The sequence below is a fragment of the Saimiri boliviensis genome, chromosome 18 (assembly GCF_048565385.1).
Source record: "Saimiri boliviensis isolate mSaiBol1 chromosome 18, mSaiBol1.pri, whole genome shotgun sequence".
Lineage (NCBI taxonomy): Eukaryota > Metazoa > Chordata > Mammalia > Primates > Cebidae > Saimiri > Saimiri boliviensis.
Genome location: NC_133466.1, coordinates 37,287,721 through 37,409,616, shown reverse-complemented (window position 1 = coordinate 37,409,616; position 121,896 = coordinate 37,287,721). Strand labels below are relative to the sequence as shown.

General features: G+C 37.2%; 2 protein-coding genes across 7 annotated transcripts; one reads left to right on the top strand and one right to left on the bottom strand.

Moving 5' to 3' along the window:
* Positions 1 to 1,686: 1,686 nt before the first annotated feature.
* HTR1F (5-hydroxytryptamine receptor 1F) lies at positions 1,687 to 107,085 on the bottom strand. 6 transcript variants are annotated; one of them, XM_074389155.1, is made up of 4 exons: positions 106,825 to 107,085; positions 85,915 to 86,025; positions 12,365 to 12,473; positions 1,687 to 4,358 (listed from the first exon to the last, which is right to left on the bottom strand). In XM_074389155.1, the coding sequence occupies exon 4, from the start codon at positions 4,314 to 4,316 to the stop codon at positions 3,216 to 3,218; it is 1,101 nt and encodes a 366-aa protein (XP_074245256.1). In that variant the 5' UTR covers positions 4,317 to 4,358; positions 12,365 to 12,473; positions 85,915 to 86,025; positions 106,825 to 107,085; the 3' UTR covers positions 1,687 to 3,215. The 6 variants fall into 6 exon arrangements, with proteins under 6 accessions (XP_074245256.1, XP_074245255.1, XP_074245258.1 ...); XM_074389154.1 differs by lacking the exon at positions 12,365 to 12,473 and adding an exon at positions 6,270 to 6,359; XM_074389157.1 differs by lacking the exon at positions 12,365 to 12,473 and adding an exon at positions 6,270 to 6,356.
* On the top strand, positions 28,225 to 29,190 carry LOC141581964 (ferritin heavy chain). Its single transcript, XM_074389153.1, has one exon. It carries the CDS (start codon positions 28,428 to 28,430, stop codon positions 28,977 to 28,979), a length of 552 nt encoding a protein of 183 aa, XP_074245254.1. The 5' UTR covers positions 28,225 to 28,427; the 3' UTR covers positions 28,980 to 29,190.
* Positions 107,086 to 121,896: the final 14,811 nt, after the last annotated feature.

The window sequence follows — 121,896 nt, the reverse complement described above, 5'->3', positions numbered from 1 at the left end:
ATCCCACCAACTTTGGAGGCTGAGGGAGGCTCACTTGAACTCAGGAGTTCAAGACCAGCCTAGACAACATGGTAAAACCCTGTCTCTTCAAAAGATAGATAGCTTAGCAGGGTACTGTGAGGCATGCCTGTAGTCTCAGTTACTCAGGAGGCTGAGGTGGGAGAATGGCTTGAGCCCAGGAGGCAGAAGTTGCAGTGAGCCAAGATCACACCACTACACTCCAGCCTGGGCAGCAGAGAGAGATCTCGATTCAATAAAATAAAATAAAGAAATACTAATATTTATATTTTTTGTGATAATTTTTGGTGATTTTTCTGTGATAACAATTGCAATTTGTTGTGGCTGTTTGGATTAAAAATGCCTTCATATGCACAGAAATGATAAACTTGATTCTCCTCTGAGCTCTGAAGGAATCTATGACTTCTCTGTCACTTACAGTGTTATTTTCCTAGCTTTGGGTCTCAGTCCGACTCAGATCAGAGGGCAGTATCTATATTTGGGTACGCCTCACTCTCCTCGGGTTGTTCTTGTGTTGTGTCTTTTAGTTTCCTGATACAAATAAATACATTTCTGAGATGGGTATAAATAAACTATTGTAACAGATAATTATAACTTCAGCAAAGTCATTGGATGAAGAAATCACACAATTAAATTTTGGTAAGTGAGAAGGGAAAGAGAAGTAAGCAGAGAAGGACAGGGACTATGGCAGGCTGTGGTCTGGGAACATGGCATTAGGGCCCTTGGCTGGTAAAGTGAAGTGAGGGCAAAAGCGATGGCTGAGATGCTGGTGGACCTGTCCGTTTTGAGGTCAGAGAGAAACCTCATCTGTCAGTGTTGCTTGAGCCAGACGTGGTCATTAGCATCTATGAGCTCTGACATGTCTTTATGTGTTTAACATACCCAAAAAAGCAGTAACCATTTCACCAATAGGCCCTTTCTGTTGGTTTCCTTGTTTTGGTTAAGGACATTATCTCGGTGACTCATGTCTCTCTCCCTCTGCTTGCTTATTAAAGAATTTGTTATAACCTGAGGATTGTACTTCTTCCTACCATCGTTGATCTGTTTCTTTCTTTTTATTCCCGCTGCTAGAATCAAGTTCAGGACTTCATCACCTCTTGCCTAGATTATTGATTTGCTTTCTAACAGGAAGTCATTATCTCAATAATAACTGATGGAATTAAGAAAGATACATTTTTCTTTCTTTTTTGTTTAGATTTGCTCTAAACTTGTAATATTTTTGTTAAAAAGTATCAGTGATTACCTATCATTAGCAATAAAATTGACTGTAGACTTCTTTTTCTGACGTTTGTCAGCCACAAAATTGTCCATTTTTTCTTTTAATCTCCCTTTCCTCTATTGCTCTAAATAGTTGCCAGACTCGTTCTATTTCATGAACGTGGCTTACCAGATACTTGCACGGTGCAGTTTGTACTCCGTTGCTGCCACCACCTGGAGTGTGCTCTTCCATTTCTCTTGCCCGAGTGCTGTTTACTTGACATGTGTTCTAGATACATTCTTTATGAAATATTTCTGATTTTTCTAAACAATATGTGATCAGTTTTTCCTCTACACCATCATAACTGTGTAAACAACTTCCACGCCAGATTTTTATTTGCTCTTTTCTATTATAGTTTCATTTTTTTCTTATTTCTCCTTTTAGACTGTAAAAAATTAAGAAAAAAACTATTTTATTATTTCCTGTATCTTCTATCTACTATATGTCTCCATGCTTTGTATAAAATGGGAACTCTGTAAATGTTTGTTAGATTGAGATAATTTGTCACAGATATATATATATATACATAAATTTGATGTAATGTACTCTTAAGTACACCACCAGGAAGGAATATTTACAATACACATAAAGGTACAACTTAAAAAAAAAAGGGTATATTTTGTTTTTCAAATGATCTTTGTTGACAATAGGTCTTCTGAAAGGTAGTCTATAATGTTGCTGGTTCAAACAAAATAAAATCCTCTCAAACTCCTGGTTCTATTGTTTCCAAATTCTTATATAAATATGGAAGAAAAACTTATCGAATTGCTTTGGCTCACTGAACTAGTAGAATGCCTTATTACAAACACATATATATATATATATATATATTTGTACATTTATTAATAAGTGCAATATGAGTCTTTTTGCCTGTTCATTCCTACCAATTGGAAAAGTGGAAATATTTTAAAGTCAAGGGAAAGTTCTAAAAATTCCCATTGTATTCTGTCTAATAAAGGGGAAATAATATTCAAACCAAAGGTATGGAAATACCGAAGTGCAAAGTACCACAGACAATTTAGTTAGTAACTGAGCTTATTAACATTCACAGAAACGAAATACAGTTTATATTTTTAAAAAGATGTTAGGAGTATAAAAACTGTGGTCAGTGACCTATGATATTTAGTACCTTCAATTTGATTCCTAAGTAAGCAAGGAGCAATTATAACAACGTCACTCATGCTCCTATGTTGAGTTATTGACACTAAGGTAAGGCTTTGATTTTAAATACTGATAATATATGGATAAGATGATATTATTCTAGAAGTTTATACTAAACAAACATATTAAATATGCACAAATTCAGTATCAAATTATTTTGCTGTACCTAACTCACGTTATGATTACTCTTTACTACCTAACACAAGGACAATTTCAGTCTCTGACTTTTTACATTTTCTCCGTCATACTAAGTAAGTGTGGGCTCCTCCCCGCTCCCTTTTGCTCAGGGTAAGATGGAGAGGGGACAAGAATGGAGTAGGAGAAATGTGTGCTCTGTGGTGAATTATATTTTCTTCTACAAATTAGTAGGATTATATTATAAAACAATAGGACTAGATAGAAATTAGGAAGGGAGGTGTGTTGTTCATTGAAAACTCCTCTATAATTATTGTAAGACATAAACATGGAAAATCGCTGTCATTCATACTGTGTGTATGTATGCATATTACTTTTTTCCAGTTAGCTTTTTAGGAAGATTGCATAGGCAAAATACTGTCTATAGCCTACATAAATTATTTTCTAATTTTGAGTACCCTAGAATAATGGTGATAAATAAGTTTTATATTCACATTGATAATAAAGTATAAATTATAGCCTTATCATTTTAGCAGTTTTTATATGTTTCTCTCTTCAAGCTTAAATGTTTTATTATTTAGCATTCATTTAGTTACTGCTTCCCTCAAAAATCCCCACCCTTCAATAATAAACATTTTTAAAGCTAACATCGACATCGCACAAGTTTTTGGAATGCTTTCTTGAAGTCTTCATTAAAGATAGTGTAAATCAGTGGATTTATAAGGGAATTGAGATACCCAAGCCATGTCAAAAAATTGGACATTGCTTCAGAAATTTTACATTTTTCGCAGATATTAACAACTAATTCTTTTACAAAGAAAGGAAGCCAACATATCACAAATGCACCCAAGATTAATCCCAGGGTAGTGGCTGCTTTCCGTTCCCTTGTTCCTGAGATCTTTTGCCTTCTCCAAGATTTCTCGTGCTTGAATTCCGACCTGAGACTTCTCATTGTGCTATGAATTTTATCAAAGTCTGTTGGTGGGTCAGATAAAGACTTCTCCAGTACATAGGGTGTGGAAACTGATTTAGTGCTTTTCTGGCCACTCTCCAGAAGGACTTGGCCATTCACCTCCTCCTTTGCAATCCTACTTGCTTGTCTCTTGTGGTATAAAGTCTTTGCTGCTCTATATATTTTGTAGTAAAGGATCAAAATCAGTGCCAGTGGGATGTAGAAAGCTCCAAATGTTGAGTAAATGGTGGAAACAATGTGATCGTGCTTGATGACGCATTCATCATCTCTGCTAGTTCCTTGGTGCCTCCAGAATAGAGGAGGCATAGAGATAAAAACAGATATAATCCAAACGACTGTAATCGTAATGCCAGCATGCTTTGGAGTCCTTTTCCTGGCATACTCAACAGCATCTGTGATTGCTCGATAGCGATCCAAAGCTATAGCTGAGAGATGCAAGATGGAGCACGTGCAGCAGGTGATGTCAACACTCAGCCAAATGTCACACACCACTTGCCCCATAATCCAGCTCTCTCTCACAATATACACGATGCTGAAGGGCATCACCAGGACAGCCACGAGAAAATCTGTGACTGCAAGGGAACAAATTAAATAATTGGCTGGATGGTGCAGCTTCCGGGTCACAATAATCGCAGCAATCACAAGGGAGTTGATGGTCGTTGTCATCAGTGCCAGACCAGAGAGGGTGAGGGACACCAGAATTTTGGATGGCATTCGGTTTAACAGTTCCTCTGAGGTCAAGTTTTGATCAGATGAATTTAAGAAATCCATTTTCTTTGTTTTAAAAGATTAATATAGCTGAAAAACAGATACCTGTAACAAAGGAAGAGAAAAAACAGTTCAGAGAAGGCTTCAAGAACTTTTCTCTTCCTTTTAGAATAATTCTTTAAAAGTACATGTTATGTTTTCCCCGAATATTTTATAGATTAAAAAATGAAGTTCAGATGGAAGGTTTTAGTTTTCCTTTTTATTTAAGAAATTCAATGAGAACAGTAAAAACAAAAACAAAAACAAAAAAAACTAACTTCTAAAACATTTCTTAAAATATAACTTAAATACAACAATTTTTAATGAATAAACTAGCTTGTTACTCAGTGAAATGTCTATCGTTACAGACTTGGTGTTTAGAACTGTGTGAACTCTTGCTATGTTTTTCTCTTTGTCCACATCAGAAAAGGTTTAAAAGTGTGGCAGGCCCAGTCTCACTAATGCAGGCCTCCATAACAACTGTTTCAGCACCGACTGAGTAGTTAAGTGAAATATTCAAAGCTGGTAGAGCCAGTGCCCTTGCGTAACAAAGAGCCCACCAAGAGTTTTGCTGAGGCTTTTCCTGGGCTTGAAGCATGACAAAATAACAAAGGAATTCTTAACAAGACCCGTTTAGGATTAACAAGTTTTACTAGGGGTCTGAAAAACTCCACAAACAAGTTTATTGCGGTCTAAAGGAACTCCCCAAACTTTTATGATTTAGTAGGAGACACGATAAGGGTAATCACCCCAGCACCTTGACCCATTTAGGTTATATAAACTTACTGAGGCTCCAGAAGAAGGTCTTCAGGACTCAGACCTCAGTTTTAAATTAAAAGAAGTTAATATTTTGTCTTCAGATGAATGCACACTTACACACATATAGCTTAGAAGGTATAAAAGGTATATAAGCTCTGGAAAACTTCGTAATTTTGAGTTGGTCTGGTGATGATTTCCAGGCCTCCTCCCTGTAACCAGTTGCAGAAATAAAAACTCTCTTCCTCTCCACTTCATCTGCATATTGTTATTGGGCTGTGAAAAATAGCAGCCTAACTCTCAATTGGGTCTGGGAACAAAAGCACATGTCATTTGCTCATTGTATGAAGTAATGTAAGAAAATATTATATTAAAAGCAGTATTCAGAATAAAGAATAAATTTGTACTTAATTGAAAGTTACTTCGAGAACATTATCATTAGGCTTGTGGAGACTAAAGGAACTTTTAATATATTTTTGTCAGGCTACAGAGGCTATATAAAGAGAAATAGCAAAAACGATTAGTGTATCTTTAGCATTCCATGAGTATTGCATGAAATTAGGAAAATGTCAGAGTGCTTACTTGTCTTTGTGGATATAAGTAGTTAATTTGGTTAAACAGATAAAATAAGATTAGTTGGAATCAAATAACCATACAACACTACCCATTATAACAATGACAGCTATGACCAAACAACTCACTTCCCAAGGAACTTGCTAGTAAGGACAGCTCATAATGGCATTCACGCTGAAATGGAAATTATTTTTCTTTATGAGTCACCATTATAATGAACCGGTTACCTTGCTTCTGAAAAAGGATTCTCCATTCATGGCTTTTGAGTTTTGCTTTAGTCCATGATATTAATTACAAGTCAATTAAGAACATTTGGAGTATAATAAAATAGGATTAATATCTCCTATAAATAGCATATTATTTCCATCAGTCCTCTTCTTATTAATAACTTTTTAGCAGTTACCCATATTTTAGGAAAGAACAATATGGAGACCTGATAATTTTGTTCTTAGTTAGGGCTATTACTATAATTTCATGTTCCTTAAATTAACTTTAAAATAGTTCTCTTTTATTTGTTGGAACTGATAAAATAATACTTTCAAATATTTAATATTTTTATATCAAGTACTTCATAGGAATATGCGAAATCATACATATTATGTGGCTAGGTATATTATAAAACACCTTGAGCTTGGTGTGGTAACTCACGCCTGTAATACCAGCACTTGGCAGGCTGCGGAAGGTGCATCATTTGAGGTCAGGAATTCAAGTGGCCAACTTGGTGAAACCCCATCTCTACTAAAAATACAAAAAAAAAAAAAAATTAGCGGGGTATGGTGGCACATGCCTGTAGTCCCAGCTACTTGGGAGGGTGAGGCAGGAAAATCCCTTGAACCCAGGAGGTGGAGGTCGCAGTGAGCCAAGATCTCGTCACTGCACTACTTTCTGGGTGACAGAGAGATACTCCACATCAAAAAAAACAAAAACGAAAAACCTTGACGTGCAGCATATTTTCTATTCTATTTTCTATTCTACTTGTGTTTGGGTTACCAGTACTAAATTTAATTTTTATTTTCAGACATTCACTCAAGGCAAGTGCTGTTAAGCAGATTGAGTGGCAGAAGAACTTTGGATACCTTCCAGTTATTTGAATACCTGGTGATTATCTATTGTGTATTTGAGAAGTGGCTATCTTTCTATTACTTTTTTTTTTTTTTAAGTCAACATTTAGCCATTTGTAAAGGACAACTAAGACAACCCCTAGTAAAGAACGGAGGCTAAAGTCTTAGAAAATCGAAACCAGTGGTTCTTGAATTTGGAGTGCCTCAGAATCACTTGGAGGGCTTGTTAAAGCAGATTGCTGGGTCCCACTCTCTGGAGTTGGTGACTCAGTAAGTCTGGCGAGTCTGGGGCTCTAAAATCTACATTTCTAGCAAGTTCTGGGTGATACTGATGCTGCTGGTCCAGGGAGTTCGGTTTCTGGGCATAATCAACATGGTTGTTTCTCATCTGTTTGTCTAATTTTTTTTTCAATGCTGCCACATCTATGAGTCTCTCTCTATTGATTTTTGTCCTCTGAATTTCGTGCTATACAATTTTTTCATTGTGTCTCATATTTACATTCTTATTTCTTGGAGTTTCTTATGTAAATTATCTTACACTGGGTTATATAAATATATATTTCCCTCACTATTTTTATTGCTATCTTCATGCAGCTCTTGGACTTTGTGTTCTGGGTCTCTTAACTCCCCTTCTTTCACATTGCTTCTGTTCTTTTTAGCTGATATGAAAGTTATGCTATGACCATATTTCCTAAAATCAGTATTGAATCACAGGACCTATAACATAATGGTGTGCTTAGGCACCATCAGGACTGTCATTAAAATTCTCCATATGTGTTTTCGGTATCAGTGAACGTCACAGTCTTTAGCTATTTTCCCTGGAAACATTTATAGAAAGTCAATGATTACATGTAAAATGCTTACTTCAAAGCCAATAAGACATATTAGTAACATGGTAGCATTACATATAGTGAACTCCAAGTTTCTCTTCAAAGAGTCAGTATGTCAGTATGTTCAGTTTTTTGTCCTCCATTTTAAAGTTAAAATTCCTTGGAGTTTCAGTAAACAACCTTTTCCACCAGTTCTTTTTTTTTTTTTTTTTGAGACGGAGTTTCGCTCTTGTTACCCAGGCTGGAGTGCAATGGCGTGATCTCGGCTCACTGCAACCTCCGCCTCCTGGGCTCAGGCAATTCTCCTGCCTCAGCCTCCTAAGTAGCTGGGATTACAGGCACGCACCACCACACCCAGCTAGTTTTTTTTTTTTTGTATTTTTAGTAGAGACGGGGTTTCACCATGTTGACCAGGATGGTCTCGATCTGTTGACCTCGTGATCCACAAGCCTCAGCCTCCCAAAGTGCTGGGATTACAGGCTTGAGCCACCGCGCCTGGCCCCACCAGTTCTAATCAGTAGTTCACATCTGTTTTCCCAGTCACCTGTTGGTCCTGACTCATCCCAGTCACCTGCTTGTCACCTGCTCTGGTCACTTGCTGTGACCTAGGTCACCCCTGGCTACCCGCTGTGACCTATCCCATAACAGTCCTTCCCACCAAACTACCCATCCCACCACTCCAGCTCATACCACTGCTCCCCTTAAAATAGCCAACTGCAATTAGACTAGACTGTGTGATCTAATCCTAGACAATAGGGGAATGACACAGCAGTAGGGGCTACCTCTGTCAGGAATAAGAACTCCTTCCCCTCCCTTGCCCAGGTGTGCCATTGTTCTGTCTGTGAGCCGCACCCTTCTATAGAAGTAAATTGCCTTGCTGAGGAAATTTACTTTCGAGTGCCCCTTCTTTTGTGGCACTGAAAATTTACATGTAACAGTAGATTAATTAATTTCTGCCTTACTTCCAATATTTCCTCTATTCCCTTCTCATAAAATTTATGCTAAATATTAAATTTAAAAAACTGAATATTTTCTTAATCGGTTAATTCCTTTGGAATGGTGTTTATTTATCTATTTTAAAAATATTTTCTTGAGACAACAGTCTCACTCTGTTCCCCAGGCTGGAGTGCAGTGGCATGATCTTGGCTCACTGCAACCTCTGCCTTCCAGGTTCAAGCAATTCTTGTGCCTCAGCTTCCTGAGTAGCTGGAATTACAGACACATGCCACCGTGCCCAGCTAATTTTTGTATTTTTAGTAGAGACAGGGTTTCACCATATCAGGCTGGTGGCAAACTCCTGGTCTCAGGTGATCTGCCCACCATGGCCTCCCAAAGTGCTGGGATTGCAGGTGTGAGCCACCATGTCTGGCCTGCAATGGTGCTTATTTAGTGTTATGGGAATTGATTAAAAATTGCTGACAGTTTTCATAATATATGCAAAAATAACTTTCCATTTTAATTGGCCTAATAAACAATTTTGGCCTAAGAGCTCTTCAAGAGATTATTCTGAAATTACCTTTTGAATACAATTTTACACAAAAGAAAGTGTCAGAAAGAGTTATGTGGGTTTATATGATAAAAATTAATTGTGTAGCAAAATGAATAAGCTTAAAATTAGAAGGACAATTAGTTGATAATTCAACAGATTTCCCTAAGCATCAAATTGTAGCATTTAAATTAAGATCAATAATATGGTACCTAATGCCAAGAAAAAAGTAAAAATTTTGGATCACATTCTAGGATTATATGACAAAATTTATCTGTCACATAAATTATATTGCAGCTTTCTAGAAATTCTTTTAATGTTAAATTTAGAACTATAATTAATCTTCTGATAGGAAAAATAGGAAAACAAATGCAACCAATCACATTGAGTTTTATTTTTATTTTTCTTCCATTTTCCTTGCTATTTATAGTGGGAAATGTAATAAACCACCTACCTTCATTAATTTAGACATGGCCTCTGACCAGATTTTTTTTTTATGTTCCTTTATATCTTAAGTTCCTACTGTACATCCACATGGTGCTAGGAACTGCCTCTGGGCTACTAGACATACAGTATGTTACATATGTCCCTCATACTCTTAGAACATGGACTGCATTCTGTAGTCAAATGTCTTCACTGGGAAAGAATCAAGATTAGTCTGTAAGTAGAATCTACAGTCTCATCTGTTATATACAGCCTTCTTAGTAATAACAGAGAAAGAAAACTTCCTCAGGTTTTATTCAACCCAAATATTTGCCAATTTGTTGATTTGGCTGCATGATGCATTTACTTCTCTGCTTACTCAGTTTTCAAAATGTAATGCTTATTTATATTCAGGTGTTTGATCTTGATATCCAATTATATTGTCCTCAAGATTAAATTAATAGCTCCTAGGCACATAGTTTAATTCATTTTATATTGTAAATAGCCTGGGAGTGTTGTCATACACAAATAGTTTTTATAACAACATTGTGAAGTAAAATTCAATTCTATGGAGACCTCATGAATACCTACAAGTTGATTGTTTTAATTAGAATAACAATAATATTCATCTTTTCTAAGTGTTTACTTCTGCAGGCAATGTACTAAGTGCTTTCCATGCATTAACCTGCCTAATCCTCACAGCTAACCTTTGAGGTAGATACAATTATTGTCTTTCTTTTCATAGATAAGATAACTGAAGCACACGGTTAATAAACTGCAATGACAACATACCAAATAATTGTTAGAACAAATCTATTCTTGTAACCATCATTTTACTCTCTGTAGGAGATTTATTACTGAATAGTTGTATTCCAGTCATGAGGTTTATCAAATAACTACTTTTTATATAAAATAAAGATTATGGCTGGGCGCGGTGGCTCATGCCTGTAATCCCAGCCCTTTGGGAGGCCAAGGCAGGTGGATCACGAGGTCAAGAGATCGAGACCATCCTGGTCAACATGGTGAAACACCCTCTCTGCTAAAAATACAAAAAATTAGCTGGGTATGGTGGTGCGTGCCTGTAATCCCAGCTACTCAGGAGGCTGAGGCAAGAGAATTGCCTGAACCCAGGAGGCGGAGGTTGTGGTGAGCCGAGATCGCGCCATTGCACTCCAGCCTGGGTAACAAGAGCAAAACTCTGTCTAAAAAAATAAAAAAAAAAATAAATAAATAATAAAAATTATGTTATAAAACAAGGAGAGTGTTCAAATGTAAGCAAATATCCAATAAAATTAATGTTTAACATAGCAACCAGGTCTACATATGTCGATTGTAGTAGTAGGAATATATTCATAGCACTTTCCAATTGTTTTACTGTCTTTTCAACTCTGAGACTTCCCTTCTGCCCTTATATTTCTTTGCTTTTATTTATTCCTTTAATAACTTTTTAGTGTTATTTTTATGCTAATTAATCTCATTCCTCCACCACCACCAAGAAAAACCTACCCCTGAACAAAACAAAACACAACAAAATAATACAGTAAAACAACACTTTGTACTTGTCATTAAGAAGCGAGCTTTGGTAGTGAAACCCCTTAACACAGCATTAGAATGCAATTACACAATGCAATAAGGGCATTATGAAGGCATGTATAACATATCCTGGAAATACTGGTGAGGGAGAGTTAATCACACCATGGTTAAACAGGGTAGCCTTTGCAGGTAGAGGAAAAAGTCTGAGCACAAGCAGAGGCATAAAAATGCAGGATGCATCAGACATGTGACGTCAGCAATCTGATGCGCGACGTACTTACTGAAAGGCACTTTAGAGCTAGGGTTGGAAGTAGGAGATGAAAATTAACTGAGGAAGACAAAGAGGAGGACTGCATGCTGTGATAAGGACACTAGGTTTTTATTTTTAAAACCTACAACATTTTATTTTGTAGGCAATCGGAAGTCTTAGAACTGTTGAAGAAGGTAAGTGAACGGATATCTGTGTTTTGGCAGAGTGAGGCGTGCAGGTGGCAAGGTACAGCTTGAAGAGAGTAGCGCTGCTGCTCCAGGGGAAAGGTGTAAGCATAAAGATTACAGAACACTCTTGAAAATGTAGCCGATATTATAACCTTCAAAAGGTAATTGGAATAAAATTGGTCTATGTGTTTGTACTCTTCCATTAGGGTTTATATTGCAAAATAAAACATAATTCAATGTATTCAGGATTGGATCAGGAACTGAGATGCAGACTGGTGTCAAAGACCAAGGGATGCTGGTGGGTGTGCCGGATCGGTACTAGTTTCATAAAAGAGCAGACCAGAGAGAGCAACACGCTTAGGAAATAGATCAGCACTGAGTAATCTGAGGTCCTGAGGAGGTTCGGGAGCAGGTGTCATATGGGCTCAGGTAATGTGCAGGGATGAAAGAAAGATGAGATTGCAGTTAGGTTCGGAGCCTGGGATTGCAGAGTTTTGAATTTAGGAAGTGATTCCAGGAATGGAGAATGAAAACGTATAGGATTGCTCTATAGGTCTTCTATACCAGTGAAGACCCGTTTGCAGAGAGAGGTATGAAACTATACAAGGGTTTTACAGCACTTTGGTCCATGGAATTGACCTGTATCTGTAATGTATGTGTATACATTTTCTTTTTCCTATTTTTTTTTTTTAAATCACTGCCTGGCTGATCTGTCCTCTAGGATCCTGATGTACCTTTCTCAGATTTGTACGCTTAACTTTTTGGCTTGAAAACTCATCCCTCCCCACCACGTCTTGCTTTAACCTTCCATGTCCAACTTAGGGACTGTGCTTGTGCTTCCTAGATGCCTGACCCGTTTTTTTCTTAGTTTATGAATTATTTTCCTTTTAGTTTGTCTGTTGGCTCCATTGACTTCCATCCATTTCATGAGCAAAATATATTCACCTACTCCCCAGGCTCCCCAGATCTCACCTAATCATGGCACCAGTCTTGAAGTCCATGATCTCATGTGTTGTATCAGGTCAAGAAACAGACGAAGCTCCATGAGGCTTCAGTGCCTCTTGACTCAGGGAGCTGTGAACTAAAAAGGTGATTTATCTTTTCTCCAACCCTTTATATGCAATGGTGAGTTGAGGGCAGGATAATTGCATTACACACCCCCATTCAAGAAGATAAGGACATAAGAAACCCATCGTGGCCACTGCCCTGAAATTCACCCAGACAAATATTATCCGAGTGCTCTGGTCTGTGGGTGAGAAGTTCTGCTTCCTGATTTGGTTCTCTAATTCACTGCACTCTACAGCTCTTGAATCCCCCTCCAGGCTCTTCACTCTGCTCTTGAAGACATTCTGTCTGGTCTCCGGAAGTAGTCTGGATTATAGCTAAGGAGCCTTCTTAGCCTGCTTTCTACCTATAGAAAGTCTTTTCACTTTGAACTCTTTTTCTTTTTGTCCAAAGTTAGTATAGTTTTCTTTAAAATTTTGTGTCTCCCTATAAAGCAGATTGACAGTCACTACATGCCCCAAATGTCACATGCATAATTCTTTTCAAGACAGACTTCCTTCTTTTTCAGACTATTTCAGACAGTTCTTAGACTATTAGGATTGTGGGGCAACACCCTTAAGATTCTTAGAAGTCCTTTTCTCTACCTTAAATATTTAGAAAATATCTGAGATATTTAAACATAGTTAGAAAGGGCAGGTGCAGTGGCTCATGCTTGTAATCCCAGCATTTTGAGAGGCCAAGGTGGGTGAATCACTTGAGGTCAGAAATTTGAGGCCAGCCTGGTCAACAAGGTAAAACCCCATTTCTATTAAAAATACAAAAATTAGCTGAGCACAGTGGCTCACACCTATAATCCTAGCACTTTGGGAGGCCGAGGCTAATGGATTGCCTGATCTCAGGAGTTTGAGACTAGTCTGGACAACATGGTGAAACCCCGTCTGTACTAAAATACAAAAAATTAGCTGGGTGTGGTGGCATGTGTCTGTAGTCCCAGCTACTCAGGAAGCTGAGGGAGGAGAATTGCTCAAATGTGGGAGGTGGAGGTTGCAGTGAGCTGAGATCACGCCACTGCACTGCAGTCTAGGTGACGGAGCGAGACTCCAACTGAAAAAAAAGAAAAAAATAAAAAACAACCCACAAGCGCTAGTGACGGCAGTGGTGGCCAGTCTGGAGAGCTGCTGCAAACACACTGGCTGTGGCAGGGGAGGCGCAGGCTGGGCTGTGCACTCTAGAGCACTGGCAGGAGCTGGGAACAAGTGAGAGTCCTGCGCCTTTCCGAGTTGGTGGGGTGGGAGCCCCACCCCTCAAGGTGCAGCAGCAGCCTCCCAGCTCCAGCTGTAGACCTGGGCATCCCTGTGCTCTCAGGGGCATGGAAGTCCTCCCTATCCCTGTAGACTCTGAAGTGCCTACTCTTGCTGCCTGGCCTCTCCCCACTCCCAGTGCCAACTCCCAATTCGGAGCAAAGTTGAAGCCAAACCTGAGTGTTGTGTGTGTGCTTGAGGCAGTGCTGGCATGTCAGCCCCTGCTGCCTTGGCACCCTCTGGACTTTGGGCACTGACAAGCATGGGAGGGAGGCTGATGGGGGACTGAGGGCAGCTAGGTGCAGACCTGCAGACGCCCCTCAACATGAACAACCTTGGCACGATGGACGACATAAATAATGACGGCTGGAGGCAGGCAGGCTACTAGGTGGAAGGGAGCAAGCCCCCAGTGAAACTCCACCTTCAAGCCAGGGATGGCCTGAAGCCTGGGGACTGGGCTGCCTGTTCCACAGCCAGGAGTGAGAACTTACGGAGCTTTTTCCAGGCCTGCCCATGGCTGCCGATGGACCAGTCAGCATGTACTTCCTCCCTTCTGAAGCCCATGACAGCCTTGGACTCAGCCAGACACGGAGAGATGACAGGATGATCTGCCCGTGAATGGGAGCTACCTACTCTGGGTCTCCTCTCTGCTGAGAGCTGCACAGCCTTGGACTCAGCCAGACACGGAGAGATGACAGGATGATCTGCCCGTGAATGGGAGCTACCTACTCTGGGTCTCCTCTCTGCTGAGAGCTGCACAGGTGTTGGGATAGCCTGCCTGCAGGTGGGAGCTACCCACTCCAGGTCTCCTCGACACTGAGGGGTGCAGAGATACTGTTGGGGTGACTGCCTGTGGATAGGAGTGTCCCACTCTGGGTATCCTGAGAGCTGTGACGCTCCTCAATAAAGCACTCCTTTGCCTTGTTCACCATCCAGCTGTCCATTCTTCCTTGAAGCAGGACAAGAATTTGGGATCCACTGAGCAGCTGAACTGAAAGAGCTGTAACACAAACAGGGCTGAAATGCATCCTGCTGCTTGCCATGTTTCAGGCAATGAGAAGGAGAGAAGAGTGTGGCCTTTCCAGGAGGAGTCCCTGACCCAGGGCTGTGACACCCTCTTTGGGGCTCTGCAGTTCCTGGCATCTCCAAGCTTCTGGGTGCTACTGCATTCTCCTCATCTAGATGTGGGTGCCCAGAGCAGAAGCTGCCTGGGGAGCACCTGATTCAGCTGCAGGGTTGCACAGAGCTGGCCCCTGGAGCTGCCTGCCTTCCCTCGGCAGCAGCGTGCCTGGCTATGTGCAGTAGGTGGGTCCCATGCTCACTCACTCCTGCACCCCTTGCTGCTCCACTCCATGCCTGGCTTACCCTTGGCAGGCATGGGGTCTTAGCTGGCAGCATAAGCCAAGTGCAGCCTGCCAGGCTGAGTGGGCAGAACAAGCCCAGTGCGCCAAGTAAAACTCAGGCAAACGGGTCACTGGCCACAGAGGCTTCTGGCTGGAAAAACTATACCCTAAGGATCCTGTGACACTAGATTTCAAGGGAAATTCATTTAAAGTGACTCCCCCACTTAATGGTGTGAGCTCCGAAATGTCATTTCAGATTTACAAGACTCAGCTTTATTATCGGAAGAGGGACAAAAATAAACGTCAAACATTTTGAAAGGTTGTTGAAGATTATATATAAATCTGTTAGGTACCTGGCTCCTAAAAAGCTTTTTTCATTTGTCATCTAAAGTACAGGGCTAGCAACTCTACCTTTAGGATTGCGGTTAATGTTGGTGATAGTTATGAAATAAGTCTAGCTCAGTAAAAAGCATTTTAATTTTTACCCCAGGCTTCTTTGATAGTATCTATAGTACCATCATTGTCTAATACCAAGTTTTCTAATTCTACAACATGTAACGGGATGGTGGGAGGCAATGATGTATAATGATCATGAATGAGGAATGATGTACTCTCTTATTATGTGAATAATATTTCCTATTAAAATGAAAAACAGATAATACGTTAGCAAGCTAGAGATAGAAATTTTGAAAGATTATGGTCATGTTCTTTTCCTCCGCCTAGACTACTATTCACTTTCCTTGAGTAATAAGTGAGGCAAATCATTCACTCCATAGTGACACTGGATATAATAATAGATTAAGTAAGTGGTTACTACCAGGAACTAGAACACAGAGTCTGGATATTCTGTGCCCTTACTGAAAAGTTACTAAAGAGTTGATATTTAACTATGTGCAAGATATGAAAAATATTTTAAAACTTTTTTTTTGGTAAAGTTAACTAATTGTTAACAATCTGATAAATATCCAGAGAAAAATATTGGGTTGGACAAGGTATATCTCAAAATAGGGGGGTGACAATAACTATTTTTCTTCAACATGAATGAAAGAATGACGGTAAATTATTTAGAAAAATATCACATGCTTAAGGTGTGTTAAAACTTAATGAAAGTTGTTGTGATATTTAAAATAAAATTAATTTCAGTGATGACATTTGATTTAACAAATTCAGAGATTTTTAAAGAGATGAGGGTCTTGCTGTGTTGCCCAGGTTTGACTTGAACTCCTCAGCCTCCTGAATAACTGGGATTATAGACATGTGCCATGGTGTCCAGTTAGATTTTTTTTTTTTGATCCATAATAATTAGTTAACCAAGGTAAGCTGGCAAGGTTTAAGCAATTTCAAATACAATATTCATTTTTCTCTCTTTTATTTTTATGTTTTATTAGCACCAGGAATTAGACTGTTACTTATATTTTATACAAATGTGATTAATGGAATAAAAGGTGTTTCACCTGATCATAGTGTATGCTCTTTCATTGTATTCTATTTTTTCTTTTGTAAATACATTAAATGGAAAGTATTCTTTCTCTTTAATCTTTAATCTACTTTTTCTCTTATTATTTTTTTAAGCTTTATACCTAAAGTACATTTTACAACAGGTAGGCTTAAAGAGTACCAGCTGATTAACGGAGTAGCATAAACAAGACACATGATGAATACTGACATTTATTGGGCACCCATGGCGTGGTGGGACTGGTACATAAAGCAGAAGTCTAGTAACATAGTGTGAGTGCTAATTGCTGTCAGTTGAAATTGGGCAGCTGATTTGTCATTTTCAATTAATGGTATTATAGAATGCTCAGCACTCAACACAAGGCAGATGTTATATGGTCACGATTTGGAGCTCTGCTCAAATGCAATCTGGTCTTCCAGTCTGCTCACTAACCAAGGCTATCAACTAAAATATGAGGAAAAACTTAACTTTGAAACTTGGATAAGGCTGGCAGTGATTGACTGAGACTTGTTTAGTATACGTGTACACTGACTTTATCTAAAGTTTAAAAAGGCCATGATTTTAAATAAGAAGGGTAACTTTCTATTTTTATTTTGCTTTGCTGGCTTTACTTAATGCTTTAGAATAAAATATCTTGTTTGTCCCTATTTTATACAGTAAATTATCCTGGAATGCAAAGATACACATTGAAGGATGGGACATAATTAACATACTAACATATTGAGATTCAGCTCCAAGATAATTATGACACATTTGTCTATATTTGAATGACAAGAAAGAACTTTTCTTCAAGTACTTTTTAACATCCTTTCTTTCCATTTGAGAGTATTGAGACTGATACCAAATAGTATCAATTCTCCAAGAATTTTGGAGAAAAATCCAAATATTGGATTCCAAAGTTTGGATTTTTGTTAAGATTTCGAGTTTTTGGAGATTTGGATTTTTTCTCCTTTTTGAAGACTTTTGGAGCTTTCCTTTTCTCCAAGATTTCTGGGCTAGCATTTTAAACTTAAGAAGTTCTTATTCAGTTACTCTGATTACTTCTAGACTTCGTTGACTTTGGTTGCTACTATAAGGGTAGCTAGTAAAATCTCTAGATTAAAAGTATTTTAATAAATATGTACACTTGAGACAGATACTAACAAAATTCATATGTTTTTTTTTTTTTTTTTTTTTTTTTTTTGAGACGGAGTTTCGCTCTTGTTACCCAGGCTGGAGTGCAATGGCGCGATCTCGGCTCACCGCAACCTCCGCCTCCTGGGTTCAGGCAATTCTCCTGCCTCAGCCTCCTGAGTAGCTGGGATTACAGGCATGCGCCACCACGCCCAGCTAGTTTTTTGTATTTTTAGTAGAGACGGGGTTTCACCGTGTTGACCAGGATGGTCTCGATCTCTTGACCTCGTGATCCACCCGCCTCGGCCTCCCAAAGTGCTGGGATTACAGGCTTGAGCCACCGCGCCCGGCCTCATATGTTTTATATATAATTATAAAATACTATAGAGTATGTTGGAAATTTCAGAAATGACATATTTAAAGAATGATGGATTTATACATTCCCTAGTTGTGACATAGCATAGAACAAACCTGAATTGCCGTCTGAATGGAGCTAACAAATACTGCAGAACATAAAGGTTAAACCTTCGCATTTGCTCGCTAAGTTTTGAGCATCAGTCGATGAACGTTTATTAAGCAATACAGTGTGTATTAGTGTCTATATCTAATACACATGCACGACAGATGCAGCTCCTACTATCAAGAAGAATATTGCTTATCTGCAGCTGAGGAAAAGACACCTATTCTGCAGACATTTATTTAGTTCTGGAATTATAGTTGGCACTCTGAATTTAAAAATGAATATGGCATAAAACGTTTTTTCAGGTAAGATCACTATTACATACAGGAATCACTGCAATGTAATGAGATAAATGCACTCTGGTAGTCATTTTTTTTTTTTTTAAAGATTTCCAGGCATCGAAACCTATTTTTTTCTGATACTAGTAGAGATACCAGCAGCCATATTTGTTGTTAAAAATATAGGAATGTTTCTGTATGTTGGTAAACAAAATATTAAGACTATAATAAGCAGTCAATTTAATAACATGCACTCTGAAATGGACTTGTTAGTACAAGCCAGTCAAAACAACTACAAAAAAATCATTTTCTTATTTTAATGTGCATTGATAATAGAAATATTGAATGTGGAAAAGTCTTGGCAGACTTGAAAGGCCAGCGTCTGCTGATACTACAGCAGAAGCTGAGGGAGGATTCATCATGATGAGCAATATATTTGCTGTTAAGACGTTTTCTCTCCTTGAGGCCACAAGTTCTGCAATGATGTGGCCTATTGGCAACAATGAGGTGGGTAATAGGATCTGGGCATGGCTTCTGCATGGAAACGAGTTTGCCTGGTTGCCTGCTGAGCAGATGAGGTTTCAGCAGTGGCGTAAGCAATTATCATCTGCTTCTCGAGAGTTTTCTATCAAACCAAATTGGCACTGGTGATTCACTGGGACTTGTCTCTGGGTCCAGGCCATGTGCGATTCTGACATCTAAGTTCATCCCTGGCCATGGTGAACAGGCAGCCTGTCTAGACTATTGATTAAGGTCCCTTATCCACACCACATCTTTATAAATAGTCCTTATATAAATATGTTCTTTCTTCATTATCCTAATTTGAGCATGCCGTCGATATTTCCCATTATGAACCTGATGGATAATAAAAATCATAGCTCCCTGGCAATGATTGTTTACTAGTAATAATGATTAGTTTAGTAGAGCATGTGTTCAAAGGCAAGTGAATCCTTGTAATTTTATAGGAGTTTCCAGGAAGTAATGCTTATTTTTATTTTCTCACTGGACAGACAGTGGTGAGCATTTAAATCTCAATCTCTTGAAATTCCTTGATCCACATGAGATACAAACCACAATTTATAATCTGAAGTAGCCTATGGATTATATGTATTAGTGAATGTATTTTTTAAAACCCATGATTATGCATGGAAGGTTATAGCAGGTTTTCCTGGGAAAAGCAGAAAAGATGTTACACTGGAGTTTCAAATTTAAGCTATGCTTGAATAATGAGTTTATTGGGTCAATAGATGGTTGGGGAGAGTAGGCTGAAGAGATGGCCTTCTTGGGAGAAGAGAGAGAATTTGCAAAGTTATGTAGTATCAGGAAGAATGTGGTAGGAGAATAATTTGAATAGGTTATGGCAGTTGAGGGCTGAAAAGTTGAATGGAAAGGAAACTTCACATACCACAAACCTGGAGGCAATGGAGAGCAATTGAAGATGAAGCAGAATAGGAAAGATTAGAGACCATGCATTAGAGAAATGCAAATCAAAACCACATTGAGATACCATCTCATGCCAGTTAGAATGGTGATCATTAAAAAGTGAGGCGACGATAGATGCTGGAGAGGATGTGGAGAAGTAGGAACACATTTACACTGTTGGTGGGAGTGTAAATTACTTCAACCATTGTGGAAGACAGGGTGGTGCTTCCTCGAGGATCTAGAACTAGAAATACCATTTGATCCAGCAATCCCATTACTGGGTATATGTCCAAAGGATTATAAAATGTTCTATCATAAAGACACATGCACATGTATGTTTACTGCGGTACTGTTCACAATAGCAAAGACTTGGAAACAACCCAAATGCCCATCAATGGTAGACTAAAGAAAATGTGGCACATATATACCATAGAATACTATGCAGCCATAAAAAAGGATGAGTTCATGTCCTTTGCAGGGACATGGATGAAGCTGGAAACCATCATTCTTAGCAAATTAACACATGAACAGAAAACCAAGCACTGCATATTCTCACTCATAAGTGGGAGTTGAACAATGAGAACATATGGACACAGGGAGGGGAACATCACACACAGGGATAACATTAGGAGAAACACCTAATGTAGATGACAGGGTGATGGATGCAGCAAATCACCATGGCATCTATGTAACTATGTAACAAACCCATATGTTCTGCAGATGTACCCAAGAACTTAAAGAACACACACACACACACACACACACACACACACACACACACATATATATATATATATATATAAAGATTAGAGACCATGGTAGGGATTATTACTATTTATTTATTTTGAGATGGAATTTTGCTCTTGTTGCTCCCAGGCTGGAGTGCAATGGTACAATCTCGGCTCACTGTAACCTCCGCCTCTTGTGTTCAAACGATTCTCCTGCTTCAACCTTCCAAGTAGCTGGGATTACAGGTGCATGCCACCATGCCTGTCTAAATTTTTTTTCTTTTTTATTTTAGTAGAGAAGAGGTTTCATCTTGTTGGCCAGGCTGGTCTTGAACTCCTGACCTCAGGTGATCCGCCCTCCTCGGCCTCCCAAGGTGCTGGGATTACAGGTGTGAACCATTGCTCCAGGCCAGGAATTATTATTAAATAGTTGAGATGAGAGACAATGAGACTCTAGCCAAAAAATGAAACAAGGTGATGGAGAGAAAGAAAAGAGGTTTAAGGTTCTTGAGTGTATGACACAGTTCTATGCGTTATTTTTGGAGGGGAGGCGGTAAAACTTGAGGAAGAAGGAGGTTTGATTCCTATGTTACTCAATGGACAACTAGTGGATGATGTCATTTACATGATTGAGAAGACAAGAAAAGAAGGTTTAGAAGGAATTGAAAACGATATAGGGCTAGGGGAAAGTAATAAATAGTTTCAAACACAGTAAGACTAAGGTATCGGCCGGGCGCGGTGGCTCAAGCCTGTAATCCCGGCACTTTGGGAGGCCAAGGCGGGTGGATCACGAGGTCGAGAGATCGAGACCATCCCGGTCAACATGGTGAAACCCCGTCTCTACTAAAAATACAAAAAACTAGCTGGGCATGGTGGCGCGTGCCTGTAATCCCAGCTACTCAGGAGGCTGAGGCAGGAGAATTGCCTGAACCCAGGAGGCAGAGGTTGCGGTGAGCCGAGATTGCGCCATTGCACTCCAGCCTGGGTAACAAGGGCGAAACTCCGTCTCAAAAAAAAAAAAAAAAAAGACTGAGGTATCATGAGATAGCCCACCACATGGAGTTGTTTACAAGACAGATCTGAATTGAAATGTAATTTAAAATTCATGATGATTAGTCAAAACCCTGTGCATCTATAGTCACCAGAGATTGGTGAAGACAATATATTCAAGGATGAATAAAAAATCAAGAAATTGGAAAAATGTGTGTGAAGTCTTCATTTAAAAGATTTGGTGACGAATTAAAAACTCCAAATTTAGCAATTTTTAAAAAGGCAAGCAATAGATGGAAAATTTAAGTTAAGAAAATTGATTTTTTAAAAACATACAAAGATAATTTGATGTATTTATATGATAAGGGAGCTAAATTTGGCAAAGTAAAAATTTGAATTATAAATTTAACCACAATTTATCATTTATTTATTATATGTCTTCCCCCTTTAGAATATAAGATCTAGAAGGCAGAGACTTTAATCCCTGGGCTTAGAACAAAATTTGGTTCCTGCTAGTCACTCAAAAATTATCTAATAAATGAATAACACTGTGTGTTAATTGAGGGTGAAGAAAAGCATGTAGGTTTACATACTGCTGACATAGATTGGTAACCACGTGGACACAATATGGCAATCATTTTGATCCAGTCATTCTATTTCTAAGACCTTTTCCTATAACTAAATTTGCATGTGGTAGAAATGAATATGTACGTCAGTAGAAGGAGGCAAATAAGTTATTGTATATACATAAAATGAACAAAGCAGCTCTTTATATTTTGATATGAAAGGATTTCCAAAACATATTTTAAAGTGAAAGTGAAAGCTTAAAAGCGTATATGGCCAGGTGCGGTGGCTCAAGCCTGTCATCCCAGCACTTTGGGAAGCCGAGGCAGGTGGATCACGAGGTCAAGAGATCGAGACCATCCTGGTCAACATGGTGAAACCCCGTCTCTACTAAAAATACAAAAAAGTAGCTGGGCATGGTGGCGCGTGCCTGTAAACCCAGCTACTCAGGAGGCTGAGGCGGGAGAATTGCCTGAACCCAGGAGGCGGAGGTTGCGGTGAGCCGAGATCGCACCACTGCACTCCAGCCTGGGAAACAAGAGCGAAACTCCGTCTCAAAAAAAGAAAAAAAAAAGCGTATATGATATGTTACTATTTATGTAAAATAAAAATATTTATAAATGTACTTGCTTATTTGCATATAGAATGTTTCTAAAAAGACACACAAGAAGTGGTTAACTGTGATTGTCTCCAGGGAATGTGTTTCTAAGAAAACAGTTTGGAGAGACTAAAGTTTTGCACCCATTATGCATTTGTTACCTATATTGATTGATTGATTGAGACAGGTTCTCATTCTGTCACACAGGCTGAAGTGCAATGGCATGATCACAGCTCACCTCAGCCTCAACCTCCTGGGCTCAGGTGATCCTCTCACCTCAGCCTCCCCAGTAGCTGAGAGTACAGGCACTCCCCAGCATGCCTGACTAATTTTCACATTTTTTTGTAGAGAGCCATGTTGCCCAGGCTGATTGCAAGCTCCTGGGCTCAAGTGATCATACTGCCTAAGCCTCCCAAAGTTCTAGGATTACAGGTGTGAGCCACTGCGCCTGGCCATTGTTACCTATTTTTTTTTTTTTTTAAATTGAAACCAATCAACCAAATTTTTTGAATGCTTCAGTTGGTGTCAAATACTTTCCCAAGTACCTTGCATTGTCTTCTTTAGGGCCAGAAAGAAGAAGGTAAGTGAAGGAAGTAAACTTACAGCTGGTGAATATGTGAGCATGTATGTGTTAAGGTGGTGGTAGAAAATGGCAGAAACTCCAGGGTTTTCATGTGTCATAATCTTTATTTTCTCTTTGGATAGGAGGCATTGTCATCTGTGGAAGGGGAGGAGGCAGGGATTATGAAGGTGAGCGGAACAGTCAGCACAGTTGCTATAGGAAGGAAGGTGAACAAAGGCAGATAAACAAATTCTGTGTATCATTTAAAGTTGAACAGGCATCAGTCTACACTACTGTGCAATTTTTCTTTGGAAATGCTCAGTAGCCATACAGGAGTGGAAAAGAAAGATTGCTGGATTATATATCTTGCTGTGGGAAAGCACATGGTAAGGGAGCCGATATTAACAGAAGAGTAGCTAAAGTCAAATGTAAATAAAGACACAAATAGGGAAATAAGTTTAGATTATAAGGGAAGGAATTAGTGTTCTGAAAACAAGGGTGAATTTCATTAGTTGAGAGAAAGTGAGAATTTCAAGGCAGAGCTCTTATCTTTTCCAATCGATTGCAAAAATTCTCCCCTTAATCCACAATTTTTTGGCTCTCAGCCCATAGCCTCTGAAGGGATCCCTCTTGAGTAAATTTAGAATAGCTCCAGCTAATCCCTAAGTGGTCCTCCCTCAGGGAAATGTTTGTATTTATCAGGCACATTCCCACTTTGGGCTTTTCCTCTACCTCAGCAATTTTCAAAGTATAGTTTCTGGATCAACAGCATCAGCATCACCTAGGAACTTGAAGAAAATGTCCCCATCCTGACACTGAATCAGAAACTTTGGGAATGAAATCCATCAATGTGTTTTAACCCCTGCCCCCACCAAAGGAATCTGATACATGCTTAATTTAGAACCATTCTTCTAGCTGTTCCCCTGTATCTTCCCTGAGATAACCACTTGGTTAATTAACTCCAACTCTTTCAAATCTTTGCTCAAATTCCCATTACTCTGCTTAATGTTGCAACCTACATTTACCTGTTATCCTCCATGAGTTAGTCTGTTCTCACACTGGTGATAAAGACATTCCCGAGCCTGGGTAATTTATAAAGAAAGAGGGGTTTAAAAGACTCACAGTTCCACGTGGCTGCCTCACAATCAAGGCAGAAGGTGAAAGGCATGTTTTACATGATGGTAGGCAAGACAGAAAGCATGTGCAGGGGAACTCCCCTTTATAAAACCATCAGATCTTGTGACACTATGTCATTATCATGAGAACAGCATGAGAAAGATGTGTCCTCATGATTCATTACCTCCCACTGGGTCCTTCACGCTACACATGGGAAGAATGGAAGCAATAATTTGACATTGGGTGGGGACACAGAGCCAAACTGTATCATTCCACTTCTAGCCCCTCCCAAATCTCATGTCCTCACATTTCAAAATCAATCATGCCTTTCAAACAGTTCCCCCGAATCCTAACTCATTTTAGCATTAACTCGAAAGTCCACAGTCCAAAGTCTCATTTGAGACAAGTCAAGTCCCTTCCTCCTGTGAGCCCATATGATCAAAAGCAAGTTAGTTACATCCTAGATACAGTAGAGGGAAAGGCCCTGGGTAAACACACCCATTCAAAATGGGAGAAATTGGTCAAACCAAAGGGGCTACAGGCCCCAGGCAAGTCCGAAATCCAGCAGGGCAGTCAAATCTTAAAGCTCTGAAATGATCGTCTTTGACTCCATGTCTTACATCCAGGTCATGCTGATGCAAGAAGTGGGTTCTCATGGTCTTGGGCATCTCTGCCCCTGTGGCTTTGAAGGGTAGAGCCTCCCTCCTGGCTGTTTTCAGGGGCTGACATTGAGTGTCTAGTTTTTCTGGGCACACAGATGGAAGCTGTCAGAGGATCTACTGTTCTAGGGTCAGGAGATGGTGGCCCTCTTTTCACAGCTCCGCTAGGCAATGCACCAGCGGGGAATCTGTGTGAGAGGTTTAATCACACATTTCCCTTCCATACTGCCCTAGCAGAGATCTTTGTGAGGACTTTGCTCCTGCTTCTGTGTGGACATCCAGGTGTTTCCATACATCCTCTAAAATCTAGACAGATATTTCCAAACCTCAGTCTTGACTACTGTGTACTTGCAGGCTTAAGACCAAGTGAGAGCTGCCAAGGGTTGGGGCTTGCACCCTCTGATCCGTGGCCCAAGCTGTACCTCGGTCCATTTTAGCCATGCCTAGAGTGGCAGGGATACTGAGCACCAAGTCCCTAGGCTGCACACAACATGGGGGGCCTGAGCCTGGCCCAGGAAACCATTTTTGCCTTCTAGGCCTCTGGGCCTGTAATGGGAGGGGCTGCCACAAAGGTCTCTGACATGCTCTGGAGACGGTTTCCACATTGTCTTGGAGAGTAATATTTGGCTACACATTAGTTACTTTAAATTCCTGTAGCCAGCTTTCATTTCTCCTCAGAAAATGCGTTTTTCTTTTCTACCACTTTGTCAGATTGCAAATTTTCTAAACTTCTATGTTCTGCTTCCCTTTTAAACTTGAGTTCCAATTCCAAACCATATCCTGTGAATACATAAAACTAAATCCTTTAACAGTACCCAGTGCTTTGCTGCTTAGAAATTTCTCCTGACTAGCTGGGTGCGGTGGTTTATGCTTGTAATCCCAGCACTTTGGGAGGCTGAGGTTGGTGGGTCACCTCAGGTCGGGAGTTCAAGACTAGCTTCTGTCAACATGGTAAAACCCTGTTTCTACTAAAAATACAAAAATTAGCTGGGCATGGTGGAAGGCACCTGTAGTCCCAGCTACTTGGGAGACTGAGGCAGGAGAATTGCTTGAGCTTGGAAGGTGGAGGTTGCAGTGAGCCAAGATGCCATCATTGCACTCCAGCCTGGGTGATAAGAGTGAAACTCTGTCTCAAAAAAAAGAAAAAAAAAAAAAAAAAGAAAGAAAGACATTTCTTCTGCCAAATGCCCTAAATCACCTCTCTCAGTTTCAAAGTTCCACAACTCTCTAGGGCAGAAGCAAAATGCCACCAGTCTCTTTGCTAAAACACAGCAAGAGTCAGCTTTTCTTCAGTTTCCAACAAGTTCCTCATCTCCATCTGAGACCAATTCTGCCTGGACTTTTTAGTCCATATCACTATCAGCATTTTGGTCAAAGCCATTCAACAAGTCTTTAGGAAGTTCCAAACCTTCCCACATCTTCCTGTCTTCTGAGCCCTCCAAACTGTTCCAACCTCTGCCTGTTGCCCAGTTCCAAAGTTGCTTTCACAACTTTCAGTTGTGCCCTACTCTCCTGGTACAAATTTACTGTATCAGTCTGTTCTCATGCTGCTGATAGATGTACCTAGATGGGTAATTTATAAAGAAAGAGAGGTTTAACAGACTTAGAGTTCCACATGGCTTCAGAGGCCACTCAATCATGGCAGAAGATAGAAAAAGCTCACAGAAATGGGAAAGACTGATTCAGAAGTTAGAGATGTAACAGTTCTGATATCTTTCTGCTATGGCGTGAATTATTTATGTCTATCCAAATTTATAGATTGAAATCCGTACTCCTGAGGTTACAGTATTAGGTGAGGTCATCGGGAGGTGATTAAGTTATGGTGGCGAAGCCCTCATGAATGAGACTAATGTCCTTATAAAAGAGGCTTGAGAAAGATCCTTGGCTCCTTCCACTACAGGTTAGAGTGAGAAGACGGCTATCTGTGAGGAACACAGGCACCGAATCTGCTGGTGTCTTGCTCTTGGACTTCCCAGCCTCCAAACTGTGAGAAATAGATTTCTGTTGTTTGTGAGCCACTCAGTTTATGGAATTCTGTTATAGTAGCCTGAATAAGAGACTCTTTTAATGTCCTATTATGTCTGGGAGGAGAAAGACATAATATGAAGTACCTAAAGAACATTTTAGTAAAGGATTTAACAGGTCATCTGAGATGCCAGGGAGCTACGGGAAGAGGGTGGAGTGTTAGTTTTGGCTGATGTGTCTAGTCTGGGTACAAACAGCCTTAGTCAGTAAGCTTTTGGCATTGACTTGAAGAACAATTTACAGGCACATGAATATTCCTCACCTCAATACTTCTGGCTAAATTTTGCATTGTATAAGCCATCTAAAATTAGTGCTTTGCATGCACACATATGTTCATTGCAGCACTGTTTACAATAGCAAAGACCTGGAACCAACCCAAATGCCTATCGATGATAGACTGGACAGGGAAAATGTGGCACACATACACCATGGAATACTATGCAGCCATCAAAAATGATGAGTTCGTGTCCTTTGTAGGGACATGGATGAACCTGGAAACCATCATTCTCAGCAAACTGACACAAGAGCAGAAAATCCAACACTGCATGTTCTCACTCATAGGCAGGTGTTGAACAATGAGAACACATGGACACAGGGAGGGGAGCACTACACACTGGGGTCAGTTGGGGGGAAGTAGGGGAGGGACGGCGGGGGGTAAGGAGTTGGGGAGAGATAGCATGGGAAGAAATGCCAGATATAGGTGAAGGGGAGGCAGGCAGCAAATCACACTGCCACGAGTGTATCCATGCAACAATCTTGCATGTTCTTCACATGTACCCCCAAAACCAAATGCAATAAAAAAAATAAAAAATAAAATTAGTGCTTTGTGGATATAATCTCAGGCATTATGTTAATTCTGTGCTCGTTTAGTATCTTCTTGCAAAAATTGTTCCAAATAAGGCGTGTTGCCAGTTATCATCCTAAAAACATTATTATGTAGTATCCCTGGAGCATGTCTGTTGACTTTATTTTTGAGAAGCCAGCATACCATCAAAAGGCTTTTTAACTGTATGGAAGATCCAAAGGGAATGACGTGCCATCCTGCTTTAGTCCAATTCAGTCTCGCAATTTTCATCTTCCTATTACATAATTTGACAACACTTATATCCTTTAGATTGATATTTAGTTTTGTAATATAAAAAGTATGTGAATATATAAAGTATGTGTATATAAAAAGCATGTGAACTGTGCAAAAAAAGATAGAAGATGTGGAGACGTTCTTCGCCGAGAGTCGCCGCGGTCTCCTGCTTCAACAGTGCTTGGACGGAACCCGGCGCTCGTCCCCCACCCCGGCCGGCCGCCCACAGCCAGCCCTCTGTCACCTCCACACCGCGTCCTCGGACCGCCCCAAGGCCCCCGCCGCCTCTCCAGCGCCGCGCAGCCACCGCCGCCGCCGCCTCTCCTTAGCAGCCGCCATGACGACCGCATCACCTTCGCAGGTGCGCCAGAACTACCACCAGGATTCAGAGGCCGCCATCAACCGCCAGATCAACCTGGAGCTCTACGCCTCGTATGTTTACCTGTCCATGTCTTACTACTTTGACCGCGATGATGTGGCTTTGAAGAACTTTGCCAAGTACTTTCTTCACCAATCTCATGAGGAGAGGGAACATGCCGAGAAACTGATGAAGCTGCAGAACCAACGAGGTGGCCGCATCTTCCTTCAGGATATCAAGAAACCAGACCATGATGACTGGGAGAGCGGGCTGAATGCGATGGAGTGTGCATTACATTTGGAAAAAAATGTGAATCAGTCACTACTGGAACTGCACAAACTGGCCACCGACAAAAATGACCCCCATTTGTGTGACTTCATTGAGACACATTACCTGAATGAGCAGGTGAAATCCATCAAAGAATTGGGTGACCACGTGACCAACTTGCGCAAGATGGGAGCACCCCAGTCTGGCTTGGCAGAATATCTCTTTGACAAGCACACTCTGGGAGACAGTGATAATGAAAGCTAAGCCTTAGGCTAATTTCCCCATAGCCACGGGGTGACTTCCCTGGTCACCAAGGCAGTGCATGCATATTGGGGTTTCCTTTACCTTTTCTATAAGTTGTACCAAAACATCCACTTAAGTTCTTTGTACCATTCCTTCAAATAAAGAAATTTGGTACCCAAAAAAAAAAAAAAAAAAAAAAAAAAAAAAAAAAAAAAAAAAAAAAAAGATAGAAGATGTGTATCAGATTTTGAAACATCTTTTTAAAGACTCTATAATGTAGAATATTATTTGCATAGAAATGTATGTCACCAATTCAGACTTTCTGCAAGTTCATGTTATTAACTGAATTAATCTGGGTTTATGAAGGGCATGACTGTTTATAAAAGTGAAATCCAATTAAATCAGCTTAAGAAGAAGAGGTCACCAAGAAGTGACTTTAAATCACACAGGGGCAATGTATTAGTCTGTTCTCGTGTTGCTAATAAAGACATACTGAGACTGGGTAATTTATTTATAAAAAGAGGTTTAATGGACTCACAGTTCCACATGGCTGAGACCTCACAATCATGGTAGGAGGCAAAGGAGAAGCAAAGGCACATCTTACGTGGGAGCAGGCAGGAGAGCTTGTGTAGGAGAACTCCCTTTATAAAACCATCAGATCGCATGAGCCTTATTTGCTATCATGAGAACAGCCTGGGAAAGATCCACAGCCATGATTCAATTGCCTCCTATGGGCCCCTCCCATGACCCATGGGAAATATGGGAGCTACAGTGAAGATGCATTTGGGTGAGGACAGAAACAGCGATACCGTATCAGTCCCACTGCAAGGAAACAAAGTATAGCTGGGCCACTCAGAGGACTGGGAAGGAGACTGAAAAGGAAGATCTCTTACGGTCTTCCTTTTAGTACTGTAGAATTATATTATTGATTACTCCATCCTGCTTTTTTTATTGGTATGCTTATGGGTAAATAAATGACATCAGAGCTGTAGGAGTGTCTTACTTTGGCCTCATGTATATCCAGAAGGAAATAATTCAGATTAAGGGTGAGGAATATATTACATTTATATATTCTAATATTCAAGGATAATTATGTAGCAATTTTATAGTCAATGCAAATCCTTAAGCGGAAGCAGAGAACTGTGATAATTGAGTTAAAACACCAGGCCCCCAATTTTAGGGAAAAAGAGCCTCAAGGGGCTTGTGTGGGTGTTAGAGGAAAAAGACATTAGTTTGGGCTCCTGAGTCCTGCTGCAAAGAAAGCAAGGAAAGCTGGCCTGGACTGGAGAAAGCTCCTAGTGCTAAATGAAAGAAAGATTCATTTGAATCCTTAGTATTAATTTCTGAATTATTAATGAACTCCCACAAAGTATGAATCTGGTGCTCTGGGGCTCTTAAGAGTAAGAACGAAGGATAGACATTGCTTCCAAAGGGTTTACAACTCAGTTGGAAAGACAAAGAGCATACGTTGTCAGATAGGTTGGGATAAACTATGCTATGAATTTCTTTAGAGAAAGTTCCGGTCTGTAAACCTGATGCGCCAGCACAGATGTTTTCTCCCAAATCCTTTCAACTCCATTGAGAAGTCGAGGGATCATAAACTCAGAGCTTCTTGGTTCTGAACCATAAAATCACGGATTTCCTACAAAGGACCTGATATTGGAGAAAAAGTTGGAGGCTCACAGAAATGTCAAAAGGCATAGAATCTGGAGGTTGCCATGCTGGAGGAGAGCGGATAGCTGTTGTTACCTTGGAGGACCATGCACAGCAAACGGTTCGTTGTTTCACTCTTGGTGGGGCCTCACTTTTGTGACAAAGATTTAGTGAAAGTGACTCTGAGTTTAAAAAATTCTTCAGGTTTAGGCAGTTAGGAACATCAGGATAACTCAGTATCTTTTTCTTTACTAATATATTATAAGAAGCTTTCCTAGAGAGAGCTGTGGCAGGAACTGCTCTTTTTAATAGTGCAATACTTTTTCAGAAATAGTATAACTATTATTGTCCAAAAGCACAGAAAATCTTTGTGGGATAGATTTGGCTTGTATATTAAATAATCAACTGTGAAAAAATGAACTATGAAAAAAAGGATGTTTTAATAAAAAGTCCAATAATTGACATTTGGTAGATTTATTTGTCTAGAAAGGTTAAAAATGTCACTAGCCCTTGCCCAAGACTATTACTTTTTCATTTATTAACAAATTTTCTAAAATGTCATTATCAGAGTGTAAAATTGGTATTTTTAATCTTGAGCAAATTACTGAAGAGAATTAAATTATACATGATTATTTGCTCTATTAAAAATTTATAAAGAAAGTAAAAAATGCATAATTTTCAGTGTTGTTAAAATGATACTGATTTTCTATTAGTATCACTAGGTTAAACTACAGCCAAAGAGAAAATATCTGATGAGGGGAAGGTTGAATTTGCTTAAGGGTTATTTGGAATACTTTAATTTTCACTTCACATAACATGTTCTTTCCAAGCAAGTACAAAGTAAATTGTTACTTGTGATCTGTTTCTATTCTTTTCCCATTGGTCAGATACTTCAGAAATTCTGTATATATAAAACTAAAAAGTATAAATATTAAAATAAAATACCAATCAATACCATTGGTATAATTTAGCTTTCAAAGGAATATTTAATTACTTTTTAATTTTTGATTACAAAAGAATTACTTTTTAATTTTTGATTACAAAGGAATTTTTTGATTGCTTCATATCCTGCTAATATATACATAAAAGGAAAACATCTCTTATATTTATAATGAATGAATTCATAACAGAGTCATATGTTTAACTTCCCTTTATTTTTAGAAATAGTTCTCTGACAGCACAATTCTCACATGTTGACTCAAGTATAATGAAGTTCATGTTGTCTTTTTTGTACATAAATTTCTTGCTTGGCTTATTTTTAATTTTATGCTAAAGGAATTTTACATTTATTCAAATAAAAGCTATTTGTGGATTTATAGCAAAAATAAATTGCAGTTTGAAATGGCTTTTGTAGCTATTTTTTATACTTTCAATCTTTATTTCTCTAAGCAGTTCATGTAAAATTTAATTAAAATTTGCTTATTAGTTTTCCATTTTTTCCCTTAAATATTACTGTGCTGAGTAGTAGTCAAATCAGCTATTCTGAAATCTCAGGCTGGTCCTAATTTTTATCATTTTTTGCAGAAATCCAAGTTGTCTCTCTTTTATTTCTTTTGGCATGCCAATGTTTGAAAACTAAAAAGGTATCTGGTTTTTTTGCTCTGTTCAATGTATGTCATTTTTGATGCAATGCAGATAGCACACCGAGGTTGCAAGATTTGGCAAATAAAAAAATAAGAATGCTCAGTTAAACCTGAATTTCAGGTAAACAATGAATAATTTTGTGATATGTCTATGGTATTGCATGGAATATGCTTGTACTGACAAAAATATGTATAGTTTATCTGAAATTCGAATTTATCTTGCTGTCTTGTATTTTAAATGACAACCCTTATACATTTTGTCATATTTGGTAGAATTTGTGTAAACCTTCTATTCTTTTTTAGATCTTATAACCTCTCTTTTATACTATCTCCATTATTTTCCATTTTTCAGGTTACAAAATAAGGAAACAATGGATTTGATTGTATAATTTTTTGTCACACAGTGAAGTTGTCTCGCTGGGTGAGACATTAGATACCATGTTCACCTGTAATACATTAAAGTTAAAAAAAATTAAAGTTATGTCTTATTCATTCATTCATTTATAATAGAGATGGGGGTCTCGCTATGTTGCCCAGGCTGGTCTCAAGCTCCAGGCTTCAAGTGATTCTTGGCCCATCTAGGCCTCCCAAAGTGCTGGAATTATAAATGTGAGACACCAAGCCCAGCTGAAGTTATAAAAAATTTTAACGACACAAGCGGCAAGGTTACTGATGACATTTTCAACTTTAAATCTCCAGTTTAACATTTCATCTCAAAATTCAAAATCTCTCCTACACCTTTTTGGCTTCCTCCTTTGATTAGAGTTGGCTGGGAATGGGGTCTCCTCCAATGACAAGGAGGAGCACAAAGTAGTTTTCTTACATCTGACTGGTCATCGATAATATCATTCATTAGTAGTCTCAATCCATGCACTTTGGACTTGGATCTCTGTAATTGTTGACCGGGGCTTGTAGTGAGGAAAAGTGGTCAAATAAAATTGGGAAATTCTTGGTTAAAGAGGTATCTCAACTGCAGAACTTCTCTGAAGCTTCAATATTTTACTTTTTACTGGACATTTCTAATAGGGGAACCACAGTATACTGCTTTTACCTAATTTATTTGACATCAGAAAGTGTGTGTGTGTGCGTGTGTGTGTGTGCGTGTGTGTGTGTGTGCGCCATAACAAGTACATGTTTTGAGACACTAAGAGTTTTAGGAAGCACAGTTAGGAAATTCTAAAGAGGGCTCCAGCTACTATTTATCTGATTTCCAGGTCAGAGGCGGCTTAAAGAGTAAAGCAGCACTAGAGTCATTAGAAACCAGTCTACCACAGTGTAAGTCAGGCTACGTCAACATGACGGATTTCAAACGGCTCACTCTGATTACAGATGGGTTCATTTAAATTTAATAAACCCAAGTCCAAGTAACAGAAAATAGGAAAAGCATAGAGGTAGGAGAAATTTGGAACTAATATTTGTTTTGCACTTACCATGGTACTTGATCCATGCAAGATGCTTTTATAAAAATTATATAGCCGGGCTTGGTGGCTCAAGCCTGTAATCCCAGCACTTTGGGAGGCCGAGGCGGGTGGATCACGAGGTCAAGAGATCGAGACCATCCTGGTCAACATGGTGAAACCCCGTCTCTACTAAAGGTGCAAAAAATTAGCTGGGCATGGTGGCGCATGCCTGTAATCCCAGCTACTCAGGAGGCTGAGGCAGGAGAATTGCCTGAACCCAGGAGGCGGAGGTTGCGGTGAGCCGAGATCGCGCCATTGCACTCCAGCCTGGGTAACAAGAGCGAAACTCCGTCTCAAAAAAAAAAAAAAAAAAAAATTATATAAATTATGACTTCACAATATCCTCACAACAAAAATACAGCCTTATGTAGATAAGTGAACTCAGAATGGTCTGGTGATTTGTTTATTGTCACGTCATCAGTTAAAATGGCACAACTGAACTTCAACACGGGTTCTGTAGGCTTCCAACCCATATTCTTTCCCTACTCACAAAAATCCACTTAAAGTCAGTTTCCTTTGGCTTCTGCTTCTGCTATTCCTAAAACAATCTAGACTACTCCTTCAGTTTTGAGAATTACTGTCTAAAGAAGCCATGATTCTTCCCTTTATAAACCATCCGGGCAGCTATTATTTTCTGATACTTAACAATGACTGCTTCTTTTTGTGATTTATTTAGGATGTTTTCCAAATTGCGTATTAGTAACCACTCACAGGGGTAAATGAAGGCTCATCAAGCAGTGAAAAGGCAGCTGTTCTCAATTTGCTGGCTGCCACTGGAATCATCTTGTGACCTTTAAAAACGTTGATGCCTGCTTTTCAACCCCGCAAATTCTAATTTAATTGATAGGGGTATGACACAGGTGTAGGGATTTTAAAACCCTACCTAGGTGATTTTAATGTGTAGCCAGGCTGAGAACTACTGTTTTTTAGGGATCAAGTTGAGAATGTGAGTATTTCCATAAAGAAGTAAAAGAAATAATGTTACTATTTATTTAACAAGCCCATTTTTTTTGGATAGTTGCTGAATTTAAGGATTTTTCAGATGGAAAACAAGTTAAAGTTTGATGTCATTTTCTATATAAATGATATTTGTGTTTACTTGGGGAACCTGTGTAAAATATGTACTTATTTCATCAGTTAGGTTACTGAGTCATTCTTAATCTGTAAAATACATAATCCTCAAAAAAAAACTATGGTGGTCTCACGTTGCATGCCAGTGTAGATTTAATTATTACACTAAGAAATCCACATTGTCAAAACAGCATGAGCTATCCGTAAATCAATGTATTAAATCCTATCAACAATGCACTTTTCCATTTCATATTTGTCTCTCTTATGTTGACATTGTTGAAGGTTTAATAAACTGAATTTAAGTAAAGTACCACTTTCTTGATGTAACTGCAATAGTTTTCAAACCGTTCTTTACTTTTGGATGTTAATTTTTTTCTAATTGGCAAAATTGAAGAAAAAGAGGCTCAATTAGATTTGTACTAGAAATAGTGTACTAAAATACTAAGATAACAAAGTGACCATATGACGGGTTGAAAACACAAAGCTCTCCAATTGCCAGGCTTTGGCAATGAATAGATGTAGGCAGCAACTGAGAATTTGGATATTATAAAGACGGCAAAAATTTATGGTGTACTAATTGCCTTATACATTACAGTCTCATTAAACCCCTAATAATAGTAGAATTTAGGCACTATTACTATTCCAACCATACGAATGGGAGAATTAAGTTTCAGAGGGTAGGTTTTAAACTCAGTCTATTTCTAGAGCTTGTGCTACTAACCAATATATGTCATTGCCTTCCTCAAAATGGTAATATTTTCAGCTTGAGTGACTAAGGAGTTGATTACATCAAATAACATAGGTATGTAACTCAAGTCAATTAAAAGTTTCACAGCGGGGTATCCAGATAATGAGTTTATGATTAGACATATTTACTTTGGGTGCAGGGATTTATCAGTCAGTTGACAATATGGGTCTGACAATCACTAGAAAGTTCAGAAATGGAGAAGATGGAGTACCAATGAATGGAAGTGGTGGTTGAGAAAGTGGCAGTGGATGAACTAAGGGAGAAAATATAAAGGAAGAAGAGTTTTAACATAGGATCCTGTGGGAACACCTCTAATTGTGAAGCAGATGAGGTACAACTGGATCCGCAAGACAGATGGCAAAGTAACAAAGAGACTACATCACAGAAAGCAAGGGAAGACACATTTTGAGAAAGGAATGGTGTTAACAGTGTCAAATGCAGAAGAACTGGACTAGGATACAGTGTGGGTAAACAGATACGGGATTTGGCTGTTAGAAAGTCATTAGCAATCTTCTAAAAAATGATTTTAATATCCTTGTAGGGCTAAAATAGAGACTAGGCTAGCTTCCTGAGTAAGTGAAGAGTATTTGTTTAGAACTAGCTAATGTTTGTGGAGTGCTTCCTATAAGCCATGCAGTGTTCAAGGGTTTTACATGTTTTTAATGAGCTAACAACCCTACTTGGGGATTCAGTGTACTCAAGGGCATACAGAACTAAAGAGAGAAAATAGTTGCTCCAACATATTAGAAGTTTAAAAAAGCTCTTCTCTAAGCTAATGATGGAACGATTAAACTGAAACAACAAGAAAACACCCAAAGAGTAAGGATACGAAGGATTTAAACAACACAATTTTCCACCTCCGTCTAAATTATATTTAAAACACTCAGCAACTGCAGAATACACATGAGATATTTAAGAAAATCTTAAATATTTGGAAACTGAACAGCATACATCTAATTAATTCATGACTCAAGAAATTACAAATTTAAAATATTTTTAACTGAATGATAATAAAAATACTATATGTCAAAACTTGGGAGACAACTAAACTACTCTTAAAGAAAATTAGAACTTATTACTTATGTTAGAAATCAATGACCTAACTAAGATTTTATCCTGGTAAACTAGAAAGAGGAGAAAAAAGTAAATCCAAGTGGAAGAAATAAAATAATAAAAGAAGAGCTGACATCAAAGACATAAAAAACAGATAAAAGAAAAAAGGCCAAAGATGTTTCTTTGAAAAGATTGACAAAAGCAATAGAATTCTAACTAGATTGGTTAAAATAAAAGAACCAAATCAGCAATATCAGAAATGAAAAATAGGTTTTCTACACATATCATATGGTTACTAAATGGATGAAAAGAGAGTATTATGAACACTAATGTTAACAAATTAGGCAATTTAGATAAAATGAACAAATTCCTTGAAAGACGCAAAGTACTAAAGTTTACTGAAAAAAAAAGTAGATAAGCTGAGAAACTTTATTTAATTAGTCATTAAATACCTATCCAGCAATAAAACTCTGATTCCATGTGGTTTCATTGGTAAATTCTATCAAATAGTTAAAAAGAAGCAATATAAATTTAATACAAATGCTTTTATTAAATAGAAGATAAGAAATATTTTCAACTAATTTTCTGATTTCATGACTATCCTGAGACCAAAACCAGAGAATGACACACACACACACACACACACAAAAACCAGAAAAAGATCCACTCGCCCCGTGATATTAAATGTTAAAATTCTTACCAAAATGTTAATAGCTGAATTCTGCAATATTTATAAAGGATAACGCATCCTGAACAAGTCAGATTCATCTCAGGAATGCAGTTTCCTAATCAGTATAATTTAACATATTAAGAGAATGAAAGAGAAAAACAATGATATTATTTCACTGAAATCAGAAGAAAAATCCATCGGACCGAATTCGACATCTATTCATGATAAAAACTCTTAGAAAAGTAGGAATAGAAAGAAACTTCCTCCATCTGATAAGAGGCATTTATAAAAAATCTGCACCTAACATAATGTTTTCTTGTGAAAGTCTTAATGGCACTCTTCTAAGATTGGGAACAAAAATGCTTACTTTTATCACTTCTGTTCAGTACGCCATACACGTGGCAAAAAATGCAAGAGAAAATAATTCAAGAGAATCAGAAAAAAAAACAAAAAAACAAAACAAGGTAACACTGACTCTATTTGGAAGGGATGCATCTATCTACCTTGAAAATTTACAGAAATCTAAAAATCAAGTATTAGAGTAAGTGAATTTTACCAAATTGGAGGAACAATGTTAACAAAAATCAATTGTAGTTTTATATAATAGCAGCAAATAACTGGTAAATGGAACTTTTAAAAGTCACATCTAAGAACACTAAAATCATAAAGTACTTGGGAATTAATTTTGCAAAAGATATGCAAGCCATCTGCTCTGAAAATTATAGAACATAGTTGAGAGAAATGTAAAGACCTAAATAAATGGAAGGTATATATTTAAAGACTCAGTATAATTAAACTGTTAATTTTCCCCAAATTTATCCATAGATTCCACATAGTCCCAGTCAAAATTCAGGTGGGGTTGTCTTTAGACATTGTGTTTGATATCTTCGATAGAATGGAAGGCAAAAACTTACAGTCTGAAATCACAGAGATCAGATGTAACCTGAATTCACTTGCAGTTAGCAGTATTGGAGTGGAAGTATAAACAACTGTTAGTGTTTTCCCAGTTTTGAAGGTTGGCTGTTGGATGGAAAAATTTGAGACAGTGGAGGCTTCTGAAAGCAGAGCTAATGTGAAAGTTGCAAATAACAGGATGAAATCACTTTTGTCAGACCTAGGCAAAATAGGGCCAGGAAGGACAGAAGGAGAGCAGATATCTGAGATAGGAACTTGTTTCCGTGGACTGTCTAAATACCTTTGATGTATTTCCTGCTTTGACGAGGCCTATCACTAGACATTACTTAGGACTGTAGTAATTCAGACACAGTGTTCTCAAAGAACACTTGCCCGGTAATGACATCTCCACCAATGAACTGACGACAACTCTGACTTTGAACCTCTGAAACCAATGAAATCTCTTTCTAAGCAGGGCATATAAATCTTTTCTTTTGGTCATAAGAACTCCACTTTCCGCTTCCCAGAACCAAATGCACTGATGGCTTGCCATTTCATGCATTCCAGGTTATAATTATTCTTTCTATTCTTAAGTAAACTCAACATATTTAGAAAGAATATTTTTTAAGCCATCCTTTTTCTTAAAAGTTGACACTAACATTATTAAGGTCTAAGATAAATCTGTAAAAAAATGACATCAGGGCATCCTGATCAACTGAAGGACCAGAAGAAGTCAAGACTTGGTTATGTATAAATAAAGGGTTGAAAGAAGAAAAAGAAAAGATGGTTTTAGAGTACCAGATTTTGATATTAGGTTTTCAATGGATTCGATTGGTGTAATATGGAAGTCCAAGATAGACCCTGTGAGAGGATAAAATAGAATATATACAACAGTTGTTTGCTATGGTTTGCATATAGGTTATTTGTTTACACCAAATTTCATGCTGAAATTTTATTTTTAGTTTGGTAGTGTTGGGAAGTGGGGCCTAGTGGGACTTGTTTGGGTCATGTGGGCAGATCTTTTTTTTTTTTTTTTTTTTTTTGAGATGATGTCTTGCTCTGTCACCAGGCTGGAGTGCAATGGCGCGATCTCGGGTCACTGCAACCTCTGCCTCCTGGGTTCAAGCAATTCCTCTGCCTCAGCCTTCCGAGTAGCTGGGACCACAAGCGCATGCCACTACGCCCAGCTAATTTTTTTTTTGTATTTTTAGAAGAGACGGGGTTTCACCATGTTGGCCAGGATGGTCTTGGTCTCTTGACCTCGTGATCTGCCCACCTCGGCTTCCCACAGTGGCAGACCTTTTACAAATTGCCTGGAGCCATTCTTGAAGCAGCCAGAGTTCTTGCTTTTGCAAGAGTAGATTGGTTCTCAAGGGAATGAATTAGTTCCTGGGAGAGAAGACTGTTTCAAAGCTACGGTGCGTCTTAGGTCCGGTTCCTCCTCATAGATGCCTGCTTCCCCTTCGACTTTCTCTGCTGTGTTTTGAGGTAGCACAAACGCCTTCATCAGAAGCTGAGCAGACACCAGCCCGTACTTCTCGTCCAGCCTGCAGAACCACGAGGTCAAGAAACCTCTTTCCCTTGAGTTGCCAAGGCTCAGATACTTCTTTCTACTAATATAAAATAGAGACATTGTTCGAATTGGCACCTGTGAGGTGACACTGTCTTATGTTTTGAATTCCCAAGGGTTTCATAGAAAATGAAAGAAAATGAAGACTTGAAACCCATGACTTCTGATATTTAGGTCAGTAGATGGCAATCAGAGTGCTTACAGGAAGGGTGATGCAAAAGGAGACGGTGTGGGTTTCAAGAGGGGGGGATTTTGGAGTCATAGTGAGAAGGCAAAGGTCTGGAAGCGGCAATAAGAAAGAAAAAGACTGTCAGCCATCCCTTCTGGATTCCAGAAATTTAAAAAAGGGACTTAATTGTGGTTTTATGTGAACTTTATAACCTGACATTAAACTGTTTGCTTTCTCAATGCTGCTTATTTTCCTGACACCTACATCAGACTTGAAGAAAATTTGTATTCCTTTAAAAAATCCTGTTTGCCTGGCACGGTGGCTCACGCCTGTATTCCCAGCACTTTGGGAGGCCGAGGCGGGTGGATCACGAGGTCAAGAGATCGAGACCATCCTGGTCAACACGGTGAAACCCCGTCTCTACTAAAAATACAAAAATTAGCTGGGCATGGTGGCACGTGCCTGTAATCCCAGCTACTCAGGAGGCTGAGGCAGGAGAATTGCCTGAACCCAGGAGGCGGAGGTTGCGGTGAGCCGAGATCGCGCCATTGCACTCCAGCCTGGGTAACAAGAGCGAAACTCCGTCTCAAAAAAAAAAAAAAAAAAAAAAAAAAGAAAAGAAAAAAAAAGAAAGCCTGTGTTTTTGAAGGAGTCCTCTTCTCCTAAGGACTGGAAAGAAGAGGCTTTGATTTATACCTTACAAACACCTTTTCTTGATATGCAGAGTTAGACTTTTAAGCTGCTGCTATTAGAAACTGACTGAGCTGTCAGAAGTAGAAGTACTTAAGTAATTAATAATTGCCTAAGTAGTTAAAATGAAATTATTTGTAAGACAGTTTTAGAAACTACCCTAAAGGATCTATACTCTACTTGGCAATACAATGAACTTCTATCAGGGTGTGTGTGTGTGTGTGTGTGTGTGTGTGTGTGTGTGTTTGTGTGTACAAACTCCTTTGGCTTTGAAGAACAAATTGACATACACACTTTATCAAATTCAAGTCTAGTTTCAGATTTTTTTAAAAAAAACTGGAGGGTGTAGATTCCAGGCATGTATTCATCTCTTCTAAATTTTCTAGTTTGTGGGCATGGAGGTTTGCATAGGTGAAATGAGTATCTCAGTCAAATGAACGAACTTGTGTGTGTGAATCTCCTAATGGATAGTAAACAGCCTTACTGTTAAGAGCTCTGGCTGTCCTGAATCCTCAAACAAAACATTTAAGTTGTTTATGCTTCATGATTTAATGTATGAAATCAACTAAATTATAGATTGTTGTGCTCCAAAGTTCACTCTAGCTCTGATTTTATATTTTATAATTTACCAGGAGCACGGAGGTTTTGGTGAGCTGAGATCGTGCCATTGCGCTCAGGCCTGGGTAACCAGCGAAACTGTCTCAAAAAAAAAAAAAAAAAAAAAAAAAAAAAAAAAAAAAATCATCTTAGCGATCTTTTGCTGAAATGGTGGTCAGAAACATCACAGATTTTAACTCCAGTCTGTAATAGCTTACTGGAGTGTTATAAAAATTATCTTTTTCTAATTCATTTATTCATTTATTAAAAAATTAAATCTTAATTACATTATGTAATGTGGTCAATAACTAGATAACTTTTTTTTTTTTTTTTTTAGATGGAGTTTTGCTCTTGTTACCCAGGCTGGAGTGCAATGGCACAATCTGGGCTCACTGCAACCTCCGCCTCCTGGGTTCAAGCAATTGTCCTGCCTCAGCCTCCTGAGTAGTTGGGAGTACAGGCACACGCCACCATGCCCAGCTAATTTTTATATTTTTTTTAGTAGAGACAGAGTTTCATCATGTTGACCAGGATGGTCTTTATCTCTTGACCTTGTGATCCACTCGCCTCAGCCTCCCAAAGTGCTGGGATTAGAGGTGTGAGCCACCGTGCCCGGCTGAAGATAACTTTTTAAAAAAGATAAACCCTAAAGCAGTCATGGAGACTCAGGTGGCTCAGAGGAAGAAAGCAAAGTTGTTAATTTTTCAAATGAAAATTGTATTCCATAGTACCATTTACAATTTTTTATCTTTATTTGCTTAATTTCCTATATTAAAAAGTTACAGTAAAAAACCAAAAACTTAATTTTAGCACCCTGAAGCTACAATTATATTCTTTTAGAAAATTATTCTTGTGTAAAACTTATCAAAGTACAAATATATTATTTGGGATATGTGATAGACTGAAGACCTCAGGAAACATTAAAAAATCCTAAAAATAAGCCTGGCATGGTGGCTTACACCTGTAATCCCAGCACTTTGAGAGGCCGAGGCGGGCAGATCACTCGAGGTCAGGAGTTCAGGACCAGCTTGACCAACATGGTGAAAACTCATCTCCACAAACATAGAAAAATTAGTCTGGCATGACAGTGGATGCCTATAATCCCAGCTACTTAGGAGGCTGAGGCAGGAGAGTCTCTGGGACCCAGAACGTGGAGGCTGCAGTGAGCCAAGATTGTGCCACTGCACTTCAACCTGGTTGACAGAGTGAGACTCCATGTAAAAGAAAAAGAAATCCTAAAAATCTGAGGAAATGTTATTAAACCAATTTTTTTCAGAGAAAATAATTTCCTTGTCCAAGGCATTTCACTTGCAGCCCATTAAACAAACTTCTAATACAGAGATGTTGAATAAAATCTCTCATAATTTTATTTCAGAATATTTTTCAACGAAATGGAAAATTAACGAAACACTGACATAGTTTGTTTTTAGATTATTCTCTCACTCTAGATTTTGAGTACATGATAGAAAATTTTAACCCAGTTAGGATTTTCAAGTAGTTGATTTCAAATTTTGGATGTAGGTCTTTTGGCTGAGTGAAGCAGTTTCATGTAGTGGAAGACCTTTGTTTTTTTCTTTGTTTCTTATTTAGTTGAAGATCTTTAATGAGGATAGGATACTTGCAGGGGCCTCAGCCTGGTGGAATTATTTAGGTAAAAACTGGAGGGTGTCAGCATGGTTAATTTCTTCTACAATTGCTGTCCTTGGCTTGCAGATGGCTGTTTTTCTCTCATGTCTTCCTGTGGTCTTTCTTCTGTGTGTTGGTGTCCTGATCACCTCTTCCAATAAGGACACCAGTCGTACTGGCTTGGGGCTTCAGTTTGTCTTAGTTACCTCTTTAAAGCCCCGGTCTCCAAATACATCACTTGCTGAGGCCCTGGTCGTTAGAAAAGGTTTCTTGCCATAATTTCAACAAATGATGGGGTATGTAAACAAACTAAAGCAACAGAATGTTTTTCAGATTTTTAATTGAGCCAGTATAATTGTACTCTCAAAGAACTGTGTTATTGTAAAATAATTGCACTGTTGCAAAGTCACACTTGATACTGTGCCTTTTCTCTTTCCTTCTCTTGGACTGTCTATCCTAGACCCAGTCCTTGGATGTCTTTCTTCTCTATGTGGACTACCATGGCATTTCTTACTATGTATGTAAATGTCCTCATGACTTCCAAGCTTATATATTCTGGGATCCTAGATAAATAAACACAACTAGCTACTTAAAATTTCTGCGTGGATGTCTAATATGCATCTGAATGCATACTGTCCATTTGGGCATACATGTCTAAAAACAAATTTCTGCTCCTTCCTCCAAACCTGCTTCTCTTGCCTTCTTGGTTAGCAGCAACTCTTCCAGATGCTCAGTAGAAAACTCTTGCCTATTCCCTTTAACTCCTCTTCTTCTCTTTTGCCTTATATGGGAGGCTCTGGATTTTCTCCTTTCATTTTTTATTTTCTTGTATTTTTTTTCCTATACTTTAAGTTCTGGGGTGCATGTGCAGAACGTGCAGGATTGTTACACAGCTATACATGTGCCATGTGATACACAAGTATGCCATACATACCTATGGTGGTTTGCTGCATCCATCCCCTCATCATCTACATTAGGTACTTCTCCTAATGCTATCCCTCCCCAATTCCCCCACCCCCTGCTATCCCTCCCCTAAACCCCTCCATCCCCCAACAGGCCCCAGTGTGTGATGTTCCTCTCCCTGTGTCCATGTGTTCTCGTTGTTCAACATTCACTTATGAGTGAGAACATGCGGTGTTTGGTTTTCTGTTCTTGTGTCAGTTTGCTGAGAATGATGGTTTCCAGCTTCATCCATGTCCCTGAAAGGACATGAACTCATCTGTTTTTATGGCTGCATAGTATTCCATGGTGTATATGTGCCACATTTTCTTTATCCAGTCTATCTCTGATGGACATTTGTGTTGGTTCCAAGCCTTTGCTATTGTGAACACTACCACAATAAACATACACGTACATGTGTCTTTATAGTTGAATGTTTTATAATCCTTTGAGTATATACCCAGTAATGGGATTGCTGGGTCAAATAGTATTTGCACTTCCAGATCCTTGAGGAAGCGCCACACTGTCTTCCACAATGGTAGAACAAATTTACACTCCCACCAAAAGTGTAAAAGTGTTCCTATTTCTCCACATCCTATCCAGCATCTGCTGTTTGCTGATTTTTTTAATGGTCACCTTTACAACTGGCATGACATGGTATCTCAATGTGGTTTTGATTTTCATTTCTCTAATGACCAGTAATGATGAGCATTTTTTCATTTGTTTGTTGGCTACATAAAAGTCTTCTTTTTAGAAGTGTCTGTTTATATCTTTCACCCACTTTTTGATGGGGTTGTTTTTTTCTTGTAAATTTGTTTAAGTTCTTTGTAGATTCTGTTTATTATCCCTTTGGCAGATGGGTAGATTGCAAAAATGTTTTTACATTCTTCTGGTTGCCAGTTCACTATAATGATAGTTTCTTTTGCTGTGCAGAAGCTCTTATGCTTAATTAGATCCCATTTGTCTATTTTGGCTTTTGTTGCCATTGCTTTTGGTGTTTTAGTCATGAAGTCTTTGCCTATGCCTATGTCCTGAATGGTATTGCCTAGGTTTTCCTCCAGGTCTTATGTTTAAATCTTTAATCCATCTGGAGTTATTTTTGTATAAGGTGTAAGGAAAGGATCCAGTTTCAGCCTTCTGTGTATGGCTAGCCAGTTTTCCCAACACTGTTTATTAAATGAGGAATCCTTTCCCCATTGCTTGTTTTTGTCAGGTTTGTCAAAGATCAGATGGTTGTAGATGTGTCATGTTACATCTGTTCCATTGTTCTATATCTCTGTTTTGGTACCAGTACCATGCTGTTTTGATTCTTGTAGCTTTGGTATAGTTTAAAGTTAGATTGTGTGATGCCTCTAGCTTTCTACTCCCCACCCCCCCCCCCCCACCACCACCAAGGGATTCTCTTGGCTATGTGGGCTCTCTTGTTTCCATATGAAGTTTAAGTTGTTTTTTTTTCCCCCAATTTTATGAAGAAAATAAATGGCAGCTTGAGGGGAATAGCATTGAATCTATAAACAAATTATTGCTGCCACCTCTAGAATCTCTCAAGTCCACTCTCCGTTGTCTCTTGCACCCAGGCTTATGTTATAATCTGCTCATTTCCCCCCCTGCTTCCGTCATCATTACTCTCAGTGATGGAGCAGTCAGAGTTACCCTACTGAAATATAAGTCAGCTCACGTCCCTTCATTGCTGTAGACTCTCCAATAACTTCCTATCTTATTGAAATTAAAGGTTTCTACAATGCCTGATTCCCCTAAACTTGTCTGAATTAATTTCTAACAACTCTTTCTTCATCTACTCAGCTCCTTGCGATTCTCTGAATGAACAGAGATGGAGTGCACTTTTTGATTCTTCCGCCTTAAAAATTCTTTTCAGTATATCCCAATATATCTTTCTATTGCCTTCTTCAGGTTTTTGTTTAAATGGCATCCCATCCGGGAGACTTTATCTGACTATGTTGCTTACAATCGCAACATTACACTACTCTCTTGCCTCTTTACTTCCTTTTCTTTATATTAATACTACTATCACCATTGAAAATACTATAAAATGATCTTAATTATTTTGATTTATATCTGCCTTTCTGCACACATGTGTAGAGCCTATGTAGACAGTAGTTTTTATTTCTTTGAGTTATTGATGCATTCCACCACATAAAATGATATACTGCAGTTTTTGTTTGTCTGTTTTGAGACAGAATCTCACTCTGTTACCCAGGCTGGAGTGCCGTGGTGCGATCTCAGCTCACTGCAACCTCCATCTCTGGTTCAAATGATTTTTCTGCCTCAGCCTCCCGAGTATCTGGGATTACAGACACAAGCCATCACAGCTGGCTAATTTTTTTTATGTATTTAGTATAGATGAGGTTTCACATTTTGGGCAGGCTGGTCTCGAATTCTTCACCCCAAGTGATCTGCTTGCCTCAGCCTCCCAAAGTGCTGGGATGATAGGTGTAAGTCATTGTGCCCAGCTATTATGTTCTATCTTAATGCAATCATTCTATTAGGTTATTTAAAATTACTATGTAAATTGTAGAAATTATAAAAGGATTTAGCTTTCCTACAGAGCTTCAATGTTTATAAACATGTGAGAGTAAGTCCTACATAAATTAAAAGGATTTAGCAGGAATAGGTAAGTGTGGGAATTTCTATAAAGCTGTTTTAATGAAAGAATTTTGCTAGTATTTATGATGGCTAAAGAAAAGTGAACCTAAAATGTACCACAGTGTATAAACAAGGTTGATGACATAAAAATACTGAGGATTGTCCCCCTTTTGTCTGAGACTGAGAAAACCAGTTGTTTTGGTGTCCTTAATACATTATTTGGCTTGGCTAGAATTGTCAAAGGACAATATTTATTTGAGTTATTTAAGTTAATTTTGAAAATGAAAAATTCATAAGGCTGAAAGAGGGCCATAGAAAATAAAAATTAGTTCAGTCACAGAAAATTTAATGTCAGTGCTTACTTCCTGGAGCATGTTAATATATTCTGTGTTTTGTTCCTTACAGAAGAATCTTGTTAAAATTTCAGAACAAAAAAGGAAATATTTTCCTTGTAAAGAGACTGATTGTATTTTAGGTAGAAAACAGCTATCCTAATGGGTATAAGGTGCTATCTCCTAGTGGCTTTGGCTTTGATTTACATTTTCCTGATGAGTAGTGATGTTGAGCATCTTTTCACATACCTGTTGGCCATTTTCGGATCTTTGGAGAAATGTCTATTCAAATCCTTTGTCCATTTTTAATTGGGTTACATATTTTCTTGCTATTGCGTTGTTATATGCATTATTTATAAATTTTGGGTATTAATCACTTTTGAGATATATAATTTGCATAAACTTTTTCCCAATCTATAGGTTGCCTTCTCACTTTGCTGATTGTTTCCTTTGTTGTGCAGAAGCTTTTTAGTTTGATGTTGTCTCATTGATTTACTTTTGCTCATATAGTCTGAGCTTTTGGTGTGATAGGAAATCACTGCCAAGGTCAGATAGACAGACCTACTTTTAAGTTTCAATCACTTAGTGTTCTTTCAGGTAATTAATTTGAATAAAGATATGCAAAATGTTCTATCTTGGGCAACGTAATATAATGACGTGATTATAATTGTCTAGCACAGTGCCTGGCACACAGTAGACACTCAGACAAAATAGTAGATGGACCGTATGTCCCTTCTCTGAAACCTGGTTAGGTTTTAGGCTCCTTCCCACTCTTAGGAAGGATGCCCAGGCTGCTGCTGTGACTACTGGTGTATGCATTGAGCAGGTAAAGCTCTATTTATTTAACGTCCCTGAGGTGAGATCGATTGACTGGTAAATAGTCAGAGGGGTCCCTGTTGAGCAGCACTGGGAGAGAGCAGCATTCAGAGACAAGAAGGCCATCTGTTGTTCCTGGCAATGTCACTGTCCCAAAGTGGGGGATATCAATGATTCACAACCGTTTCTCTTTCTGATTTTATTTTTAAAAGTATTTCTAATTTAACAATAAAGATGATATTTTAAAGCACTCTTCTTATAAATACGTCTTTTGGAAGGGCTTCAATTCATTACTACTATAAATCACCTACTCATCACACCACCTACCAGTGTTTCTCTCTCTCTGCCTGTCTTTTTTTGGTTCCAGAGCTGTTAACTCTTATCTTACCTGTATCAAATGCTATGAACATTAGAAAGATGTCAAAAATTCACCAAAGTCTTCACTTCAAAGAGTTTCTGGAAATGTCAAATGCTCACCTAAGAAAAAGTTTTAATGAGAAATGTAAAGATGCTGGTTGAAAACTATGAGGTACAGAAATCCCTTAAACTCCATTTCTTTTCTCCTGTAACTTGAATCTGTTATTAATCTGGTAAAATCCAAAGATGTACTTTGTATCATGAAGAAATCGTTCCTAACAGTTAAATTCCTAGAAGAAAAGATAATATAGCATAATATATTAAGATAATATAATATCCAACAGAGAGTAGATATCCCATCAATGCTATTTGTGTGTATATATGTACATATAATACAGTCATGTGAGCATCTTTTACCTGTTGACTATTTTTGTGTCTTTGGAGCAATGTCTATTCGAGTCCTTTGTCCATTTTTAATGTGTATATTTATTGTGTATTGTGTATTTAATGTGTATAAAGTGTATATATATTCACACACATATTATTATATTATTTCATCTAATTTTCTAAAGAATCCATGAGATAGGGGATTCACTTCATATTATGAATATAGAAGTCAAATAGCTTGGTCAATGTTATCCACCTAGTAAAAGGCAAACCTACATCTGTGACTACAAGTTTGTGCCCTTTTCGCTACCACTGTCTCTGAGTAGATAACTCTCAGTTTTTAAATTTTGCGAACTAGTTAACTCCCTTGAATCCTTTAGGACTAATACCTAATTTACTATTTTGCCTTTACTGCAGTGATAGTAGTAATAATACCATTCACTAAGCCTTAATCATGAGCCAGGCATCATGCTAATAGTGCTGTATACACTATGATATCCTCTCATAAACTCTTTTGAGTATTTAAAATGACCAACATTTGTGTAGCCATTCTTATTTGCTCATGGCTTTTTGCAGTGGTTTTCTCAGCATATTAACTCTCTTAATCCTCATGTGATTGGTATCATTTTATCCCCATTTTACAGTGAAGGAAACTGACATATAAGGAGGCTTAAGTTATCTTGGTTAAGACAGCCCAACAGGCAAATGCAGAGATGAGATTCACATCCAGATATTCTGGCTCCAGAGCTCTTGAGTCCTTGCTCTTTACTTTTATTTTGAAAATGAGGCTGGGCACTGTAGCTCACATCTGTAAGTAATTTTTGCTGTTTTGCTGCATACTCCATTTTATAACTTTCAAAATTTTATCTATGCCTTTATTGTATCATAACAATATTTCTCAGATTACAAATCTTGGGCTTATTATCTAAATTAAATAAAAATTATGCCAGTAACACAGCTTATCCCCAATAACAGAAATAGAAGTCACAGAGCTCTTGATAGTTTCTAATAAGGAATAAGGAGGCTGATTCCAAAGATGGGGTTAAAACACTCATGTGAGTTTAATTTGATTTTCCCCTTTAGGTTTCTACAAGATCCAGGGAAGAAGAGAAGATACTACTATGTGGGAGGTGAAAACATGTCTTGAGTTGGCAGCTCAACAGGAACGTGAGCTTGCCTCAAGTTGTCTGTGTTTCTCCTACTCCTGACATTACACAGTAGACGGAGACTAATTACAGTGGTGATTATAAAGTTAATGAAGTTGAAAAATTCCCAGAAATAATCGTCTGAATGAATGGGGTAAAGAATGTGACGTCCAAGGCATAATGGCTAATTGGACACTGAAGGAGCTGATTCTGTGGACATTCCTTCATGAAGAAGAGCTCAGGGACAGAAATATATTGAGAAACAATGAGGCATCAATCACTTGACCTGAAATAACAATGAGTCTGACAAATAAGAAAGTAAAGCATAAAGAGGCTTTAGAAGCCAATTGGATGTTGAGAAGATTCTTTGATGTGAGTTAAGGATGCCGAATCTCAATTCTTTTCAGGCAATGAAAAGCAACCGAAGGCTTTTTCTGGAAAAGGAGAACGTTAGGAAAGTTCCATTATTATAAAAAGGGACTTAGCTTAGCTTTGCAAATCATTCTTGTTAGGTGTTTGAAATGCTTGAGGGATTTAGGTGTTAAAATGTGTAATTGAAATTTAAAATGTCTAAAGAAATTGAATTAATGAGGTTCATAAGTGGTGTTAAATGTTTAGGGAAAATTAATCTGTCAACTTTATGTCAGTTGAGCACTGATCAAAGCAAAAGGGAGAATGGCATTCTTTAAATTTTAACAAAAAACACCCAATTTATATGTACATTTATTGGATATCTCTTTGAATAGTTAAAAAGAATTAATTTAAATTATGATTTTAACAAATTCTAATCAAAATGGTAACTGTAAGTACTATTTTGTATAGAAATAGAAGTCACATATGCATAAAATTTCTTGGACATTAAGAAATAATTGGGCTGAGTGCGGTGGCTCACATCTGAAATCCCAGCACTTTGGGAAGCCAAGGTTGGGAGGATCACCTGAGGTCAGGAGTTCAAGACCAGCGTGGTCAACATGATGAAACCCCCTCTTCTACAAAAATACAAAAAACAGCTGGGCATGATGGCAGGTGCCTGTAATCCCAGCTGCTTGAGGGACTGAGTTGTGAGAATCGCTTGGATCTGGGAGGCACAGGTTGCCGTGAGCCGAAATCGTGCCATTGCACTTCAGCCTGGGTGACACAGTGAGACACTGACTCAAAAAAAAAAAAAAAAAAAAAAAAAAAGAAAGAAAGAAAGAAAGAATTGATTTGCAGTCAAGTTAGGGAATGCTTTCAGCTGGAACTTTAGTCCTAGCATCAATATATGTGTACTTTAAAAAATAATAAAGTCTATTTTGGAATAATTTGAAACAATGAGACTTACCTTTCTCATCCTATCATATCTGTGGGTACATGATATCCACGTGACATTACTGGTGATGTTTATCTTGATTACTAAGTTAAGGTAGTTTTGCAAGTTTCTCCACTGTACAGTTAATATTTTTCCCTTCTAATACTCTCTTCTAAGTCTAGCCTATACTCAAAAAAAAAAGGTATCAGGAGCTAAATTTCTCCTTCTGGTGGGGGTAGTTATTTACATACATTGTTTGGAATTCTTCTGGAATAAAAGATTTGTTTCTTGTTTTGTGATTATTTACTAAACCTCCTAGAACCTTAATCTCTAAAATTACCTGTGCTTCACTCTGCAAAGGATTGCTGTGAGGCTCCATAATAGAGATAAAAATTTTATAAAAGCCATAAAGGTTGCAAGCGATTATATTCACTCAAGTATATTTCTGAGATTAATACAAACATATATATTTAAAAAACAAAAGTAGATTTTTTTTTTTCAGTGAGTTAATGCACTGGACATCATTTTGAATTATGTTTGCTTCCTTCAGATGACACCAAGAGCAAATCCTTCATCAATGAAGTGCAGATTGTGGATTATCAATTAGAATGACACAATTCTTTAAAAGAAGCACACTGCATAGGTATCATCTATGTTTATCTTATATTATCTGGGTATGTTTGAGGTATATTTTTGGGTATACAAGTTCATAACACAGTGTTCTACACTTTCCATTGAAATCATAACATCACTTTTGAGTCTTTTGACAATTTGATACTAGGAAATATTTATAAAGCATTTTTATGACATTTTAGAATGTATCATTACTTTCATGAAATCCAAATTATATTTTCAGTGAAGGTCCCTGGTGTAAGACTTGTGATCTAAACTCCAAGGTTATCATGTCTAAATGACAGTTAAATTATTAATCTCATTTTCATATCAGAATTTCACTTGTCAGACTCAGCAAGTTGGCAATTACTGAGTGCAATAGGTTTCCAGACATTAAATAATCAAATGGTAAATGTCAAATTACCAAACACGGCTCATTTAAAGGAAACAAAAGAAATCATTTTTTTCTATAGTTTGGATTATCAGGCAAACAAACTTATTTTCAAAGGATCTTTTAGCTGCCTAACATTTTCCTTGTAGCATCTCAAACCCAGATATGTGAGTTTTTTTTTTTTTTTTTTTTTTTCCTCCAAATCTTCTTAGTCAGAAAACTTGCCCTAATTTGGAGGGAAAAAAGAGATGTTCTCTACTCTTAAATTGATAAAATTAAATCTTTTGTATTTTAGAAACAGCAAAGAGACTTGTTTGAACATCCTAAAATCTAAAAATAAAATAACCTTCCATTATAATTGGGGAATGGCAGGTGGCAAGACAAAATATACAAATTCTTTTGCATGGTAAATTTAGTCATTCAGAATTTTATGAATATAACTGCTGCCTTAGTTTGTTTAGTGTTGCTATAAAGGAATACACAAGGCTGGGTAATTTATTAAAAAAAGAGATTTATTTAGCTTATGATTCTGCTGGCTGGAAAGTTCAAGACTGAGCATCTGGTGAGCAGGCTACTTCCACTCGTGATGGAAGATGAAGGGCAGCTGGGGTGTGCAGCGATTACATGGCCAGGGAGGAGGCAAGAGAGAGTTGGGGAGGTTCCCTGCTCTGTTTAACAACTAGGTCTCATGAGAATTAAGAGTAAGAATTCACTCTCTTCCCCACCAGGAAGAGCATTAATCTATTCAGGAAGGATAGTCCCCCATGATCCAAACACCTCCCATTAGGTCCCACCTCCGACAATGGAGATCAGATTTCAAGGTAAGAACTGGAAGAGACCAACATCCAAACTACAGTACCTTCTGTTCTTCCTAAAGTAGGAGTAATTGCAGATGCCAATATTTCTTGAATGCTTATTTTGGAGTGAGTACTCTGCTAAACACTTTAAGCATCATCTCACTTAATCCTTACAAAAACTTTGAGGTAAGTATTTTTATGCTCCCATTTTACATTTATAAGGTCAGTCAGTTTAAAGGCAGTTAGCTAGCAAGGAATCAAGAAGAAAGAGACTGCAGAGCTCAGGCTTATAGCCACGAATTATCTAGTGTTTTACTTCTACAACATAATTCAATAACCAGATTTCCCGATATAAGCATTTGTGATGTCAGATGAAATTTTTTTGAAAAATCCATAAAGTCTATATTCTTTGTCTCACAATGTTTTTTCCTCATACTCAATATATTTAGTAATTTCATAATTCCATTTTCATGCCTTATAAAATATGTTCTCATACCGTAGTATTATCTTTTCCTGGGTTATTACAATTTCAGTGGGCAGGCTCATTAAGATGAATTTGATAAGTCTTTGATTAAATTTTACAACTGTTTACGCTGAAAACTAGAGAAAACCTGAGAGCAGTAAAGTGCGAACCCATAGAAATTTACCTAGTTTTGCTACTTTGCTTTCTATTTGTCTTTCTCTGTCAGCCTCTCTTTCTCTCTCTCTCTCCCTCGCCTCATATATGGACATATTTATCCATGCATGTACACACACACATACACATACACACACTTTAAATCATTCAAGAGTTAGTTGCAAATTTTAATTTTAGGTACCAATGAATAAGTTGAGGAAATATTACTTGAAAAGAATTTATTCCTGTAAATAGAGTAATCCAGTTAATTTATTTCTAAAAGCAATTCTTTAATTATACTTGGTTTCTAATATGTACTATTTATCATAAAATACGTTTTCCTTTATTCAACTTACATTTTTCACATTTTCAGTATGTGTTTCTGCTGACAATGACTTTTAAAGGGTGGATTAGTTTTGGTAAAAATTATCTTTAAAAAAATCAATTTTATTGAGATGTAATCTATGTACAATAGACTACATCTATTTAAAGTGTACAATTTGATAAATTGGAAGGACATATACCTCTGAAAACCACACCACAATTAAGATATGAATCTTGATTATTACTTCCCAAAGTTTTCTCATATCTCCTTTCAGTCCATCATTTTCTTTGTCCTGGAACAAGACCATCATTTTATCTGTTTTTATGTCACTATAGATTCATTTGCATTTCTCAAATTTTTGTAAATCATAGTGTATCAAATTTTTTTTGTGCCTGGCTTTTTGCACTCAGTGAGAAAAGTTAGCTTTATTTGGCCTTAACTCTCAGATTTTCATTTTATATGAAAAACACTGTTTAGATGTTAAAGTTTATATCTCTTTTAAACAGGAGGACATATATTAGAGTCACAGGAAAGGAAATTCCTAATATTCTGTGTGTACATTTTAGAGTTATGAATAGATAACAGAAAAATATGCTATCATTACAATTTATATATTATTAATGGTGCGAGAAATAAGGTAAGCTGATGTTGTAAGTACAGAAGTTAAACAAACCTTGTTTAAGTTTGATTTACAAATTAATGTGTCAGTTAAACTCCATAATATGGAAATATTGGTGATACTTTATAAGGTATTAGAATAACATCATGAGAAATTGGCTTCTTCAACTGAAAATTTAAGAATCTTGAGAAACTGGCATCTTTTTCTTTAATGAACAATTCTATATATCCTAGAGTATTGTTATGACACCATTACAGTACAATTTAATTAAAAATATCATTCAAGGGTGTGTGTGGGCAGAGGAGATGGGATTGTGTGGTAGGGAAGATTCTTGACTAATGAAGTACCAGGTTGGCATTGCAATAAAGTGATTTCACACAGAAGGAAACTCTGTAAAGTTATGGAGGGTAAAGGATTAACATTCAGTGAGTAACAAAACATTAGTGACATTTAATATCTTGATATACAACGGTACTAAGAATTATATTGTACAAGCACAAATAGGAAGTTAAAATATGATTAAATGCATTATACTCTCAGGGTGAATGTTTTAATTGAGAGGTTGCAAATTTTTCTTCCAACAAATCAAATTTTAACTCTGCTTAACAATTACTAATGCTATACAACATGATTCCACTTAGATTGTAGATTATGTTACCACTTTTGACTTTTAGCATTCTTTTAAACTAAATAAAAATAAATTACTTAGTTGAAATCTTCAGGTAGCCAAGGAAAGATTCACAGAATATACTATTTCAAAAAGTTCTATGTGATTACCGTGCAAATACTTAAATAGCACAAATCAAAATTCATTTTCTACTTAAAATACTTCTATCTATATATACATAACAGTTATTTTAGGTGTTAATTACGTAATTTCTGCTGAAAGATGAAAAGAATAACAGGCTTCCTACGGTGTTTCAGAACAGTAACAAAGTGAATATTGCTTTCCTCTACCACAACATGACACCTATGAGATGAACTCAAGTTCAAACAAAGATCTAAGGCCACATATAAACCAACCAGCAGCTCATAACCTTTACTTAGTGGAGGGAAATAGCCTACACATATTTTCTTTGATTTTATTTTTCTCTTTACTTTTTTCCATTTCAAAAACAAATCTCTGTGTTTGTGTGTGTGGTGTGTGCATGTGTATACTTACAAAGAGCAATATCAATGCAACAGAGTGGTATTGATCTACTACTCATTTCTACTTAGAGATAAAATGGGCACTTTTGAAAGCTGACTGCCTCTACCTCGTCCTACAGTTTTAGGTGAAACAGAACTATGAGCAAGAGTAAGAGTCTGATTCATTTGAGGAGGGCAGAAATTCTGTTTTATTCTATCTTTGTCCTGCTGGAAACAATTATTATCAATATTTCTGTTTCAATTAGACATCTCACATATACATCAAATGATTTAGCATTTATTTCTTGGGTCTACCAGGCTTATTCTGGGAGCTCTGCTCTGGACAGGGTTGCAATCCATCAGTCTTAAGTAGCATCTACTTTTCTTTCAGATGATTGAATACTCAGAGCTATGGGTCATGAATGGTCTCAGGTTGTATACCGGACCCCTTACATGTTTCAGCTGAACTTTTTCAAAGCAAAACCTCTGCTCTATGATGACTAACTTTGTTACTGGTTACAAAAGTCCTCTTATTTCTACCTCAGAGCCCATTCCTAGATTCTCAATTTATTCAAACTTCACCCATTCTCAAGACCCGTTCCATTCTCCCTTTTTCATTAAAACCACTATCAATCATTCAAGTCTACACTTATTTTCTATTTGTAAAGCATTTTAGAAGACCTTAAATAATAAGAAATTAAAACTGAGAGAGAAATTGGATACACTTTATAAAATTCACTGTTAGAGGTCTGGAAATAGGTGGACATTTAGAAGTGGACAGGAAGAAACGAGCTTTGCTGTGCATTTCCCCTTTCTCTTATCCTTACCAAAGACAGACATTATTCACATTGCTATTGATTTCTTCTTCCGTGCCAGCCTGCTTTACACATTTGAGCTAATCCTCCATGTACAGTATAGTACAGCAGCAGCCGGGAGTTTCAGCTTTAGAGTTAATTTAGAGGCAGTTGAAGCTCTGCTCCTACTCTTAATGGTTGGGGTCTTGGATATCACTTAGATCCTTGAAGCCTCAGATTTCTTATTGATAATGGGAATAATAATGGCCCTTTTCATGTTTGTTGTCAAAATATGATATAAAGCTATAATGCATATAAGTGCTTAGCACATTGTAATAACTTAATCATCATTAATTTTTACATAAAAATTAATTTCTTAATTTCTCATATAACTAGTAAATCCTCCATTTATAGTTTTGGAATGGTTTTTCTTTTAATTCACTAAAAATTGAGTGGGTACCCAATCAATTTTAGTGAACTGAAAAGAAAAGGTTAAGAAGAAATAAAATTCATTGTCTCCTATGATCAGACACAGGGCTAGACCACTCAGCCGCATTACTCCATTTAATCCTTATCACATACTAAGCAGTGGGTAACATTATTCTATTTTCTTTTATTACAAACAAGCAAATAAAAAAACTGCCTTGGAGAGATAACATCATTTGGCTAAGGTCCTAGAACTTGTATGTGGAGCCATTATGGTTTCTTTCCAGAGATTTTTAACTCACTATAAATCTTGTATTCTTCCATATCAGTTTGCTTTCCTATTTTAGCTGAAATAAATGGAATGACCCTATGAAAATAAGATGATGCATTCTAAATAACTTTCTAGACTGTATACTTAATGTCCTAGGCCTAAAATTGCTTTTTGACACCTTTATTTCTTTCTTTTATTTTGGTAAACAGCACATATCATAAAACTTACCATCTTAACCAAAATTTACCACCTAAATGATTTTTAAGTTTACAGTACAATAGTTTTATATGTATGAACTTTATGTGGCTTTAATGAAGAGGAGGGGAATGAACAAGGCCTTAAGAGGGGGTTTCACTATGCTGGCCAGGCTGGTCTAGAACTCCTGACCTCGGGTGATCTGCCCTCCTTGGCGTCCCAGAGTGCTGGGATTATAGGAATGATCCACAATGACCAGCAAATATATTGCTTTTCAACTGATGACAGGCACCAGTCTTCATTTTGAAGGGCAGCCAAAATGTCAGTAGGAAATCTATACTCTTTCTAGCTAGAAGAACCTTAGGGCAGAGTTTGGGTCAACCATAGTCACTGAATGTCAGTTGAGATTGTAGAAATAAAAGAACCTGTAATGGAGGGCCCTGAATTCTATGTCGGAACTCTAACAGTTTTCTGGCTGACCTGAGCAACATATATGTAGTGCAGACTCCTAGAAGCATACCTCATGCTGAAAGGAGTGAACTGAGATTTGGGCTGCCACCATTGCAAGGAAGGTCGTTTGAACTTTAAACTGCCTATTGTAGGCCAAATAATGGCTTCCCGAACTGTCCACACTCCAATGCCTGAAAACTGTGAATATGTTAAATTACATGAAAAAACAGAATTAAGGAAGCAGATGGAGTTCAGGTTACTTATCATTTGACCCAGAAAAAGGGAGATTTTTTCTGGATTGCATGGGTGGGTCCAATGTAATCATAAGTGTCTTAAAATGTGGAAGACGGAGGCAGAAGTATCAGCTGCAGAGTGATACAACATGAGAAGGACTAGACTAGCCATTGTCATCTTTGAGACTGGAAGGTAGAACAACACAAGGAATATGGGCAGCTTCTAGACACTGGAAAAGACAAAAAAAAAAAAGTATTCTGGCTTGGGGGTCTTCAGAAAAGAATGCAGTGATGCCAATACATTGGTTTTAGCCCAGTGGTAACCATTTCAAATTTCGGATGCCCAGAACTGTATGATAAATGTGCATTGTTTTAATCCCTTATTACAAAACCCATAGAAAAGAATACAGATATTTCTACTGGAAGTGGAATGCTACTGTTACAAATACCTAAAAGTGCAGAAGTGGCCTTGGAATTGGGCAATATATGAAACCTGGAAGAATTTCAAGGAGCATTATAGAAAAATTGATTTCCTTGAAAAGGCTGTTAGTAAAAATATGGATGTTAATAACTCTCTTAGGAAAAACTCAGAAGAAAATAAGAAATATGTTATGGAAACTAGAAAAAATAAATCCCTGATATATAGTGGCAGGAAATCTGGCAACACTGTATTCTGCCGGTATATGGAAAGTAGAATTTGTAAGTAATGAATTTGGGTATTTAGCTGAGGCTATCTCATCCAAGCAAATATCAAAGCTGGGCTCTGATTTCTTCTTACAATAAATTGTGTATAGAAAGAAATAAAATGATTTAAAAATCATAAAACAAAAAGGACTAGGATTTGATCACTTTAGAAATTCTCAGTCTATCCACGTTGCAAAAGACACTAAAATTAAAAGATTAACTGTCAGGAAAATGTGCTGTGGAAACAAACTAACAAAAAACCCATATTCAAAGTAAGTGAGAGTATGGTTGGACAACCTTTTGCTAATCCTTCAGAAAGATCATTAGGTCATAAAATTCACTCATATAAAAGGCTCTTTGAAAAAAGCAAGTATGTGGCCAGGCACGGCGGCTCATGTCTATAATCCCAACACTTTGGGAGGCCAAGGCAGATGGATCACTTGAGGTCAAAAGGTTGAGACCAGCCTGGCAAAAATTTTCTGAAACTCCATCTCTACTAAAAGTATAAAAATTAACCAGGGGTGGCGGCACATGTCTGTAATCCTGCTATTCTGGAGACTGAAACAGGAGAATTAGTTGAATCCAGGAGGCAGAGGTTGTAGTGAGCCAAGATCCTACCACTGCACTCTAGCCCAGGTGACAGAGTGAGTAACTATGTCTCAAAAAGAGAAAAAATAAAAAATAAAAAAGAAAGAAAAGAGTAAGCATGTGAATCAGATTAACCATTTCATCAGAAGTCAAAAATACAGAAATTAGAGAAAAAAATGATACATTTTATAGAGAAGAACACACAATTCAAATGATTGCAGAATTCCCATGAGATACAGTGGAAGCCAGGAGAAAGCAGACCATAAAGTGCTGGTTTCTAGAAAAGACCCACAGAAGAGACACTTGTATAATGGAGAAAATTTGTGTGACATACACTGGAAATCCATGTATTGGTTCCAAAAACTTTTTATCAGCAGAAACACTGCCAGTTCGAATTAAAAAGTACAGAAAGAATACAAAATAAAAGAATGCTCTTTGTCTCCCCAAATTCTGTAAGTAAGATACTATTCAGCTTCAACCACATATTATCTTTCACAATAGGGAAGGTTTGTTCATGAGGGATCACTGATCCCAGAGAGTAGATTGTTAAATTATAGAAAACTATTTTCAGGTGTTGAGAACAAATGGAGTTTACTTGATTGGATTTCAAAATTGCTTGAGATTGGTAACTTGTCAACCTAGAATTCTATATCCATTGAAAATGTTCTTTTTTTTTTTTTTGCCCCCCACCCACCCCTGAAAATGTTCTTAAAGAGTGAAGGTAAATTAAAGACATTTTAAGGTAAACAGAAACCAGTAGACTTGCACTATAGAAAAATGCAGAAGAACATTATTCTGGAAGATGGAAAGTGATACCAGATGAAAAACTGATTCTTCAGGAGGGGATAAAGCACACTGGAAATGGTAAATATGTGGTTAAATATAAGAGGTTATTTTTCTGCCTCCTAATTTATCTAAAATACAAATAACTGCTTAGAGAAAAATTATAACATTTGATTGAGATTTATAACATACTTAATTGTGATATACATAAATGGGATAAAGGATAAAGAAATAAATGGATCTACATGACTATATGGTTTTGATATTTTATCTGCAGTGGTATGATATTAATTGTAACTAAAATGTGAAAAGTTAAGAATGTAATCCCTAGAGCACTTGCCTAACACTATTTCAAAGAGCTATACCCAAAAAATAATAAATAAAAATAAATATCAGCAAAAGCTTAGAGAAACACAAATGTATGTAGATAGAAGAGCTATGGAAAGGAATTGGCCATTTAATTTTCACTGTGCAATAGAAAAGAGCTATGTATATGTTTTCTAAAATATTTATGAGCTCCGAGGCCTCAAACTTGCTAAAGTTTGAGAAATTAAAATCTTGTATAATAAAGACTGTAAGGCATGTTGAATATTGCTACTCTGTACAAGCACAGAAAATGGCTTGCGTGTCTATTCTGGTAAAAGTCAACAATAATTGTTAGTATAATATATTTATGGAAATGCAGCCCTGAAAAAGCGTAAAATGAATGTGGCAATAATTTTGATTTTTTTCTTCTAATTGAAGATTAGGGAAAATTGTTATTTTCAGGAGATAAAGCTCTTCATCTTTACTTGTGGGGCCTCATTTTATAATTTAATTATTTAGGCTGTATTCACAATGGTTTTAGTATTCACAGTGATAGGAAATCAGCAAAATGTTCTTAGTGAGTAAATTTAATTCCTAGTAAAACAAGAGGAATCATCATCTCAACCTTTTACCCATAAGCAAAATCCAAAATTTCATACTTTCTTAGGTATAGTTATTTCCGAATTGATAGTAATATTTTATTTATTTTTTTTATTTTTTGAGATGGGGCCTCACTGTGTGGTGCAGGCTAGAGTGCAGTGGTGTGATCGTGGCTCACAGCAAACTCTACCTCCAGGGTTCAAGCAATTCTCCTGCCTCAGCTTCCTGAGTAGCTGGGGCTATAGGTGCCCGCCACCACACCTGGCTAATTTTTGGATTTTTAGTAGAGATGGTGTTCTACCATGTTAGCCAGGCTAGTCTTGGACTCATGGCCTCAAATGACCTGCCCACCTTGGCTTCCCAAAGTGCTGGGATTACAGGCAGGAGCCACCACCCCGGCCTGATAATAATATTCTATATGTAAGTCAAAGTAAGTCACTTTGGCATTCTGTTTTGCAGTTATTTATTTGACTTCTCACTTGCTAACAATGAGTCTAAAGATTTCTGAACACAAAATGTAAATATGCTAGTCATTATGCCATGTCCTTACGCAAGCAAACGAATGCTGAGCTATGATTGAGGTGAATTCAATATACTGTTCGGATTCTAAGCCTCAACCTTAATAAAATAGAAAAAAAATAGAGATCTCATTATGTGTATTACTTCACTGTCAAGAGGGAAAAATTTAATATAAAATTCAATATATATGTTAGTTTTTCAAAGCAACTAAGGATGACTTTATATCTAGAAAATAATAACAATTCATAGGGAAGAAAACGTGAATGCCAAACGAAGCATGTCTGAATAAAGATGTGGTCTGATGTCAGAGTTCTATTGAGAAAGGACGGTGAAATAATTCCCAACCTAACAGAATGTTCTCAGAAAAAATGCAATTCAGTGTATGTTATGCCTCAATTAAAGAGCAACAAAAAGTATAACCCAGTGTTTCATGGCACAGTGTATTTACATATTATGGAAGCACCGTTGTATATCTCAATTGGTATAGTAAGTTTTAAAGTACGGATTATTGCTTTCAATCTAGAAAACAAAGTTGATCTTATAGCAACTTAATTTCATTTAAAACTTTCAACTTTCCACTTTAAAAATGCATATGCTACCTAGAATGTTATTAATGTAAAATAATGTATGCAGATTATTACGATACAGATTTCTCAGCAAAATTCTATATGCAGAGTATTTTGAAATTTTCTAACTTACCTTCAATGCCTAGCTTTCAAACCAATGAGAACTGTTATTCAAGGTAGTATTAAGGTACTATGTACAGCAAGGTGTATACTTTCCACTAAGTGTCCATTTCTGAAAGATTACATCCTTAGGAACCACATTTGTAGTGAAAATTAAATGTTCATATTTCTCCCTGTTTGTTATTATTGTTGTTTTCATTTTTATTTTGGAGTCTATTGCATTTCTAATAAGTTATCAATTTAGGTCAAGGCATAAATATTCATGATTTTGATCTCTGGATGAAACTGCAGTGGAATATCTATTTTTCCCCCAGCTTTATCGAGGACTAGACTTGCAACCTGAAAGGAAATTGAGCTTGCCTCAGTTATGATTCAGAATTTGTTTGCTTTCATCAAGACATGGCCTAGGCTGAATGAATTAATGGTGTATGCCTGTGTGAGCGCAGCAAGAGGGAGGCTGAGCCACTGTGGAGAGCACACATGCTCTGCTGGGGAAACCTCATGCTTCTCGTGCGCTTGCTACACCAGATGTTGCACCTTCAGCAGCGCTTTAAGTTCACCGAACACTGTTGAATCACAAGCAGTAAGCCAGGGTGCTCCAAGGACACATGGGTAATATAAGTTCCTTTCCTGAAATGATTACACTTTTGTTAATATGCTTTCATTGCATGATTGTTTCTACAAAATTTGATTTGGTAAATCTTAAGTGCCTTATTAGGGACAAAGAATGCTGAAGTACTTAGCTTCCAAACCAATGACAATCGTTATTCAAGGTAGTATTACGACACCATCTACAGCAAAATTTTAAAATCAGGATAAATTTACATGCAAGACAAACTCAATCATCTAATCAACTATATGTAAAATATAACTTTTGGTACTACCAAATACAAATTAAATCAGCATTTTACGATTTACTTGCAAAAGTAATTGTGCAGAAAATAATGATTGGAATTTAGAAAAAGAGGATCACCTATTAAGCCGGGCAAGTGTAAAACAAAGGCAAGGAAAGACAGGTCTGGCTTCTCTGACAGAACTACACACGTGGCCGAACAACTCTCTGGACTGGTGCTTGTCAAATGTTAATGTGTTGAATGGATCTTCCGGGGATATTTTAAAATACAGGTATCAGATTCAGATGGGGACAATGTTCTACATGCTTAGTAAGCCGCTAGGTAGTGCCGAATGGTGTCCAGTAAGTTCCTCAGTAATGTCAAGGTGTCAGAGACCACACTTTAGAGCAATTTATATAACAACTTTCCTTGAGCCCATCCCCTTCCTCAGAAATTAGATTTATGTAACTATCTGGCATATTGATAGTTACATTGTTTCAGGCAAGAACTTAATCCTTAGGAGTAAATATCAAAGTAGTAAGTGATACAATCTCTTAGTTGCAGGACATGGGAGAAAGAATGTTTGCTTCCTTTAATTTATGGCTTCAGTGTTTCCTTAGGATTTAGCTAGAAAAATCAATCAATATCATATGGCTCTAAAGATGGCATTGTTTTGTGGTTCTACTGTAGAAGCAGCATTCTATTAGTACCTCATTCCTGGTGTTATCTGGAGAGTGGTACACTACATATTAAGAAATCAGCTGGTCTTGTCCTATCCCCAGAACCCTGAGTCAGGCCAATTTAGTAGTATGAAATACTTTTTTGGACTGAGCGACTACTTCCTTGAGACTAATACACTATAGTGATGAACAGCAACAATAAATTCCTGAGCCAAAACTTCTTTATTTTTTTGAGATAAGTTTTGCTTGTTGCCCAGGCTGGAGTGCAGTGGCGCTATCTCGGCTCACTAAGCCTCTGTCTCCCAGGTTCAAGCAATTCTCCTGCCTCAGCCTCCCAAGTAGCTAGGATTACAGGAGCCTGCCACCACGTCTGGCTATTTTTTTTTGTATTTTTAGTAGAGATGAGTTTTCATCGTGTTGGCCAGGCTGGTCTCAAACTCCTGACCTCAGCTGATCCACCCAAAGTGCTGGGATTACAGGTGTGAGCCACCAAGCCCAGCCTAAAATTTCTTAAACTTAAAGGAAATGCACTGGTGATAAAGAAAACCACTTGTCTCAGATCTGTAATTTTTACAGCTGGTTGGTAAAGGAACTAGCAATAGTTTGACACATTACAGAGGACATGCTAACTTTTATGGTAAAGTATTTATTTATCATTCTTAGTAAAGATGTCACACTTGGTTTTAGGTGAAAAGGAGGCTATGAATGAAGACGGGACAAAAGATGCCATGGTAAAAACCCGGAAGATCCATTTATTTCAAATAAAATTAATTTTACAAGCAACTACTGTCCTTGCAAGAATGGAAGCAACCACATCCATAAATATAGTACTTTAGTGCCCCAAAATATAGGTGCTCAATCTCAAGAAAGAGTTTATGTTGGATATGGGATTAGGATGCATCTATAAAAAGTAAACTATGGATAGGAAAAAGGTGAACTGATGTGAAGAGCATGTCGTGTTGACAGACAAGAGCAGATGTGTCTTCCCAGACAAAACAATGTCACATGATGACTGAGGGTGAAGTTTTTATTGACCTAATCCTAACATAGATAGGCTTCTGCAGGCATTCACAGGAAATCCCAGGCCATGATGAGATAGACCTATTCAGTCTTGGGTGCACTTTGCACCCTTGAGGCACACAAACTTTACAGTGCTCTATACATGCCTTTGCTCAGTAAATTGTAGACTTGTGCTCAATGGATCGGATATATTTATCAAGCCAGAAACTCCTTTGTCTACAACAAATCATTTAAGATTTACTGAAAATAGTTAGAGCAGGGCCTGAGTTTGGGGGACTAGGGTAGAGAATAGATTATAAATTCTCTTACTTCTTTTACTATTGCCATCCCTACCAAAGGACTGAAAGAGTAATAATACACTTTACCATTTTTCTTTATTATTATTATTTTTAAAATTTACAACATAAGAACACTGAAGCAATTTAGTTGAATAATAAAAATAATAGCGATATTATTATCATACCTTGTGGCAGGCAGAATAATAACCTCCCAAAATGTTCCATACCCGAATCCCCAGAGCCTTTGAATATATTACCTTACATGGTGAAAGGGACTTTGCAGATGTGCCTTAATCCATACAATGTACAGCAGCAAGACTGAACCATAATGTAAACTATGGACTCTGGGTAGTGACATGTCGGTGCATGTTCATCAGTTGTAACAAATAGACCACTCTGGTGAGGAATGTTGCTAATGAGGGAGGCTATGCACATGTTGGGATATATGGGAAATCTCTGTACCTTCCTTTTAATTTTTCTGTGAGCTTAAAATTACTTCCTGACCTCTCTTTGGTATATCCTAATTGCCAACATCATTCCTGTTGTGCTTTAGGGCTATTGTAAAGAAAAAAAAAACGTGTTACTTGAACACAAGCACTGTGACACTGTGAGAGTTAATCTAATACGAGGGCCCGTAAGTGACTAATAGGCAGAAAGTGTGGACAGCGTGGATACACTGGACGAACGGATGATTCACGGTCCTGAGAGGCACACAGAAGGATGGAGAGAGATATTATCATGCTACTCAGAATGATGAGCAACTTAAATCTTATGAATTGTTTGTTTCTGGAATTTTCCACTTAATATTTTCAGATCATGGTAGATTATGGGTAATTGACACCAGGCACAATGAAACCATGGATAACATACCACAACTGTATAAGTAATACAATGGACTGAGAGAAAAAAAGGATTCTAAAAATGTGGCCCCTAACACATCCGCTTTTCTCTTATATCAAATTAAATTCATTCTGTTTGCTGAATCTATCATTCAGACTTGCTGGGGGAGTTAGAGAAAAAGCGATTGGAAAGTTTTCACCCTCTGTGTTGGCGAAAGGCCTGGAAAGCAGCCTTGGAGGTCTCTGGGGCAAAGATCTGAACAAAGCTTTTTTTTTTTTTTTTTTTTTTTTTTTTTTCTGAGACAGAGTTTCGCTCTTGTTACCCAGGCTGGAGTGCAATGGCGCGATCTCGGCTCACCGCAACCTCCGCCTCCTGGGTTCAGGCGATTCTCCTGCCTCAGCCTCCTGAGTAGCTGGGATTACAGGCACGTGCCACCATGTCCAGCTGATTTTTTGTATTTTTAGTAGAGACGGGGTTTCACCATGTTGACCAGGATGGTCTCGATCTCTTGACCTCGTGATCCACCCACCTCGGCCTCCCAAAGTGCTGGGATTACAGGCGTGAGCCACCGCGCCCGGCCCCAAGTTTTTTTTTTTTTTAGGAAGAGCTTGATCCACGAAGATCCCTCGATTATCAGAAAAAGGAGAAGATTAATATTATGGTAAAAGTTCCTCAGGTCTCCATGTTCTCTCTTTAGCAGGTCAAAGAGTATTTAAATAGGTGAGAACTAAATTCTCTCCCCACTTACAGCTTCAAGGGCACAAGGGAACAGAGGAGCAGAGAGCTGCCTTCAGATGCTCTGAGATACTAACAAGCTGATGCTAATGCACCACTGCGTACAGGAGAAGATGCCATAGCACCATCCGTCATTGACTGTCTGGGCAAGTGGAGTAGAAGCCCATTGAATAGCTGAAGAAATGTACAACACGTCTAAACGGGGAGAAGATAGCAATGAGAGAGCGAGAAAGAGAACACACATCTAGGAAAGGTGCTCTAAAGGATAAATCTGCTTGAGGAGACATAAGGCAACCTGACCAAAAAACAGTAACGACAACAACAACAAGAACAACGACAAATATTTAACACATTCAGGAATAAAACAACTTATTTCTAGAACTATAAACACGATTTTTTGAACAAAGAAATTAGTAGATTTGAATGTCAAGACAAGTCTTAAATTAGTAGGCTGGAAATTCAAGAGGAAGAATGTCTCAAACCACAGAACTAAAGTGCAAAAAGAGTATACCTGTAGATTCCATTTCATCTATTGCAAATAAATTATTTTTTCTGACTCTAATCAGTGGTAATAAAAATAAATAATAAAACTGTGTTTTTGCCAGTATTTTACTATGTAGAATTTAAGAAATACCATTGACCATAACTCAGACAAAGGAGCATGTCAAAACTGGGATTAAATTTTTAAGATATTAAACATTTAACCTTTAAACATCAGAATGAATGAAAGGCAACAAAAACTGTAATCAAAAGCAAATATATAGCTATGCTTACCCTAAGTATTAAAGAAATAAAACTAAGAGATAGTAAGTATTAGAAGTAAAGTACAAGGTACTTCAAAACAACACATATGATATAAACATCTGACACAATTATAAAGTGCACTCAGGAAGAACACAGCTCACATTGAACATCTTACAATGCAAAATATAAAATATGTAACAACATCATGAACAGACTCTAGCTAAGCATATCAATGTTGTCCTTGTTAAAATACAGTTAAAATAATTTGAGTCTATATTATTAAGATTACTAGGATAAACAAAAAATTTTACAAAGACCTTCATTTTGCTTTTATTAATATTTTTGTTTCTGAGATTAGTTTTTGAGTAGGCTTAAGTTATAACGTCTTATAGGAAATGTGTAGCATCATTCCAGATGTGGAGGTAGAGATAAAACCTCAGCGGCTTCAGTTGTATAGGTCCACTGGAATAATGGACTTTGAATACTTTGAAGACAGTGGTCCTGTAAGCTTGTCCAAACTTGGAAACTTTCAACACAACACTCTCCTTTACCAAGACCCAACTCCAGCACCGAGAAAGTGTATCCTTTCAAATCTGTAGTTGAGTATGTGTCGGTTGTTTTATTGTTCTTAGTGGCATTTTATAGCTTTTTAACAATTACTTGATTCTGATGTCTGATGGAGGAAAATCTATTTTTTTCTTGGGGTAGAGTTTCTCACATACTAGAAATGAAGTGCCAAAAGGTGGTTTTATAGAAAGTTAGTCTTAAACAGTTTTCTGGTTTGTAATCTGTAGAGATTTCTAGTCTTGTTTCTCCTCCAGAAATATGGATACTGTTTTGCTTTAGAAATTTTAAAGCCATCATATATGTTGTAATATTTCATTATAATTTCTATGACCATAATAACTTAGTACTTGTCATTATTTTAGAGATTTTTCCCCACAGGAAATTATTTTATTGAAACTTAATCCTAGATATTTGAAAATCATATAGCTCATGAGATGTTTCATAGCTAATTTCCATGTGTTGAGTCTCTTCATAAAAACTATTGTTCTGAGCTGCTGAAATGCTAATGTTCAAAGATTTTCCATTTTCCAGAAGAGTGAGAATACAATGTAACCTTAATGGGAATGAAGAAATTCTTTTCCAATCTAATCAACTTAATTTCAGGAACAGAGAGAAAAAAAGTAATTAGTAGTAAAGTCTAAGCAGAAGCTCTTGGGAAATATCAAAAGATGAAATTTATTTTAGTTTATTTATTTGTTTATGTATTTAAAGATGGAGTTTCATCCTTGTTGCCCAGGTTGGAGTGCAGTGGCATGATCTTGGCTCACTGCAACCTCTGCCTCCAGAGTTCAAGCAATTTTCCTGCCTCAGCCTCCCAAGTAGCTGGGATTACAGGAGTGTGCCGCCACTCCTGGCTAATTTTTATGTTTTTAGTAGAGATGGGATTTCACCATGTTGGCCAGGATGGTCTCTAACTCCTGACCCCAGGTGATCTGCCTGCCTCGACCTCCCAAAGTGCTGGGATTACAGGCATGAGCCACTGTGCCCAGTCCTATGTTAGTTTAGTTTTGAAGGTAGTTGAGCTTCACAGAAATCTAGAGTTTCAAATAACATACAGAGGATGCACTTTCTTTAAACTAGTGGTTCCACTGACTAGAGTTCCCAACTCCCCTTGCCCTTTCATATATTTGTCAATACAATTAGTGGGAGAATAAATTAATATTTTAGTTTCTTTTGAACATATAATGCAATTGTAAGTAAAAAAGAACTTTGATTAATGATTGATTAATGGGGATTTCAGGGACTAAGAAAATTCTAAAGAAGTTTTTCTTTAATGTTTACAAGAGACCCTATTTTTTGTTTATTAAATTTTTAGAAGTTTTATTTTATTTTTAATTGACAACACTTTTGTTATATAATAATAATTGTATTAATGACTGACTAATGACTGATAAATAATTATATATTTATGGGGTACAATGTAATATTTTGCTTTAAGTATACAATGAAGAATTATTAAATCAGGCTAATAAGTATATGTATGATCTCAAATATTTATCATTTCTCCGGTGTGAAGAAAATATTTAAAATCCTCTCTTTAAAATAAACAATATGTAATTATTAACTGTATTTTCCTGGCTGTGCAAGAAAACACCAGAACTTGTGTCTCTGATCTAACTGCAACTTTGTACCCATTGTCCAACATCTCCCCTTTTCCCATCCATACTCCCTTCGGAGCCACTGATAACTATCTTTCTGTTTTCTACTTCTATGAGTTCAATGTTTTTAGATTCCACATATAAGTGAGATAATATGGTATTTTTCCTTCTGTGCTTCGCTAATTTCACTTAACATAATATTCTCTAGGTTCAGCTTTCTTGCTGCAAATGGCAGAATTTCCTGTGTTTTTAAAGCTGAATAATATTTTATTGCATATACCACATTTTAAAAATATTCATCTAATGATGAACAATATTGAGCTATTGAGAATAGCGCTGCAATAAATGTGGGGGTGTGGATATCTTTTCAGCATATTAATTTCAAGTACTTTGGGTATACTCCAGTAGTGGGATTGCTGGATCATATGTTATTGTTATTATTTTTTGAGGAAGTTTTGTACCATTTTCCAGAATGGCTGTGCTAATTTACAATACCACCAACACTGTATAAGCGTTTCCTTCTCTCTGCAGCATAAAATTTCCTTTTTCTCCACATTCTCACCAACATTTATTTTCATCTTTTTTTATTATAGCCAATCTGACAGTTGTGAGGTGATGTCTCATTGCAGTTTTAATTTGCAGTTCTCTGATAATTACAGTTGAGAATTTTCCCATCTATCTGTTGGCCATTTGTCTGACTTCTTTAAAAAAATATTCACAAACTATGCATCTGACAAAGGCCTAGTATCCAGGTTCTATAAGGAACTTAAACGAGTCAACAAGTAAAAAACAAATAGCCTTATTAAAAAGTGGGCAAAGGACATGAACAAACACTTGGAAAAGACGACTCAGCAATCCTGTTACTGGGTACACACTCAAAGGAAAATATATCATTCTACCAAAAAGACACATGCACTCATATGCTCACCACAGTGCTAATCACAATAGTGAAGACATGGAATCAACCTAGGTATCCATTGGTGGTGGATTGGATAAAGAATATGTGGTAGACATACACTATGGAATACTATGCAGCCACGAAAAAGAATGATGTCATGTCCTTTGCAGCAACATGGTTGAAGCTGGAAACCCTGATTCTAAACAAACTAATGCATAAATACAAAAGCAAATACTGCATGTTTTCACTTATAAGTGGAGGCTAAACACTGGATACACATGTTCATAAAAATAGGAACGATAGACACTGGAGAATACAAGATGAAGGAGAACTGAAAAAAACTACCTATTGGTTAATATGCAAATTACCTGAGTGACAGATTTATTCATACTCCAAACCTCAGCATCACACAATATACTTTTGTAACAATCCTTTACATGTATACCCTGATTCTAAAGTAAAAGCTGAAAATGAAAAAAAAAAAAAAAATTTTAAATGACATTTTTTAAAGAAAAATATCATAAAATTTGCTTATAATCACAAAAGACCACAAATAATCAAAGCAATCCTGAGTGAAAAGAACGAAGCAGGAGGCATCATACTATCCAATATAAAAAATATATTACAAGGCTATAGTAATCAAAACAGCACCGTACTGGCATAAAAACAGACACACAAAGCAGTAGAACAGAATACAGAACTCAGAAGTAAATTCATATACTTGCCAACAATACAAAGTGAGGAAAGGAAATTCTTTTTAGTAGAGGGTGTTGGTAAAACTGGACATCTACATGCAGATGAATGAAATTAGGTCCTTGTCTTACACTATCTGCAATGAGCAACTAAAAACGAATTAGTAACTTAAACACAAGACGTAAATTGTAAAACTATTGGTAAAACTGGACATCTGCATGCAGATGAATGAAATTAGGCCCTTATCTTACTCTATGTACAAGAAGCAACTCAAAATGAATTAGTAACTTAAACAAAAGACCTAAATTGTAAAATCACTGGAAGGGAACATATAAAAAAGCTTCATGACATTGATCTAAGCGATGACTTTTTGAATATGAACCCAAACGCACAGCAACCAAAGCATAAGCAAAAGAAAAAAAAAAGGATTAAATAAAACTAAAACACTTCTACACGATAAAAAACAAAAACCAAAAAATCAAAAAGAACAATTAATAGAATAAACAGACAATTCATGGATTGGGAGAAAATATTTGCAAATTATACATCAGATAAGCAATTAATATCAAAAGTATACAAGAAACTCAAACTACTCAACAACAAGGAAACAACCTTCCTTAAAAATGGGCAAATAATTGGATAATTTTTTTTAGGAAGGAAGTTTTAAGACTCAGATTACAGCATTAAGGAAGCTATTCATTCCTTCTAGATTTTGATTAGATTTGAGGAAAGTGGAGTTATTCTAATTGTTTTTGCTTATCTACTGTTTCCATAATGCATGTGCACAGTTCAATTGGTCTTCATTTCAGTTCACCGTTAAATGGATATTGCAACAAGTTAAATGTAAAGCTCTTCAGCTACAATGCAACAAAAGGTAATCAAAGCCATCAGAGAAAAATTACTGATATATATAATAATTTGGATGGATCTCAAGAGCATTACATTAAGTAAAAAAAAAAGAGCCATTCTCAAAATTTCACATACATTATTGGATTCATATAGCTTCTAAATAATGAGAAAATTGTAGAGATGGAAAACAGGGTAGTGATTAGAGCAGAAAAGAAAGGATTATGGAGAGAGGTTGAAGATAGATGGGGGCAGGGGATACTTGGTAGAGTAGGGTCCCTGAAGTGGCTAGCAGGGATGAAATTTGGAACAAAGAGAAAATGTTTATCCTGACACTGGAAGGGTCCCTATACCATTGACAGGAGGTAAAACATTGTAGGAGTGGAGTTTTGTCTAGTAGCCACTTCTTCCATCGATTACTCCAGATAATGAGCCCTTAACATTTTTCTTCCCTAATGGTCAATTTCTATTAGCAATTATTATATCATTAAGGTTCTTTTACTTTATTATTTAATGAGTATAGCTTTATTGAAGTTTGACTCTGGATTCTCTCCAGAGAACTTAAAGTAAATAAGCATTTTATGTTCTGAAAGAAATTGTTCAATAATCTCAGTTATTATTTCCATATAATATATACACGGATAAAATAAATTCTAAAAACATTTGAATAGAAATACAAAAATCTAAAAATATAAGAAAACAGAAATGAAACACACTGATTATGGATAAAAGATAAAGACATTTTTCAATAATAACTATACCATAACAATAATATGTTATTGCCTAAAGTCAAGGAGGAGCTGTAATACATTCAGTGTAACTTAATGCAGAAAAATGGGTTAAATACCTTTCACTTAAAATATATGTGATATTTCCAAGAGAAAATATGAGACAAACAAGTTAGAAAATTGCCACACATTATATAATATGCCTTTAATAATAATAAATTAATTATCCAAAGTATTTAGAATCTTTCAGATTCACCTCTTTCTACTGTTAAACTGTGGAGGATGTTTTTTGATTTCCTCTGTGGAGAATCCAGTTTCCTCTCTCTGAGTAATGGTGCCCTAATTTTCCTGAGGGAGCTTTTCCTCTCCATTTTTTTCCCCTGTGGTTTGTGTGGGGTTGGACATATATTCAGCTTCCGGATTGTGCACTTGCCTCAGGTTGGCTTATCAAATAATCAACAATGATGCTCCATTTCAGATTTTTGCTGGCACTGTAAGAAAAGAGGATCTCTGTTCTGCTGGCACTGTTAAACTAGGAAGATGTAATCCTAGAGTTGCTGACAACTGCCTTATTTCCATAAAAATAATTGGTAATAAAGTGAACACAGAGGAAAGCAGAACAGAGAATACAGAGAAAGATTTATGACACTGTGAGATTCTGATTCCTTGGCCTGTTCACTTGTGTGAGCTAAATTCCTTTTCTTCTTTATTAAAAGAAGATTGTTTGATTGATTTGTTACTAATTGTAACTAAAAAAAGCCTATTTAATAGTACTGAAAATGAATATCCGTGACATTTCGGGAATTAATATTGACTAGTAAACCATGTTAAGAAAAAAAGTCCTTCTGAATTCTTTGCAAATATAATAAATCTTTGAAAAAATTTGATGTTTCTTATCACAAAAACCCAACAACATATCACTGATGTGAAATGTTTTTCCCATAATCTACAAAGTATTATTTTATTTTAATGATACTATAATAACTTAAAGTTAAAAGTTACCATAATTAATTTATAATTATGGAACTAAGCATAGGAATGAGTAGATACTGAAGAACAAAAGGGAAAAATGGGCTCCAAGATTTTGTCTTGTTTTGTTTTTCTCTAATGTCTCACCCAATCTCTCTGACCCTAGTTTTCGAAGATACAGGAGAGAGTTGATACATATTTTAAAACTTTTTCCTCAGGGACGTCTGGAAGATCGTTGAATTGCTTCTCTTCAGTGCCGTCAGTGTTTCTGAGTTTGGGACATTCTGAATATAACTTGGAGTTATAATTTGATAGTTGTCAACATTCCAGGAAATACCAGTCTTTAATAAATTACAAACTAATGAAATTTAAAACATTAAGATATTCTTAGCTTCACCTTTATTCAATGCTTACTGGATGACTCTATTATTCATAACAAATTGAAAAACCACTTATGGATATTAAAACAAATTATTTTCCAAATAAAAATTGAGTATGACTCAACATGAAACAAAAATAAAATCTTCTAAGAGATTATTGTTTACTAGGACACATTATTATATGACTCTTACAACAAAAAACAAAAGCTAAAAGAAAAAAATATCGTTTCTCACATTAAAAAAAACAACATCTCAGTGAATGAGACTATTCTCTTGCTAATGGTACTTTCATGAGTACATTAAGTTTACTGACAACCTTAGATCTCTAAGGTAACAATATAATTATTGTCTTTCCTAAAACAGTGAGTTGGTTGATTAGAATCACAAAGATTCCCTAAAGGAAGCTGAACACTAGCATGGAATCCATCTGGCCAAGTGGGTACATGTTGACTACTTTGCAAATAAAAAAAAAAAAAAAAAAAAAAAAAGGATGATATCTCCTTTTCCGCTGGGTAGAATCCTGGAGAATACTATCTAGAATGACTATAGATTTAGTGCAATTTTAGTGTCTCTTTGGTGTAGGCTTAGTTCTTGTGACCATAAAATTATCAAGTTAGAATTTTTGCACTGGCACACTACAGCGAAGGCAAGGGTCTGAAAATGCCCAAGGAATGTTCCTCATTTGCTTTACAATGTGCAGACCCAGAGGGTACAGACTAGCTGATAAGTGCCCAGGGAAGCCTTATTACAGGGAGAGAAAATGGCTCTAACTAATGGCTCAATTTATCTGTAATTTGGACATCTCTTTAGGATAATGTGTGATCCAACCATTGACGAAGTTCATGCTAAAAAGGAATTTGGTCTCTAGAACTGGGAAATAGCATTTAGTCTTTTATGATAAGACTACTACTCCTTGATTTAATACTAGAAGGAAGTACAGGAAGTTGCAAAATAACTAGCCAAGAACATTGCTAATTGCTTTATATGCATGGTCTTATTGTGACTTCCAGAGTTTCTGAGACACATATCATCAACTGCATGGCCTCACTGTGTAAATAGGGATTCAGATAGATTCTTTAATTTGTGACGGCATCATACCTCATTATGTTGTAATCTGGCTTCTTGGTAGTATAACCAGTGTGACCAGGCTCAGAAAGGTCCCACAGTTGGGATTTAATGCTGTGTGGTTGCTGTCTTGAAATTCTTAGTCATTTTATTTTTGAATTTATATTTTGTAATGAAGTCCGATGGGGTATTGGAGCAAAAGCCAGGGGCTTGGAGCTTCAACTCTTGTTCAGTTCACCTTTGACCTCTGCCCACTGGTTCTCTGGACCTCAACAGAAAGTTCCACTCTCCTTGGTCACTGCCGGTCTCCGCCAGAGGGAAGGAGGTGGACCTTCTTGTCTGGAATTAGCAGCTCCAGCAAACTTTCAGCTGTTATCTCCGTATTTAGCTCCTGTCTGCCCTGGGTGGTGGAGTTGGGTTTGGGGCCCTCTCAAGGGTAAGGGTCCTTTGCCATTGCCAGGTATTTTCTTTTTACCTTGAGCCCCACAAGTTGTGTAGTCAGCCCTGAGCAGAGTTATGATTCAAATCCAGTTCTGCCTAACACCAAGAACTTCTAGAGCGGGAACCCAGATGTATGGTTCAGAACAAAAATCAATTTTCTAGGCTTAGAAAAGTATGGAGATAAGACATTGAATTCGGAGATCAAACACCTATCTTTGATTCCACATACATAATTTACATTTTTGTAGCCCTCTGGGAAAGACACTAAATCTGTCTAAACTGAGGCATCTGTAGACTTTCTGTAAAGGGCCAAATATTAAATATTTTCAACTTTGCAGACCACGTAGTCTTTGTTGCAACTATCATCGCAGCACAAAAGCAGCCATACAAAACACCTAAACAAATAAACATGGCTGTTTTCTGGTAAAACCTTATTCACAAACACTGAAATTTGAATTTCCTATAATTTTTCTGTGTCATAAAATGTTACCAACTTTTTGAATTTCAAATGCAATGTTGAAATGTAAAAACCCTTCCTAGCACCAGGGATATGGATCTGATACTGCAGGTTACACTTTGCAGACTTCTGGTCTAAGCCATCATTTTTCATTCATTCATCCATCCATTCATCACTGTTCAAAGCGTGTTTATCACTGCAGTAGGCATTAGGGATCAAAAGACATGGATTTGTAAGATCTAGACTTTGAAGTTCTTAAGTGCCACCTCATGTTGACTTTCCCAGGCCTAAACAAACAAATGAATACAGACTAGTGGGAAATAGCTTGAGAAAAAAGGGAAATAAGCCTTTCCTAAAATAACATCCACTTTTTAAGTCTCAAATCGTTTTCATTTTTGATATATGTATATATTCACATTTGTATGAGTATTTGTGTGCATATATATGCATATACACACATGTACATATACATTACACATGCCTTAAGTGTACATGTACCTATATGAATACACACACAGCATCTTACAATTCTGAATTAGAAATCTAATCACACTGCATGTATACTATACTGATTAGAGGAATCCAATTTGGGTTTTATATCCAAATATATCATCCCTGTCCTAGAAATACAACGACTGAAATAAATAATAAACAGTACTACCAGATAGTTTGCAACAATTAGGAATACTCATCCTATTAAGTAGTTTTTTTGCCATGTATAACACAAAACATGCACCTGAGCTGAGCAGTCAAGCTATATATATTTTGAGGATACACAAGATAATTTTTCTTTAAAGAGAATCAGAAGTGAACATGTAAGCTCTGATTACAAAGTTATGGAAAATGGAAGTCGATATATTTTTTTCAGAGTAAAAAGCTCAGAATCTTTGTGCAAGTCTCAATTACAGACAAATATAAAAAGGACTTTAAAAACTGCTTTATAGGTCAGGGATGTGGTGGCACATGCCTGTAATCCCAGCAGTTTGGGAGGCCAAGGCAGGAGGATTGCTTGAGGGTGGGAGGATTGCTTGAGGTCAAGAGTTTGAGATCAGCCTAGGCAATATAGTGAAACCCTAGCTCTACATAAAATTAAAAAAAAAATTAGCCAGATGTAGTAGCTACTTGGGAGGCTGAGGCAGGAGGATCCCTTGAGCCCAGGAATTCGAGGCTGCAGTTAGCTATGATCATGCCACTATATTCCAGCTGGGCAACACAGCAAGACTCTGTCTTTTTTTTTTTTTTTTTTTTTTTTTAAGTGCTTTGTAAATACAGTGTGGGGTCAACTGAGTTTCTTGTTGAAAGACTATTTCCCTGCTTCCAGCTCAGAGGATCTGACCCAAAAGGTCAGGAATGAGGCCAAGAAATCTGCATTTTTATTCACACTGTAGATTAGGTTATTTTGATACTTGCTTGGGAAATGGCTTTAAAAGAAAAATAGTTAAGGTTTTTACTTTTTATATTTCCCTAGTTCCAGCTTGGAGACATTCTGGATACTTAAGGGATGCTCCAGTGCCTTCACCTTACATGCCTTTATCTAGAAACAGCTCCTAAAGGAAACGGAGTCTGCTGGTGGAAACAATGACAATATTGCAAACAGATTTGGGGCCAGAAAAAAACGCTGCAGACAAAAACGAAGTGTTATCCTTTGCAGCTTAAAAATTCTAAACAAGAGGCAAAAATCGCTCATGTGTGGCTTTTCCATGACATCTGGAGAAAGGTGTTGAGACTCTCACACCTTAAAGAAGCTTTGAGTGAGGAAACGGTGATTTCAAGACACTTAAACCTTGTGATACCAGTCTGAAGACAAAAGCAGATAAAGCAACAGGCAGAACAAAACTTGGCAAATATTTTCTCTATCTACCTAGTCAGTATGCAGAGGCTTTCATTCTTGAAACTCTTGATAAAAGTTTCAAATAACTCAAATATAATTTTGAAACATTATTTTGTTACTAATATGGAATCCTGATAATGTCAAAAGTGAAAGAAACTCTGGCTGTCTCACAGTGACGCAGCTTGATTCTACCAAAGAAGCGGAAGTTTTTGTCTCTATTAATGAATTCATCTGAACTATTTACTGTGATGAACATTTCTTACAGGAAGAAGTATTCCTCTTTATGTATTTGTGTGTATAATGCATATTATACATATAAATTATGTATAATTAATTGTTTCTAGTATCACGTTAATTTAGTAGAGGAAGTACTTTTAGAAATTCACGTTACCTTTGACAATGCTTTTAAGACACGTGCAAGGTATGGATTTTAGCGTTAGTTATTCAATACAAATTCTCTTTTAGCTTCTAGGCAGGTGGCACAGTACAGTGTTATGAACACAGGCTCTTGGCATTAGAGAGCTTGAAATTCTTACCACCTGGGTGACAAGTAATTTAATCCCACTAACTGTTTCCTTATGGGGATGAACCTAGTACCTATCATACTGTTAATACTAATAATAGCGCATCGCGATGATTTTAGTACCTACTTCATGCAGTTGTGGAGATTACAAAAATTCATTAAGTTTCAAAAAATTAGCAATGTGGCTCATAAAAATATAAAATAAACATGTGCCAAAGACATTATTCATTTTCTTAATTAATGAATAAGCCAATCAGACGGTGAGGCTGATTCAAAGAGCGTTTCGAAGATCTGAGTATTTATAGGCCTTTGGAGACAATATTAGTATAAGATTTGTGGGTAAGAGTCAAAGCTCGTTAATGACATCTTATGGTATAATAATCTACAGCATTGTGGTTGGATTTTCTTCTGGATAGAAATAATTTATATCTTTGTTGGGGAAAAAAAATCTACAAGTAGACACGGAACTTCACAAAGTCTGAAATTTTCATGAGTAGCAAACAGTGAATTTAACAAATTTTATTTCCCAGAATATTAAATAATTTGGAGTCAGCCTGTTAGATACTGAAGGTGCACCCACTTCACTTGTTTACATGTCTTAAATAAATTTTCCTAATATCTTTTAAAGTCAAAGACCCACTAAAGTTAGTTCCTAATATTTGCATTGTTATTTATTTTGTAGACCAAAATATTTTGTTTACCCTGCTTAGGTTATAACTTCATTGGAGCATGGTGCTTGTCCATCATATTAACAAATTCTTCTCCCACATGTAAGAATACTTAAAGAGTTATTTAGGGAATACTAAGAACACACAGTACTCTTAGTACATTACCAGGAGCCAGAAGAATAGCTGTGGATTTATCACATCCATAGATTGATTCATTGATTATTTTTTCATTTATCAACTATTAATACAGTGTCACACTTGCACTGAATAGGACACAGTCCCTTCTTTCATGGAACTCCATGTAATATTACTTACATGTAGTATTTACTTAAAGTTAATTTCTACTTCAAATATCGATACATGTACCATAAACATTGCTTAGAGAAAGAACTCATTGTAAAATATTTTTTATGTAATGTTAATTTTCACCCAGGAACTTCTTCACTTGACTTAAAATCTCTGTGCAAGTCCATCTGTCTCTTAATGCAAGACACAGTTTGGTGATACAGTGTTGGTGGCCACAGTTAGAGCTCTCTAGTTCTACACATTATTTTTCTTAAATAGCCAAAACATTTTTCTGTGTGTAAAAATATAAAGTAAGCAAGACTCAGTGAGCTGTTACTAAACACACTTTAATGAGATCTTCGCAAATCTATTTTGCTGCCACTAAATTCAAGATACTTATTTTTTCAATAAAGGGTTATTTTCATGGAGTGCACAAGAGAAATCATGAGAGGTTAATAACTTTGTGATGATAAACCAGAGCATAGGAAAATGAAATAGTGAATAATAAAGTTATGTCATTATAATACATAGTTTTATGACATAACCAAGAATATTCCTATTATTCTGAAAACATATTGATGTGCATATGCTGATGGACTTTTCATTACTTCATGTACTTCAGTGAGTTCATGCACATGTGTATTTGCTCAGTATTAAAATATATACTGCCTGGAGAAATTTACACACAATGAATAGATTTCATTTTATGTCATGGTTCTGAGGAAAACTGCTCTACCTTTTACAACACAATGATATAAGAACATATATATATTTTTGCACACAATTTTAAGGGGCTCATACACTCTCTAGAATCATATCCAGGTGAAATAAATAGGTCACAAAAAACTGTGTCAACATTAAATATTTAACTACCCCAAAAGATTTTGGTTTTATGTTCTGTCACATTATTTTCAGAATAAAAGTTCATTCTCAAATCAAATAATAGGACTCAATTATTTTGCGAGTAAGACTTAAAAAATGCTTAAAGTAGGGAAATACTATTGTATATATCAGACTAAAGACTATTTTAGAATAGACAAAACATTTTAAACAAGGAAAACTGATTAGTCAGTGTTTTACTATTATATTTGTACTTGTATTGCAAATACTAATTACTGGCTTTAATTGAGCATATCTATAATCAATTATGTACTTATAAGTTGTATATACCTTTCATTAAATAACAGAGTAAATTACAAGTATAAATGAAGTTATTTATTTGATTAAATAACATCATTATTTTTACAAACAAATATATAGGAAGACCTTTCTTTAGAAAGGGAAGACCTATATATTATCTCCATGAGAATAAAAATGTGTTTTGCATGAGTGGCTGGTTCACTTGAAGCAAAAAAGAGTAGTTAATACCATGTTTGGTGAGAGGACATCTGCACCATATTCAAACCTAGTATAGATCTCTAATAGTGTAGGATTACTTGCTGCATATTTAAATGCTCTGCTCTCTCTGGCCCTTATTGGAGTGATGAAGATCCTGTTCAGGGATCCATAGAAGTTCATTAAGTTACTCCAGGAGAGAAAGGGACAGTTTCTGTGAATGTATGGTGCCTCTTTTCCTGATTGTACTGAAACTAGGGTAGAGCAGCTGAATGCTGGTTATTCCTAGTCTCACCCTTTTCCAAGCAAGGAAGTTTTCTCTCAGGACTGTCATGATAGGGCTATGTTTTTGGCACCAACTTGTAGCATAAAAGAACTTAGTAATAAAATGTGAGTGTGCATTTTGAAGGTTGTTAAATTATGCTTCATTGCTTTCTATTTCATTTATTTAAAAAACTGGAAAATATGATTAATTTTTCTAAGGATTTTTTTAAACAAGGGCTTTAGAATTTCTCAACTTTGAAATCTCAATTACAGAATGCTATTTTCATGCAAATGAGAGAAGCATATCTGCTGCAGTTTTCGTCTAGATTTTAAAGTCTTGGTATTTAGAATTACAGGAAAATTGTGGTTGCATAAAAATCATACTTGTTTATGATACAGGATATACAATGGTAGCAAGGTCTGACAAAGGAAATTCAGATAAGAATGTGACTGCGTGAGAGAGGAAAAAAATTAAGCTGATAACGGCAATGAACATAATGATCGTGAAAATGAGAGTTGAACAGTGAGAACACATGGACACAGCGAGGGAAACAACACACACCAGGGCCTGTTGGAGATTAGGGGGCGAGGGGAGGAAACTTAGAGAATGGGTCAACAGGTGCAGCAAACCACCGTGGGACCCTCGTACCTGTACAATGAACCTGTGTGCTCTGCATATTTTTCCTGGAACTTAAAGTAAAAAAATACATATAATAATAAAGAAAACAATAAATAGAAAGGAACAACCAGTACCAGCCACTCTAAAAACATACCAAAAGGTCTGCTGGGCGCGGTGGCTCAAGCCTGTAATCCCAGCACTTTAGGAGGCCGAGGCGGGTGGATCACGAGGTCAAGAGATCGAGACCATCCTGGTCAACATGGTGAAACACCGTCTCTACTAAAAATACAAAAAAATTAGCTGGGCATGGTGGTGCGTACCTGTAATCCCAGCTACTCAGGAGGCTGAGGCAGGAGAATTGCCTGAACCCAGGAGGCGGAGGTTGCGGTGAGCTGAGATCACGCCATTGCACTCCAGCCTGGGTAACAAGAGCAAAACTCCATCTCAAAAAAAAAAAAAAAAACCCAAAAGGTAAAGAGCATCAACATAATGAAGAATCTGCATCAATAATGGGCAAAACAGCCAGCTAGCTTTAAATGGCAGTATCAAATTCACACACATCAATATTAACCCTAAATGTAAATGGACTAAATGCCCCAATCAAAAGACACAGACTGGCAAATTGGATAAAAAGTGGCCCCATTCTTAAAAGGCTTCCAGCTTAGTTGGGTAGATAGCAGATATGGTCAGGTAATTTTTAAATCAAAACTAGAGAAATTTGTAACTGTAAAATGGAATGAGAAAATTGGACTTTGAATGCTTTAGGACCAAATGTTATAGTCTTATAAAAATGCTCAATTCCTACTGAAGATTGGCCATGAATTCTGATGTGAAAGAACTCATGACTTTAGCTAAGGCATCCTATTGTCTAGCAGAAGTTTCTTCAATAAAGGAAATGTTTGACAATCTGTGCCATCCAATAAGATGGCCACTAATTACATGTAGCCTTTGAGCCTCTGAAACGTGATTAGTGCAGCTGAGAAATTAAATGTTTAATTTAATTTATATTAAATTAAAATAATCACACAAAAAAAGAAAAGATACTCAGCATCGCAGCTCATTAGGGAAGCGCAAAATAAAATCAAATTAAGAAACTATTATACACCTTTTAGAATTGTTAAAATAAAACAACTGATAATACAACATGCTGGTGAATATGTGGGACAGCTGAAGCAAAACATATGTTTCTGGTGGAAATACAAAACAATTGTGATAGTCACTTTAGTGAACAGTTTTCAAAAAGAAAATGAAATTTTTGTTTTAGATTAGCCTGGCACAGAGGTGCATGCCTGTAGTCTCAGATACTTGGTAGGGCAGCCTGAGGTGGAAGGGTGGCTTGTGGTGAGGAGTTTGAGGCATCATTGCATTCCAGCCTGGGCAATAGAGCAAGACTCCCATCCTCTCTCCCTCTTTCTCTCCCTCTTTCTCTCTCTCTCTTTTTTCTTTTCTTTCTTTCTATTCTTTCCTTTTCAAAAAAAAAAAAAGAAAGAAAGAAAGAAAAAATTAATACCTGTGGCTCACACCTGTAATTCCCACACTTTGGGAGGCTGACGCCAGCAGAAGACTTAGCTCAGGAGCTTGACACCAGCTTGGGAAACATGGCAAAAACCAGTCTGCACAAAAATTACAAATAATTAGCTGGGTGTGGTGGCCCATGCCTGTAGTCCCAACTACTTGGGAGGCTGAGGTGGAAGGATCTATTGAGACCAGGAGGCAGAGGTTACAGTGATCTGAGAGCACACCACTGTACTCCAGCCTGGGTGACAGAATGAGAGCCTGTCTCCAAAATAATAATAATAATAATAATAGTAATGATAATTATAATGATAATGATAGCGACACCTTTCATTATCTACTCTTTGTGAACTTTCAAGTACATTCTAGGTGCTGTGGTACAGTTATCCATTCAAGGAATGTATATTGTAGTGGGCAAGACAAATAGTATATAAATAGTACACAAGTAGTACCAATATGGCAAGATAGAAGGTTAGATAGACGTACCAAAGGGCATTGCAGGGACAGGAACACTAAGCTAGAAAACACCTACTTTCTGAGATAAAGAAAAGGTTGGAAATGCTTTTTAGAGGAATTGATCTGAGAATAATGGGCATTTGCAGGAAATACAAGCAGGAGAAAGCATTCTAATTGCAGAGGCTGGCTGTGTAAAGCCCAGAGCAGTGAAAGAATATGGACTTTATAAGAAAGCCAAGCAGGCACAAAGAATAAGCGGCAGAGCTGCTTTCATAAAAATATGCAAGGGTAGAATAGCAAAGGCTATGAAATATTTATTTTTGTTTGTAACCTCGGGGAAATCATTGATGTGTGAGCAAGAAAATAGCATGAAGAAAAACAGTTTCCAGCTATTATAGAAGGAAGATTTGCAGAAGCATTGATCACACAGGTTCCCTGAGACAGAATATGGTCTCATCCAGGTTCGCTAATACTGTTTGAGAAATAAAGATATCCCTGGTCCCCAAATGAAAGCAGGACAGGAGAACTGGGAAAGCATGTGGAGTTTCTGCAGACAGGTTCTGGTACAATCCATGGTGCTTAGATGTGGCAGGAGAATGCAGGAAGGAAAATTATCATCTAGCAAGCATCCAACACATGACGGCAAATATGTTTTAATACACATGATCTTACTTAGTCTTCGCAACAATCCTATGAAGTGTGCATTATTATCTCAAAGTAAAAAGTAGTCGAACTAAGTTCCAGAGAAGTGAACTTATCCAAGATGACAGAACTGATAGAGGCGGTGGTATGCCCCTAAAACGGGATCTAAAACCCTGCCTGTCTGTCTGATATCGCCACGTATACTCTTTGTGTAGACTCTCCTATCTTAAGTGGCACTTCTGTCGTTGGGTACATAGCAGCAAGACAACCATTTTGCTTTCAGGGAGAAGGCTTTGTGACATAATTCTAAGCTAATTCCTCTCTGGTTTTATGGGAAAGGGATGACAGCGTTAGAAGCCAGGCAAGTGCAACTCTGTAGGGCTAAAATGGGTCAATTTTTAAAGTAGGCCATGGTACTAATGAAAAGAGCATAAATCTCAGAAATGTTTTATATGAAGAAGTGAGAAGATACAGTGACCAATTGGATGTATGAAATGAAGAGCCAGCCATTAAGGAATGACTCTACTGGCATGAGAAACCGGAGAAAGATCCATCAAACAACACACAGAATATAGAAGGGAAAACAAGCACCAGGTCAATGCGACATGAAAGCAACAAAACGTATTTTAGTGATTATTAGATTCAGGTGAGAAAAGTCACGGATTTTACAACCGCACATTTCATATATATCTGGTAATTAATATATTTCAGGCCCAGGCAAACTACAATATCAAGGGCTATAAAACTCATTATCAGGGAGGTCAGGACAGCTCTGAGGACAATTACTCAGGATCGTTTAAATAGATCATACACAACTGTAACTTCTGAAATAGATATTACTCTTGCGATGGGAGAGAGGCAGGTCACACTTGAGAGACAATTTATTATAGCTGTTGTCTGAAAAGTTGCTAGGGCAAATAAGGCATTACAAACAGTAGGAAAACAGATTTATTGCCATGACATATGTTTATGGGCATTGGCTGTTGCACAATTTGAAATAATTGGCATAATGATACTTCTTATAATCACTATTATCAAGTTTGAACATAATTTTTAGCTATGGGAAGAGAGACACAAAATCTGTCACTGTAAAAATTCAGAAGCTAGAGAAGGGGTGGCTGGAAAAATGAAAAATTCAAAATAGAAACAAAGAGTTTCTTTTGCCTTGTTTTGGGAGCTTTCATACTTGTAGAATTATTCTGATTTGAAAACAGAATTTTATTATTTAATTTGCATTCATTTGGCACTTTTGACTCTTTGAAGTCAAAAGTAATGCTAAGAATGCATTTTGTAAAGAAATAATGTGCTTATGAAAGTACACCTATCCACATGTCCCAGTCCAGGATGCTGATGATCATGTGCAGCTATCAGTCTAATTCCCAACAATAACATGGCTATGGATTCATTCATTCATTCACAAGGTTTATTGAGTGCTTGCGATAATTGTGCTAGACACTATTCCAGTTCTCCATATGGACTTGAGAAGAAAACTGAAAAAAGTATTTTCCCAATAGAGAGAGAGACATGAATTAACAGAGAAAGATAATTTCTAGGAGGGATAATGTACCATGAAGAGTGACAAGTGAAAAGATCTGTTTTACATAGACAAGCTTGAAATATCAGCCAGGTATACAGTCATGTAGCATTTTAAAGGGCATCATTAGGGATATATGTTGGAGTAGGACACATAGAACCTGCTGATGGTTTGGACCAGGCGTCCCCAAACTACGGCCCACGGGCTGCATGCGGCCCCCTGAGGCCATTTATCCGGCCCCCCGCTGCACTTCAGGAAGGGGCATCTCTTTCATTGGTGGTCAATGAGAGGAGCACAGTATGTGGCGGCCCTCCAATGGTCTGAGGGACAGTGAACTGGCCCCCTGTGTAAAAAGTTTGAGGATGCCTGGTTTGGAGAAAGGTAAAAACCCCAAGTTCTTGGCCTAAGCAACCAAGGGTTTAGTAGGACTATAATAAAAATAGGAAAGATTTGGTGAGGAACAAGTTTAGATGGAACATCAAAAAGTCAATTTAGTACATATCTATTTTAAAGCATTGAGTAGACATAAAAGGGAAGATTTATAGCTCTTTGATATCTAAGCAAGAAATCATAGGGGATTCAGGGCTGGGATAAAGATCTGGCAGACTTCTGCATATGTTAGTTTTTTTATTTTTGTTTGGTTTAAGCCTTTAATCCCAGCACCTTGGGAGGCTGAGGGCCTTTCCTGGAAGCAGAACTCATACAGACTTTCATCCCTCCAGTATCCATTCTGCATTTTGTTCTTTGATTTACCATGGTTTCTTTCTTTCTTTTTTTTTTTTTTTCCACTAATTCTCAATTTATTTTTCTTCATGGTTTAAAGCTGGAAATGCTTACCATGTTGTGGTAGATTGAATTGTTGGTTTTCCTCACCATTTCGCCTCATGTTCATGTTCTTTTGAGAAGTTCATGAAAGGCTCACAGTCCAATTCATTCTCCTCTAAACTCCTTAAAAAAAAAAAAGAATAAAACTAATTATTTCTTTTCTTCTGAAATTTTCCCAGCCATAATATATCCTGGCTGATCTTCTCAAATAATTGTTACCTTTCTTTTCTCCTCCTTGACCACTACCCACTTTTGAAATAAAATATTAGGTTTAGATGTCAAGAAAAGAAAAAAGTCTTTTTTTCAGGGGAAGATGAAGGTCAGCTATAATAGCTGCATGATGAAATGCATACTAAATGAGAATATTTGTCTTTTTCGTTTTGTAAGTAATGTTTATTAATATCTACTAGATATTTGATTAGAGAATCAACTAGAGAATTGGAATTAAACTTAACTACGACACTTGTGACAGCGGTTTCACAGACATGCTCCTTATGACACTATCATCCCTGACACAGGGGAGCAGGGACAGTGTTATCAAATAACTGAAAAGTCAATCGCTAACATTTTGGGACTTGAGGGATGATGGAAATATTTCTAGAAGGTAAGGGATATCAAATCATGAGCATTTGAACATAAAATAAGCTAATGGCATGCTACATTCTATGCTTTGTGGAATTAAAAGGAGCACATCATGATAACTGGATATGTAAGATAGGCTCAATTTCTCATGAAAAGACAAAAGCAAAAACAAACCGATGACATTGGCCTTTTCTATTTCATAGAGCAGATATGAGTATCAGTGCAGATAAGGTATTTGGTAGTACCTTGAAAAATAAAAGATTCATACAAAAATGTAACTTTTGGGTTTCTGGAATTCTTTACAGGGCCTTTCAATTAAAAAACAATGCAGAAAATTTATGGGTCTTAGAATCTAAAGAATGTTTTTCATAATTTAATTTAAATGATCTCTTTGCACCAAAAATATACATCATTCATTATTTAGTATTTTCAGGTAGATGTAAAATATTGAGTAAAGCACAACTGTATGAAATATCAAATATCACCAAAGGGTTGGTTTATTCATTGGCAATTCTATTATTTGCTGTCTAAATCAGTTAGAAAATCAATTAATATTACCATCATTTGAAAGATAGTTGATTTGACATATTCATGAATGCTTACTGACTGAGTTTTGATTTAGTCATATTTAGTATTCCTCAAGATAAATTTGAATTTAATTTATCTGAGTTCATAGTCATACAGAACTGTCTAAAACATTAATAAGTTTATAAATACTATTGTTACGTGAATCTATATGTTCTTTCCTTTCCTATTAAGAAAGAAAACTGGTAATGCTAATTATAACACATTTGTATAATTGATTTTAATCAAGTATACTAATATCGTATGCTCTCAAGTACTTGAGGGCACACCAACTCTCGTTTATTAAAATTTACTTTTCACATTTAAAGAATTCAAAGATATTTTATGAAGCGCTATTGAATAATTGTTCTAAAACTTTTTAGCATATATCCAAATGACTAATTACATCTTTGATGATATGTGACTATCCTGTTTCATAGTTCTTGACATCTTGATGATGACAAACATATTTGGGCATAAATCATGTTAAAATGGGTCATGATTCCTGGAAATCTTTACTCAACTCTGGTCTTTTATCTTTGCTCATCATGTTTTAGGATTTAGGCTTGCTCATTATTACTATCTCTTGAAGTTGGGTTAAAGTGTTTCTATTTTTCCAAAGGAGATTAACATATCTACACAGAAATATAAAATGCAGAATATTATAAATTAAAATTATATATAGCATTGTAATAACCTTGAAAACAGGCCCAATTATTTTAAGAGTTAAATTGTTCACATTTATTATTTAACGTTTTCCTCATTTTACTTAAATCTGTAGTTTGTCAACAGTAATCATAAATATTTGGTTGAAATACTAATTAATATTGAGTCTCATTCTGGAAAATTTATAATATTTAAAAATATTTTTGCTCCTATTAGCTAATATTCTTTTATATGAATTTTAAAACTTTATAACCTTATATATTGGCATGATGGAGTTACTGATCAATTATAAAGTTTGTTCATTAATAAATAATTCACATATCTAATTTTAATTCTTTATACAACTTGCCAAATTTCAGCGTAAGTATGAATGTGGAAAATCAGCAGAAAAGCGATTTTAAAAAAAGAAATAGCATCATAATAATGATACCCAAGGATTTTTTTTTTAAAAAGCAAGAGAGAAAATAAAATTGAGAGTTTAGTTAACATGAGGTAATTTGCTAGTATTCTTCCAGGAACCCAGAAGATTCAAACACACAAATTAGGTGAAAAATAAAACTGCCCTCTAAACATAAGTCAAAAGATAAAACAACCAGCATAAATAAGTAAAATATTCCAAAGTTAAACAAACAAAAAAATCTTATCGTATAACAATGGAATTCACATACCAAAACCATAAATACCTGGATGTGTGTCTGATTACGGGGAAATGAAAACAACTATGCAAATTCATAGCGACAATTGTAAAATTATTTTAAATAGAACCTTGGCAGTATGCAATGCATACTCCAAGTTACTGATAATTTGACCGTAATCTTATTGCTGATACTAAACATGCAGAAATGTTTAAATGAAGTAAAACAGTGTGCACATGAGATAAGTCACTGAACAGTGTTTCGCAGTGAAACACTGGGAGTGAACGCTCTCTGTTGCTTTGTATGTAACAGGATATTGAAGGATATGTTTTTCTGTTTCCCGGAATTTTATGCCAAAGCTGAAGACAGAGGGGAACAAATATGCAATATATTATTAAACTACCAATAAGGTGATAGTTGTTGAGGCTGGTCAAATTCCTGCAGAGCTTAAGGAGTATATTCTAAGTTACCCAGCTATGCTGGTAAGTTACCATGCTCTACCTTCAACACCTGGGACGAGGGTGAGGCAAATGAGGGATATAGGGTGCAAAGTTAAAGAAGCAGTTAAACAACCCTGTGTGAGTGCTCCATAAATTCGTGCTCTAGGCTTCTTTCCCATTGGACAAGGGTTTGGCCTGTAGACTTGATAAGATATGCCTGTGGATGGGTCAACAGGAGAAAGCGTAGCTTGAGAGAAGCAGGGCTAGGGAAATAGAGGATAGGGGTCTGAGGAGAGGGGGGCGGTGGAGGAGCCCACCCACCTACTGTTTGGCATAGCAGGATTGCGGTCTCTTGTGGATCGACTGCACATTTAGGTTTGAGCCATCATCTTCCACCATCCTTACTGCTCTCCAGATTTTTCTGATGCTGGAGACGTCTCGCTTTGCAAGTAGCTTTCCTGGTGCAGTACTTGGCAGGATAGCTTAAATACAGGTATGTTTTAGTTGTTTTCAATTGACATAGGAATGCAACCCTGCTGTGCCAAGTAACGAGCCCAAAGCTGCTCCACCGTCTCCCTTCCTTCAGGCCTATTCCCTTGTGCATGTATTACTTTTATTTTATTATTATTATTTTTTTTGAGACGGAGTTTCGCTCTTGTTACCCAGGCTGGAGTGCAATGGCACGATCTCGGCTCACCGCAACCTCCGCCTCCTGGGTTCAGGCAATTCTCCTGCCTCAGCCTCCTGAGTAGCTGGGATTACAGGCACGTGCCACCATGCCCAGCTAATTTTTCGTATTTTTAGTAGAGACGGGGTTTCACCATGTTGACCAGGATGGTCTCGATCTCTTGACCTCGTGATCCACCCGCCTCGGCCTCCCAAAGTGCTGGGATTACAGGCTTGAGCCACCGCGCCTGGCCTCCCTTCCTTCAGGCCTATTCCCTTGTGCATGTATTACTTTTAAAACTCTCTGATCTCTATGTCGATTTGTATCAATAATATAAATGTTAGGAAAAACGTGAAGCTTTTGTCGTATATATGGATATATTTAGTACAGCTCTTTGCAGGTTGTGTGATTCATTCAGATGGCTGAGCCAAAGTCTCTTTGCTGAGAGCGCCATCAACAAAATGCATATAATATGCACACAATTCTCAGAGTTAAACTGTGTTTGTAGAATTCATTAAAACAACCAAAGATAAATTGCAATAACTCTTGTTTTTCTTCCTGATAATGCTGTCTTTTTGAAATCCTAAAATTGTTAAGTGCCATTTCTGAAGCTTATCAGTTTCCACAGAATTTGTACTTCTCAACTCCATCCTTGATGAAAAATATTTTTCTGCTAACTCTCCCAAATTTGATAGAGCTGTGCTTTATGTAGCACAACTTCATCAGCAACATGAGCAATAGCACTGAGGTGGCATCGGGAAACCAATAAATGACAAAAACTTTGCCATACAGTTACATCACCTCTGTAGTCTTACCATTTGTCAACTTTAACTTTTTAAATTTAAACTTCCATTATGTCACTTGGAGTAAAGGCATCTAAAAGATTGCTCGCAACAGCAATAAAGTCACATTTCTGCTATGCATATCATTTGTAAAATTTAACTTTGCAGTATTGCCAAAAGTGTTGGTTAGTTCATACACAAAACAATGACAAAATGCCAGAGCACCCAAATTATGTAACAAATGTAGTATTCCTGACTGGTCCAATTTCAAGGAGTGGTAAATAATGTTTTACAAGCTAAAATGCATACCGCTCACTCTGTGTAGGAATTTTGCAGTGGGGATGGTAAGGACTGTTGCCTGACTTTTCTAATTAATTATTGACTTTTTATTGCTTCTGACCATACTTATTACCATTCAGAAAGTTATTATCACTATCAAAGATGCTTGGTATTGACTGTTTTTGTATAATAATGTATTGCACACTATATAGAGCTGCACTTATCATCTTTCAAGAATTTAAAATCTAAGAGAACAATTGTGATGATTTAAAATGCATTGCCACGTGGAGTAACTGTCTCTCCATCATAGCATTTAAGTATAGGGCTACCGAATCAGCAGAGTTGATATGTTTTCCACACATTGATAAATATAAGAATCAATAAAGATAGGAAATCCAGCAACATTTCATTTTATTTGTGGGCTATCTTGTGTGTGCACTCACACATGAATGTGTGGCTATCTGAAAATTTATTAAAACTGTAAGCTCGTAACATTCAAAATGATCTATTTTCTATACACAATACCTTACATTTATAAATACCTTTGTAACCATTTTTCTTATTTTGATACCAAAATATTGTGACATTTTAAAGGGGGAAGGCATAATTATTATATACATTTTGCAAGTAAGTAAAGAAAGACCATAAAAGTTTAGAGACTTGACCAAGATGGTACTACTAATAAGAAAATCAGGTAGTAGTAGTTCATTGAACTTTCATTTGCTAGTTAAACATGTATTTGCTGATTCTGTTAACCTCATTTCAGTCACCAGCCACTAGGTACAGAAGGATTAAAGGCATGTTCTTTGCTCATTCAGACTGAGGGTGGGGGAGATAATTTTTAGGCATAAACTATGCAAACATATAGTAAGTTCAATTACAAATTTATACACATAAGAGCTGTAAAATCCCAGTAAATTAAATAGCAACTTCTATAGACACTCTGAGTAGATTTTATTAGAATATGATTATTAAGTACTTCTGAGTTGAGAAGATCACAATGTTAAATTAATCTGGTCCAGAGGTAAAGTTGGAAATGCACATGGGGCCAGATGGTGAAGAAAGTTTACATCAGATTAGGAATACTTTATTTTTTGGCCAGGCGCGGTGGCTCACGCCTGTAATCCCAGCACTTTGGGAGGCCGAGGCGGGTGGATCACAAAGTCAAGAGATCGAGACCATTCTGGTCAACATGGTGAAACTCTGTCTCTACTGAAAATACAAAAAAAAAAAAAAAAAAAAAAAAAAAAATTAGCTGGGCATGGTGGCGCGTGCCTGTAATCCCAGCTACTCAGGAGGCTGAGGCAGGAGAATTGCCTGAACCCAGGAGGCGGAGGTTGCGGTGAGCCGAGATCACGCCATTGCACTCCAGCCTGGGTAACAAGAGCGAAACTCCGTCTCAAAAACAAAACAAAAAAAAGAATACTTTATTTTTCAGTCTTTTACTTTCAAGGCATAATAGGATACAGGCATTGGATAAACACTCCCATTCCAAATGGTAGAAATTGGCCAAAACAAAGGTGCTACAGGCCACGTGCAAGTCTGAAATCCACTGGGGCAGTCATTAACTCTTAAAGCTCCAAAATAGTCTCCTTTGACTCCAAGTGTCCTATCCAGGGCACAGTGATGCAAGGGTTGGGCTTCCACAGCCTTAGGCAGCTCCTTAACAGGTTGACGTTGAGGGCCTGTGGCTTTGCCAGGCACACAGCACCATTTTGGGATCTGGAGGATGGCGGCCCTCTTCTTATAGCTCTACTAGGCAGTGATCAGTGGGGACTCTGTGTTGGGGCTCTGATCCCACGTTTCTCTTCTACATTGCCCTAGCAAAGATTCACCATGAAGGCCCTACCCCCGCCGTAGACTTTAGCGTGGACAATCAAGCGTTGCTATAAATCCTCTGAAATGTAGGTGGAGGTTTCCAAACTACAATTCAGAGATTTCATCACCACCAGGCCTGCTTTACAAGAGCTCCTGAAAGAGGCACTAAACATAGAAAGGAACAACCAGTACCAGCCACTTCAAAAAGGAACCAAATGGTAAAGAGCATCGACACAATGAAGAAACTGCATTGGCTACCGGGTAAAACAACCAGCTAGCATGAACATGGCACGATCAAATTCACACATAACAATATTAACCATAAATGTAAATGCCCTAAATAACTCAATAAAAAGACACAGACTGGCAAGTTGGATAAAAAGTCAAAGCCCATTGGTGTGCTGTATCCAGTTAACCCATTTCACATTAAAGGATACACATAGGCTCAAAATAAAGGGATGGAGGAAGATTTACCAAGCAAATAGAGACAAAAAAAAAAAAAAAAAAAAAAAAAAGCAGAAGTTTTAATCCTCGTCTCTGATAAAATAGACTTTAAACTAACAAAGATCAAAAGAGACAAAGAAGTGCATTACATAAATGGTAAAAGGATCAATGCAACAAGAACAGCTAATGATTCTAAATATATACACACCCAATACAGGAGCACTCAGATACATAAAGCAAGTTCTTAATGACCTACAAAGAGAATTAGACTCCCACACAATAATAGTGGGAGGTTTTAACACTCCACTGCCAATATTAGACAGATCAATGAGACAGAAAATTAACAAGGATATCCAGGACTTGAACTCAGACCTGGAGCAAGCAAACCTAACAGACATTTACAGAACTCTCCACTCCAAATCCACAGAATATACATTCTCAGCACCACATCACACCTACTCTAAAATTGACCACATAATTGGAAGTAAAGAACTCCTCAGCAAATGCAAAAGAATGGAAATCATAACAAACAGTCTCTCAGACCACAGTGCAATCAAATTAAAACTCAGGATTAATAAACTAACTCAGAACCACACTGCATCATGGAACCTGAACAACTGGCTCTTGAATGTTGACTGGATAAACAATGAAATGAAGGCAAAAATAAAGATATTCTTGGAAACCAACGAGAATGAAGACACAATGTACCAGAATCTGTGCGACACATTTAAAGCAGTGTCTAGGGGAAAATTTATAGCAATAAATGCCCACATGAGAAGCAAGGAAAGATGTAAAATTGACATCCTATCACCGACATTGAAAGAGCTAGGGGAGCAAGATAAAAAAACAAACAAATAAAAAAACCAAAAACTCAAAAGCTAGCAGAAGACAAGAAATAGTTAACTAAGATTAGGGAAGAACTGAAGGAGCTAGGGACCAAAAAAGCTCTTCAAAAAATCAATAAATCCAGGAGCTGGTTTTTTGAAAAGATCAACAAAATAGACAGACCACTAACCAGGTTAATAAAAAAGAAAAGAGAGAAGAATCAAATAGATGCAATAAAAAACAATAAAGGAGATATCACCACAGATTCCACAGAAATACAACCTACAATGAGAGATTACTACAAACAACTCTATGCATACAAACCAGTAAACCTGGAAGAAATGAGTAAATTCCTGGACACTTGCACCCTTCCAAGCCTAAACCAGGAAGAAATCGAAACCCTGAATAGACCAATAACAAGGGCTGAAGCAGAGGCAGCAATTAATAAGCCTACCAACCAAAAAAAGTCCAGGTCCAGATGGGTTCACAGCCGAATTCTATGAGACATACAAAAAGGAGTTGATACCACTCCTTCTGAAACTATTATAAACAATGCAAAAAGAGGGAATCCTTCCTAAATCATTTTATGAGACCAACATCATCCTGATACCAAAACCCTGCAGAGACTGAACAAAAAAAGAAAACTTCAGGCCAATATCCATGGTGAACATGGATGCAAAAATCCTCAATAAAATACTGGCAAACTGATTGCAACAGCACACAAAAAAAGCATATCCATCACGATCAAGTAGGCTTCATTCCAGGGATGCAAGGCTGGTTCAACAATTCCAAGTCTATAAATGTTATTCACCACATAAACAGAACTAAAGATGAAAACGACATGATTATCTCAGTAGATGCAGAGAAAGCCTTTGAAAAAATTCAACAGCCATTTATGCTAAAAACTCTCAACAAACTAGGTATTAATGGCATATATCTCAAAATAATAAAAGCTATTTATGACAAACTCACAGCCAATATTACACCAAATAGGCCAAAACTGGAAGTATTCCCTTTGAAATCTGGCACTAGACAAGGATGCCCTCTCTCACCACTCCTATTCCATATAGTATTGGAAGTTCTAGCCAGAGCAATCAGGCAAGAAAACGAAATAAATGGTATTCAAGTAGGAAAGGAGGAAGTCAAATTGTTTCTATTTGCAGATGACATGATTGTATATTTAGAAGACCCCATCGTCTCAGCCCCAAACCTCCTTTAACTGATAAGCAACTTCAGCAAAGTCTTAGGATACAAAATCAATGTGCAGAAATCACAAGCATTCCTATACACCAATAACAGACTTAAAGAGAGCCAAATCAAGAATGAACTCCCATTCACAATTGGTACAAAGAGACAAAATACCTAGATATACAACTAACAAAGGATATAAAGGACCTCTTCAAGGAGAACTACAAACCACCGCTCAAGGAAATAAGAGAGGACAAAACAGATGGAAAAACATTCCATGCTAATGGCTAGAAAGAATCAATATTGTGAAATGGCCATACTGCCCAAAGTAATTTATAGATTCAATGCTATCCCCATCAAGCTGCCTATGACCGCTTCACAGAACTGGAAAAAACCACCTTAAACTTCATATGGAACCAAAAGAGAGCATACATAGCCAAGACAATTCTAAGTAAAAAGAACAAAGATGGAGGCATCATGCAGCCTGACTTCAAACTACACTACAAGGCTACAGCAATCAAAACAGCATGGTACTGGTACCAAAACAGAGACACAGACCAATAGAACTGAACAAAGGCCTCGGAGGCAACGCCACACATCTACAACCATCTGATCTTTGACAAACCTGACAAAAACAAGCATTGGGGAAAGGATTCCCTGTTTGATAAACAGTGTTGGGAAAACTGGCTAGCCATATGCAGAAAGCAGAAACTGGACCCCTTCCTGACACCTTTCACTGAAAATATCTCCAGATGTTTGTATCCTGGACAGAAGCATTCCTTCTATTTCTCAGTTTGTAAGATCTGATCTGACTTTTGTATACTTTAGAATTTATTCAATCAGAAAGCATCTACTTCCTTACTGTAACAGGAATTGTACATATTTTGCATCTTATGTCAAATTAGATGTTTCTCTTGAGTAATATTCCAATATATATCACTAATTTTACTGTAACCTTTCTGAATATCACTGCAGAAGTCGAATTGTCTACTTACAATTCAAAATAGTATGATGTTTTCATATACTTTTTAAAAAGTGCATCAATCTGGACGGATTTTTCCCCCTTAGATCCTGAAGGCAGCAATGTTGTTCAATAAAATGTTGCACCTGCTTTTAGTGAGGGGGTAAATTTGGGAGAATATATGTAGAAAGGAAGTTTGCCTAGAATTGAGCTAAATCTAGGTAAACTTCTTTAAGACAAAAATAAAGTTTGTCCAGATTTTAATTCATACACTTGAAGACCCTTTCCAGGATTATGACAATGATGGAATGAATAATATTTTATCTCTTCTGATATCTTCTAAAATTGATGGCGGTTGAGTGAACTTAATCAAGAGAGGGAGGGGAAAGGAAGAGGCACAGATGAATTTGAGAGAAAATGATTCTTGGAGCATTTGAAATCCAGGTTCCTTGTCTCAAAACAGAAAGGTTCCAAATCATACAATCTAGACTTCATTTGCAAGAGGTAAGAATAGAGAGCTCCATTGTTTTTATTTCAACCAGAATTATCAAGACTGAAGGGTCCTCCTTGGCTTGTCAAGCAGCTGCCAAGATTCCAAAGAACTGCTAAAAAATGCTTTGACTTATTAGTGCTGTGTTGTGGTAGCTGCACTGTATAAGATGTAAACAGAATGTGGCAATGGGCACTTTCCAAATCTGCAACTTATTATTTCAAACATTATTTAATAAAAAATGCATGAAAATATCCAACTAACCTAAGTACTTTAATGTGTACCATAAAACAGAGCTAACCTTCCTTGTAAGCATGTGCCAAATTAGTCTCTTTCTGATGTTATTTAGCAATTAATACAGTGGTCAGGAATTTTGCTTCCTATGATAATTAGAAAACAAGGTAAAACCAGGAGTGGTGGCTCATACCTGTAATCTCTGAAGTTTGGGGGCTGAGGCAGGAGGATTGCTTGAAGCTAGTAATTTAAGAGTAGCCTAGGCAACATAGTGAGACACTATTTCCATAAAAACAAAACAAAACAAAACAGAAAAGTTAGCCTCACATGGTGGTGCGCATCTCTAGTTCTAGCCGCTTGGGAGGCTGAGGTGGTAAGATCACTTGGGACCAAAATTTCAAGGCTGCAGTGAGCTGTGATAAGTCTACTACTGCATATAGCCTGGATTACAAAAGAAAACCCTCCTTAAAAAAAGAAAAAGAGAATCAAAAAAAGAGGGAAAGAAGGAAGGAAGGAAAGAGAGAAACAGAAAGAAAGAAAGAAAGAAAGAAAGAAAGAAAAAAGAAAACAAAGCCATGCTTTATATATTTTTCTAAATATCACAAATGCCTTAAAAGCAATGTATTAAGGAATCAAACTATAATTATAAAGTAAGTGCTTTTCATGCCTAGGTATTTGCACATAACTTTGACTATTTTAATGTATATACAGCTTTTTACTTATATAAAATATCTATCTCTAATGCAAAAGAAAAATGTCTTGAGCCCCCAAAATCACTAAGGAAAACTCAACTTGCAAACTGCTTAAGGCAAACCTGCCTTCCATTCTATTCACAGTTATCCCTCTGCTTCCTGAGATAGACTTTTTTGGAAAGGCCAATCAGAAACTCAAAATAATGCAACTGTTTGTGTCTCACCTATCTGTGATCTGAAAGCTCCCTTCCCAGGAGTCTTCCTGCCCTTACTTCAAGATGTCCTGCCTTTCCAGATGGAACCAATGTACTTCTTACAAACATTGATCGATGTCTCATGTCTCCTTAAAATGTATAAAACCAAGCTGTACCCTGACCAGCTTGGATGTAATCAGGACTTCCAGAGGCTATGGTCACTGGTGCAGCATCAACCTTGGCAAAATCAACTTTTGAAATTAATTGAGACCTGTTTAAGATTTTCTGGGTTCACATAAACAAGGTTTTACTCCACTAATTTTCACTGTAAGTGTGCTAATACACTGATATACTATAAGGTATAAGATGAGGAAATAATCCAAAAAGAAAGATTTAAGCTGAATTAGTGCCAAAAATCTTTGAATTCTATATAAACTAGAAAGTTGAGCATCTGTAAAAGATGAATGCTTATTAATAACTCCAGATTTAATTCAGATAATTTTGCTCAATATTATTTGACATTGTTCTGAAATAGATGAAAGTTTGATATAAGGAAAATGTAACACCATATTGTTCATTTCAAAAACAGAATAGAAACAACTATAGTAATGTCAGTTTATATTGTGTACAAAAAAATAAAGGCAGATCAATACTAAAGTGGGTGATTGAGTGAGGCTATATATTTTTCCTTTCTTGATATTTTGTTATATAAGAGATATAGCCACCTGTCTTAAAGACTGCAGGTACAGAAGATTACATTAGAAAACTTCTCTGGGGTTTTGTTTTGTCTTTTACTTTTACGAAACAGTTTGAAAGGAAGAAATGCCATAGACAGAAGCACCAATGAACAGAGATAGAAAAATTTTTGAGATGATTTCTAGAAAATCCCTCCTATTCAAGGGTAGTTGTAAAGTGTTCCATAACATGGTTGTTTACAGTTGCTCTTAACTTAGGCAACGTGAGAGTCACATAAGTTTCCCTTTGATGCCGTGTGTGCTGAGCGCTACATTCAGTCTGAAGATAGAGAGACGGAAAAGACTATTTTTGCCTCCAGGTACTCTAACTAGCGTAACCGAGAAAAGAGGCATGCAAATAAATAAAACACAAATAGCATGGTGAATGCAGTATGGATGTTTACAAAAGGTTCGCAGCTAGTTTAGAGGAGTGAATTACCTTTTAGCAAAGAAGTCTGGGAAGGAAAACAAATTTATGTAAATTTGGCAAATGACTAAGAATTTGCCAGGTGAAAGGAAGAACACTCAGAGCTGAGAGAAGAAGCAAGGGAAACCTATGACAGAGAAGTGTAAGGAGTTCCCTATGGCTGAGCACAGCTAGTGGGTTGGCAAGGAAGAGTGGCTAGAAGTAAAGCTGGAGCAGAAATTCAGATGAAGAAGGACTTGGAAGGATGGGCTACAGGGCTTGGCTTGTTCCCAGAGTGACATGAGGATCCACTAAAGGACTTTAAGCATGAGACAGAACTAATCCCTAAAATTAATTTGGTGGCAGTATGGGAAAAACGACTAATGAGGGCAAGGGTAGATTCAGGGAGATGAGTTTGGAAGGTATTGAAAAAGTCAAGGCTAAGTACATTGAATAAGTAAGTAATGAATGATCAGGGAAGTATAATGTATTCAAGAGACCTAATCTAATAGTAGACTGACTGCATCTGGCTGAGTCTGGAGGAAAACTTTAAAAAAGAAATTTGGGAGAGTCTCTCTTATAGAATATGGACTACACGAGGCTTAAGCATTCAGGAGAGAAAGATGAGTTTGATTATGAACCTGTCAACCGAGGCTGGAGGTCACTGATGTGTCCATGCTGCCATCTTGAGGGCTTTTACCCTAATAAGGAGGATTGGGCTGGATATGCAGAAGAAAGGGGAATTTACCCAAATGCCAGGATGTATCCTACCGGTGCTACTCAGCAGACCACTTGTAGAAGCTCATGGAATTACATAATGCTGTATTAGATGGTGAGGAATTTCTTCTCCTTTCAATTTCCTTTCCCTTTGGATTAATTACCTGAAAGACTTCTAGCTTGGTGGAAATTTGTTCTTAACTTTTGCTCATCTACCTTTTACTACAAGAGAATGTTCGCCTCAGGCTCAAGTCTTTTAGTGGACAATAAACACCTAATTAAAATTTAATGACATCACTCTGTGGTTTGCTAGATTCTTTTTATCATTTCATCTTATCTGTGGTAGTAGTATCAATTTTCCATTAACAGTATCGATAAAAATTTTATTTTTATTTGTTGATATTTAAAAATATTATTCAATTTAAAGAAATTATATAAAGAATAAATATGGTGTGCAGGTATAAAAAAATCATGAAGGCAATATATATGAGAACTTGGATACACCGAAAAAGGACTATTAGTGAGTAGTGCTAGAACTGAGAGTCACTTTCACATTTGGAGAAACTAGGATTCATCATCTCATTTGGAGTTTCTGAAATTACAGTAACTGATAAAATTATTTTACAAAAAAGTCTAGAAAAGATTCCCAACTCCCACTGATGGGCTTCAGTGAGTCCACTAATTGTCTAAAATCATCAGCAAATATTTGTATCTATGTGCATTTTTCCCTTGGGGAGAAATAACATAGTTTGTTTTCATTTTCATTTTTTCCCATTTTTGTTTTGAGACTATCAAAGGAATCTTTGACCAAAAGATAAAATAGAAGTGAACGAAGAAGAGAGCTAAGGATGGGCAACGGAAGAGGATCAGCAAATGAATGGAGGAGTAAAAATTAAAGATATAATAAGGGGACCAAGAGAGTGCTGTTGAAACTTCACAGGAAAGACAGGTATCTCTGAGCCTCAGGAGAAATAAAGCATAAATGATTAATGGTTAGCTTTATCCAATGTTACCGAGTTGTTCAGCTAGCTGAGGTTTCAGTGATCAGTAGCTTCTGAATTAATAATATAGTGACTGTTGCCAAAGTAGTTTCATGGGATGGTGGGAGTGGAAGCTGGCTTATGATGGGAGAGAAGTTAATGGTAGTGGAGGAGCTGGTGGCAGGAAATACAAATTAGTTTTTTTTTTTTTTTTTTTTTTAAGGGAAGATAGCTGAAAAAAGATCAAATGGGACTCTAGCTACGTGGTGGGGGGGAGGTCAGGATCACAAGAGCATTTCTGTTTTTCTGCTGGTTTTATGGATGGGAGTGATATGATCTTAATACCTTTAAATGATGAAGTCATGAAATGCAGAAGAGGCTCAAGTTGCAGGTAGTTAGAAGAATTTTTATGAATCAAAATTCAGACTGGAGCAGGGGCAGTTTCGGGACCCAGAGCAGAGAGGGTGATCAGCTTGACAACAGGTCTAGAGGGAAGGAGAGGAGCTAAGCAGATAAACATACAGGAGATAGAACTGGTGAGGGCGATTCATTCCTGAGAACCTCTGAAGTCCGAGAACTGTCCGAACACTGAAGCGGGAGGGGGCAGAGACACAGTTAGTTTTGAGAAGGTGGGAACCAGAGGGGTGGCAACCAATGGTAAGAAATACTTGATGAGATGGTGACAATCCAAATGACATTAAGAACTGAGACTTTATGGTGGCGTCAACTGCAATCGTTCATACAACTGTCCCAAGCACATTAGCTTTAGGAATGTAGGACGCTGGCCAAAGGATGGATCCAAATGTGGGCGTTTCTAGGAAACAGCACTGTCCCTGTTCCTTGTCCTGTTATTTCTCTCCCTTACTATCACCAGGCATTCCACCCCCTACCACTTATTAAAGGATTTGCTCCCCCAGTGGTCATTCCCCCCACCATCAACTTTGCCTTCTGTATATTTTATTCTCATTGTTCTACTTCAGCCATAATAACTCCCATTTCAAAATCAAATCTCCATGGCCCACTCCAGCTACTTTTAATCTTCTTTCTGAAACTTTTTCAGAGTTCTGTTATACATAGTATTCATTTCCTCATCACCCATTCTTTGTTTTCTTTTACATTTTAAACTACATTTTTTTTTTTCAGATTCATGTGTGAAGTTTTATTTAGGGTTTTGAATAGCTAATCCATGTGCACATGATTCCAAGGTATTAAAGCATATAAAAATAGAGTTAGTCTTCCTTCTATCACTTTATGCTACCATCCAGTTTCCCTCCTTGCAGGCAATTACTATTGTCTACTGTTTTTTAAAATATATTTTCATATAAACGCTCATTTTTATTTGTTCTATAATAAATAATAGCATTTCAAACATACTGCATTGCAACTTTTTCTGCTAGCTTTAAAGACTGAAGATCTTTTAATTTTAATATAGAGAAAGCTGCTTAATAATTTTAACACCTGGATAGCATTCCACTGAACGTATATACAGTAGTTCTTTTTTTTTTTTTTTTTTTTTTTTTTTTTTTTGAGACGGAGTTTCACTCTTGTTACCCAGGCTGGAGTACAATGGCGCGATCTCGGCTCACTGCAACCTCCGCCTCCTGGGTTCAAGCAATTCTCCTGCCTCAGCCTCCCAAGTAGCTGGGACTACAGGTGTGCACCACCATGCCCAGCTAATTTTTGTATTTTTAGTAGAGACGGGGTTTCACCATGTTGACCAGGATGGTCTCGATCTCTTGACCTCGTGATCCACCTGCCTTGGCCTCCCAAAGTGCTGAGATTACAGGCTTGAGCCACCATGCCCGGCCATATACAGTAGTTCTTACTTATCTATAAGGCATAGGCTGAAGATCCTCCAGTGAATGGCTGAAAACATGAATAACTCCGAACTCTCTCTATATACACTGTGTTTTTCCCTATCTGTACATACCTATGATAAAGTTTAATACATAAATTCGTCATAAGAGGGTATCAACAATAACTAATACCTAAGAACAATTATAACCATACTCAGAATGACATGCAATTTAAAACATGGTTTCTTACATCTCTGGAATTTTCCATTTAATATATTTTTTTTTTTTTTTTTTTTTTTTTTTGAGATGGAGTTTCACTCTTGTTACCCAGGCTGGAGTGCAATGGCGCGATCTCGGCTCACCGCAACCTCCGCCTCCTGGGTTCAGGCAATTCTCCTGCCACAGCCTCCTGAGTAGCTGGGATTATAGGCACGCACCACCATGCCCAGCTAGTTTTTAGTATTTTTAGTAGAGACGGGGTTTCACCATGTTGACCAGGTTGGTCTCGATCTCTCGACCTCGTGATCCACCCGCCTCGGCCTCCCAAAGTGCTGGGATTACAGGCTTGAGCCACCGCGCCCGGCCATTTAATATTTTTAGACTGAGGTTGACTGCCGGTAACTGAAACCAGGGAAAGTGAGACTGAATAAAGAGGGACTACTATATATAGATTATTTGGCTTATTTTCTATGTCTATGTATTTATGTTGTTTTCAATTGTGCGTTTATGTACGAAACTGCAAAGAGTAACTTTGAACATCTATTATTATTTTACTTAAGTATAAGCATATCTGTAAGATAAATTCCTAGAATTGGAATCACTAGATAACCAATCTTTGTTCAATTCTTATAGATCAATCTTGTCACCACCATTTTGACTGAAATTACTTTTATGAAGGTAATGCAAAACTCCAACGGAATTCTTTGCCTTTACATAATTTTGTACTGAGCAGCATTGGACACTCTGATCATCATCACTTCCTTTTTTTTTTTTTTTTTTAATACTTTCTTCTTCTGGCTTCCATGACATCACAGCCTTTTGGATTTTCCCCTATTCCACAAACTGCTCCTTCTCAGTTTCCTTTTATGGCTCCTACTCTCTTCAATATCCATATTTTGGACTGCTCTAGAACTCTTTTCTCAGCTTGATCCTTTAAATACATTCTCCCCTGAAATTATTTCATAAAATCCCATTCTTCTAAATGCCATTTACATAATGATGACTCACACATTCTTATCTCCAACTCTGGCTTTTTCCTTGAGCTTTGTCCCATCTATCCCTGTTCTGCCTGCACCTGGATATCTAGTAAGCTGCTCAAAATGTACCTGTTCCTTTGTCTTCCCATATCAGTTGATGACAACTGCATTTTTTTTTCTGTTGCGCTCATCATAAATCTAGACATGAGCCTCCATTCCTCTCTTTCCAACACTAACCGTATCTAATTCATCATCAAGTCTTGTCACCTTTGCCTCCAAATACATCTGGAATTGAGACACTTCTCACCATCTCTACAATATATCCTGGTTAAAGCCTAGGCTGGCAAAGGCTGGTGACTGCTTGACAGCCTTCTTCCCTCCCCTCTTAGTCTTCCAGCAGAAACGCTCCACAGAATAGCAAGAAGATATTGGTGAAACAGTTTCCTGTTGAAACGCTTTCGTGTCTTCCATTGCACATAGAAGAAAATAGGAGCTCTGTGCCCTCGGTTAAATGGACACATATTACCTCTGAGAGAAGGAAATAACACACAAAAAATAGGAGAGATTATGAAATTTATGGATTCCCTGCTTTTTAATACTCATTGATGTAATTCTTGCATATTTTTGTTCATTTCTAGACTCTAAAATATGTCTCTGTTGTTCCTTTTCAGGTGGAAAGATCATGTGTGTTACTGATGTCAATTTTGAGTTTTCCTACTGTACTTCAAGGGTTCTTCACTTTTAGATCAGAAATTCGTATTAGCCTTAAATTAGCCTGTCTAATTTAAGGCTGAGGGAATGGAAAAGTAAGATTTCCATTTACAGGGCACGGGAACTGTGGTTCTAGGTTGGATCACTACATGGTTCCCTGGGGGTTTCTGGATCTGACAACTGAAGGATTAAAAGTGCTTTCAGTTAATAACAACCAGAAGACAACATGCAGCATCTTGTTTACTCTGCCTCAAACAGCATCCTGTCCACCTTTCATACTGGAAAAAAAGAGAATCCTGCCATGGCTTTGCAAATATCGCTGTGTCCATGCTGTTTTACATTATCCAGTTATTACTAATGTACTAGAAAATGCCCTTGAAACATCCTTAAAATGATTTCAGTAAAACTTAATCAAATTCAAAAAAGACCACATTTGCTAGATAAGAAAATTTAAGCTATCACTCCTTTTATTTCTGATTAAGAAGTAAGCTGGCCGGATGTGGTGGCTCATGCCTGTAATCCCAGCACTTTGAGAGGCTGAGGCAGGCAAATCACGAGGTCTGGAGATTGAGACCATTCTGGCCAATATGGTGAAACCTCGTCTCTACTAAAAATACAAAAATTAGCTGGGTGTGGTGGCACAGGTCTGAAATCCCAGCCACTCGGGAGGCTGAGTCAGGAGAATTGCTTGACAGGGAGTTGGAGGTTGCAGTGAGCCGAGATCGGGCTGCTGCACTCTAGCCTGGTGACAGAGCAAGACTCTATCTAAAAAAAAAAATAAATAAAGTAAGTTATAAATTTCAGTCTTTGGGAAAAATATGCACCCAACTTTAAATAACAACAAAACATTTTCTAAGAAAGGTATGTGTATAGTTTTTATTAGCAACTTCATAGTAGTCTTTATAAGAACAATAAGGACTTACTATAACTAGTTAAGTAAATGCATTCATTTATTTTTAAAAAGTAACAAAATCCCCCCTCCCCACCAAAAAAAAAAGTGAAGAAGTTGTTTTTACAAATGTGCTGTTGCTCAATCCCACCCATTGATATAAAATCTGGCTAGCAAGGCAAGATGGCAAAACGTGCATTATTCTTTAAAGTCCTCATTCCAACAAATAAGTTCTTTGTATGCTGTTGAAAGGGAACAACCCCTTAATAAAACTTAAGCTTATTAGCTCTGTAATAAGCCCACATGGATGAAGAGTGAATAAATGATTCATACTAACTAAAAGATGTGTGGAAAAATATACTGAACTTTCTTGGATTAAAAATTAGTAAAATAAGTTCTTTTCATAGAAACAAGGTAATAACAGGCAAGTGTAAAATTTGTTCTAGAAATATCTGAGTTTGTTCCTCATTGAACCACCTCTCCCAAAGCTTAGAAAACCCCTTTTGATTGAGACGGTGAATACTCTCATTCTCAAGACTGACTTTGAAACAAAGGTTAGAATGGGGCGGGAGGAATCTTTCCTTAAGAGAAGGCATGAAGTGCTAATGTTTGGACTTGTTTATGAGTTTGGGGAGAGAAAATGGAGAGGAAGAAGAGGAAGAGGCTGTAAGCCCAGACGCGATGGTGGAGTCTTCCTCGCGTTTGCGTCTGCTGTGGACGCCCTCACTTTATCAGTGAAAGGTAGCCCAGAGTCCCTTCCACTTCTCACAAGAAACACACAGACAAATGGGGCACACCACACTTAAGCATCATTAGACAGTTGATCATCAAATAAAATTTCAAAGACTTGTATGTAAATGGAACTAGAGCTAAATCTACATTAAAATTTGTACTGTTTTCCTTTTTATTTTGGCATAGAACACTCACTAAAATTTAATCAAATTGCAATAATTACATATCTGTTCTAGAAGATGAGGGAGAGGTTAACGTCACCTGCTTATGTCATATTAAATATTCACCTAATAAATCATCTTAACTATATTACCATCGTCAAGGTGCCTGTGAAGTAATTAACATGCAGGAAAAACAAAATCTGTTCCTTAAGGCTTCTTCCAAAGTGCCTGGCCTTAGGAAGGGCCCTCTCATCCAGAGCCCCGTCAGTGGCCACCTCTTTGATGAAAACTGAAATAACCTCAACATCAAATCCAGCACTGGAACTTCCCCAAATGCCCAACTCCGTTTGCATTTTTTCTCCTCATTCCTGAGCTCTCACAGCCCCTTTAGTGGCAGGACCCCTGAGGATGAACCCTCATTCTGCCGGCCTCTCGGATACCCCTTTCTCTTTTGCTTGATCGCCCCTCCAAAGAGGAAGGAGCAAACGACCCCACCTTCGGTCAGACCCGCAGCAGCCAGGGTTGCTGCGGCCGCGAGGCGGACGCTCTCTTACCCTTGTACCTCAATGGTTCGTACCCGCGGGAAGTCAAGTTGGAAAACTCCAGGCAATTGCCGATCTACGGCTTCTTCCAGCTCCTCACATTAATCTTACCGTCCCCCCGAAATCCTCCCAAGATCCCACCGACGGGTGGATGAGAAGACTCTCCCGTCCTTCCGCGGCTGGATTCTGGCTCGTGCCCCCTGTCTCTCCACCCCAGCGGCTCCGCAGGGTGGGAGCGCCGGGAGCCGGCGCCCTAAGTGGGGTCTCGCCGGCGTGGACCGCCACTCCTCGCCCTCGGGCCCGGGTCGGACACCTCCCTTCCTCCCAGCCCCGGCCCCTGTCTCCGCCTAGCACCACGAAACTTCGCCCCCAGGGAGCAGAGGTTGCGGGCAGAAAGGGAAAGGGCAGTTCTTGAATTCCTGCGCCGTGGGATCAAAGTCGTGTGGGAAAGGACTTGGCGCCGGCTTCTCAGCGTGTCCGCGCGGAGCAGGCGCGGGCCAGCCGCCCACTCCCCTCGTCCCTACGCCCCTTCCCCACCCGCGCGCCGGCTGCGGGCGTGACGCGCCCTCCCGGCTCCGCGCCGAGCCGCACACTCACCCCGGCGCTCCCTGCCGCAGTCGCCCCGGGGCGCGGGAAGGCAGGGGACCCCGCGGGGCGGGGGGACAGCGCTGCGTGCCGCCTGCTCTCGGGCCGCGCCGCCGACTGCGCGCGGGGAAGTCTCGCGCAGCCCTGGCGGGCCCCCGGCGCCTGCGGGCGGGCGGACCTCGGAGGCTCTCCAGCGCGCCTCGCACCCCTGTGTTCTTGCCTTCCTGGCTTCCTTCCTGCGACATCCCTCTCTCCCTTTCTCTCTTGCTTCTGTCACTTTTTCGCCTCCTGCCTCTTCTCTCCTCCGTCTCCTCCCTCCTGTTCCACTGATGCGCGGAGAGGGGCGGGGGAGAAAAAAAGTCCCATCTCTTTAACTTGAGTGATACCTTGGAGATGATCAGTTCATGGAATCTGAAAAGACGCGATTCGCCTTTCCGAAAACATCTAAAATAAAAGGATTTTTGCCTTCTATTTTTTTTTTTTTTTTCATCTTTGCGTCTTCTTCTCAGTGGCTCCTTTTATCCTGCTGGGTGGCTAGCAATGAGAAAGGTCAGCTAAAGAAAGCAAGAATTATAGGCGCCGGACTTCGGAAATCGGATGGTGAACAGCCTTTGGGAGGGCCCAGGGATTAATTTACGCATAATTTCATAAAGAAGGCATTTTCTGATAAAGAAGTAGGGTTGGAGCATGAGGAGAAGGAAGGTAGGCAAGATAATAGGGTCAGGATTTACTCGCAGTTTTATTCTCAGGCATCCCTGGTGGTTTATCCAGGAGACGCCTTACCGTATGTTTCTAGTGCTTTGACCTGGAGAGAATACGTGACTTTGTGTTTCTGGCCTTATATCATGTTCAAGGTAGCCCTGCAGAGTCCACTTGGCTTTCCCGGAAGTTCCCAAACCTGCTTTAAAAGACCTTAGGAACTTGAATGCTTCTTGGAAGGTGGCAATTTTCCACCACTGAAACAGGTCAACAGGTCTCCAATGCTGAGAAACGTGGGACAGATTTTTGTTGTTGTTGTTGGTTTTCGTACAGAGCACCGAACCGCCTTTGTAGTCTACAGATGAACCTACCCAAGAGTGAGTTTTACTCTGAGCCTGACTGTCTTAGATTCATCTACCCAGAAAGGAGCTACTGTTAATCAAGAGATCCTTTCTGTTCTCTTATTTCCCAACATTTCTTGCCATCCAAAGTTGATCTTAGATGAGTCTTTCTTACAGACCAAGCCTATGTTTTCCAGCCCACCTTCCTTCCATTGGTGAAGTCATCCATCATATTCTTCTGGCATCACGTATTTAAATGAGATAGCATTTATAAAACACTAAACATAATGCTTGGCACTTAGTGCTTAGAAATGTTAGCAGAATTATGGGTAATGACGTCAGATTATGATTAGCATTTATTTCATGTTTTAAGTGTCTCACGCAATTCTTAAGCCTCAATTTCCTGTGCCACGATTTGCACAGTTCTTGTCTTTGTCCCTTATAAATATATGACAGTGTGTTTATGGCTACTATTAGCAGAGTACAATGAAAATAATTTCAGAGGAATCAAGATTTATAACTTTCATAATAGGACACAGTAATTTCCCTAGAAGATATGATATTGACCACCTTGATTTTACACTTGGTACCGAAACTAATTTGTAACAAATCTTGCAGATGACAGCCATGGAGAAAGTCCAAAGTTGTATTTCCTCAACAGACAGGTTAAGAATGTCTCCACGTTATACAAAGAGTTTCTGCAACGATAGCGCGAACAGCAAGTTGTCCAATAGGAACCAACGTGCAATCTGGAGAGCTGAAGACTTCAACTTTAAGGTGCTTCTAGATGACATATTTGGACTTACACAATTGGAGTTCATAATTTAGTGATATGTCTCGGGACTAGTTATATTAAGTGCAGGTGTGGAAAATACCCCATCTATGATGCAAAAGGAATGTACGGTTTCAGATGCTTCTGCTATTTCTATTGCAGCAAACAAATTGGTTAGGTATCAGCGATGAAAATGCAGCTTGCATGTTGCAACAGGACATTGTGCCCTAGAGGCATTCCATTTGCTATTCAATGCACGGGTACCTATCGTGGCAGGCAGGACCGTCACAGCACTCAGCAAACGTTTCTCTGAGTAACTAGAGGATGCCATAGAATTAACACTGCAGGCTGCTTCTTTAGAGAGACTACGTTTTAGAAGGCTCACTCTCAGTGAGAAAGAGGCCAGAATCTCAGATTTTAAGTTCGCTGCTTTTAAGTTCTTTAGTGAATTAACTCATCTCAGATAAGTTCTATTTGAATGCTTAGGAGAAAGATCCAGAAAACATTGGTGCTTTTAAGGTCTTGTTTATTTTTAATCTTAGATATGTTGAATGAGGAATATGTCTTCATAGGCAACATAATAATTGTCTGTTCTTTGAGCTTTTGCCAGAAAGGATATTTTATTAAGGACATATTGCACTAATTTGGTGATATTGATCTCAATTTAAGGCTAAGTTGAATCTCTCCTGTTCTTTTCAATTAAGTTGTCAACTGTAATAAATGGCCACAAAGTGCAAAATTAAGGGAAAAAAAATCCTGAGAAGTTGTAAAAGGATGTACATAGTGTAGACCAAACTAGTATAAATAGTGCAGGCCTAAATAACATAACCCTTTTAAAAATAGTTTATGTTTTTCTTGAGTTATTTGGTTAACTGAGGAAGACTAGCCTCACTTTCATATATCTCTTAAGATACACTGACTTATCCCATGGTGTCAAAAGATCAATTTTTAGGTGAAATTATTTTAAGTACTTTTTTACAGTATTTTGGAAAAAAAAATAAAATGAAAATTCCCAATGCCAATAAAAGCAATCAAATGAGCTACTGCTTCCTAGTTCATGGAAAAAATATTTAATATTTTTATAATTAATCAGATGACTTTATGCAATTATTACATTCACCAGGTAGTTGCTTAGTTCTCCTTTTGGAAGGAAATCAAATAGAAAGGTATGAGAATGCTATATAAATATAATTATAAATTTAATAATTCCATAATATGCAGGTGAAGACTGGATTGGAAATAATTCATTATAAAATAATGTTTATTTGCTTGTAATTAGAAAATATCCCTAGGCTATTCTCCAGAAAATATTATCATATCTAAATCACTGACAAAAACTTGGGTTTATTGTTTAAATTCATTCTTTATAGAAATATTTTTTTTAATTTTTAAAACTTTTATTTTATTTTATTTTTTTCTTCAACTGTTATTTTAAGTTCTGAGGTACATGTGCAGGATGTGCAGTTTTGTTACATTGGTAAACGTGTGCCATGGTGGTTTCTTGCACAGATCAACCCATTACCTAGTATTAGCTATTCTTCCTGATGTTCTTCCTCCCGCTGCATGCCTCTCTAATATTGTCAGGCCCCCGTGTGTTGTTCCCCCACATACGTCCATGTGTTCTTGTCATTCAACTTCATGGGAGCATTGAGTTTTTGGTTTTCTGTTTCTACCTTAGTTTGCTGAGGATAACAGCTTCCAACTCTATTCATGTCCCTGCAAAGGACATAATCTTGTTCCTTTCTATGGCTGCACAGTTTCATGATACATATATAAGTATCACGTTTTCTTTATCGAGTCTGTGATTGACAGACATTCGGGTTGATTCCATGTCTTTGCTATTGTGAACAGTAGTAATGGACATATATCTTCATAATGAAGTGATTGCTGGATCAAATGGTATTACTGCTTCTAGGTCTTTGAGGAATCACCACACAGTCTTCCACGATGGTTGAAATAATTTACACTCTTACCAACAATGTAAGCACATTCCTTTTTCTCCAGGACCTCGCCAGCATCTGTTGTTTCTTGACTTTTAAATTGCCATTCTGACTGTGAGATGGTATCTCATTGTGGGTTTATTTGCATTTCTCTGATGATCAGTGATGTTAAAAATCATTGACATTCCCATTCTAGTTAGCTAAATTTATGAGTTATTTTCCATACATATGCAATATGTCTGAAATGTGACAGATAGTGAAGGAGAAGACTGAATGAGAAGGTTCCAGGTCGGTCACTATGTAATAATCTTGCTTTAGGATATAGTTAGCTCATCTCTAATATTGAGTGGGTGAGTAGTGAACAAATGAAGACAAGCATCAAAATAATCTCTTACGTGTTGCCACATTGTTCCTCAGCTTCACAACTGCATGAATTGTAGCACAATGTTTTGCACATGAGAATGAGTGATTATGGCTAGGCACAAATGTTGAAGACTATGTGATTTGCATCTACTATGATAGAAAAATTACGGTTGATCAAATTTACTTTAAATAGATACTGACACTAAACTACTAAATAATCAAGTCCTCCAGTCAAAAATCCGTTATCTCAAGAGATAGTCAATGTCAGTATATCTATGCATTTTGAAAATTTTAATGTTATTCTCAGTTATATTATAGTTGTATTTTGCCTAGAGCCATTGTTTGTATTAGCAGTAAAATCAGAACAAAATCTTCAGGTTTTCGTCGGGGTATCAACAAACACATTATGGAGTCTCTTAGAATCTGCTAATCTTTGGATTAAAATGTTGTCCTGTCAACACAAAGCAGATTTTAAAGGGAAAATATTTCATAGAAATGTAAATTGCAACCATACAACTTCAGAACAACCAGATAGGGTGATTTGCATGCATTTCTACCAGTGACTACTCAGCCAATTGCAGTACCCTGTGATAACATTCAAAAAAGTGGTATATAAATAAGGTAAACAAGTTTTTTCTCTTCTCATCACAATTGCTACCTCACATTTCTACATAGTTATATAGATAACAACAAAACAAAATAAAGATGCTTTTGAAAAATCAAGATAAAACTCATACTGGATAATTGCCAGTTCTTCATAGTATATGTAAAATAGTGTAATTAATGTCTACTTTTGAAGTTTTACTAGAACGAAAGGTAGACCCTGAGTGCTTGACATGGAACCAAATTATCCAAAAACATTAGCATTTAGGAGATTGTTTATTATGTGTCCTTGATGGAGAAAAATTATGATTATTTAAAAGATACTGTTTATTATATGTTTATATGCATTCTTCTGACAAATGTGAAATGAGACAAATTAACATCTTGCCAAAGCTGTCTATGTATTATTATTGCCTAATTAAATGCAATATTTGAAGGCTTTTAATACTATTTGATCAAAGCTGTATGCCAATTCTTTAACCATTTAAAATACCTTTATCATAATAGCACAAAGTTGGAAACAGCCTAGTCCAGTCCAGCTGTAGATTAACATGAATATGCTCCACTGTTAAAACTGCAGTCCTACTAAGAACATCCGAGGAAGTAGACAGTTTCTTTTTTTTTTTTTTTTTTTTTTTTTGAGACAGAGTTTCCCTCTTGTTACCCAGGCTGGAGTGCAATGGCCCGATCTCGGCTCACCGCAACCTCCGCCTCCTGGGTTCAGGCAATTCTCCTGCCTCAGTCTCCTGAGTGAGTGGGATTACAGGCACGCGCCACCATGCCCAGCTAGTTTTTTTTTAGTATTTTTAGTAGAGATGGGGTTTCACTATGTTGACCAGGACGGTCTCGATCTCTCGACCTCGTGATCCACCCGCCTCGGCCTCCCAAAGTGCTGGGATTACAGGCTTGAGCCACCGCGCCCGGCCGACAGTTTCTTTGAAATAGAGTTTACAGTACATAAGTCTTTTAGTTTTCAAAAGCAGAAAAGTTTCTCAATCTTTTTTCAATTATAACATTTTCCTTATATGACCTTGAAAAGCACATTTATATGTGTAATTGAATTAGTGAGTTAGTTTTAAAGTGTGTCTTAATCCTGCTTTGGGAAGCAGACTTTCCCAAGTATTGAATTATTTTTTTCTGTATGACGCCTTGCACTGCGCCTATCTTATTATTGGAATATTTGTCATACTTTATTGTATCTTCTCTCTGTGTGTATGTTTTTGCATGTCTCTTTTCCTCCAGACTTTCAGCTACACCAAGAAGAAACTGTTTTTCATCTTTGTTTACCCTTAGTAATTTGCCTAGTACCTAGAAATGAGAAGACACTCAGTAATATTTGAAATTCATGCGTGCATAAAGGTATCAGGTACATATCTTTAACCTTTATATTAAATGAGACATATCAGCTGCTATTTTCCAAAAAAATGATATTTAATGACTGGAACAAGTTATCAAGTGTCTTTTCCAATTTCACCCAACGATGTTACATAAGATAGCCCTCTTTTCCTACCCAACTATCCACTCACTGCTTTTTATGTTGGAAGTATCTTAAAATGTCTGGTGTTCTTTGGATGTCCATTAACATTCGATAGTAGGACACAGAAGCACTGTGTGCCAAGGTGTATCTTCTTAAGAAAGGGCTTCATTAAATTTAGTTGGTTAGTGAGCTGGTTATTCCATGAAAAAAGGAGAAGCGATTCTCTGCGGCTGTTCAATTAGTATAGTTAAGAATCTTCTGGGTTTTTTTCTTGGAGGTATTCTGGGAATAATAAGGGGTAATGGAATGGGAGATTCCACTCTTTATTTTATGTAGATCTTTACTTAATCCACCATTGCTGTGCCTTGTACCTGGTAAATCTCCAATCTCTCTCCTGGAATGAGAGTAGAGAAAATGTTGCCCCGCTACAGAGCATGGTCTTCGGACCCAGCCATGGTTTTCCATTAGACATAAAAAGCTTATTACCTGCTTTCAGCTCTGTGCCACACCTCAGCTTTTAAGATGCCTTGCGTTTTTTAGTGCCAAGGTTTTCATGAGTACTAAGGGGCGAGCCACCACTCATTTATTTGCTCTTTCATTATCTACCAATTTTTCCGCCTCATAGTAAAATATAGAATGATTTTGTCTGTTTTCATGTTATTTTATTCCTTTTGGCTTAATGTCATTTCATTTCTGTACTGTCATTTTAGCAGGGGAATTATGGATGAATGCATAGAAACATGATGTTTAATTAACCTTTCAAAGTTAAAGTAGAAACTCTCTAAAATAGGCAAATATTGGGTCCTAAGTAGTATGAATTATTGTATACTATGCTGTCACAGAATAATATTACAATGGAAATAGTTTATATGTGTTTTTCCTATCTTATTGTCATAACTATAACTCTCCATTAAAAATTTGACAGAATAATGATTTGCTTTCAGTTGCATATTTTTTCTTGCTCTTCCTCTTTTTTGAAATTTCAATTTCTATTAGCTTCCTATATTCTACACATTGAGCTCTATTTTCTTTTCTAAATGACAACAGATTCATAAGAGACTTACGTTACTTTGTAATGATTGGCTTAAATTCAGTTATTTATGTTTGTTTGCTACCGTATTTTATATAAAATAAAAATATTTGCCATTTCATAACTGTTTGATATGAAATATAAAGGAAAAGCTTTTTTAGCTACATCCAGCTGTAGGAGCTAGAAACCATCCTATTAAGTAACACAGTTTGAGTTATCCTATTGGCAGAACTTCAGTGGAATATGACAAAAAGGTAGTAGTCATCACAGTGAATGATGATTATTACTGCTCCTTCTAGTAACAGCTGCCATTTGAGTCCAACACCATGCCACATACAGAAACCTCATATGTCTTTTGAGAGTAAGAGAGAAGTGTTAGTGTCCCCATTTCACACACTACAAATGGTTTTTCCTAAGGCCAACCAGCTAGCAAGTGGCATTTATTGGATTGAAACCCTCTTATGACTGATTTAAAATATGCTTTTCCCCTAAAATATCATTAATAAAAAACAAGGATGCGTAATTATGTGATTTTAAAGTCAAGGATACTGATAAGAGTAGTTACATGGACAATTAATATTTTAAACTCTGAGTTGTTTTTATAAACCTCTAGGACAATCCTACCAGCTCAAATTCCAGCCACTTACCTTGGTGCTCAGCCTTGTTCCAGATCTGTTCTTTTCCTTCTGCCCATTACATGCTTCTTTGATGTTTCATTAGCAGAAGCTCATACCTCGGGTACAGTCTTTTTGGTTAACAGCTTTACTGAACTGTAATCGATATACCACAAAATTCGCCCACTTAAAGTCTGCAACTCAATGCCTTTTAATAAGTTCAGAATTATACAGCCAACATCACAGTCAATCGTAGGTAGTCTTTGTCATCTGCACAAGAAACCCCACACCCATTAGCAGTCACTCTCCATGTTCTGTCCCCTCCTCCCTTGTCCCAGGCAATTGCTGATCTACCCTCTGTCTCTATAGACTTGCCTATTTTGGACACTTTATTTAGGTGGAACTATGCAATATGTAGTCTTTTGAAACCTTGCTACTTTCACTTCGCATATTTCCAAGGTTTATCTGCATTGTAGTATGTATCAGAACTTTGTTCTGCTTTATGGATATCCCGTATTTTTGTAGAGATAATACATTTTTATTTATCCACTCATTAGGTGGAGGGCATTTGAGATATTTCCAGTTTTTGACTGCTATGAGTAATGATACCATGCACACCTGTGCCCAAGTTTTTACATAGTCACGTATTTTTATTTAATTTATTTCTATCCTTAGGAGTAGAATTGGTGATCATATGGTAACTCTATATTTAACCTGTTCAGGGACTGCCAGATTGTTTTCCAAAGCATCTGTACCGTTTAACATTCAATGTGAGGGTTTCAATTTCTCCATATCCTTGTCAAATGCGTCTTTTTAATTATAGATTTCCTACTGAGCGTACACGTTATCTCACTGGTGTTTTGATTTGTATTTCCCTAATGAGTAATGATGCTGAGCATATTTTCATGTGCTTATTGGCCACTTGTATAGCTTTTGAGAACTATCTATTTAAATACTTTGCCTATTTTTGCTTGTATTATTTGTCCATCATTAAATAGTAAGAGTTTTTAATACATTCCAGATACAAATCCTTTATTTGATATATGATTTGTGGACATTTTCTTCAATTCTGTGGGTTGTCTTTAAAAAATTTTTAAATTATAAATTGACGAATTACAGTAGTATATATTTACAGGTACAAAGTGATATTATGGTTTATGAATACAATGTAGAATAATTAAATTAAATTAACATATCAACACCATAAATACTTATTGCTTTTTGTGGTGAAAACACTTGAAATTTATTCTCTTAGTGATTTTGAAATATACAATACACTACTATTATTATTATTATTATTATTATTTCTGACTAGCTGAGATTTCATTTGGACCAAAAAAAAAAAAAAAAAAGAAGAAGAAGAAAAAGCAATTGAATTGTTTTGCAGTTGGAGGCATGTGCAAGGGGGGTCCCCAGGCAGTAAACTCCCCACGGGTGGGCTGAGGGCTAGGGCTGAGACTCCAGTGGGTCTCCTGTTCCCTGTGCTCCCCTGCACAGCGGCCTTCGTCTCTGGTTCTGGGGCAGCCTCGGGAGAGGCAGGCTGGGAGGGGCTGTTGCAGCTGTTCCCTTGGGCAGGACGTCAGAGGACTCGGATACCAGCCTCCCATCAAGGGTCTCAGTCTTCTTCACAACCACGGCCTTGCTGGAGTCTGCGCCAGAGGCAAGGCTGGAGCCCAGGCCGTAGCTTGCGAGGCCCCCATAGGCAGAGCTCAGACCACCTGCATAGCCGCTGGTGGTCTTCGTGTGGATAAAATGTTTAAAGTCTTCTGATCCCACAGAATTCTGTTAGAAATTCATAATACTTGATTCTTATAATTGATAATTGACAATAAAAACAATTAAACGATAACATCAAAAATTGTGTGGTATACCTAATGATTTTTTTTTTTTTGGAGAAAAAAACCTGTAAGTTTGAATGCTTATATAAAAACAAAAAAGGATCCAAAATCAATAATCTGAGGTTTTATACCAGGCATCTAAATCCAAAGAAAGTAGGAAGGAAATAGGTAAGGTAAGAAGAGAAGAAAGAAAAGTAAGTAGAAAGAAAAATAGGCAAACAATGGAGGAAAGTAAGAATATATTTAAAAATTATAAATACCTAATGTAGGTGACGGGGGATGGACACAGCAAACCACCATGGTGTGTGTGTATACCTGTGTAACAATCCTGCAAGATCTGCACATGTACCCCAGAGCTTAAAGTATAATAATAATAGTAAAAGATTTAAAACCAAGAAAGAAATATTTATGAGAGCATTCTACATACCTTTGTGAGCCCAATGGAAAAAAAATATTAAACCTCTAGCTAAACTGATCAAAGAAATAAAAAGAGAAAACACAAATCACAGAGATCAGGAAAGAAATAGGAGTTATCACCACACATTCTAGAATGTTAAAAGGATACTATGACAATGTATAAAATTCCATTATATACTTAGAGGATAGTGCATCATAAGCAAGTAGTGTTTATTGTGATAATGCAAGGTTGGTTTGACATTCCAATATAAAATAATGTCATCCACCGTATTAACAGGATATAGGAGAAAGTATAGTCCAATGCTTCCTTAAAATGCATAGGATTCATTTGGGAGATTTTAAAAAATGTTGACTCTGATCTGGTCCATTGTGGATGAAGCTTGAGATGGTGAATTTCTAGTAAGCATGAAGGAGATGGTAATGCTGCCGCTGGCTTCAGGACCACACTTTGCATACAAGGTACTAGCCTCCTCCTTCGCGATTAACACACATTTGCTTACTCAGTCATCCACCAAACATTAAGAAGGAGCTCTTTCCCAGTTATCGCACACCTGATTGGGAACACAATGCTGAACAGAGTCTGAGGAAATGAAGAATAGTCAAGTCATCACAAAAATACAAACAAAATTACGTTTTCTCCCTGTCCCTTCTTCTCTGCATAACAAATGCTGAGAGCTGAAATGTATGTGTCCTTGTCACAAAGCTCACCTTCTCTGTGCTAACAAGGTGACTAGGTCTGCCACCTTTGTGCCACTCTCTGCATCGTTTTTCTCCCCCACTCTTATTTTCTTATTTTCCTCTTCTACTATGCACTTTCTTTTCACCCTCCTGATAACAACGCTATAGCTCTGTTCAATGTACCTCTAGGTTGCAGCTTTGCTCTACCAAATGCCCTGACCATCTGTTTTTCTCTTTGTACAACGGAGACTGTTGAATGTAGAGTATAGCTTTCTATCTCTTCATTCAAAATTAATATCTTAACTATGTTTGAAGCATAAATGAGTATAAAAGAAGTACGTTATTACCATTGACTAATAATTTAAGATATTTTAGAATGGCCTAAGTATCTAATGTCACAGTTTTAGAAAACATGGCTATGACTTCACACAGAAAAAACAGCTATGGTTTGGTTAGAGCAAACCATATCAGACCTGCTTTGATATGTTTAGTAAGATAATGTTCATCTAATTCTTTTCACCAGAATAAACTATATGAGACTTGTTTTAACATGCTCAATAAAATATTGCTCAGCTAACTTTTTTGAATAAAACATACAGAGATATCCTTCCAAAGAACAACTATAGAAACTTCACTTGATTTCTCATAAATTGCATATTAATAATTAAACAAAAACATTCCATGATATTTGCTGTGTCATCCTGCATATACAGTACCATATAATTAAGAAAACATTTGATACTCAAATTCAGAAGCTGGCATGGTAGGGCAATGTTTGTGATTAACACATATCATTTTATATGATTAGCCCATAACATTTCAATGGAAATACTGAATATTTTTTCTAGTCTGTGGAAGCCACATGTGCAATTTGGCATAATTTAAAATAACTGTAAAACTGTAGTAATGCTATCCAGTTTCAGAAAAAAAGTGATTTGCAATTAACTTGAAGATAAATAGCCATATCTTTGATACTAACCAGCTGCAGTATAGCCCTGACGGACTCCACCTCAGGTTTAAAATCTACACTATGCATATTGGATTTGAATAGGTAAGTATATACATAAAGTTTCACCACTAATTTTTATGTGAATAATAATTTATGCATAATAAAACCAAAAACATCCATTGAGTATGGGCAGTTTAAATATTTATAACTCTGTTTGCCATTTGGCAAGTCAAAGTAGTCAGTGAAAGTCAGTCAAGCTGGTTTTGGATTAACTTACTTTTTTATGCATAAATTTGCTTATGTATTTGATGGTCATAATGATAAACTCAGTCAAGGAACAGTTGTATACTTTCCAAAAATTTACAGTGTCATGAAATGGATTAAACATATGTCATTGAATTTGTGGGTTGAGTTTGACCACCGTCTGGTTATATAGCTCTAGACAGTTTATTTTTCATTAAAATGAAGAGGTTAGATTAATTGTTCTCTAAGTCCCGATACTGGTTTAAATTTTTATGGTACCATTGAATTTTCCATTACTTTTATGATTTGTACTTGCAAAGAATCATGATATTTATGGTGTTTTGTTTCCTCCTATATATTTGTCTTGCAATTAAAACAAACTCACACCAGGAGGGCATAGTCCTATGAATTTAACAAGTCATTTCATGTGCTGTTAAAAATAATAGCTTATAGGATACTTTTAAACTTTATTTTCTGTAAAAAATTAAACCTCTGAAAAGATAACTACAAATAAAATATAATTCCTCATTTGTATAATCTACAAGGTCACGCAACTATGCAGTTTCCAGAAGTAAAACATTCTTATTATTAGCTTATCCAAGGCCCACATAGGGTTTAGAAAATGGTGTGAAACTTTATTACCTTTCCTGTTGAGACTCTCTTAGCTTTGTGCTGGGCAATGTAGGGGGCTCTTTTTAGTCTAATCAAGAAACTTTCTTTTGTGGAATCTGAAACTGCAGTAGACATATTTTGATCATAATCTGGAATTCATAGGAAAAGATCACATGCTAAAGATGTCAAACAGAAGAGACAGAAAAAGCAATTATTTGATGATGTTATAGAGCAGCTGAGCCAGCTACAGCTTCCTCCTAATTTCGGAATCCTTACTATGTGAGAAAATAAATCCATATTAGTGAAAGTCATTATAAATTTGGTTTTCTGTTACTTATAGTGGAACACATTTCTAATACATATGCATGTACAAAAGGATCAATAGAGGGTATAACGGGTAACAAATTAACGCCAATTCTTGCAGAACACATTTTGTATTTCTAACAAACACATAACTTAAATGGATCATTGGTATGAACTTGGATATAATTATTTATCACGTTAATTTTTGTTTGTAATTGGATTGGAAATGTGGTACAAAATATTAGTAATTGATTCTTAATGGAGGGTGTAATCTCTTCTGTAGGGATCAGTGGTAGTGGCTACATGTTTATATCTTTTTTTCTACTGTCCTTTCCTTCAGAACTAAGAGAAAGTTTATTAACTAAGGATGAGAAAAGTTTAGTAACTTGAACTTCAAAGGTATTCAAGGTCTTTCTGCTGTATCATTTTTTGTTACATAGGCATGTGTATATCTATGCAACAAACCGGCATGTTCTACACATGTATCCCAGAACTTAAAGTATAATAATAAAAACAAACAAACAAACAAACACTTTTTAAACACTCAGTAAGACCATGGGGCAGAGGTCCTATGAATGACAGGGAAGGTCAAAATTAGCGAACCACCTCTTTCATATCCTGTTACTTATTCAGGGCACACTTCTCCATTTGTGCTCTTGATTCATACTTACCTCATGTCCCGCTCTGATCATGCAGTGGCTTGATTTCAGCTCACCACAACCTCTGCCTTCCGGGGTTAAGTCATTCTTCTGCCTCAGCCTCCTGAGTAGCTGGGACTGTAGGCATGTGCCACCTTGCTGGGCTAATTTTTGTATTTTTAGTAGAGATAGGGTTTCATTATGTTGGCCAGGCTGGTCTCAAACTCCTGACCTCGTGATCTGCCTGCCTTGGCTTCCCAAAGTGCTGGGATTACAGGCATAAGCCACTGCTCGTGGCTTGCAATACGATTTTTAAAAGTAAGACATTTTATTAACCTTCTTCTGGGTCATGAGTTGTTTTTCTTTACTTATATGATTATTTATGTGATTTATATGATTAGTAGACTTTTGAAGAAGAAAGAGACAAAGGGTAAGAATGATCATTGCAATTTTGTGCTTACTTATACAAAGGCAAACACTCAATTTGTGTTTTAAATTGTTCCTTCACATAAAATATTGATGAAGTGAGTCATTAGTGAAATCTTGCTTAATTGAAAAGCAGTTTCAACTTTATAATCAATACAAAGGATTCTATGAGATTTCTATATCAATTTATGATCTGGAAAAGCTAATGCTATACATATTCAAAGTAGTAATGTTAAACTTGAGATTGTTATTGAGCGCTTTTCACACTTATTAAAGAGTTAATGGCAAATAATTACTTCATATTTGAAGGACCTTTGTTCAGTAAATGAAGATGACAGTTCCCCTGGTTTTAAGTTGAGGGCCTATGGAGTTGTTGGTATATGTTATTTACATAATAGCTATAATGGTAAGAAAAAAAAATAAAAGCTAGAAAGAGAACCCTACTCTAACTCTGAAGTGTTTTATTTATGGTATAGGCTCTTGAGGTCTCATGGGAATAAACCAACAACTATTTGAAGTTATTTGGATGCTATTTTACCTTTATTTAGAATATCATCCTTTAAGTTGGGAATGTTCAGTTTTGCCCTGGGAGCACTTTGCTAACACACATTTGTTAAGCATATAGTAAGCGCTAGCCATGGCTTGTGTTACTGCAGAAACACAGATGATATACACTGCTGCTGCTTGCTCAGTGCTTCCAGTTCATACAGGAGAAAAACACTTTACATTTCTAAAAAAAAAAAGACATTTATCTGGCAAACAAATGTAAAAGTTCATCATCACTGGTCATTAGAGAAATGCAAATCAAAACTACAATGAGATACCATCTCATGCCATGTAGAATGATGATCATTATAAAGTCAGGAAACAACAGATGCTGAAAGGATGTGGAAAAATAGAAATGCTTTTACATTGTTGGTGGGAGTGTAAATTCGTTCAACCATTGTGGAAGACAGTGTGGTGATTCCTCAAGGATCTAGAACCAGAAATACCATTTGACCTGGCAATCCTATTACTGGGTATATACTCAAAGAATTATAAATCATGTACTATAAAGACACATGCAGATGTATGCTTACTGCAGCACTGTTCACAATAGCAAGGACTTGGAACCAACCCAAATGCCCATCAATGATAGAAT

Excerpts from the sequence above, each read along its gene's own strand:
- HTR1F (XM_074389155.1), bottom strand. The coding sequence starts at position 4,316 with ATGGATTTCTTAAATTCATCTGATCAAAACTTGACCTCAGAGGAACTG.
- LOC141581964 (XM_074389153.1), top strand. The coding sequence starts at position 28,428 with ATGACGACCGCATCACCTTCGCAGGTGCGCCAGAACTACCACCAGGAT.